This window comes from Bos javanicus, chromosome X, assembly GCF_032452875.1.
Source record: "Bos javanicus breed banteng chromosome X, ARS-OSU_banteng_1.0, whole genome shotgun sequence".
In the NCBI taxonomy this organism is placed as follows: Eukaryota; Metazoa; Chordata; class Mammalia; order Artiodactyla; family Bovidae; genus Bos; species Bos javanicus.
The window spans coordinates 65073237-65196627 of record NC_083897.1 but is presented as its reverse complement, the minus strand read 5'-3'; the positions used below and the strand labels follow the sequence as shown (position 1 = coordinate 65196627).

Below are 123391 nucleotides of genomic sequence, written 5' to 3'. Positions count from 1 at the left end.
ATTTCTTTATAGCTCTATAAATAAAGAGTGCACTCCTTAGTGGGAAAAAAGTACAATCACAATTATACTTTGAGATTTCAACATCTTTTCCTCAGTAATTGATATAACAAGCAAACAGAAAATTACTAATGGTATGAAAGAACTGAACAGCATTAAGAACAAACTACAACAAATTGACTTTTGCAGAACACTCCATGCAACAATGATATATACACATTCTTTGCAAGAGTTCATGGGAAGAAACACAATAAATTAAATCTTAAGAAATTAATATAATTGATACTATACAATGTATAATTCTCTGACCACAACAGAATAAACCTAAAAACCAGTAACAAAAAGATACCTTGAAAAAGACAAAGTATCTGTCAATTAAACAACACAGTTCCCCACAATCCATGTTTCAAAAAGGAAGACAAATTATATCAGAAAATAATTTGAACTAAATGAAAATTAAAATAAAGCATGAAAATTTGTGTGATGGTGTTAAAGCAGTACTCAGAGGGGAATTTCTAACATTAATGATTTATTTTAGAAAGGAAAAAAAAAATCTAAAATCCATGATCTATGCTTCTATATTAAATGGACAAAGAAGGGTAAAAATTAAATCCAAAGTATCAGAAGAAATGAGGTAATAATTATAAAAGCAGAAATTAATGAAATTGAGGAAATTCAATGAGATCAAATGAAATGAAATGTTGGTTGTTTGAAAAGATTTTATAAAATTGATAAAATTCTAGTCAGATTGAGGAATAAATAAAAGTAGAAGACACAAAGTACCAATATCAGTGATGAAAGAAGAAATATCTCTGTAGACTCCACAAACAGTTATAAGGGGATTATAATTATAAACAAATATATAAATGCATATATATGGAATATTGGAAAATGGTATTTATTTGCAGGGAAGGCATGGAGACGCAGATGGAGAGAATGGACTTGTGGACACAGTGGGGGAATAGAGGATGGGACCAATGGAGAAAGCAGCACAGCACTACCATGTATAAAATAGATAGCTGATGAGAAGTTGCTATATAAAAAAAGGAGCCCAGCCTGGCACTCTGTGATGACCTAGAGGGATGGGATGCAGGAAGGGTAAGGAGGCTCAAGAGGGGGGGGATATAGGTATAATTACAGCTGATTTGTGTTGTTGTACAGCAGAAACCATCAAAACATTGTAAAGCAATCTCCCTCCAATTAAAAAAAAATCAAGAATGATTTGCCCATAAATTTTGTAGGGTTTTGGTGTCCTTAGACATGAAATCACAAATTTTCTGAGCAATGCACTGAGGCAAGAATCTCAGTGGAGACTGTGCTCCTGAGAAAAAATGAAAACAACCAAAGAAGGATACAAGTTTTCTAAATCCCCAAACCTCAGTCAGCCTTTTCCTCAGCCTAACATTGGCTCACTTGCACTCTGTGAAGACTGCCAAAACCAGGACAGTTTATTAGAAACTTAACCTAGATTTGAATTCATCTGAATAAAGCCTTTTTAGAACCCCAAAGTCTTTTTAGATGGCCAGTCTTTTAAGTTAGGGAACAGTTCCACCCTAACTTAAAGTCTGGAAAACTTAATGGAATCCTAGGCTGTCACTCAAGTTGATGGTATTGACAGAATTGACTGTCAAAAACATCTCTTATAGATCAGTAATTTCCATACACAGGTGCATGGAGAAAATTGAGAAATTAAGTATAACAATGTAATTTTAATAAAGCTATATTTATTCCATTTAAATATATTTTATTAAATAAATAAATTCAATAAATATATGGACTTTTTAAAAAAAAATTCTGAAATTATCCTCCTTATGGAATCCAGAAGTAGAAGGGTCTAGCCCATATGATTGGCTGAATTTTGCTTTACTATTTTATTCCTGATCCCATGTTTTTGAGGACTCAGCACATTCTTGATGTTTCCTACCACTTTGCTCTTGACAGAATACCCTGGATATCATTGCATTCTGCATCTTACATTAATTATTTCTTTTAAATGCTTTCAGGGAATGCCACGAACTTTCTCCCTTGTAATCACACCCACCCCCTTGCAACTTGATTCTTATCTGATCCTAGACTGTGTTTCCACCTACTTGAACTTGATTTAGAATTACTGGATCTTCTTTTGCTTCTGAAATTCAGACATTTAAAAAAATTTTACCTTGACACCCAGACATGAAATTCTGGGCTGCCTTTTAGGCTATAACCTTTGCTTCTTTCTGCAGTAGAAAATAAATTCTCTCTCCTTCTATCTACTCTGAGTAAATTGACCCTAAGTAAATTTGTCCAACTATTAAAACTCCACTAACTTGGTAGTGCTGAGAGGAGGAGCTGCAATTCTGGAAGTATTACCTGTATGCTGTAGAGTTGCTGGCAACTCTGCAGGCCCTTCTCTATCAGTAAGTCATGTCTGACTCTTTGTGACCCCATGGACTGTATCCTGCCAGGCTCCTCTGTCCATGGGACTTTCCAGGCAAGAATACTGGAGTGAGTTGCCATTTTCTTCTCCAGCGGATTTTTCCTGGCCCAGGGGTCAAACACTTGTCTCCTGTATCTCCTGCACTGCAGGCAGATTCTTTACTCACTGAGCCATCAGGGAAGCCTTCATCTGCAGGCTAATATGTTCAATGATTTCCTATTGACCCCGGGCTTACAGATCCACTCAAACACCACTGTCTCTTACAAGCCAAGGTCATAGAACACAGTACTCTATCCCCTAACGAAGATCTGTCAGAATGCCTCTCTAGCAATGTAGTTCAGCATCTGTACTTCCTTGGCACATAGATTTTATGCTTCTTCAGTGAGGAAAAGTGATGTTTCTGGTATATGTCCTGATGATGTGGGTGGGGAGATGGGACATCCTACATATGCAACCAGCCAACCCCCCCTTAGTATAAAATAGGGATTTCCTGGCAGCACTATGCAGGATGTTCAACCTCCCCGCCCATGTGAAGGTTAGCTACTGCATCATGAAGTTTCAGTTTCTGTCGAAGGGCTTGTAACTTGATGCATCTTTGTGTGAATCATTTCAGGAAGACCTCTTCCAAACTGGTCATCTGTTCCTGGTAAACTGGCTATGACTACTAATAGCCTAAATGATCTAGAAGGCTGGTAACTGATAACCCACCTCATACTCAAACTTAAGCCTAGTATCTCTAACAATATAATTTTCTATCAAATTAAAAGATAAAATTCTCTTGACATGGGTGCCAAGATATATCATGGGTTACAAACACTCTCCAATTCTGCTCCCAATTCTGTCAACCTTCATGAAATAAATAACATAAACCTCTGAATTATATAATCCATTCTAAATAATATAAACGTAGACTTCTTATACTACAGTAGAAGCAATTCTATTCCTCGAAGACCCTAGTTGGGCTACATACACTTATTCCAGTTATCCAAGATTATCCCAGTTGAAATTAACTATCTTGTATGTATCATAAGTTATTTGCAGAAAGCATAGGTCTAGAAGCAACATCCTGAGACTCACTGCTCCACGGCTATGCAATCTGATCACCACACTCAGAAATAAATAAACTTAGCTAAAGACAGATTCTGTCAGCCTCATTCTTTTAGCTGAACAAATTTTGCTTTATGTACTATCCTATCTCAAGCCTCTCAGCTCTGAGAACTTTTATACCTGTAAAAATTCATGAATCTTCAGTTTCACCAGCACCTAACACCTGAAAGGTTCAATATGATGTTTAATATCTTTTAAAAAACATCCTGGACTTGCTCCCCTGAAATAGTCCTTTAACCCATCTACCCTGGAGTTTCCCACATGATTTGCAATAGAGCTAGTTACTTTTGAGTTGACTTCAAGTCTTTTCCTAGGGGAATATGGCAAAGATTTCCATTTCTCTGTTGATATTTTTTCCAGAGAATGGAAGACTCAACAATTTCATGTATCTTGGGTGGGAAAGGGAGAAGGACAAAGAAGAAATGATGAATATTTTCCTGGAGCTCTCTGCCTAACCAAGTATACATTAATGAGAATTTTTGTTATTTGTATTAGGGGCTCTACCCTAGTAGAGTAAGTATTAGGTATTTTTCATTCTCAGTCGTGTCTGATTCTTTGTGACCCCAAGGACTGTAGCCCATCAGGCTCCTCTGTCCATGGGGTTTTCTAGGCTAAGAATACTGGAGTATTCTCCTCCAGGGGATCTTCCTGACCCAGGGATCGAACCCCCATCTCCTGCATCTCCTGCCTACATTGGCAGGAGGATTCTTTACCACTGAGACACCTGGAAGGACCACTCTAGCACAGTAGTGGAAGAAAAAGAAACAATGCGCATAAGGGAATAAGATATTGTTGTGGCCTTAAATTTATGCCTCTAAATTTTTTTTGGTTTTGGTTTCATTTTAATTCATTAAGTTCACCCCTAATATGGTACTTTACATTCCAAAGGGAGGAAAAGCCTATTTGTATCATTTATGTAAGGTGATTGCTAAATCATAGGGGAAAATATATTTTAAAATGTATTAAGTATTCATAATTTATCATCTTGATGATACTAGCAGGATTAAATTTTGATAATTCTTAGATACTTGAGTGATAAGTATCATGACCACTCCATCATTCTGACGTTCACTAAAGACCAAAGTAAACATAAAATGTTCAAGTAAATTTTTAATAACAGACCTTTAGATTTCTATAACATATTCATTAATACTAAAATGCACTTTTTATTAACAATTAGGATTCCAAATAATGAATAACTCATCCCTAACTGGGAGAAGGCACTGGCACCCCACTCCAGTACTCTTGCCTGGAGAATCCCATGGGTGGAGGAGCCTGGTAGGCTGCAGTCCATGGGGTCACTAAGAGTCGGACACGACTGAGAGACTTCACTTTTCACTTTCATGCATTGGAGAAGGAAATGGCAACCCACTCCAGTGTTCTTTCCTGGAGAATCCCAGGGACCGGGGAGCCTGGTGGGCTGCCGTCTCTGGGGTTGCACAGAGTAGTACATGACTGAAGCAACTTAACAGCAGCAGCAGCAGAAATTTTTAGGTCAGTGTTTCTAACTTATTTGGTTGCTACTCTTTAATTTACTATTTGGTGGGATACATTTTCTACAATACATTTAAGCTAAAGATATAGCACAAAATCTATAAAATCAATTTATTTTATCTTACATTTATATGTTAATATTTACTAAATATCTAGTCAAGTCTGAATTAACTGCTACTGATATTAGTATCGGTAACATGCTGCCAGATACTTGGCAGATTTCTTAAAGCCCTGAGTAGGAATCATGGTTTTAAAACACTCAAAGTAGCTAGGTCAAAAAGACACCATCTATAGCCTTATTTAGAGCACCTTAGTAACTGCTGCTTGTGAACTTGTAACCCATACTCATTATCTGCTCTCTCTAGTTAGTAATCATCTTGATTATTTGCAGTGAATACCCAAGGCTTAGAAATACATCTTCAAGTGAACTCCAGGTATTAACCTTGAATGCCCCCATGAACTCCCTTCTTTTATATCACAGATTGAAACCAATATTTAATCAGTACTTTTCATACGCCCAGTTTTCAAACATCCCCACATCCTAAGGTTTACTAAAGCTTTTTGGTTTTTACTTATTCTCTATTCAAACGGTTCACTCTGCATAAAATGTAAGTAGATTAAAAGTTACTGTGAAATTTTAATTAACAGAAAACAGAAACTCCTTCTAAAGCTTCTTAATGGGGTCCAGAAAGCAATATTGACAATACTGAAATACAATTTCATAAAGACAAACTCTGTGTGTGTGTGTGTATGTATATATGACTAAAATGTGGTTTACAATGAAAATATTGCCATTTGAAAATATTTCCCTAAAATTTCACAAGTTTGCTTTTAAAAAACATAAAACCAGTGACAATGTGTTTCAGGAGCCAAGTAATGAAGTAACTACTACATTGTATAACAGATATGTTCTTTTCATAGTAATACACTACTCAGATTATTTGAATTGTTAGTATTGTAGATATATGTTGAAATGAATTTTAGGAGAACTGGTATATTTTATTAATTTCGGGTTTATTCTCTCCCTTGTTCCAAAATAAGTTTAAGGTGTTTTACTGATGTGGCATTGAAATATGTATTTAATAAATATTAAGTTCTTAATACATAATAGGTAGATGGAGATAATGATACAGAAGGCAAACATTATATTTGTTCTCATGATTTTATAGTATAGTGAGAAATATTATAAGATAAAAAACTAAACTGGGCAAAATAGAAGCACACATGGAGTAAAAGGGCATTTTTTTCACATGCAGCAATTGAGAGAAGAAAGCCAAAGGAGAAACAAAACCAAAAAAGCAAACAAAAACTTGGGATTTTTGAATGGCATTTTTAAAATTTAAATTTATTTATTTTAACTGGAGAGAATGGCAAATATTTTCTGTAAGGGACTAAATATGTATTTTAGTCTTCGTAACTACTCAGCTCTCCTTTGGTAGGGTGAAAGCAGCGATCTTTGAAAGAATAGGTATGACTATGTTCAAGAAAACTTTATGTATCATTAGCTGTAGCCAGCACAATTTGGCACATGGATATAGTTAGTCAACCCCTGACCTTGAGAGCTAGGAAGGGGGAACTGATGTGGTTGAGGATTGATGGAGATGATTTAGTGTTATCTTCAATGCTGCTGCTTGGCATTATCAGGGATAGAGCTAATTCTCTCTATATTAGGGTCAGGTTGGGAATTGAAAAAATAATCCAGGTACACAAAAAAGATTTCTGCTTTAACTGCATAAAATGAGCATGTTAGTGGGGATCCTAATTAGATTCTTGAAAGACATTAGCACTCAAGAGAAGGAAATTTAAACAACATTTCACTCAAGTCACTAAGAAAATTTCATGGTGAATCTGAACATTTGAAATTTCATTTCATTAGGTACTGAGATCCTCCGTTTTCAATAGGAATCAAAGACCTGTAATTCAAGTGAACACAAGCTCATACACATGTATCCTTCACTTTACACAAAGTTCTTGATCAGGCTGAGGAAGTTCCCTTCTATTTCTAGGTTGTTCTTTTATCACAAAAGGGGGTTGGATTTTGTTGAATGCTTTTTTGAGTCTATTAAGGTAGTGAGGTTATTTTTTAAATTTTATTCTGTTAATAAGCTGAATTATATTGATTGATTTTCTCAGGTTGAACCAATTTTGCTTTTTTTTTTTCTTTTTGCTGCAAAAGTTTTATTGTTTCCATTTGGTACAAGGATTTGGCAAGGCTCCATGGTGGTTAAAAAGCTGCACAGTGGATGCAGAGAGGGGCTTCAGGTGCAGCCCTGACTCCAGAGGGCTCCTCAAAGACCGTTGGGCTCCTAGTGGTGCTGGAAGGTGAACCTTTCAAAGATATATTTGCCCAGCCCAACCAGGGGACCAGCCAACCTGTGGAGGTTAGTCAGGTGGTTGCCATCTACTTGATGAGTTTCAGCTATTGGCTCAGCTCCCCACCTTCCCCCTGTCCTCCACTACTCCAGCAGCCTGTTGGGGTGGGGGGATGGGGCTGATCAGGTAGTTCTAATCTACTTGATGAGTATCAGCTGCTCCTACAGGAAGTAGCTCTCTAGGAAGTCACAGGGATGGGGGTCTGTGGGGGCCCAACCCAAGGCATGAAGGTCCACAAGGGCCTGGCTCAGGTTCTTCTCCAGGGCTGTGGCAGCTTCCTTATTGCCCAAAGTTTTATCCCATTCATCTTGGGATGGCTTTTGCACATCCTAGAAGAGGGCATGGGACACCGTGCTGGTTTTCCATCTTCAAGAGATGCTAGGGGCCCTGCTCCTTCTTGGCCAACTCGGAAAAAGTGGCCCACGCTGTCCAGAGCCACATCCTGGCAGTGGAAATAGAAGCCCATAGAGAGGTAGGTGTAGGGGGACCCAGATGCCGTTGACCCTGTGGTTGATGGCAGCCTCCATCTCAGTGAAATAATTCTGAGGAATCATGGTTGTTTGGTCTTAAGGAGTTAAGCTCAAAATACAGTGTTGGCTAGTCCAGAGGCTGAGGATGGCTGAGTGGCTGGTTCCAGAGGTTACAACTGGAAAAAAGGTTGGAGGGTTGTTGGCAGCTGGAAAAGGGGGGTGTCCCTGGGTCCCTTCTGTCCAAACACTGTTGAAGCAAGAGACAGATCCACGGTTCCACCTGAGAACACTTCCCCAATTTTGCATTTCTGGGATTATACCCATTTTCTTGGTGTCCAACCTTTTTCATATCTTGCTGGATTCAGTTTGCTAGTATTTTGTTGAGGGTATCTGCATCTATATTCATACAAGTTGTTGATCTATAGTTTCTTTTTTTTTTTTCTTGTGCTATATTTGTCTGGTTTTGGTATCAGGATAATATCAGTCTCATAAAAAGAGTAGGAAAGAATTCCTCTTTTTTTTAATTTTTGAAAAAGTATTAGAAGAGTTGGTGGTAATTCTTCCAGGGACTCACCAGACATGTCGAACAATGACAACTGTCTGGAAATGAGACTCTGAAGGAGTTTGCTAACTCTGTTGCACTCTGGTAGGTATCAGGCTGCTAGTTTGCACTGAGATTGCAGGCTCTTGGTTTTCAAGGCTACCCTGGAGCCTGAGAGGGGTCATGAAATGAGGCAAGATAAAATGCTACAGAGACTGCTGTTCTTAATAAAATTCAGTCATTTTTCTTGAATAAGCACTCCCTGGCTTGCTTTGAGCTTTTAGGTAACTTCCAGAGTCCCAGATTAGTTGGTTCTGACAGTTTTTATAAAATTTCTTGTTGCTTTTAATGAAGAGAGAATTTTGGAAGGAATAAAGACTGAGATTCACCTGTAGTTTCTGTGTTATTAACACATCTTAAAGTTTTATAATCTTATATAGTTTAGAATTTGTAAAAAATTTTTCACACAGATCGTATTATTAATACAGAGAATGGAAATGGTGATTTTGAATAGAAGTATAAACGAGAATATGGAAACATCATATCCATATTAATTACCTAGTATCTAGGGGATGCATTATATACTATTCTTATAAATAAAACTATAGGTATATTTTATAATAGAGTATTTTAACATAATTGTCTCAAATAATTTATATTAATCATTGCTTTATCTTATAATTTTGCTTATGTTTGTTCCTTACTGCAATTCTTTTATCCCAGTCTGTTTTACATTAAAAAAAAATGACCCAGAGGGATGGTATGGGGAGGGAGGAAGGAGGAGGGTTCAGGATGGGGAACACATGTATATCTGTGGCAGATTCATTTTGATATATGGCAAAACCAATACAATATTGTAAAGTTAAATAAAATAAAATTTAAAAAAATTTATTGGAGTATAGTTGATTTACAATGTTTTAATTTCAGGTGTACAGCAAAGTGATTAAGCTATGCATATGTGTATATTCGTTCTTTTTCAGACTATTTCTCATATATTTTACCACAAAATATTAAGTAGGGGTCTCTGTGCTACACAGTAGGTCTTTGTTGGTTATCTATCTTATATATAATGGTGTGTGTATGCTAATCCCAAGTTCCTGATTTATCCCCCCACCATGTTTCCCCTTTGGTAGCCATAAGTTTGTTTTTGATATCTGTAAGTCTGTTTCTGTTTTATAAATAAGTTCATTTTTATTATTTTTTTGAATTTTTAAAATTTATTTATCTTATTTATTTTTGGCTGTGCTGGGTGTCTTTGCTGTGTTCAGGCTTTCCCTAGTTGCAGTGAGCTGGGGTCACTCTTTGTAGTAGTGCATATGCTTTTCATTGTGGTGGCTTCTCTTGTTGTGGAGCACAGGCTCCAGGGAGCACCAACTTCATTAGTTGCCGCTCCTGGGCTCTAGAGTAGGGGCTCAGTAGTTGTGGCACATGGGCTTAGTTGTCCTGCAGCATGTGAAATCCTCCCAGACCAGGGACTGAACCCCTGTCTCTGCATTGGCAGGCGGATTCTTAACCTCTTGACCACCAGGGAAGTCCCTGTATCATTTTAAAATTGGATTCTACATAAGAGTGATGTTTTATATTTCTTTTTCTCTGACTAAAAAACTTCACTTAGCATATAATAATCTCTAGGTCCACCCATGTTACTACAAATGACATTGTTTCATTCTTTTTAATGGCTGAGTAATATTCCATGGGGTGTGTGTGTATGTGTGTGTGTGTGTGTGCATGTGTGTATGTGTGTGTGTACCACATCTTCCTTATTCATTCTTCTGGTAAAGGACACTTATGTTGTTTCCATGTCTTGGCTATTGTAAATTGTGCTGCTATGAACATTGGGGTGCATGTATCTTTTTGATTTATGGTTTTCTCTGAATATCTGCCCAGGTATTGGGATTGCTGGATCATGTGGTAGTTCTATTTTTTGTATTTTAAGGAACCTCCATACTATTGCCCATAGTGTTTGTACCAATTTACATTCCCACCAACAGTGTAGGAGGGTTCTCTTTTCTCCACACCCTCTCAGAATTTATGGTTTGTAGACTTTTTGATGGTGGCCATTCTGACTGGTGTGAGGTGATATCTCATTATAGTTTTCCATTTCTCTGATAATTAGTAATGTTCTACTTTATATTTTAAAAAATGTTGCCATAGTCAGAAATGTTATATTTTTTTGTAGCCAAATATCTCATTCTCATTTGTGTAATCATCTATGGTTTCTTCATCTTAAATGTTAGGTAAAGATCCCATACTTGGGATATTTTCAATTTCTCTTTTTCAATTTCTCCTTTTCAATTTCTTATTGTTTTTACTTGGATAGGTTTTAGTCAAGTTTTTAATCTTTCATAGAATTTATTTTCATGTGTGAAATGAAGTGAGAATTTAAATTTATCTAACATGTTTTCTTTTTCATTGATTTTTGATGTCTCATTTAAAAGCCTACCACTAGGCTTTTAACTTTTTTAATGTTTTTGTATGTTTAATCCTACATCCACACATTATTATTATACTGGCTCTTAGAATATATTAAGAAATAGCTTTCTATTTCCATCTTTGAAAAATGTTTATTAGAAATATGCATTGAATTTATTAAATGATTTTCAGCCTTTACCAGGATGAGTTTATTGTATTTAAGCTACTGCAATGCCATATTTATATATTTCATAATATGTTTAAAAATCCTTAAATTCATTAGATAAAAAGAAACTAGCATTAAAGTATAATTTTTTCCAGAAAACTTTATAGATTATATTACTTATGTATCACAGTAGCCTTGTAGATTAGTTACAGATCAAAGCCAAAACCCCTAAGGTTTGGTGATGTTAATACTCAAAGTGATGTAGTTGATAATTTGTATTTGAATATACATATCAAAGCCATGATTTCACCCTGTTAATACAATCTGTATTGTGATTTATTGAGAATTTTTCTATGTTAATAACTCTTACTCACTGTATAATGGAGAGACAAACATGCAAACAAATTTCAGTACAATGAGATAAGTGCCATGACCGAGGTAATATACATGGAAATATTGAGTATAACAAACTTAACTCTTCCCAGGTTTATAAGATAAGGCTCCTCAGAGAAGGCTGGAAAGGGAAGAAAGTAAAGTTTGGAGGAAGTAAGAGAGCTGGACAAAAAGTCAAGGAGATCAGCAATGATGTCATAGAATATAGTATTTGTGAATGGAAGAGTTAAAAAGCTGGAAGGAGGTACTTTATATTTAGATGTAGGAAGTTGATTGGGGTTTCCCTGATGGCTCAGAATCTGCCTGTAATGCAGGAGACTCGGGTTCGATCCTTGGGTCAGGAAGATCCCCTGGTGAAGAGAATGACTAACCCACTCCAGTATTCTTGCTTGGAGATTCCCATGGACAGAGGAGCCTACAGTCCATGGGGTCGCAAAGAGTCAGACATGACTGAATGACTAACATTAGGAAGTTGATTGGGCTTCCCTGGTGGCTCAGATGGTAAAGAATCTGCCTGCAATTGGTTACAGAAGTATACCCATTCTTAATTTTTGTCAAATTATAGGAATAATGATAAAAAGTATGTGGCTTTGTGAATTTCCAGGAAGGTTGTGCTTTAAAAAATGTTTATTCCCACATTATTTGGTATATATACCAACTATATAGTATCCTATATTTTTTCTACTGTCAATTTTTTAGATGAATACAGATTTTCTATCTTCCAGCTTCCCTCGTTGTAACGGGAAGTTGGAAAGCAAGACTAAGAGTGAGTTAGGATCTCCTTTTACCACTTTTCCATCCTAACCAAGGAGAGAGCACTTAGGGTGAAGTTGTGAAAAAAAGCAGTGTCAGGGAAGACTGAGACATGCCCTGAGGACCTCCAGGTTCGCTGCTTGTGCTGAACTTCTGCTGAACAGCCCAAACAAAACTGCTGAATAGTTGCTAAGTTGCCAAAAGAAAGGAAAAATGTTGAGATCTGTACTTTTTTCTGAACTAGAGAAAACATATCTTTCCATAGTAATAGATGAGATATGCTCAATAACCCAACTGTATTTATGTAACAAATTTATCTTCCAATCCAAAGTCTTGGGAAACAACTTATATAAGCTGGCATGAACTTCTCACTTTACATAAAAAACCCTATCCATTTCCTCTAGTGGGACACTATTCTGTGTCCCTCTGGAAACTGTGATCCCAGAATTCCAATTCTAAGACTCCAGATAAACTGTCTTTTGGCCTCTTTATAGTTTGTGGTCCTTTGGGTTGACAAACTTTAGTATTGTTTTTCATTCTAGTCACATCATTGTAGTTTTTATAAACATTTAAAAGTTCTACCGTACATTGAGTACTCCTTATTAATTTCTGGTAGAGTTTTAGATTTCTTTTTGCTTGATATTATAGGACTTGTGTGAAATGCTAAGATCAGTTTCTAGCATTTTTACATATTCTGTTACTTTAAGGAAAAATATATTCTTTTATTTATTTATTTTTGTTTTATATTGGAGTATAGCTGATTGACAGTGTGGTAATTTAAGGTGTACAGCAAAGGAACTCAGGCATACATTTCAGTTCACTTCAGTTCAGTCGCTCAGTCATGTCCGACTCTGTGATCCCACGAATTGCAGCATGCCAGGCCTCCCTGTCCATCACCAACTCCTGGAGTTCACTCAAACTCTCGTCCATTGAGTCGATGATGCCATCCAGCCATGTCATCCTCTGTAATCCCCTTTTCCTCCTGCACCCAATCCCTCCCAGCATCAGGGTCTTTTCCAATGAGTCAACTTTTCACATGAGGTGGCCAAAGTACTGGAGTTTCTGCTTTAGCATCATTCCTTTATTAGATCAGATCAGATCAGTCGCTCAGTCGTGTCCGACTCTTTGAGACCCCATAAATCGCAGCACGCCAGGCCTCCCTGTCCATCATCAACTCCCGGAGTTCACTCAGACTCACGTTCATCGAGTCAGGGATGCCATCCAGCCATCTCATCCTCTGTTGTCCTCTTCTCCTCCTGCCTCCAATCCCTCCCAGCATCAGAGTCTTTTCCAATGAGTCAACTCTTCACATGAGGTGGCCAAAGTACTGGAGTTTCAGCTTTAGCATCATTCCTTCCAAAGAAATCCCAGGGCTGATCTCCTTCAGAATGGACTGGTTGGATCTCCTTGCAGTCCAAGGGACTCTCAAGAGTCTTCTCCAACACCACAATTCAAAAGCATCAATTCTTCGGCGCTCAACCTTCTTCACAGTCCAACTCTCATATCCATACATGACCACAGGAAAAACCATAGCCTTGACTAGATGGACCTCTGTTGGCAAAGTAATGTCTCTGCTTTTGAATATGCTATCTAGGTTGGTCATAACTTTCCTTCCAAGGAGTAAGCGTCTTTTAATTTCATGGCTCTGCCCGTGCTGCCCCCCCCCCCCCCCACCAAACTTCGCTTCTATCCAGGCTGCCACATGACATTGAGCAGAGTTTCTCTGCTGCACAGTTGGACCTTGTTTGTTATTCATTAAAATGTATTATTTTAGCTTTAGCTTAGAGTTGAGGAAAAGTATCAAAGAGAAAGTGGGCCTGATTGCCTGATGTAGAATATTTTTCAAGTCATCATCCATATATCTCTTTAGCCTTTCTAAACATTACAAGTTGATTTTGAAAGGAGATAGAGTAAAAATTTATGGTAAAATAACCCCAAATAAGGCACTGTTAAGGGCTTGGCTTAGTAAAGAATCCGCCTGCAATGCAGGAGTCCCGGGTTCGATCCCTGGGTCAGGAAGATCCCCTGAAGAAGGAAATGGCAACCTAGTCCAGTATTTTTGACATGGGAAATCCCATGCACAGAGGAGCCTGGTGGCCTACAGTCCTTGGCTTGCAGAATCGGACATGACTTAGTGACTAAACCACCAGCACCAAGGCTGTGCTATCAAGTAGAAGCATATAAAAAAGACTTACAGATAAAGTATTCTACTAGTTAATATAGTCATCCTTGGTATTGGGAGTAGGGGTTCAGATTGGTTCCAGGACTCTGGGCAGAATCTCAAGTCCTTTACATAAAATGGTGTAGTATTTGCATATAATCATCCTGTAAGGGTAAATCATCTCTAGTTTACTTATAATATTTGCTGCTGCTGCTAAGTTGCTTCAGTCGTGTCCGACTCTGTGTGACCCCATGAATCACAACACGCCAGGAGTTCACTGGCGTTGTCCATCACCAACTCCTGGAGTACACTCAAACTCATGTCCACTGACTCGGTGATGCCATCCAACCATCTCATCTTCTGTCATCCTCTTCTCCACATGCCTTCAATCTTTCCCAGAATCAGGGTCTTTTCCAGTGAGTCAGTTCTTTACATCAGGTGGCCAAAGTATTGGAGTTTCAGCTTCAGCATCAGTCCTCCCAAACAACACCCAGGACTGATCTCCTTTAGAATGCACTGATTGGATCTCCTTGCAGTCCAAGGGACTCTCAAGAGTCTTCTCCAACACTACGGTTCAAAAGCATCAATTCTTTGGTGCTCAGCTTTCTTCACAGTCCAACTCACATCCATACATGACTGCTGGGAAAACCATAGCCTTGACTAGATGGACTTTTGTTGGCAAAGTAATGTCTCTGCTTTTGAATATGCTATCTAGGTTGGTCATAACTTTCCTTCCAAGGAGTAAGCGTCTTTTAATTTCATGGCTGCAGTCACCATCTGCAGTGATTTTGGAGCCCCCCAAAATACAGTCTGAATTGTTTCCACTGTTTCCCCATCTATTCCCCATGAAGTGATGGGACTAGATGCCATGATCTTAGTTTTCTGAATGTTAAGCTTTAAGCCAACCTTTTCACTCTCCTCTTTCACTGTCATCAAGATGCTTTTTAGTTCCTCTTCACTTTCTGCCATAAGGGTGGTGTCATCTGCATATCTGAGGTTATTGATATTTCCCCTGGCAATCTTGATTCCAGCTTGTGCTTCTTCCAGCCCAGCGTTTCTCATCATGTACTCTGCATAGAAGTTAAATAAGCAGGGTGACAATATAGAGCCTTGACGTACTCCTTTTCCTATTTGGAACCAGTCTGTTGTTCCATGTCCAGTTCTAACTGTTGCTTCCTGACCTGCATACACATTTCTCAAGAGGCAGGTCAGGTGGTCTGGTATTCCCATCTCTTTCAGAATTGTCCACAGTTTATTGTGATCCACACAGTCAAAGGCTTTGGTATAGTCAATAAAGCAGAAGTAGATGTTTTTCTGGAACTCTCTTGCTTTTTCCATGATCCAGCGGATGTTGGCAATTTCATCTCTGGTTCCTCTGCCTTTTCTAAAACCAGCTTGAACATCTGGAAGTTCATGGTTCACGTATTGCTGAAGCCTGGCTTGGAGAATTTTGAGCATTACTTTACTAGCGTGTGAGATGAGTGTAATTGTGCGGTAGTTTGAGCATTCTTTGGCATTGCCTTTCTTTGGGATTGGAATGAAAACTGACCTTCTCCAGTCCTGTGGCCACTGCTGAGTTTTCCAAATTTGCTGGCATATTGAGTGCAGCACTTTCACAGCATCATCTTTCAGGATTTGAAATAACTCAACTGGAATTCCATCACCTCCACTAGCTTTGTTCGTAGTGATGCTTTCTAAGGCCCACTTGACTTCACATTCCAGGATGTCTGGCTCTAGGTCACTGATCACACCATCGTGATTATCTGGGCCGTGAAGCTCTTTTTTGTACAGTTCTTCTGTGTATTCTTGCCACCTCTTCTTAATATCTTCTGCTTCTGTTAGGTCCATACCATTTCTGTCCTTTGTCAAGCCCATCTTTGCATGAAATATTCCCTTGGTATCTCTAAATTTCTTGAAGAAATCTCTAGTCTTTCCCATTCTGTTGTTTTCCTCTATTTCTTTGCATTGATTACTGAGGAATGCTTTCTTATCTCTCCTTGCTATTCTTTGGAACTCTGCATTAAGATGCTTATATCTTTCCTTTTTTCCTTTGCTTTTCACTTCTCTTCTTTTCACAGCTATTTGTAAGGCCTCCTCAGACAGCCATTTTGCTTTTTTACATTTCTTTTCCATGGGGATGGTCTTAATCCCTTTCTCCTGTACAATGTCATTAACCTCCATCCATCATTCATCAGGCACTCTGTCTATCAGATCTAGTCCCTTAAATCTATTTCTCACTTCCACTGTAAAATCATAAGGGATTTGATTTAGGTCATACCTGAATGGTCTAGTGGTTTACCCCACTTTCTTCAATTTAAGTCTGAATTTGGCAATAAGGAGTTCATGATCTGAGCCACAGTCAGCTCCCAGTCTTGTTTTTGCTGACTGTATAGAGCTTCTCTGTCTTTGGCTGCAAAGAATATAATCAATCTATATAAATAGTTATAAATATAATCCTTGATATGTAACTAGTTGCTGTTGTGTGGCAAATTCAAGTTTTGCTTTTGGAATTTTCTGGAATTTTTAAAAAATATTTTTGATCCATGGTTGGTCGAATCTGTGGAGAAACAGCTCAAAGGACTGACTGTAGTCTCTAGGAAACCTGGCAAGTGTAAATAAAACTTTATTTTAGTTAGGGAAAAACTGTTTACAAAACAAAATAGTGCTTATTATATAATTCTCTTTGTGGAACTTGATGAACACAAGATTGCTTTCAGTCAATGATTTGAACAATAAATGGCTCTATTTTGGATTAGGAGAATTTATGTTTTGTTATTACATTGTTGTAACATTTTACATTATTTAATATCACTGTATATTCTTAGTACTCAAGTCACATTGTAACTTTCTGCTAATTAACCATGTAAAATGATCTGTCCTACAAATTTGTAGCACTAGCTTGGTGCACATTAGGTATAGTTTTAGGTTACACATCTTTCTAGGAGAGTCACCAAGATTATTACATGCATTATAAAAATCTTCAGGATTTCATTAAGTAGCTAGTTTTGCTTAGCTTTCTAAGAAATAAAATGTTATGGTTTAAAAGTGTTCATGGCCAGATATTAATATTCCTCATCCAGTTAAGTATAAAACCTGGGTAAAGAGGTCATAACTATGCCTAGAAAACTTATTTCTCTGAAATCTAATATCTCACTTTGTACTCCAATCTCATGTCTAGCCATCTTCCTGCTTTCAGCTTCTGATACCTTTGTACATTTTGACTCTCTTGCCTAGTGTGACATCTGTAAAATATCTCTTCTTCAGATCCTTTTCCTGCTCCACTAGACAAACTCCTACACATAAAGACCCAGGTGAGACAGTGTTTAATTTGGGAAGCCCTTTCTAAAACTGCAGAGTTTGGTAGTTTATTAAGTTATTAACATACAGAGTTAATTATTCCTTCCTATATCTTCCCATAGTACCTTGAGTAAATCTGTATCTTAGTATCTATATTTTGCTCTAATTGTTCTTTTTATCTCTTCTGGTATACTGTAAACTTCTTGAAATTAGTCTGCCTTAGTACTGTGTAATGTTTCACATAGCTCATTTAATAACAGATGTCAGTCTCTATGTGTTCTATGATGTCACAATTCCTGATTATTGACATAATCAGCCCCACCCAGATTTAGGACCAATGAGAGACAGACCTATTAGTATACTAGGAGCTCCTGACAACAAGCTCTTGCCTTCTGTAGCCAGGCTGTGTAACAGCTGGTCTCACTGTGTGGGTTCCTGGTACCTAAGTTTTCCAACATTCTTGCTACAGGAAAAGATCTTTGGTAGAGACATAACTTGTCACTCTGGAATGATATAACTTGTGGGGAAGGAGCATATCTACTTCTAGACTTCCGCATTTAATCTCAGGTCTAGATTTCACTGTGTTAAGATCTTGTCCTGTGTTGTATCTCCAGACTGACTATCAAGAGTAGTGGAAACACCAGAAGTTACATCACTACCAGCACAGAAAGCTTCCTTGGACTGTCTAGATACTCCATGTTTGAACTGTGGTTTGGTACTTGAGAGTTGTGAATTTGGATTCAATCTGATGAACCAGTCACCAGGATGGGGATAGCATTTTTTGCTCAACTATTTTATCCTACCCTAGAAGAAATTTATGAAGGTATTAATGGGCCTCCTCCACCAACTCATCGTCAAGAGTTTCCAGATCCTTATTTCTTGACTCTGTTTCTGACATTATTTAATCATCAAGGATATAGTTTTAAATGCCTGTATGCATTAATAAAGGAGATTGTGAAAGATATTTTTGATGTCGATGGATTTGGGGTAGGTTTTCATCTATGGGGGAGCATGTCTATTTTATGAATGTGAATAATTTAATTATAGGAAACTATAAAGGCCTTCATAAGCCTGAATATGTTTAAAAATTAATCATAAACTTAACTATCAAAGGATATTTTGTCTGGTAAAGATATTCAAATACTTGTTTTACTATTTCATGTTTTTTAGTTTTATTTAACAAAATATCTACTATTTACTATAATAATTTATAAGTTGATATTACTCAGGGAAATTGGAAATTAGTATCAGCTACTTCAATTCACTAACAGGTTATTTGAGTTTAACAAGATGGCCTTTTCATCATTCTCTTTAAACATTCTGGATCTGTCTTAGCTACTGGTGAATGTCTTCAAAGAATATGGCCTGGTTTCCATAACGCAGATTTGTTAAGTGTATAACCCATATAAGTGATGGGGAACAAAATTGGGGTAACCAAGGAAGGAGTCACAGAGTTTTGGGGTGGCTCCCACTCTAGATAATGCTTTCTATATAAAATCAATTTAGGTGAGTGAATAACCACTCACAAAATAGTAAGGGATATGAGAGAAAGTAGTGGGACTAAAAATATCTCAAAAATTGTGGCCACATAGAAACAGTAGGAAAAAAAAAGTGACACTAGGGAGAAATGCTTGTTCTACCATGAGGAACGTTGAATGTTTGGAGTATGAACTGGTGCTTGTTAATAAATGACTGGTGAAGACACATGCTTGGAGCAAATGATAGCTTGCCAGAAAGAAAAATATTCCCATGAAGAGGCTTCCTGCAATAACACCTCTCCAATCCTCTATTCAGACTGTGTATTTAGAAGTACAGTGACCCAAACATTTAGCTTCTATAGGCAAACTGCAGATTTAATATGCTAATATATTTCTCAGTGAATTAAATTTTTGGAATGAGTGCTTGCAATGGGAATATTATCCTGACTCCTGCTTTTTTTTTCAGTCAGGTAGATATTGCCATGATTAAAGTGACAAGAAATGTCATGTATAGGTAAAGAAGAAATTTTTAAGGGTTTCCGCAATATGAGTATTCCATATGTGTGACATGTATATGTTCTTTGGATATTTTCCTATATTTCTATCATCATTGTACTACTTAAATATCTTTTTTGTTCAAAGACCTTAAAGTATTCTCTGAACATTAGCATATTAATCTTCTAAAAAATACATCGAGTGGGGTCTGGGTAAAATTATGAAAAGATGAAATTGGTCCTTGGGCATTTTCATTACTTTCAAACCTCTTTCTCCCATTAATAGTACCTATAGTTTAATTAAGCAATTTGAATTAAAATTAGATTTCAATGATTAGAATTATAGGAAAGGCAAAGCAATAGGGAGAAAGTGATAATGGAACAATTTTCGGTGGTATGGGAGGACAAAGCAACTTTAGCAGTGTCCCTCAAATCACAGGGGCCCTCCCTGGTGGCTCAGATGGTAAAGAATCTGCCTGCAATGCAGGAGACCCAGGTTTGATCCCTGGGTTGAGAAGATCCCCTGGAGAAGGGAATGGCTACATAATCCAGTATTCTTGCCTGGAGAATTCCCATGGACAGTGGAGCCTGGTGGGCTATAGTCCATGGTGTCGCAGTGTCGGACACAACTGAGTGACTAACAACACATGACCCTCAAATCACACCTCATAAAAGGCTTCCTCTGAAAGTATAAGAAAGAATTCTAAGAACACACTTAGCCATTCTATGACATAAGCAGTTAGTCTAACGGTGCCACATTTTGTCTGTTATTAATATTCAATATAATATACTATAAAATATTTTAATAAATTGGTTGTTAAAAACGGAACCTGTAAATTTTAGCTGAACTATCACCATCAGATAATCACTTTAGGATGAAGTATAAGAATTTTTCTAGCTTTTTTATCTTTAAGTGATGAAAGTCTTCAAAATTGAAACTGAAGACATGAAATGGCAAAGGATAGGGTGTTGACACAGGTTTAAGGGTTGAAAATAGTGGATGGCTTTTGAAAACTGTATCATAAGAGGAAGCTCCAAGCCATGGTTAAGAAGTCAGCAAAGGTTAATCAGGAAATAAAGCTGTTATATCTACAGCTTGAGGAACAGATGACTCATATGCTAAAGTTTGAAAATCAGAGGGAAAAAAAAGCAAGAAGAAATGGTTGGAAAGTAAAATGGAGCAATTGTGATACCCCAGGGGACTCATCAGGATATAGGATAAACAGGGAAATGTTTCCTTTAACCCACCGGTAAATCCCAGTTCTTGTCCTGCCTATTTCCCTCAGGTTAAATGTACTATCTAGCTACATACCTAACTTTCAACCTTTGTATTTTTTCCCTGGGTGCTGATCAGCTTCCTTTTTCTTTGTCATGCCTCTTTCACAAACAGATAAGCTTTCCTCTTGGCATAAAAATATTCATAAGATCTGAAGACAAAGGGCTCAAAGTGTAGAAAAAGCATGTGGCCTGGATTTTTGATTTGGATATCATTGCAGATGGTAGCTGAGAATATGAAAGTAGATGTGTTGCCCAGGGAAAGAATGTAGGGGAAACAGACACTAAGACTTTGATATCTTTTTTGAATAATTTTTTATCTGAAATTATGTTACTGAAACAAGTCCCTAGAAATATCAGTTAAAGGCTGATTTTCTCCTTCTAAAATGTAGATTACCAAAGCTTACTCCATAATCTATATACTAAAGCTGAAGGGTTCTAAATTTTTATTTTATTCCTTTTGACCACTTGAATGTCTGTTAGCTATTGCAAAATTTTGCAAAAGCAGAAAGTAATTATATACAATTTTAACATTACATCATTTTGGCAGGAATTATTTAATGATTTTCATTCTTATCTCAGCAACCTTATATAAAATAGAAGCTTACTATTCTTAGTTCCAGCAATATTTAATTGCTAGTTCAGCCTTGTACATCCTCTAATCTTACACTATCATGGAATGAACATGGACTTTGAAACTAGACAAATGTGAGTTTGAGACACAATATCGCTAGCTTAGGTGTCACCACCTCCATGAAGCCATTAGCTACATTTTGTCTTCACAAGAAACTATATTAGTTGTTCAGTTGTGCCTGACTCTTTGTGACTCCATTGACTGCACCCCACCGGGCTCCTCTGTCTATGGGATTTTCCAGGCAAGGATACTGGAGTGGGTTGCCATTTCCTTCTCCAGGATATCTTCCTGACCCAGGGATAGAACCCGGGTTTCCTGCAGTGCAGGCAGATTCTTTACCGACTGAGCTATGAAGGAAGCCTCTCACAAGAAACTGACATAGATCTAATTTGACAATTATGCCACCATGTATTAAAATTATCAGCTACTGTGTCCATTTCCTGCATTACAACTCCTAACAGGCAAAGCAATATATTTATTCAACACAGAGCCCAGCACACTTTAGGTGTTCCTTTTAATGTTTGAAGAGACAGATGAATAGATAGTATTCAAGTTTGATTTATCTTTTTCTTACAGGAAGAATAAAAAGAGAGGGATGGTAACATTTTTTTTTTTCAGCTTTGTGGATAAAAAGAACCTAAGCATAGTGTGTCAGTAAAATAAGACCAGAAAGTGAAAGCTAAAAGGCATTATTCTGAGCAAAACTCAGTGAAGTAAGTAGGGACCCTCATGTTGATCTCTTCTTGTCATCATGGGCTACATAATAGCTTGAGTCTGATTAGGGAGACAGAAGTTCTGACAATTAATTTGGCTCTTTGGAAATAATGAAGCATATTTCTGAGAAGAAGCTGAATTGTGAAACTCTAGGGCACATTCTGGGAGAAGGCAATGGCACCCCACTCCAGTACTCTTGCCTGGAAAATCCCATGGACAGAGGCGCTTGGTAGGCTGCAGTCCATGGGGTCGCTAGTAGTCGGACACGACTAAGCGACTTCACTTTCACTTTTACTTTCATGCATTGGAGAAGGAAATGGCAACCCACTCCAGTGTTCTTGCCTGGAGAATCCCAGGGATGAGGGAGCCTGGTGGGCTGCCGTCTATGGGGTCGCACAGAGTCAGATACGACTGAAGCGACTTAGCAGCAGCAGCAGGGCACATTCTAAGATGACTGCCCCATTTTGTATTTAATTAGCTCATATTCCTAATGGACGTGTCATGAAACAACACAGAAACTCCATGCAAAAGCACCTGACCTAACTCTGATTTCACATCTCTGTGTCTAATAGCATCATTAGACCAGACTTTGAATCTGGTTTCCATAGAGACTATTTGCTCAAGTAAAAGAAACAGATGAGAAAACTCATTATCTTGTATTTGGAACTTTATGCAGCTAAAATCATACAAGAATACATCACAGCTAGTGCTAAATATTCACTAGATAGCTCCCATCATTGTATTGTAAAATCCCTGGTTGCTGATTCCAAAATTATAATGCATCAATTTAAAACAATTTATTAGACATCTCTCTCAGGAATATGGTACAGAAGTTTCATAAATGGACCTTTTGGAATAGGGAAATTCTTTATCGTCCCTAAACCTCACTTCACTACTACTTTCATCAAAGAAACTTTGTGACTTAGAAAATGCACCCAAATTTAGGGAAACTGCAGTCGTCTTTTAAAATTAAGATCATTCATTTGACTATATATATATATATATATGTAATATTGCACACAACCAGGTTTTCCTGATGATAGAGTTCTTTGCAGTTAGAGCTTGTCAAAGTAGTTATGCTGCTGCTGCTGCTGCTAAGTCGCTTCAGTCATGTCCGACTCTGTGCGACCCCATAGACGGCAGCCCACCAGGCTCCCCTGTCCCTGGGATTCTCGAGGCAAGAACACTGGAGTGGGTTGACATTTCCTTCTCCAATGCATTTAAGTGAAAAGTGAAAGTGAAGTCGTTCAGTTGCGCCCGACCCTCAGCGACCCCATGGACTGTAGCCCACCAGGCTCCTCCATCCATGGGATTTTCCAGGCAAGATTGCTGGAGTGGGACGCCATCGCCTTATAGTTGTTCACAAATGCTCAAATTCTATCAGACAGTGGATATTTAATTTGGTAGGAACTAACTAGAAATATTAGACAAATCTGGGACTTCCCTGGTGATCCAGTGGTTAAGACTTCACCTTCCAATGCAGGGGGAGCTAAGACCCCATATGTCTCAGGGCAAAAAAAAAAAAAAAGCAAAACAGAAGCAATATTGTATTAAATTCAATAAAGACTTGAAAAAATTGTCTACATGAAAAAAGTTTTTTTTTAAATTAGACAAATCTAAAAGTATGCCTTCCTTCTGGCTTACTTCACTCTGTATAATCCAGAAGGAAGGCATACTTTTAGATTTGTCTAATTTTTTTCATGTAGACAATTTTTCCAGTCTTTATTGAATTTAATACAATATTGCTTCTGTTTTGTGTTTTTTGTTTTTTGTTTTTTTGCCCTGAGACAGGTACACCTGTGGCGGATTCATGTTGATGTATGGCAAAACCAATACAATATTGTAAAGTAATTAGCCTCTAAATAAAAAATAAATAAATAAAAATAAACATAATCATGGCTTCCTTTTTTATCTCTAGAAAAAATAAAATAAAATAAAAGTATGCCTTGCTAGCATGGAGGCAAATATATCCCCAACCATGGTAAAGAACAAAGCAGAAAAGGTAATCATGATTGGAGCTCATTTTACCACATCTAGACACAACATTATCCATGGTGACAAATGATTTTGCATTTGTTTCTAGCCTAGATTCTATGTAAATTGCTTTTTCTTGGGTGCAATGATGATGAACTTCAGGGAGAACATGTATGATTCTGAGTAGAATCTCTACTATGATCTAGGTTGATGTTGTCAAAAGCTTATTGTTTAATGTTTTATGGCAACAGAGGAAGGCCAGAGGAAAAAAATTAACACTGGGACCTTGGCATCTGTGTTAATGTGTAGGTCTGTTTGCTCTTTTCTGCCTAATAAGGACAGCTAAATATTCTCAGTTACTGAATAGGGTCCCCCATGTTCTTTCACTCTTATATTACATTCTCCACTGCTTGATAGGCTGCCTTGAGTCCCTGTGTGTCAACATGATCTGACACAAACATAGAAAGGCCTACTGAGCCATCTCATATTGAGGTGAGAGTTGCTTCAGTCATAAGAGGGCTAAGTAAGCTGCCAGAAAAATTTGCTCCTATGGAATGGGTGCTCCAGTATGTATTTTATGATTAATAATACTCTTGATTAACTTCTAAACCAAATTACTCTCTGTCTTTACCACAAAGGCCATGGCTATCCTTTAAAAACTTCTGCCAGTAACATGTTGTTATGTAAATGTTGCAGTAACACATAGAGCACCTTCAATTTAGTACTCACTGTTGATATCTAGGATACATGTTTGCTCTTTGGCATAATATAAAAGAAAAATAAGGAATAGTCAATCGCCAAAAAATGCTGAAGAAGTAAATGATAATGCTTAAAATCGTCAACAATCTGAAGTGTGGCCAGGACCAGTCTGATGCTATGAGTTGCTTTCAGGGCATAAAATGTCCTACAGGTATGATAGTGACTTGGGAAAGCTTGAGAAAATGAATTAGGGATGGGTGTATATAAAAGACAGCCTCCTCCAATCTTCATCTACTTGAATCCAATAATCTTATAAAACTTATTTTTGTATAATAAAAATCAAATGCTTTCAATAGTTTTAATGGGTAAAATATATTACCCAGACAGTAACTCCAAATTCACTTGAAATTCAAAGCATGTTATAATTTGATGTCTTCCCATGCTTTAGAGCTTACTCTAATGTTGACACAGCCACTGTTCTACCACACAAGGTTAATTTCCTGGATCTCATCATGCATTCATATTCACCACTTCTTTTCATGTAATTCCTACTACCTGCAATGTTCAGCCCTACTCCTTCCCTGCCAGTCAAAATCCCAATTATATTTTAAAGACTTTCTTAGCAAGCATCTGGAATAATGCTTCATACACAGTAGATCCCAAGTGAATACTAGTCATTGAATAAATGAATGAATTAGTGAATGAAACTACTGAGCTAATATATTCCTCTCAGAAATTTGGGTATGCTTCTAATTTAAAATCTATTAAACATTATCATAATGGAATGTATATAAACATGGATATACTTATAAATATAAGTCCACTATATATGTATATATAAAATACAGGGTTCTACCTAGTATTAACTTGTTGAATTAATGAATGCATCTACTGCTAAATTCAAGTCTATAATACTTGGTTTGTATTTTCATTAAATAAATTTTGTAGTCTATTTTTAGATATTGAAGACTTAATTTTCTGCCCCTCGTGTTAGGAAAAATATGTACTAAAACTTCCAAATATCCCTCAAAAAAGGAGAGAAACTTTGTAGTTAAAATAATTTTTTTAATTTTTCAGGGAGGAGGGATTTTAGTGACTATTGAACTTATAGCTCATGCCATCCATTTGAAACTCACAAGTAGTGATATAAATCATGCTATAACTACCAAAGAATGCATAATGTTGTGATTTGCCTTATTGTCATTTTATTATTCTGGATGGCATTCCTTCCTAGAGAGCTGTACAGACACTATTTATCGGAAAATACCATCTTTTTTTATTAAAGTATGCATGCGTGCTAAAGTCACTTCAGTTATATCCGATTGTTTGTAACCCTATGGATTGTAGCCCGCCAGGCTCCTCTGTCTGTGGGACTCTCCAGGCAAGAATACTGGAGTGGGTTGCCATTTCCTACTCCAGGGAATCTTCCCGACCCAGGGATTGAACCCGAGTCTCTTACTTTGGCAGGTGGATTCTTAACCACTAGTGCCATGTAGGAAGCCCAGAGTATAGTTGTTTCACAATGTTGTGTTAGTTTCTGGTGTACAGCAAAGTGATTCAGAATATACATATATTTTGCAAAAGATTCTTTTGCATTATAGATTATGACAAGATATTAAGTATAGTTCTCTGTGCTATACAATAGGACTTTGTTGTTTGTTTTATATATAGCATTTTGTATCTGCTAATCTCAAGCGCTTACTTTATCCCTCTCCCCAACTCCTCCCCAATTCCTTTTTGGTAATCATGAGTTTGTTTTTGAAGACTGTGGGTCTGTTTCTATTTCGTAAAAAAGTTTATTTGTGTCTTTTTTTTTTAGATTCCACATATAGTTGATATCACATAACATTTGTCTTTTTCTGACTTCACTTAGTATGATCATCTCTAGGTCCATCCATGTTGCTGTGAATGACATTATTTCATTCTTATTTATAACTGAGTAATATTTCATTGTGCATATATACCACATCCTCTTTATCCAAGAATACCATCTTGTTGGAGAAATTAACACACTGAAACTAAATTTTCTAGCCTTTGAAATTCACTAATAGCAACTTTGAGGTTCTAGAAAATGTCATTTGAGTTTGATATTGTCTCAGTGAGTCCCTCTCTGTTAATCCTTAGTCATCTATTCCTTTTCTCACCTCACATGACACTTATTGTATATGTGTCACTTGGTCTAAACTGCTTTGCATTTTTTAAATCTCTTTCTATAAACATCAAGTGTAGGGATCATGCCTTGTATTTCTGTGTCACTTAAGCTTAGGTACCTAATCATTTGAAGGGGAGAAGAATGAAAGTAATTGAGGGGGATCTCTCTCTCTCTCGTGTTTTTAATAGCAGGAAAGAGTCATAAACTGGTATACATGTTAGACTATATAGATGATACTGAAATTTAGAATGGAGAGACAATTTTAAATATAACTAATTCAGCACTATAGAGTACTGAAGACTTGAGCAATGCTTTCCTTTTGTGGGGGAAAATAAGTATACACTATATATGCCATGCTGTGCTTACTTGCTCAGTCCTGTCTGACTCTTTGTGACTCCATGGATTGTAGCCTGCCAGGTTCCTCTATGCATGGGGATTCTCCAGGCAAGAATACTGGAGTGAGTTGCCATGCCCTCCTCTGGGGGATCTTTCCTACCCAGGGATCGAACACAGGTCTTCCACAGTGCAGGCAGATTCTTTACTGTCTGAACCACCAGGGAAGCCCAAAAATACTGGAGTGGGTAGCCAATCCTTTCTCCGGGGGATCTTCCCAACCCAGGAATCAAACCAGGGTCTCCTACATTTCAGGCAGATTATTTACCAGCTGAGCTACCAGGGAAGCCCATATACTACATATATAGCATATATAGATAGTATATATTACATATTTACATATTTACACACTACTATGGGCTGTTTAATTTTAGGTAAATATCTCTCAAAATACTTTATTCAGTAATTAAATATAGAACTCACAGATGTTTCTTAATATTTTCAGAGTCAAGGATTTATAAATAAAAATAATATTAATAAATAAAAATAAAAGTAAAAATAATTTTAAAATAAAGTGAAATTTAAAAAAAAAAGGATTTAGAAATGAAAGGTAGATATGTACAGTGAGAAAGAGTTTTTCAGTACTATAATAATGCATTGTCTTTACTATGCCCAACAATAACATATTACAGTTAATTAGTGTTTTAATGTGATAACTAACACCACAAGATATTTAACTATGTATAGGAAATATGAGTTTTCACTTAATTGTAATCTGAAGAATAGAAACACTACTTGAAAGTTCTTTGTGTATAGGGAACATATTACTGTCCTGACACATCAGTCAAAAAGTTATACATCCTTCTGTTCACATTCCCATTTAATAAAATCATAATGTGCAATTGAATTCTTTAGTCATTAAAGACCCATGTTGAAATACACAAATCATTTCCTAATACTAAAACTCCAGCCACTGTGACTCTGTCAGATTAATCAGTTCCTGGTGGAATCAAGACCAGGTATGCTTGGGAAGCCCTAAGTGCCTAGGGTTCTCTTGGTTTTAAAGGACTGCCGTCTAGTTCAAGACACTCCACTTCTTGATCTCAAATTACTTACCTTTGTGTCTAGAGTAATCAATTGATGGCAATGAACCTTAGTTTCCAAGCTAGTAAAATGAAGGAAGCTGAGATATTTGCATTTTAAGGTCTCTTTTAGTCCTCAGACCCTGGGTATAAACTAGTAGCTGTCTTCCTAATTATCTGGGGACTATGGAGGTGTCCAAACCATTTTTTTCAGGCTTATTGAAATGATATTAACAGGGCAGTGTTAATACTAACATAATTTACAGCAAGATTAACACTCAGAGCTGTGTGGAATCACATGAAGGAAGCAAATATTCTTATTGTAATTTGACTGTTTCATATATGTGATTTCCAAAGATCCCTGCCTATCTTAGCACATGTGTACCATAACATCTCATATAAGTGACAAGTACAATGTTAATCTTACTACTGGGTCCCAATGGAACATCGCTTGTCCCCTTTCCCTGATGATAATTCACTCCCTGTATCCCAGAAATAAATCCCCTTTAATACATACCATTCTGTGCTGTACCCAGATGCTCTATTTATGAGAATAGACCTCGTCTAGTCTTACTAGGGGTATTTCAGTCACACACTGTCTGCCTTGGCAAAATTTTCTTTAGTTTGATTAGGCTTTATTGCCAACTTCTCAAGTGAGAGCACTTATGGGACAATGTGCTCTTTTATAGCCATTCACACTACTTCATCCTGATAGCACAGCAATTAACTGATTAATTAATTTAAGGGTAAGAAGGAAAATCTGTAGGGACTTTTATGCTCCAGAAGGTTTAATTTATATATACTGTAGCTTAGGTTAAAAACTTTAAATACACTGTTGTCTGTGTTCAATGAAACTGAACTCTTAATAAAAAGAAAACCTTACATTAAATGGTCTTCACCAAAATTTACCTTAGGCCACCTACAGGTGGTTGGAGTTAAGAGGGCCACAATTTGGCAGAAAGAATGTTATAGTGCAGGGGTCTCCAAACTTCAGGATTTAATGTCTGATGATCTGAGGTGGAGCTGATGTAATAATAAGAGGAATAAAGTGCACAACAAATGTATGTGCTTGAATCATCCCCAAACCACCCCCTCCCCAGTCCATGGAAAAATTGTCTTCCATGAAACTGGTCCATGGTGTCATAAAGGTTGGAAACCCCTGGTATAGTGGAAAGAGAACAGGGTCAAGGGTGACACATGGCTTGTGGGTCCAGTAATAACAATTAACTGTCATAAGCATATTACCCTCTGATTGTCAACAGAAAGAAGAAAAACAATTTGGTTGTAGATGTTGCACTTAATTCTCCATCATATCCTAACACATGAGAATAATGATACTGCTTCCACCATGTACCTCTGTGTCACTGTGTTTATTAAATAATGTAATAAGCTCAAGCTTTGGAGTCAGACACAGCTGGGCTCTAGTACAGCCAGACCTAGAATGCAGATCTTCTTTCAATCTTGTACTCTTTTTATTACACCATGCTTGAGGCTGATCAGTGAAAGAGAAAGATAACTATGAAAATCCATAATGTCCCCTTATAGAAAGGTAAACATGGATGGTACAGGTGATACATATAATGAAAAGATTATTCTTTGAAGATTATTAACTCATAGAGTAATTTTTCTTATCAAAAGTTAATTGTCCTAAGCTCAAGGAACAGTAAGAAGCTGGTGAGACATAGCTTCAATATTTGTGAAGCATAAAGATTAGATCAGTTAAACATCACTATCTTCCTAAGAACCTGACTGTTAATTATCAGTTTTTAAAAATATTGTACAAACTCTCTCTTTCTCTCTGCACTGGCTAAGATTATTATATTACTGTATGGGACTTTGGTCAAGAAGATAAAAAAGCAAGAATGACTCTTAGAAAATTATTGTGCTGTTGCTCTCATATGTCTGGAAAATAATGGATGGACCATGGGGCTTAGTACTAGAAACGGTCTTTCTGAAAGAAAGATCTGACAGAGAACACTGAGATCTTGATAGAGAACAATATCTTTGTGGGAAGGTAAGCAGTGCTATATTCTAAATTAGAGAAAGGAAAGGGTAATTTTCTACTCTGTATCTCTAACAAAAATGTCTATTGGTTTGAGTGCTTATTTTTCAACTTAGCTTCTAAATTGAAATTTTATAAGTACAGTGTAATATCATATATCTTATCACAATTAATTTCCATAAAATAGAAAAAATTTTTTTCAATAGAGAACTGATATTGTCTAACCCAAGTGGTTCATTGGCTGAGATTCAAAAATCTTTGTTTTTGTAAAACATTTCAACATAATGGTATTTTTGGACTTTATTTCCCTCAAACAATTCAATACTTATGGAGATTCATGCCACAAAACATATCCATTTGATAGGAAAGGAATTGTATCTCCAATGGATTATTCGGACAATAGAATGGGTAGAAGGAATGAGACCTTGGAAAGACATAGAAGTAAATATCCACATTTATACCTACTGTAGAATTTTTTTTTAATATCACAAGGTCTTTGACTATCCTGAAAAAGAACAGTAGGATCTTTGTTCCTAAATATCTTCAAAAATAGGACAAACTTCTAACTGTATATATTATGTAGATATTTTTAAAAACATGACTAAAAAGCAAAAAAAAAAAAAAAAAGCAGTTATGTCCTTCACAGACCAACCAATCTATTATTGTCTATTTAGAATCAACAAATAAAGCAATTTATTTTTTTCAAAATGTAGCCAAAATATAAGTACTTAGATGTGCAAACATAACTCAGCATTGTTCAAAAGACACTCTAAGGCCCTAGAGATAAATATAAAAACTTGGTAGGAAAGAAAATCCTTGAAATACTATTTTTATCAGTAGTACATAATATGGGCTTCCCTGGTGGCTATGTAGGATACCTGGGTTTGATCCCTGAGTCGGGAAGATCCCCTGGAGAAGGGAATTCTTGCCACTATTCTTGCCTGGAAAATTCTATGGACAGAGGAGTCTGGAGGGCAACAGTCCATGGGGTCACAAAGAGTCAGAGGTGACTGAACAACTAACGCTTTTATTTTCTTGTTTTCATTTTTCAGTGGGTAACATATATTGCTTACTATGTGTCAGGCACTGTTCTAGGAGCTTTGTTTATTACATTGGTTAGTCCTCAAATCATGTGACATATTTACTGTTATCATCCCATTTTACAGATGAAGAATCTAGAGTATATCTGAGCCATTTTCTCATCCTCGAAACTCTTATCTAAATAAAAGAGAAGACTTTCTTCCTTTGTCCCCTTCTTATCAATATTGTCCTTGGTTGTGGGTGTGTTAGCAGTATTTCCCATTTGTGGCCCCCATGAAATGGCAACCCACTCCAGTACTCTTGCCTGGAAAATTCCATGGATGGAGGAGCCTCGTAGGCTACAGTCCATGGGGTTGCAAAGAGTTGGACATGACTGAGCGAGTTTACTTCACTGCTTTTGCTAAGCTCAGAGTTAACTTTTCAAGTTCTTAGAGGTCCTTTGTAACTTTATTTTTACTGTAATATTTAAGATAACTTCTAATGAAGATCATTAATAATTATAATTACTGATAATTATTTTGTTTCTGAGAAAGGCCTGTAACAGGTTAGCTTCCTTTCAGGAATCAACTGAGAAAGAATTAAATGACATATTTAAAGGCTTTCATTTCCAAGAAGAAGCTGCAGATGGAGAGGATTTTACTCAGCACTGTATGGTGTGTATGCCTTCAGTTAATGAGAAACATTGGAATTTTTGATTCCTTGTAAGTGTAAAGTATGATAAAGCATGAATCATAAGTCTCTTGTACAACAACAAAATAATGACTACACTAAAATATTTGGTATTCTGCAGCACAGTTAGAATCTCAAGCAGTTTTCCATTTTAATAACCACAAAAGGGTGATTAAACTGTTTCAGAAATCTTTCCTCAAAACCCTCCTTTGGCCAAAAGTAAAATAAATAAATTTCTTCTTGAGCTTGTATCACTCAGGGGGAGCTTTCTTGAGAACTTCATTTTGAGACCAGAGCAAACGTACTTTGAGGAAACTGATATTAATAAGGTTACTTCCTCCCCAGACATAAGCAGGAAGATGAAAACTTGAATTTGAGACATAACAAAAATTTCCCAAAATGTTCCTGACACTGTCCTAATCTATACCTGATTTCATCTAAATTGGGAAGGTTATATTGATGAAGTACAAAACCTCTTTAGAATCTGAAATTTATCTAGTTCATAAAGATTTACAAATGCTCTGGTGGTAGGGGCAAGGGCATGTGGGGCAGAGACAGGGAGTTCCCTAGTTTTTCTTAGTTTTATGAATACTATTAAATGAATTATGCAGGACTAATCCCTGAACAGAATGTTCTCATCCTCCAAACACTAACCTAAATGCAATATGTATATATATATATATATATATATATATATATATATATATATAAATGAATTTCTTCATTATTGTAAGGAATATATGAGGATTTTATAATTTAGCTTTGATGTGTTTATTTCTGCATGAAAAGAAAAACACTAGCTTTTATTATTATTTTGGCTATATTGCTTAGCATGTGGAGTCTTAGCTTCTTACCAGGGATTTAACCCAAGCCCCCTGCATTAGAAGCATGAAGTCTTAACCACTGGACCACCAGGGAACATCCCAGAAAACCCTAGCTTTGAATCATTAGAAAAAGATACACTTTTTATAACAAAATCACATGACTGCTTTGTAGCTTTCTTTTTCCAGATTATTTGATTCAATCTCTTATACTTAAGACACATTGTCTCAAGCATCAATGATCTTCTAATTCATTTTTTCCCCCATACCCAACAAATAGATATTTCTGGTCTGTGAAATCATAAAGACTTTCTTGTGACCAAATTTTTCATGACTTGCTTGTCATCTTTCTTTATCTTCTGCTATCTTCTTAAAACCTTGAACTAAAATTCTGAGAGAAATTTCTCTGTGTGTATAAAAAAATAAATGTTCTATATTTTCTTATGGCTTCCCTGATAGGTCAGTTGGTAAAGAATCCGTCTGCAATGCAGGATATCCCATTTTGATTGCTGGGTCAGGAAGATCTGCTGGAGAAGGAATAGGCTACCCACTCCAGTAGGGAAGTCTTGGGCGTCCCTTTTGGCTTAGCTGGTAAAGAATCTGCCTGCAATGTGGCAGACCTGGCTTTGATCCCTGGGTTTTCTTATTTGCGTCCATGAAATTTTGGAAGGATCTTTCAAACTTGGTGGGATTTTGTTGTATAGACTCCTTTGGGGGAACCAGATCCAGGGACAGATGATTTACCCTCATTTGGAATGTGTGTGTGTACTCAATGGCATCCAATTCTTTGTGACCCCAGGGACTATAGCCTGCCAGGCTGCTCTGTCCATGGAATTCTCCAGGCAAGAATACTGGAGTAGGTAGCCATTCCTTTCTCCAGGAGATCTTCCTAACCCAGGGATTGATCCCATGTCTCCTGAATTGGCAGGAGGATTCTTAACTACTAGTGCCACCTGGGAAGCCCCATTCAGAGTATAGGGTGGGCCAAAAAAAGATTCTTAAGGGTTTTAAATTTTAAATTTTGTTTCTCAGAAGTGGGTGACTAGTATAAATATATGCCAAAGATTCTTGTCAGAGGTTGACAGTTGTAATTGCTTTCATCATTTCCATTCTCCATAGTTAGTCAGATTGTTCTGTTCCACAGTCATTTAGTAAAATGAAAACCAGAATAAAGAATTGAGCACAGCCCTTTAACAATGTTGGCTTTTAAGTTATGAGCAAAGAAAACTTTTTTCACTGATAAACAACAGCTTAGTGAGTCATTTTGAGTGAGAAAGCTAGGGAGAAGTAGGCTGATACACTGAGCAAGGTGATTTCAGGCCATCTGGATTAGAACTTAAGAGAACTATTAGGCTGAACCATATAAATTTGGTAATAACACCTGATTTACAAAAATTTCAGTTTCATACAGTTCAACCTAATAGTATTCATTTCCTGCAAAACAGATTTAACGCAGGCAGCATAGTATAATAGCTAAAGACTTTCGGGTTAGATTGTGTGGAGGCAAACCCCAACTCTGTCCTTTAAAATTTGCCTGATTTTGGGTAAATATCTGTACCTCTTTGTGCCTAAACTTCCTCATCTGTATAGTATTCGGTTATATCACCAAAGGTAGCAATTTAAGTATCCATTTTACTGTACTTGTACAATTTAGTTTGCACAAATTTGGGGTAATTTAGTTTGTACAATTTAGTTTGTATAAATTTGGGGTAATTTCAAGCAATACTGCTATAAATGATTCTTTTACACATATCTTGGTGCTCAGGAGTAAGCCTTTTTCTAGGTTTCATACGCAGCAATGGGACTTCTGAATCATAGGGTACATATATTGTTTTTCATCATAGTTGTGTCAATTTACATTCCCGTCACAAGTGTATGACTTCCTGTTGTTCCAGATGCTTGCTAACACAAATATAGGCACATTTTAATTTTTACCAGTCTGCTGAGTATTTACTGGTATTTAATTGTAGCTTCTGGGGGGCTTCCCTGGTAGCTCAGCTGGTAAAGAATCTGCCTGCAATGCAGGAGACCCCAGTTCAATCCCTAAATTGGGAAGATTCCCTGAAAAAGGAAACAGCTACCCACTCCATTATTCATGCCTGGAGAATTTCATGGACAGAGGAACCTGACAGGCTACAGTCCATGGGGTTGCAAAGAGTCAGAGACGACTGAGTGACTTTCACAACTGTAGTTTTAATTTCCCTGATTATGAGTAAGTTTGAGCATCTTCACATATGTTTATTGGCCATTTGGGTTTGTTTTATGAAATACCTACTCAATTTTGTATTTTTGTCAAATGCATTGTTTGCTATCTCCTTATTGATGCAGAAGCAGAAGGTATTAAGAAGAGGTGGCAAGAATACACAGAACTAAACAAAGATCTTCAGGACCCAGATAACCACGATGCTGTGATCAGTCACCAGAGCCAGACATCCTGGAATGTGAAGCCAAGTGGGCCTTAGGATGCATCACTATGAACAAAGCTAGTGGGGGTAATGGGATTCCAGTTGAGCTATTTCAAATCCTAAAAGATGATGCTGTGAAAGTGCTGCACTCAATATGCCAGCAAATCTGGAACACTCAGCAGTGGCCACAGGACTGGAAAAGGTCAGTTTTCATTCCAATCCCAAAGAAAGGCAATGCCAAAGAATGTGCAAATTACTGCACAATTGCACTCATCTCACAGACTAGCAAAGTAATGCTCAAAATTCTCCAAGCCAGGCTTCAACAGTACGAGAACCGTGAACTTCCAGATGTTCAAGCTGGATTGAGAAAAGGCAGAGGAACCAGAGATCAAATTGCCAACATCCGCTGGATCATCGAAAAAGCAAGAGAGTTCCAGAAAAACATCTACTTCTGCTTTACTGACTACACCAAAGCCTTTGACTGTGTGGATCACAAGCTGTGGAACATTCTTAATGAGATGGGAATACCAGACAACCTGACTTGCCTCCTGAGAAATCTGTATGCAGGTCAGGAAGCAACAGTTAGAACTGGACATGGAGCAACAGACTGGTTCCAAATTGGAAAAGGAGTACATCAATGCTGTATATTGTCACCCTGCTTATTTAACTTATACGCAGAGTACATCATGAGAAACACTGGGCTGGATGAAGCACAAGCTGGAATCAAGATTGCCGGGAGAAATATCAATAACCTCAGATATGCAGATGACACCACTCTTATGGCAGAAAGTGGAGAAGAACTAAAGAGCCTCTTGATGAAAGTAAAAGAGGAGAGTGAAAAAGTTGGCTTAAAGCTCAACATTCAGAAAACTAAGATCATGGCATCCGGTCCCACCACTTCATGGCAAATAGATGGGGAAACAGTGGAAACAGTGGCAGACTATTTTTGGGGGCTCCAAAATCACTGCAGATGGTAACTGCAGCCATGAAATTAAAAGACTCTTGCTCCTTGAAAGAAAAGCTATGATCAACCTCGATACCTTAGTAAAATGCAAAGACTTTACTTTGCCAACAAAGGTCCATCTAGTCAAAGTTATGGTTTTTTCAGTAGTCATGTATGGACATGAGAGTTGGACCATAAAGAAATCTGAACAATAAAGAATTAATGCTTTTGAAATGTGGTGTTGGAGAAGACTCTTGAGAGTCCCTTGGACTGCAAGGACATCCAACCAGTTGATCCTAAAGGAAATCAGTTCTGAATATTCATTGGACGAACTAATGCTGAACCTGAAATTCCAATACGCTGGCCACCTGATGCGAAGAACTGACTCATTGGAAACGACCCTGATGCTGAGAAAGATTGAAGGCAGGAGGAAAGGGGATGACAGAGGATGAGGGGGCTGGATGACATCACTGATGCAATGGACATGAGTTTGAGTCAGCTCCAGGAATTGGTGATGGATAGGGAAGCCTGGAGTGCTGCAATCCATGGGGTCACAAAGAGTCGGACATGACTGACCAACTGAACCAAACAATTGTTGCACAGGGGCACTGGTTCATGTCAATATTATCATATGTCTTTGTTGCCTTTTCCATGTTTAAAAAACAGTTTGTATTTGTCATCATGAAAATAGAGCTACTAGATGAAACTTCCTCCATAAGAGACAGTGGCAGAGCCTCTGGGACATCGATGGAGGGTTGGATAATATTCCATGATTATCAGCTCAGTTTATAGCTTGAATTTTTGGACCACTGAAAATCTCTGTGAGTTCTGGCTTGTGATTATTTGTGATTAGGGACAGGTTCCTTCCTCCCCTCAATTCCAAGTCACCTTTCTTGGAAGATGCTAGGAATTAGGGTATGATTCTGGTCTATCTCTTATTTACTCTAACACCACAGTATAGTCCTTTAGGGTGCCAGCTTAAAATGGGCATGATCTTCTGTTTGAATTCTTGTCTGAATACTCCAAACTCCCTTTTTAAGCAAATTTCTGCAAAAGTCCTGAGTCTATGTGTGGGTTCCACTCCTGACTAAAATTTTGCCTTGATAATTCCTTACTTATACTTGCTTGGTAAGATTGTTCAAAAAAGCTTCAGTTCAGTTCGGTTCAGTCACTCAGTCATGTCCGACTCTTTGCAACCCCATGAATCACAACACGCCAGGCCTCCCTGTCCATCACCATCTCCCAGAGTTGACTCAAACTCATGTCTATCGAGTCGGTGGTGCCATCCAGCCATGTCATCCTCTGTCGTCCTCTTTTCTTCCTGCCCCCAATCCCTCCCAGCATCAGAGTCTTTTCCAATGAGTCAACTCTTCGCATGAGGTGGCCAAAGTACTGGAGTTTCAGCTTTAGCGTCATTCCTTCCAAAGAAATCCCAGGGCTGATCTCCTTTAGAATGGACTGGTTGGATCTCCTTGCAGTCCAAGGGACTCTCAAGAGTCTTCTCCAACACCACAGTTCAAAAGCATCAATTCTTCGGCGCTCAGCCTTCTTCACAGTCCAACTCGCACATCCATACATGACCACAGGAAAAACCATAGCCTTGACCAGACGGATTGTTGGCAAAGCAATGTCTCTGCTTTTGAATATGCTATCTAGGTTAGTCATAACTTTCCTTCCAAGGAGTAAGCGTCTTTTAATTTCATGGCTGCAGTCACCATCTGCAGTGATTTTGGAGCCCCCAAAAATAAAGTCTAACACTGTTTCCACTGTTTCCCCATCTATTTCCCATGAAGTGATGGGACTGGATGCCATGATCTTCGTTTTCTGAATGTTGAGCTTTAAGCCAACTTTTTCACTCTCCACTTTCACTTTCATCAAGAGGCCTTTTAGTTCCTCTTCACTTTCTGCCATAAGGGTGGTGTCATCTGCATATCTGAGGTTATTGATATTTCTCCCCACAATCTTGATTCCAGCTTGTGCTTCTTCCAGTCCAACGTTTCTCATGATGTACTCTGCATAGAAGTTAAATAAGCAGGGTGACAATATACAGCCTTGACATACTTCTTTTCCTATTTGGAACCAATCTGTTGTTCCATGTCCAGTTCTAACTGTTGCTTCCTGACCTGCATACAGATTTCTCAAGAGGCAGGTCAGGTGGTCTGATATTCCCATCTCTTTCAGAATTTTCCATAGTTTATTGTGATCCACACAGTTAAAGGCTTTGGCATAGTCAATAAAGCAGAAATAGATGTTTTTTTCTGGAACTCTCTTGCTTTTTCCATGTTCTGTAAATGAATGCTGCAACAAGTGTTGATTTTATGTTTTGTTAAATATCTTTGCAAATGGAATCCTGGAGAGGTTGGTCAGTCAATGATTAAGGATACAAGATTTAGACACAAAACTTCTAATATTCTCTTTGATTATTTAGCCCTATATATTTTTTTATTCTCCATATTTTGGTTTGTTCATGTGGAGTCTGAAGAGATAGTAAAGAGATTCAAGATGGGAAGTGTTTGACTAGCCTGAAAGTTAGTCCTCCAAGCCTGACCTGGGAGAGCAAAGATTGCATGCTATAGAGCCAACCCTCCACCTATGTCCCAGAGGGTCTGCCACTGTCTTTTATGAAGGAAGTTTAATCTATGTAGCTCTATTTTCATAATGACAGATACAAACTTATTTTTTTAAATATGGAAAAGGCAGCAAAGATATATATATATATATATATATATATATATATATATATAAAATTAAAGCATGAACTATGTATGATCATTTCCCACTCCACCAAGTCATATATGCTGTACACAAATATGCTAATCCAGTACAATTCACAAAGCTGTAAGACACTTCCACTTGTAATCTGACTTATGAGATAGTGTAGTCTTTTTTTCTATTTTTAAAAATCTCATTCTACTAACCTATCATTCATCTGGGACAGATTCTCAGAAGTTTGTGACATGTGAACTTCAATATAATTTGCCTGATCACTTTTATTCAAGTCTTTAAAAATAAGATTCTACTAAAATCCATTCCTTCCTAAGAGTTATTTTATTAACATTAAGTAAAATATCACACACATTCTCAGTACCAGATATTCTTTGTGTACAGCCTCTCTCAGTGCCATACCACCTAGATATTTATTTCCCAATTTAATAGGTGAATAAATTGTTTTTTAGAAATAAAAGATGACTTACCTAAGGTGAGAAGATGGTAATATATGGATTTAAACCCATGTTCATCTGGTACAAAGCTCACTTTATTTTTTAAAATAGATTTATTTATTTATTAAAAATTAATTTATTTGGCTTTGCTGGGTCTTAGTTGTGGCATGCAAACTCTTAGTATGACATGTGGGATCTAGTTCCCTGCCCAGGAATCGAACCCAGGTCCCCTGCATTGGGAGCCTGGGATTAGAGCCACTGGACCACCTGGAAAGTCCTCAAAGCCTACTTTCTGTTGCACTACAACACCTAAAAAAATGCCACTGTTTGTTGACAGTTGTCAATGTAAATAGACTGACAAGTCATCTCTAATACTTGCATTATTAAAAAAATCCTTTGGAAAAGGAATGATACCCATTCCTACATTAACAGTAACACCCAAAAGCAATGCAGCACTTTATTTCCTTCCAAAAATGTTTTGTCACATAGTCACAGGCATTATATATCTCTGTAAAAATTAATCTTATTTCCTAAGGAATGTTATGAAGCCATTATTTGCCTCAAGAAATTTAATTAGAACCAGATATTTCAGCTCTCCTTTAGCTTCCCTTAGTCAGAGTCACTGAATTTAGACAGTGTGATTCTGAAAATTCTCCAGAAATTATTCAAGGCTTATGTTGAAAATTAATGTTTTATCTAGTGACACTAATTAAAAAATAAAATACTAGATTGTGTGACTTGTTTAAATTATTTGAATATTTTTCTGAATGTCAATATATTCCCTGAGGGCTAGAGCCCTATTTATTTACTTCTGTATTCCTAATGCTAAAAACAGGGCCTAATACAGAAAGAGAATTCAATAAATATTTGGTGACCTGAAATGTTGACACATGACCCCAGAAAGCATCTTCAAAGGCCATTCTCCCTTTAGGCCCTATCAACTGTTCAGAATGAACATCTATAAACATAAAACTGATTGGACTAAAAGCAGAGAAGGGCAATCAAAATTTTCAGAAAAAGCATAGAGATAAGTTAACTTTATAGTACTTAATCTCAACACTTTTAAATTATAATTAATAAGGACTAGTTCAGTTCAGTTCAGTTGCTCAGTTGTGTCCGACTCTTTGCAACCCCATGAATTGCAGCACGCCAGGCCTCCCTGTCCATCACCAGCTCCCAGAGTTCACTCAAACTCACGTCCATCGAGTCCGTGATGCCATCCAGCCATCTCATCTTCTGTCGTCCCCTTCTCCTCCTGCCCCCAATCCCTCCCAGCATCAGAGTTTTTTCCAATGAGTCAACTCTTCGCATGAGGTGGCCAAAGTACTCGAGTTTCAGCTTTAGCATCATTCCTTCCAAAGAACACCCCGGGTTGATCTCCTTTAGAATGGACTGGTTTGATCTCCTTGCAGTCCAAGGGACTTTCAAGAGTCTTCTCCAACACCACAGTTCAAAGCATCAATTCTTTGGCTCTCAGCTTTCTTCACAGTTCAACTCTCGCATCCATACAGGACTACTGGAAAAACCATAGCCCTGACTAGACGGACCTTTGTTGGCAAAGTAATGTCTCTGTTTAGAGGAGGCCCTTATAAGGGCAGTTGTACATTTATTGGCCACTTTATTCATGATCATTTTATTTATATTTTGGTGCCATTTTTTAATGTAGCAGATGACAATTGAGGGAAAACTTTTCAAAATATTAGTAAATCTTTATCATAATGTTTTTGCCATCATGGTTCAGTTCCATAGCATTTGTCACAACATTTTAAACTACATCTATTTTTTCCTTTACAATAATTAGATAGTAGTGTGTTAAGAATATATATCTAAAAGTTACAGAGATATAACCACTTTTAATTTAAATGAACTATTAATAAAAAGATGCTCTCCTGAAAGCATGTTTAATTAAGTTGTGTTTCTCTCTTTCTCCTCAAAATTGAGTGGACTTTATGAATAACATATTTAAAGTATGAAAGGGACCACTTATATGGTAATTCAGAAGCTGGGAGAATATGCAGTCGATTTTATTGTCATTGAAATGTTGTCTTTGTGAACCTTATTATCATCAGACCTCAGAGTTGACCACAGAGACATGTCCTTCCTCTGAATTTCTGCACTACTTGTTATATGTTCAGTACATTGCATCATTGTGCTTCCCTTTTGGCTTAGCTGGTAAAAAATCTGTCTGCCATTCGGGAGACCTGGGGTTGATCCCTGGGTTGGGGAGATCCCCTGGAGAAGGAAAAGGTTACCCACTCCAGTATTCTGGCCTGGAAAATTCCATGGACCATATGTTCCATGGGGACATGGAACATGTCCGAGTTGCAAAGAGTCAGACACGCCTGAGTGACTGTCCCTTCACTTGCATCATTAGCACATAACCTCACATTGTTCATTATCTCTTTATGTAAATTTCTGCCTCCCACCAACACATACAAACACACGCATGCATACACATAATTATATGAAAAATTCCCTTGTAGGCACAGATTGGAACTAACATTTTTCTATATCCCACTTTGTTCTATTCAATGCTGGACAAAAACGGATATTCAGTAGTTTTTTTTTTTTTTTTTCCAATTGGTTGTGGTTTGGCCCATGAGTTAGAATATTTTAACTATGACCTTTGTTTTCTTTTCTTTTCTTTTTTTATCATCGTTATGACATTTCCATCTTGGTGACTTACTAGTTGTTTCTGGATCCATAAGAACATGTTTAAGGTGTTAAATACAGTGAAGCTGGTCACAGAATAAAATAGTATGGGGAGACCTCTGAGTAAAATAAAGGTTTTAATTTTAGTTTAGATGCATATTTTAGACAGGACACAGAAACCAAATCTGATAGCTATTTGATTAGATGCACAAAGTGAAAGGCATTTTAGCATTTATCTGATTTATGTAGTCAGTTTATAAAAGAAAATGTTTAATTTCAGTCAGAGGGTGGACTCTGTGGTTTCAGCTATCTTATTTGGTTGGCTAAAAAGTATGATATAAATGAATATGAAATTAAAATTTTTGGAATGGAGCCATCATATTGTTCAAGAAAAGTGATCTCTGAAATATCTGATTCATATCCCAAAAGTACATTGATAAACATAACTTTTATTCTTGCAAAAGTGTATGACTCCATGATATCTGCAAAGTTATCTCAATTTAAAGATGATTTAAGAGCTTATGTTTCAATTTGACAAAGCTTACTCCACAATTTAACTTTTGGAAACTGTATATGGTTATTTTCAATCACAATATACTATTTTGCTTCCACTCCCTCAGAGCTATTTTTTTTTTTCAGGTAGTTTCACTTATGATACTAGCTCTTATTACAAAAACCAGATACAACCTGTCATAGTAATAATGTTTTATCTTGAATTTGAATGGGAAGAAAGGGTAATATTTCTTTCCTACTAATTAGTTTATATCAGTCTTTAAATTTAGGGTCTTTCCATAAAACAGATTATGATGAGAGATGGGGAAAGAAAGTTCTTGTGGACTTGATTTTCAGGTAAGGAAAGCAAAAAAGATACACTCAGTCATTGATGATAATCTCAGTTTATTGTGTGCATGTGTGTATACACACACCTAAGGAATGCCTTAGAATAATCATATTTTAGAGAGAAAAGCAATTTTAGAGACATCTAATCCAGTCCTCTCATTTTACAAATTATGAAAAGGAGCCCAAAGAAGTCAAGTGACTTCAGAAAATCACAGTTACTGGCAAAGCTGAAAATAGAGACTAGGCCTTCAGTGCTTTTTATACTATTCCTTGGTGTTAACTAGTGGAAAGATATGTTAAAATTCAGAATAGAAAAGCAGTTCACAAATAAGAGTTATTCACCAAAAGTCTGGCATCCCAAAGTAAGGCCAAGTTACATTATTGATGGTTTGCCCAAGAACTTTCATCCTTTCTCCTCCAGCTTTTTTACTGACCTAGTACCATTCTAAATTCATTCTTCCCAGTCTGAGCTTTTGCTTTTCCTCCTGAATCCCAGGCTAAACTGGAATTAATAGCCACTGTTGGATTAGACCTTTGAACATGGGGAGGGTTGTTTTATAAGCCATAAACCATACTGATTTCGTTTGAACCTAAAAATATGTGCAAGTCTCTCATCTGCAATTAAAGTACTTCCTTGACTTTGTATTTTCTTCTGATAAATGTTCCCTCTCCTAAGGGTTAGAACCAAGCCTTTCCAAGAATGGTTTCATAAGAAATGAATGAAATGTGTGGCTGTTTTGGGGTCTTAATTTAAATGAAGCAACTTGTTTAGATCTTAATTTTAGTCAGTTGAGAAAACTGAATATAGATTAGGTGGCTGATAATATTAAGTAACCATTTAATTTTATTAAATAGGACAATGTTATGTTTAAAATGTTTTTATAATTAAAGACTTATAAAGAAGTATTCACAAGGACAGGAATTCCAGAGTGGCAAAATGAGGGACTTGGGAAATGTTTTCTCATGAAGGCAATAAAAATACTTGAAAGTCCAGGACTGATGGCTTCACTGGTGAATTCTACCAAACTCAAGGAATAATTAAGATCAATCCTTCTCAAACTCTTCTAAAAAACAAGAGAGGAGAGAATGCATCCAAACTCATTTTACAAGGCCAGAATTATACTAATACCAAAACCAGAGAAATACACTACAAGAAAAGAAGATTGCAGGCTAAAATCCCTGATGAATGTACATGTGAAAACCCCCCACAAAATATTAGTGAGCCAAATTCAACAATAAATTAAAAGAATCAACACTGTGATAAGGTAGAATTTGTTCTATGGATGCAAGGATGGTTCAACAGCCACAAAGCCATCTGTGTAATAAACCATATCAACAAAAAGATAAAAGTATATGACCATCTCAATAGATAGAGAATAAACATTTGACAAAATTCAACATCCATTTATGGTAAAAATTCTCAAAAAAGTGGGAATAGAGGAATGTACTTCAACATAATAAAGGCCATATATGACAAGTCCACACTAACATCATACACAGCAGTGAAAAGCTGAAAACTTTCCCTTTAAGATCAGGAACAAGACAAGGATGCCCATTCTCACCACTTTTATTCAACATGTCATTGAAAGCCCTAGTGACAACAATTAAGCAAGAAAATAAATGAAAGGCATATAAATTGGAAAGGAAGAAGTAAAACTGTCACCATGTGCAGATTACATGATAGTATATGCCTACCTTAAAGACTCCATCAAAAATTTGTTAGAAATAATGAGTGAATTTGGTAAAGTTGCAATATAAAAAAACAATATACAAAAATCTATTGCATTTCTATAAACTAACAATAAACTACCAGAAAGAGAAATGAAAACAATTTCATTTACAATTGCACCAAAAGAATAAAATACTGAGGAATAAATTTAACAGAGACATTGAAAGATCTGTATACCAAAAACTATAAGACGTTGATGAAACAAATTGAGGAAGACAAAAATAAATGGACAGATATTCTATGCTTACATGTTGGAAGAACTCGTATTGTGAAAATGTCCATACCACTCAAAGCAATCAATATATTCAATGCAAGCCCTATCAAAATTCCAGTGGCATTTTTCACAGAATCCTAAAATTCATATGAAACACTTAAAGACTCCAAATAGCAAAAGCTATCTTGAGAAACAAAAATAAAACTGGAGGTATTGATTTCAAACTATATTACAAAGCTACAGTAATCAAAATAGTATGGTACTGGCATAAAAACAGGATGTAGATCAATGGAATAAATATACAGAGAGAGAGAGAGAGTCAATTAATTTATAGTGAATGAGGTAAGGATATGAGAAATGTCTCCTCAATAAAGGGTTTTGGGAAAACTGGACAGCCACATACAGGAGAATGAAACTAGACTACTACTTTACATAACATACAAACATTAACTCAAAATAAATTAAAGATTTGAATGTAAGACTTGAAACCATGAAATTCCTGGAAGGAAACATGAGTGGTAACTCCTTAAAATTGGTCTTAACCATTTCTTAAAAATCTGACTCAAAAAAAAAAAAAAAAGAACTGCCGGGAGCCAGCACGGGAGTTCCCACCCATGACAAGGTCATGCGGGAGAGCCCTTACGGGCAAGGCAAGTCAGGACTCAAGGGGCACCCCCTGGATCTGCCTGAGTGTCTACCCCAAAACCAGAATCTGTCTGTTTTACTATTTTAAGACTTTCACCAACTCATCTGACATTAACGAGGGGCTATCCCCGACCACCTTTCTCTGATGGAAATCAACTTAGAGCTCTAGCCTCCTGGGCATAATAGGAGTGTTTCAATCCAAACCTCTCAGGTGGCTTTCTAACTTGCCTGACAGGTTTACCTGGACTCCTACAGCTACGCATACAGCCTCCCAAGCGCGAGAGGCATGGGAAGCTTAAGATATTCAAATAGTATAGTGCCTCTCGGAGAGTTAGAAATTGTTAGAATAGAACTAGTAGAAGATTTCATTGTTGAGCCAATGCTTGCTGCCAAGTTTCCACATCCCCTGTATTGTATCCTTGGAAGTGTATTAATTAATAGAGTTGGTATACAGAAAAAATAAGTAGTGGCCTTGGTGTTAACAACTTTAGACCCTTAAGGTAATAAATTCTTTCCTTTGTTATAAGCCCACTGCACCTTTGCCCTATAGGAATGCAACTTTATCTAACACCTTCAGAGGATGGTGCCAAACTTTAAAATAATTACTCTAAGAGAAAGTAAATCTTATGGTTGACAAACCTTTATCAGAGTCATAAAACGTTAACAGGCCTTCTGGCCAGAAGATGATGTAAATCACCTAAACCATTTGTATACGATAAGTTTGCAGAAAAGAAAGCCTGGTCTCAATAAGGATCAAAGACTGCTGACGTTGTATGGTTTCACACCCCCTATTATCCTCTATGCACAACTTAAGGTATATACGCTCCCTTTGAAAATAAAGCTACGGGCCTTGCTCAAAGCTTGGTCTCCCCATGTCGTTCTTTCTTGTTTCTTTTTCTCTTCTTTTCTTTTCTGTTCTTCCTTCAGGACATTTAATTGGAGCGTGGGAGTCCTCTGGGACCACTACTTGCCTGGGCTTCTAAGACCCACTTGAGAAGGTGCCTAAGGTGGGGCACCTTCAGTGATTCGAGAGGGTGCCTGTGGCCTCCACGGTCAGAGCAAACCTGATGTCATGGGTTTTATTGACTTTCTGTGTAAACCAGTTATAATGAGCCTCTAATCTCTCTGCTTTGCTATTCTTTTTGCCAATGCCATCCTCCCGAGGGAATCCCTGGATCCTACTGGGGCTGGACCCCGGTAAGCAACTCCCCCTTCCACCAATAAGCAAGTGGGAATACATCAAACTAAATAAACTTCTGAAGAGCAAAAGTAGTCATCAACAAGATGAAAGGGTGAATATCTGAATGGGGGGAAATATTTGCAATCACATATCTTAAGGAATTATATCTAAGATATATAAAGAACTCATAAAACTCAATAGCAAAAAAAAAAAAAAGATAGTCTGATTAATAAATGAGCTGAGAACTGAATAAATATTTTTCCAAAGAAGACATGGCCAACAAGTATATGAAAAGATGTTCAACATTATTGATCTTCAGGGAAATGCAAATCAAAACAATAACCATCTGACACCTGTTAGAATGACTATTAATGAAAATACAAACAAATAACAAGTGTTGGCAAGGATGTGGAAAAAAGGAAATTCTTGCACACTTTTGGTGGGAAAGTAAGTTGGTGCAACCACTATGAAAAACAGTGTAGAGGGGCCTCAAAAAATTAATAGAACTACCATGTAATATAGTAATATAGCACTTTCACTTCTGGGTATTTATCCAAAAAATATACACACTAATATGCGTAGATATATGCAACACCATGTTCATTGAAGCATTATTTATAATAGCTAAGATATGGAAATAGCCTAAGTGTCTATCCATGTAAGAATGGATAAAGAAGATGTAATATCTATCTATGTATCTATCTATCTAGCACCTCCACATTGCAAGGAATATAGAATCTGTAAGATTAATCTAGGAAGGTCACTAAAGCAAGCAGCAATGAGAAGAAAACAGTAACAAAAAAAGACAAGGTTACTAATTCCAAAGTTGCTACAATATACTATTTAAAATGTCCAGTTTTCAACAAGAAAACACATGACAACAAGGAAAATGGAAGCTATGGTCTACAAGTAGGAGTAAAAGCAGTCACATTCTTGTATACAGGAGGGAGTTCAGTTGTTACAGTTATTGGACAAAGTGTTTAAATCAACTATAAAAATATATTTAAAGAAGTAGACTATATTTAAAATAACTGAAGGAAACTATGATGAAAATATCTCACCAAATATAGAAAATCCATAGAGGGGTATAAATTAATCTAATATTTAAAACAAAACCAAAACCAAATAGAAATTATTGAGTTGAAAAGTGTAATAACTGAAATTGTAAATTCATTGGGTGGATTTAACAATAGATTTTAGCTGTAAGAAGAAAGAATCAATAGACTTGAAGATTGGTCAAGAGATTATCCTGTCTGAAGAACAGAAAAAAAAAAAAGAAAAATTAATAGAGCCTCTGGAATACCATCAAATGTATGTACAATGGGAGTCTTAGAAAGAGAGGAAAAAAAGAGACAGAAAAAATTTTTTAAGAAATAACAGCTGAAAAACTCTCAGATTTGATGTAAAATATTGGGCTCCAAAATCACTGCAGATGGTGATTGCAGCCATGAAATTAAAAGATGCTTGCTCCTTGGAAGAACCTGTGATCAACCTAGATAGCATATTAAAAAACAGAGACATTGCTTTACCAACAAATATCCGTCTAATTAAAGCTATGGTTTTTCTAGTAGTCATGTATGGATGTGAGAGTTGGACCATAAAGAAAGCTGAGAGCCGAAGAATTGATGCTTTTGAACTGTGGTGTTGGAGAGGACTGTTGAGAGTCCCTTTGACTGCAGTGAGATCCAACGAGTCCATCCTAAAGGAAATGAATCCTGAATATTCATTGGAAGAACTGATGCTGAAACTGAAACACTGATACTTCAGCCACCTGATGTAAAGAACTGACTCATTGGAAAAGACCCTGATGCTGGGAAATATTGAAGGCAGGAGAAGGGAACAACAGAGGATAAGATGGTTGGATGGCATCACTGATTGGATGGACATGAGTTTCAGCAAGCTCTGGGAGATGGTGATGCACAGGGAAGCCTGGCGTGCTGCATTCCATGAGGTCACAAAGTCAGACATGACTGAGCAACTGAACTGAATTGATTAATTTACACATCTAAGAAGCTCATGGAATTAGGATAAAGACATATAGACACTTCATGTGGGTGTATCCATGCTTGCACAGTCACTTCAGTTGTGTGTGATTCTTTGGGACCCTATGGAACATAGCCCACCAGGCTCCTCAGTCCATGTGATTCTCCAGGCAAGAATACTGGAGTGCATTGCCATGTCCTTTTCCAGGTGATCTTCCCGATCCAGGGATCAAACCCACATCTCTTGTGGCTCCTGCAATGTAGGTGGGTTCTTTACAGCTGAGCCACCAGGAAAGCCTGATAACTACCATTTCCAAAGGAAATGAAAACACTATCTTGAAAAGATACACGCACCCCATGTTCACTGCAGAATTATTTACAATAGCTAAGACACGTGTGTGTTAGTTGCTCAGTCGTGTCCACCTCTTTGTGACCCCATGGGCTGTAGTCCGCCAGGCTTCTCTGTCCATGGGATTCTCCAGGCAAGAATATTGAAATGGGTTGCCATTTCCTTATCCAAGCTAAGACATGGAAACAGTTTAAATGTCAATTATGGATGAATGGATAAGGAAAATGTGGTATACATATACACACACACATACATATATAAACACAAACATATACATAGAATGGAATACTATTCAGTCATAAAAGAGGAAATCTTTCCATTCATAACCACATGATGGACCTTGAGGGCATTATATTAAATGAAATAAGTCAGAGAAAGACAAATATTATATGACCTCACTTATAATGTAGAATCCACAGCAAAAACAAAAAGTCCAAAATTTTAGATATGGAGAACAGATTGGTAGTTACTAGCAGTGGGAGAATCCCAGGGACAGAGGAGCCTAGTGGGCTGCCATCTATGGGGTCACACAGAGTTGTACACGACTGAAGCAACTTAGCAGCAGCAGCAGTGGGAAGGGGGAGAATGCCAGAATGGGTGAAGAAGATCAAAAGATACAAAATTCCAGTTATGAAATAAATAAATCTTGGGGATATAATGTACAGCATGGGAATTATAGTTAATAACATTATATTATATATTTGAAAGTTGCTAAGAAAACAGATCTTAAAAGTTCTCATCAAAAGAAAAAAAAACTGTGGTAATGGAGTCCAATTGGACTTCTTATGATGATTATTTCACAATATATATAAATATTGAATCAATATGATGTATCTGGAAACTAATGTTTATAACAATTATATTTCAATAAAATCAAGGTATCAATAATATATCAATTAATAAAATTGTTTTTTTTTTAAAAAAAACACATGACTATGTCACTTGATTCAGAAAAGTAACTTCACAACAATGAACACCATTACATGATAAAAACTCCTAGGAAACTAGGAATAAAAGAAAAATTCCTCAGTATGATCATTATGAACAAAGCTAGTGGAGGTGATGAAATTCCAGTTGAGTTATTTCAAATCCTGAAAGATGATGTTGTGAAAGTGCTGCACTCAATATGCCAGCAAATTTGGAAAACTCAGCAGTGGCCACAGGACTGGAAAAGGTCAGTTTTCATTCTAGTACCAAAGAAAAGCAATGCCAAAGAATGCTCAAGCTACCACATAATTGCACTCATCTCACATGCTAATAAAGTAATGCTCAAAATTCTCCAAGCCAGGCTTCAGCAATACGTGAACTGTGAACTTCCAGATGTTCAAGCTGGTTTTACAAAAGGCAGAGGAACAAGAGGTCAAATTGGCAACATCTGCTGGATCATGGAAAAAGCAAGAGAGTTCCAGAAAAAAACATCTATTTCTGCTTTATTGACTATGCCAAAGCCTTTAACTGTGTGGATCACAATAAACTATGGAAAATTCTGAAAGAGATGGGAATACCAGACACCCTGACCTGACTCTTGAGAAATCTGTATGCAGGTCAGGAAGCAACAGTTAGAACTGGACATGGAACAACAGACTGGTTCCAAATAGGAAAAGGAGTTCATCAAGGCTGTATATTGTCACCCTGTTTATTTAACTTATATGCAGAGTACATCATGAGAAACACTGGGCTGAATGAGGCACAAGCTTGAATCAAGTTTTCCAGGAGAAATATCAATAACCTCAGATATGCAGATATGCACCACCCTTATGGCAGAAAGTGAAGAAGAACTAAAGAGCCTCTTGATGAAAGTGAAAGAGGAGAGTGAAAAAGTTGGCATAAAACTCAACATTCAGAAAACTAAGATCATGGCATGTGGTCCCACCACTTAATGGCAAGTAGATGGGGAAACAGTGGCTGACTTTATTTTTCTGGGCTCCAAAATCACTGCAGATGGTGATTGCAGCCATGAAATTAAAAGATGCTTACTCCTTGGAAGGAAAGTTATGACCAACCTAGACAGCATATTAAAAAGCAGAGATATTACTTTGTCAGCAAAGGTCCATCTAGTCAAGGCTATGGTTTTTCCAGTAGTCATGTATGGATGTGAGAGTTGAACTATAAAGAAAGCTGAGCACAGATGAATTGATGCTTTGAACTGTGGTGTTGGAGAAGACTCTTGAGAGTCCCTTGGACTGCAAGGAGATCCAACCAGTCCATCCTAAAGGAGATCAGTCCTGGGTGTTCATTGGAAGAACTGATGTTGAAGCTGAAACTCCATTACTTTGGCCACCTGATATGAAAAGCTGACTATTTGAAAAGACCCTAATGCTGGGAAAGATTGAGGGCAGGAGGAAAAGGGGATGACAGAGAATGAGATGGTTGGATGGGCATCATCGATTCAATCGACATGGGTTTGGGTAAACCCCGGGAGTTTGTGATGGACAGGGAGGCTGGGCGTGTTGCGGTTCATGGGGTCACAAAAAATCGGACATGACTGAGCCACTGAACTAAGCTGATTCTTAAAAACCTCATGGTTAACATAATCAATGATAAAAGACTGAAAGATTCCCCAAAAGTCACAGAATAAGACAAAGATGGCTGCTTTCACCTCTGCTATTCAACAATTTAGGTAAGTTCTAGCCAGAGACACTTCATAATCAAATTCAAAAGGCAAAGTTCAAATTCTAAATATAGTTAGAAATAAATCACTAAACATTTACAAGCTGACCCAGAAAAGATTAGCAGCTGGCTTCTCATTGGAAATCAACAAGTCCGGAATGCATTGGGATGACATATTCAAAGTTCTGACAGAAAAAATCTGTCAACCAAGAATTCTATACCCAGTAAAACTACCCTTCAAATACGAAGGATAAATACATTTCTAGATAAACAAAATTTAAATTTATCATCAACATACTTGACTTACACATTCTACTTAAGTGAATCCTCCAGCTGAATTTAAAGGCTAAATCATAATTTGAATTCATATGAATTGAAACACTTTAGAATTGGTGCTTTTGAACTGTGGTATTGGAGAAGACTCTTGAGAGTCCCTTGGACTGCAAGGAGATCCAACCAGTCCATTCTAAAGGAGATCAGCCCTGGGTGTTCTTTGGAAGGAATGATGCTAAAGCTGAAACTCCAGTGCTTTGGCCACCTCATGCGAAGAGTTGACTCATTGGAAAAGACTCCGATGCTGGGAGGGATTAGGGGCAGGAGGAAAAGGGGACAACAGAGGATGAGATGGCTGGATGGCATCACTGACTCGATGGACGTGAGTTTCAGTGAACTCCGGAAGATGGTGATGGTAGGGAGGCCTGACGTGCTGCAATTCATGGGGTCGCAAAGTGTCAGACATGACTGACTGAACTGAACTGAATCCTAAATGAAAGACATGAAAGATTATGCAAAATACAACTACATAAAGCGATAATTACAAAGCAATTTTGATGTATTTTAATGTATATGATGCAATATGCATGATAATATCACAAAGAAGTGGGGAAGAATGGAGATATATTTGAGCAAAATTTCTCTGTACTATTGAAATTCAGTTCCGTTCAGTCGCTCAGTTGTGTCCAACTCTTTGCAACCCCATGAACCACAGTACGCCAGGCCTCCCTGCCCATCACCAACTCCCAGAGTCCGCCCAAACCCTTGTCGATTGAGTTGGTGATACCATCCAACCATCTCATTCTCTGTCATCCTCTTCTCCTCCTGCCCTCAATCTTTCCCAGCATCAGGGTCTTTTCAAATGAGTCAGCTCTTTGTATCAGGTGGCCAAAGTATTGGAGATTCAGCTTCAGCATCTGTACTTCCATTGAATATTCAGGATTGATTTCTTTTAGGATGGACTGGATTGGACTTGGATCTTGCTCTCCAAGGGACTCTCAAGAATCTTCTCCAGCACCACAGTTTGAAGGCATCAGTTCTTCAGCACTCAGCCTTTTTTATTGTCCAGAACTCACATATGTATATAACGAATGGAAAACCATAGCTTTGACTATATGGACATTTTTGGCAAAGTAATATCTCTACTTTTTAATACACTGTCTAGGTTTGTCATTGCTTTTCTTCCAAGTAGCAAATGTCTTCTAATTTCATGGCTACAGTCACCATCCTCAGTGATATTGGAGTCCACGAAAATAAAGTCTGTCACTGTTTCCACTGTTTCCCCATCTATTTGCCATGAAGCGATGGGACTAGATGCCATGATTTTTATTTGGGAATGTTGAGTTTTAAGCCAGCTTTTTCACTGTCCTCTTTCACCTTCATCAAGAGGTTCTTTAATTCCTCTTTGATTTCTGCCATAAGGGTGGTGTCATTTGCATATCTGAGGTTACTGATATTTTTCCTCACAATCTTGATTCCAGCTTGTGCTTCATTCAGCCCAGCATTTTGCATGATGTATCCTGCATGTAAGTTAAATAAGTAGGGTAACAATATACAGCCTTGACATACTCCTTTCCCAATTTGGGGCCAGTCCATTGTTCCATGTCCAGTTCTAACTGTTGCTTCTTGACCTGCATACAGATTTCTCAAGAGGCAGGTCAGGTGGTCTGGTATTCCCATCTCTTTAAGAATTTTCCAGTTTGTTGTGATCTACAGAGTCAAAGGCTTTAGTGTAATCAATGATGTAGAAGTAGATGTTTTTTGGAATTCTCTTGCTTTTTCAATGATCCATCAGATGTTGGCAGTTTGATCCCTGGTTCCTCTGCCAATCCAGCTTGTACGTCTAGAAGTTCTCAGTTCACATACTGTTGAAGCCTAGCTTGAAGGTTTTGAGCATTACTTTGCTAGCATTTGAAATGAGTGCCATTGTGAGGTAGTTTGAACATTCTTTGGCATTGAACATTCTTTGGCATTGCCCTTCTTTGGGATTGGAATGAAAACTAACCTTCTCTAGTCCTGTGGCCACTGCTGAATTTTCCAAATTTGTTGGCATATTGAGTGCAGCACTTTAACAACATCATCTTTTAGAATTTCAAATAGCTCAACTGGATTTCCATCACCTCCACTAGCTTTGTAATGATGCTTTCTGAGGCCCACTTGAGTTCACACTCCAGGATGTCTGTCTCTAGGTGAGTGATCACACCATTGTGATTAGCTGGGTCACTGAGATCTTTTTTGTATAATTCTTCTATGCATTCTTACCACCTGTTCTTAATTTCTACTGCTTCTGTTCGGTCCACACTGTTTCTGTCCTTTATTGTGTCTATATTTGCCTGAAATGTTCCCTTGGTGTCTCTATTTGTCTTAAAGAGATCTCTAGTCTTTCCTATTCCATTGTTTTCCTCTATTGCTTTAAGCTAAAATGCATATTATAGGAGTGACTGCTAATTTGTTTAGGACATCTTTTTGAGGTGATGAAAATATTCTGGAATAAATAATGATGAAAGCCCAATTTTGTAAATATACTAAAAAGTACTGAATTGTATACCTTAAAAGAATGAATTTTATGTCCTATGAATGACATCTCAAAATTTTTTAGAGGAATGAAAATAAAAATATGCAAATCACAAGACTTATAACAACAGCTAAGAAAATTCAAAAAACATAGTAGAAAAATTCAACAAAGTAATTTAAATGGTACAGTAGAAAATATCTATCATTTCCATTTAGTTGACAAAGGTAAAAAATAATTAAGAATCTTTTGTGAGTAGCAGTAGTTGGTCTTTCAAAATCCAGAAGAATATTGTTATATTGCTAAGAAATTGAGCAGAAAAATAATCACTTGAAGTTTTTTTTTCCCAAGCACATCATTCCTTATGTGGTGTATATGAAGGTGTTCGTTTCCTCTTTAAGGCAAAAAAATGATTAAACCTCTTATATAATTTTTACTTGCTTGAATATTTTTTGACATCACCACATATGCATTATTTTTTTCCCTCTCAGCTTTAAGTATAGATAATAATACCTGTAACAAAGGAATGTTTTGATGTTTTAATAAATAATATAAGTAGGACATGGCAACCCACTCTAGGATTCTTGTCTGGGAAATTCCATGGACAGAGGAGCCTTGTGGGCTACATTCCATGGGGTTGCAAAGAGTTGGACATGACTTTTTGTGACTAAGTAGCAACAACAAAAATAGGATATTATTTTTCTTCTTTCTTCCTCTGAACTACTGATTGACTGTGGTATTGGGGTACAATTTGATGATCAATAGGACATTACCTGATCAATCACATTGTTTTTTATTCCCTACCTTTATATGGACTTCCCAGATGGCTCAGTGGTAAAGAATCTGCCTGCCAATGTAGGAGATGCAGGAGACATTGGTTGGATCCCTTGGTCGGGAAGATCCTCTGGAGAAGGAAATGGCAACCCACTCCATTATTCTTGCCTGGGAAGTCCCATGGACAGAGGAGCCTGATGGGCTACAGTCCTGAGGGTTGCAAAGATTTGGACATGACTGAAGCGACTGAGTGTGCAGCACGCACATAAATAGAAATATGAAATCTGAAAAACTGCTGTTGTGTTGAAGAAGGAATTCATAGGGCCTGGACTCCATCTTAGGCCTGTTCATGCTGATCATGCTTGGCCACCTTTCCAATGGACTCTGAACTCTGTGTTTAGTGCCTATGAAAACAACAACCGAAGGATAAGACCCCCTCCAGACAGGGGAACCTTGAAGATGGTATCTAGGTTATTCATCACCTAAGAGAAAACATATACTAATCACCCTTCCTCCAAACAGGCCGTAAATTTTTCCATATCAATCGGAGGGTAGCCTCGGGTTTATTGATTATTGGCTAATTGTTTGACTGTTTGAGTACATGAGCACATAGCATGTGAATGATGGGGTTATTGGGATTGTATTTTCCTTGGTTTATGTAAGTCTCAAGGAATTTGGAGTGGTGGGTTCAGACACGTACACATGGGGTATAAAAGATTTTCACAAATGCTGGTCGGGGTCCTTGGCTAAGAGGAGACTCTGCCTTGGGCCCGCCGGTGTAATAAACTGCACTCCACTATCTGCATTGTCCTTCTGAGTGAGTTTGTTTCCTGGAATGCGTGGCTACAACAGTGTGACACAGCAAAGCAGACTTAAAGGAGTATAGACTTTGATGTTGAATCAGTATTTCCTGTTCAACCTGAATCTAGATTTTCTCATCTGTAAATGGTGAATAATAACAGCTACCTTATGTAATTTTGTTAGGTTAAATCATAATATTTGAGGTAAGTGCTTGGCATATACCTGAGCCCCAGTGTAGATAGAGCTATCACTGTTATTAGTGAGAGAGTAACAGGCAGCACAGAGAAGGCAATGGCACCCTACTCCAGTACTCTTGCCTGGAAAATCCCATGGATGGAGGAGCCTGGTAGGTTGCAGTCCATGGGGTCACTAAGAGTCGGACACGACTGAGTGACTTCACCTTCACTTTTCACTTTCATGCATTGGAGAAGGAAATGGCAACCCCCTCCAGTTCTTGCCTGGAGAATCCAGGGACAGAGGAGCCTGGTGGGCTGCCGTCTATGGGGTTGCACAGAGTCAGACATGACTGAAGCGACTTAGCAGCAGCAGCAGCAGCAACAGGCAGCAAGGCCAGGGATCTCCAGAGGAAATAGGCTGCAAGTGTCAGAAATTTTTTCTCTCTCTCTCAAGCGGCAGGAGGAAACAAACTCTAAGTGTTAGATTTTTTTCCCCCTTCTCTATACAAATTTAAAAAGAGGTTTCTTTAAAAATTCTGTGTTGCCATGATGACACCTGGCTCCACCAGAACTTAACTTTTCTCAAACCTTGAGCTAACCAATGTTTTTCTTATGGAAATGCTTTTCTTAAGATATGTTAATGAACTATGTATTTACCCTAGACTCTGTCTTTCTTCAAGTCAGTTCAGCTTAAGACTCAGAACTGATAATGGCTCAAACCTGTATATTTTACTCATTCATTGTTCTCCTAATCTATGTTAATGAAACTATATATTTACTTGGAAACCTGCCTTTCTTCTAGATTCATGTCAATCATTTTATGGCCCAGGATGACTCACCTGGTGCCAATGTCATCTTAAAATGCATGTTATGTGTGAGAGGCCTGGTGCCACAGTTTTGAGACATCTCCTTTCTCTAATTAACAGCTTGCTGATAGGTATATAACATACTGCTAAAGGCTAGCAGGGGGGCACTCTTTCTGCTCCCTTCTGATGTCTGTGTCAGAAGCTTTCTCTATCTCTTTTATACTTTAATGAAACTTTATTACACAAAAGTTCTGAGCAATCAAGCATCATCAACTGGCCCCAGATTGAATTTCTCTCCTCTGGAGGCCAAGAATCCTAGTATCTTTCATGCCTCAGCAACAACCTTTTATTAGTCTTATTTGTGTTATTGTTTTGTTAGCATATAACAATTTCCTTAGGCCATAACTTTGCCTTATTAGGCATAAATTTAAAAAAGCAATAGGTAAGAAAGCAATGTGAGTCTACCTACCACTTTTACTTTCTATATTCTTTTATTTTTCCTACTTTCACCTCTGTGTACTGTTTAAATTGTCTTTTTTTCCCCAAATAATCCTAAAATGTGTCTGAAAAACAAATTCTAAGAGAATATCATGTAGGGCTATAGGTATCATATTTTTACTCATTTTTTGTTTCACAGTAAAAAAAAAAAAAAAGTAGGTTAGTCCTTAATAACATTGTCACAGTATTTCATGTGAGAATTAAATACAGTCAGATTCTGTCACTATATTGCCCCTCTTCTATTCATTATATAACTTTTGCTTATTATATAACTAATTTAATTAGAGTTCACTAATTATGTGTAAAATAATATTGTGACTAACCTAAAATAAAACTTTTAGGTGAATAAACCACCATAAAAGTTAATTGAATAATTTACTATTGTTTTGCATGCTAAAAATTATTTATGAAATATTGGTCTTTAAAAATTCTCTTGGATTTTTTAATGAAATAAATTTTGGTTAAGGTCAGTCTAGTCAAGGCTATGGTTTTTCCAGTGGTCATGTACGGGTGTGAGAGTTGGACTATAAAAAAAGCTGAGTGCCAAAGAATTGATGCTTTTGAACTGTGGTATTGGAGAAGACTGTTGAAAGTCCCTTGGACTGCACAGAGATCCAACCAGTCCATCCTAAAGGAGATCAGTCCTGAATATTCATTGGAAGGACTGATGCTGAAGCTGAAACTCCAATACTTTGGCCACCCGATGCAAAGAGCTGACTCATCTGAAAAGACCCTGATGCTGGGAAAGATTGAGGGCAGGAGGAAAAGGGGATGACAGAGGATGAGATCATTGGATGGCATCACTGACTCAATGAACATGGGTTTGGGTGGACTCTGGGAGTTGGTGATGGACAGGGAGGCTTGATGTGCTGTGATTCATGGGGTCAGACAGAGTCAGACACGACTGAGCAACTGAACTGAACTGAACTGAAGTGGTCCTTTAATATTCCTACTATAATTAAATGATAAGAAGCTTACCTTTACTTCATTATAATTAAACAGAAGATTTACATTATATTTTATATTATATATAAACCAAGAAAATATTTCCAGAACTTTTGTTTTGGTAGATGTGAAAATGCTGCTGCTGCTGCTGCTAAGTCACTTCAGTCGTGTCCGACTCTGTGCGACCCCATAGACGGCAGCCAGATGTGAAAATACATAGTTATATTTTCATATATACCATATATTTAAATTTATATAGAAGCTTGATTTAATGTAATACTAAAAATAATATATTAAAATCATATAGAGGCTTGCAGTTTATTAAATAATTTCACTTTCAGTCTTTAATAGTCCATTAATATTCACAAACACCTTTAAAGTATATGCCAAGTGAGGTAATGAAGGTTAAAATATTAACATGGTAGATATACAATAAAAACTAATTATTCATGCAGGAAAATCTAATTCTTAGAGATACCTATTGATTTTCCCAGAGTCACTTCCCTGGTGGCTGAGATGGTAAATAATCTGCCTGCAATGCAGGAGACCCAGGTTCAATCCCTGAGTTGGGAAGATCCCCTTGAAAAGGGAATGGCAACCTACTCCAGTATTCTGGCCTGGAGAATTCATGGACAGAAGAGCCTGGTGGGCTACAGTCCACAGGGCCACAAAGAATCCAGTATGACTGAGTGACTAACATTTGCACAAGATTTATATGGCATTATTTGAGTCATTTGATCAAAATGATATAGCTAAAGCACAGTATTTCTTAGCTAGAATTGGAGCTTAGGACATAAAACTATCAAAATTCAAATATATATATATATGACTAACATATTCATGCTCAGCTTTTATATGATTTTTTTAATAAACAATTTCCATAACTTAAGCAAATTATAATTCAAATTTTTGAAATCATTTAATTTTTACTCCAGTTTCCCTCTCAGAGAACATACAGATTGATTACAGTGGTTTATATGCCACCCACTGGTGAAATTCATGTATGTACAGAGATTATAATCCTAGGTTTTTGAGAAATTGAAAATTAGAAACTTCACTCTCTCCCATCACAAGAAAAACTTCAAAGAACATAAGGAATTCACTTTTCATTATATATCTGTTCTCTATTTTGCATATATTTTCCATTTGAAATTGAATACATGAAAGTTAGCTTCATCTATTAGCCTAATAGCACATATTTAGTTTCCTCCTCTATGCCTGTTCCTAAAATAGGAAATCCAGAAAAGTCCTTCTGTCTACAAATACAAAAATTTTAAGCTGAGACTGTATGAGATGGGGTTAAAGTAAAATTGAGAAATGAATAAGTGCCTAATGAACATTAAATGCCTTTCCTTTAGTTCTCTTTCAAGGTTTTTGCCAAATAATTTTGAGGAGAAACTCTGTTTGTGTGTGTGTGTGTGTGTGTGTGTATGTATTAGCAGATAATGGGCTCCAAAATGAACTTGATCTAGAATGCGGAATACTTTTTCTGTACAGAAGATGTCCTGACCTAGTTATCTCGTGTGTACCTAATTCAGAATGCTTCCTTTCCTGCTTCATTCTGAGTAGCGTTAAAATCCACAGTAGCTTTGATCTCATAATTACATAGATCTTCAATGGTTTGGGTTCATTTGAAATTGTATACACTTCCATAAAGACACTCAAATATCTCTTGCCATGTAATTAAAGAATAAAAATAGAGATATATAGGCTGGTAATTAAAATTCTGCTTCAACTTCCTATTTTATTAAATATTTCTCAGTGAGAAGATTCACACTGAAAAAAAAAAAACTTATTTAACCTTGATTGTCTTGGTGATACTCTTACTTAAAAAAATGATGATGTCAAGTCATGGAAAAACAATTTATGAAGTGTATATTTGGAATATAGTGTTATGTGATCAGCTTCCCTTTGCTATATTTTGAGTGCAGAAGAGTTACAGTGCAAAGATTTTAGATTTCTGTTATCTTGGAACATGAAACAAATTTCAGCACTTGCAGAGTATATAAATTTGAGTAAGGAGGAAAAGAAATAAGTCAATTTTAACTAGTCCAAAAACCTAGATACTACACAGTTTAAGCACTGTGTTAGGAATACAGAGATGTAAATGAGAATAATTCAGATTCATTGTTGTAAGATATTCTGTTTAGCATATGAAAGACAGCATTCAAGATTGAATTACTGCCCTTTGAGATAAAGTCTAAGTAGGCTATTATTCATCTCATAATGTTTAAAAGTGAGGGTTTGGAGTATTCAGTCCATTCATTCTAAGCAAATTTTTTTTTCCTTTTCACTTAGATGGCAACAAGAGAGAAAATGTCTTCTGAGTTGTTAAAATAATATATAATTAATGAGTAGGTTTTTCACCCAAGGTCTCTTGAAAGCACATGTGAAATGTAACCCTGTTGTATGAAATAGTGATTCTTTTCATCTACCTATCATTCACAACAGGGCTTCCCTGCTGGCTCAGCAGTAAAGAATCTGCCTGCAATGAGGGAGACCTGGGTTCAGTCCCTGGGTTGGGAAGATCCCCTGGAGGAAGGCATGGGAACCACTCCAGTACTCTTACCTGGAGAATCCCATGGACAAAGGAGCCTGGCAGGCTACAGTCCATAGGGTCACACAGAGTTGGACATGATGAAGCAACTAAACAACAAACAACAATAATCATTCACAAAAGCACTGTCTTTCTACTTCTGTAATGAAAATTTAAGACTCCATATAAATTATTCAAAGTGACATCTGTAGAAATTTAAGTATACAGTCTGAAAACATAGAAGAAAACACAGAAAATACCTAGTGCAACCTCCTACTCAAACAGATATTCCTTATGTAACCTCCAGTAATGTGGTGGTTCTTCTCTTTGAAAGATAAAGCTTTTCATTAAAGAACATTTTAATGAACCCTAATCTGCTTCTTTCTGTATCTTTTATCATTTATTTGATTTCTCCTTTTGGAGCCATGAAAATCCTTCAACTATTTGAAGATATATTATGCCCCTCCCCCACACCCCCTTAATTCTATGTTCTAGTCTCATGGCAACAAAGGCATTGAAACCTGGATCTTTAAACTCTGTGTCTGAAGGAGATGTTAATAGAGTCTAAAATGTACTGAAAATAAATTATTTTGAGCAAAACTATGGATCTAAAAGAGTATTTATCACCCAAGATATTGTATAGTACTGGTATATGTAAAAAGAACTGTGAACTATTATCATCATTGTAGGGCTGGGAGAAATTACTGCTGGATATAAAAAAGATTGTTTTCTTAGTTGTGGAGCTCTGTATCTCTAAAGCTTTATCAAGATAGGAAACAAGAATCAGCATTTGTTTTTTTCAGGAAGATATACTAAGTTTCACATTTCCAGGGATGAGTGGCAAAAATATCAGTCTGAGTAGCACGGGGAGGTGCCTGTGTGCCTGTGTGCTTAGTTGTGTTTGACTCTTTGTGATAGACTGTAGCCCACTAGGCTCCTCTGTCCATGGGATTTTCCAGGCAAGAACACTGGAGTAGGTTGCCATTTCCAGCTCCAGGGATGGAACCCATATCTCATGGGTATCCTTCATTGGCAGGCAGATTCTTTACCACTGAGCCACATGGTGAGTCCCAGAATGGGGCCATTAATATCATTGATCTAAGTAAGAATGAATATGATGAGCCTTTCATGGTCCTGCTGCTGCTGCTACTGCTGCTAAGTCGCTTCAGCCGTGTCTGACGCTGTGCAACCCCATAGATGGCAGCCCACTAGGCTTCCCCACCCCTGGGATTCTCCAGGCAGAAACACTGGAGTGGGTTGCCATTTCCTTCTCCAATGAATGAAAGTGGAAAGTGAAGGTGAAGTCACTCAGTCGTGTCCGACTCTTAGTGACCACATGGACTGCAGCCTACCAGGCTCCTCTGTCCATGGGATTTTCCAGGCAAGAGTACTGGAGTGGGGTGCCATTGCCTTCTCCATTCATGGTCCTAAAGTCAGGTAAATTTTGTGTTTTCATTTTCCTTATCTGTAAAATGGGGAAAATGTAAAATTCTACCTACATGTTGGTGTGGGAATTAAACAAGGTAATAGACACAGAATTAGTGCTGAAGGGGATCAGAGCACATCACCCCCAAATATACATTTTTGGCATAGGATTATTTTGAACTGAGGCAAATGAAAACTAGCCAATACAGGTAAAGCTCTTCACCCTCCCCTTTCTGCTTAAAGGCAGGGTATAAATTTCCCTTTGTGAAGGTGTTTGCCTCCTAATCTATACCAGTAAGAGGAGGATGACTCAGTCTCTGGAGACACACAGGTATTCCCCAGATTACACAAGACTGAGGCTTCATAACAAACCTTTTTAACGTAACCCTTATCTTCCATTAGTTTCCCACATATAGTTACCGTCCCACATTTACCACACTTAGAAGCCTAAACTGCTTTTCCTTTGTCTTGTCACTTCTCCATAATTTATTGCTCTTTGTTAAAATATTTACAGCCCCAGGTTTAACTGCTTCTTTGGGTTTTCACTTATTTTCTATTAAGAACTCAGTATGCATAAGTAATAAACCTTTTTCTCCTGTTAAACTGTCTTTCTCCTCTTAACTGTCTCCTGTTAAACTATCCTTTGCCAATTTAATTTGCAGGGCCCCAGACAAGATTTCCTTCCTATACAGTGCTCAATTAAAGTTAGCTATATAATTATTGTTGTCATTATTTCTAACATCATTATTGAACCAAGTTAAAAGGCTCTTGGATTATATACACTGGCTTAGGGTAAAGACTCTTGGAAATAAGGCTGAAAATTTAACTTTCTAGGAATTGACACATTATAAGGTCGACCAGGATAATCACGATAGTGTGATCACTCACCTAGAGCCAGATATCCTGGAATGTGAAGTCAAGTGGGCCTTAGAAAGCATCACTACGAACAAAGCTAGTGGAGGTGATGGAATTCCAGTTGAGCTATTTCAAATCCTGAAAGATGATGCTGTGAAAGTGCTGCACTCAATATGCCAGCAAATTTGGAAAACTCAGCAGTGGCCACAAGACTGGAAAAGGTCAGTTGTCATTCCAATCCCAAAGAATGCTCAAACTACCACACAATTGCACTCGTCTCACATGCTAGTAAAGTAATGCTCAAAATTCTCCAAGCCAGGCTTCAGCAATATGTGAACTGTGAACTTCCAGATGTTCAAGCTGGTTTTACAAAAGGCAGAGGAACCAGAGACCAAATTGCCAACATCCGCTGGATCATGGAAAAAGCAAAAGAGTTCCAGAAAAACATCTATTTCTGCTTTATTGACTATGCCAAAGCCTTTAACTGTGTGGATCACAATAAACTGTGGAAAATTCTGAAAGAGATGGGAATACCAGACCCCCTGATCTGCCTCTTGAGAAATTAGCATGCAGGTCACGAAGCAACAGAACTGGACATGGAACAACAGACTGGTTCCAAATAGGAAAAGGAGTATGTCAAGGCTGTTTATTGTCACCCTGCTTATTTAACTTCTATGCAGAGTACATTATGAGAAACGCTGGACTGGAAAAAGCACAAGCTGGAATCAAGATTGCTGGGAGAAATACCAATAACCTCAGATATGCAGATAACACCATCCTTATGGCAGAAAGTGAAGAGGAACTAAAAAGCCTCTTGATAAAGGTAAAAGAGGAGAGTGAAAAAGTTGGCTTAAAGCTCAACGATTCAGAAAATGAAGATCATGGCATCTGGTCCCATCACTTCATGGGAAATAGATGGGGAAACAGTGGAAACAGTGTCAAACTTTATTTTTGGGGGCTCCAAAATCACTGCAGATGGTGACTGCAGCCATGAAATTAAAAGACGCTTACTCCTTGGAAGGAAAGTTATGACCAGCCTAGATAGCATATTGAAAAGCAGAGACATTACTTTGCCAACAAAGGTCCGTCTAGTCAAGGCTATGGTTTTTCCAGTGGTCATGTACGGATGTGAGATTTGGACTGTGAAGAAAGCTGAGCGCCGAAGAATTGATGCTTTTGAACTGTGGTGTTGGGGAAGACTCTTGAGAGTCCCTTGGACTGCAAGGAGATCCAACCAGTCCATTCTGAAGGAGATCAGCCCTGGGATTTCATTGAAAGGAATGATGCTAAAGGTGAAACTCCAGTACTTTGGCCACCTCATGTGAAGAGTTGACTCATTGGAAAAGACTGATGCTGGGAGGGATTGGGGGCAGAAGGAGAAGGGGACAACAGAGGATGAGATGGCTTGATGGCATCACTGACTCGATGGACGTGAGTCTGAGTGAACTCCGGGAGTTGGTGATGGACAGGGAGGCCTGGCATGCTGTGATTCATGGGGTCGCAAAGAGGTGGACATGACTGAGCGACTGAACTGAATTGAAGATGATAAAAAAAAAAAAAAACAAACTATGAAAGTTTCCATGAAAAAATGAGATTTTCCAAAGTCAAAAAATACCTATACCAGGAATTATGTTTGAGATTAGCCAAATAGAAGTAAAAGATAAAGTGAAGTGAAAATTCAAAACGTCAGTAATGGACTTTCCACCAGGAAACCCAAACCCAACTTGAGAAGATAGACAAGAGTTTCCTCTTAATGTTGAAAATGTAGGGGGCTTTTTCTCGAGTTGACAATAGAACATTGGGAGTACTTAAACTCTTGGTGCTTTGATTTTCCTACCTGTTAAATGTAGATAGTAAATATATAGCACTTAGAATAGGGCTCAACACTGAATAAGCACTCAGTGCTGCCTATCTGCCTGTAGTGAAATGACCTTTGGAAGTAGAACTGGAATGTTAAGCAAGATTACATCATGAATTTGTTGGAGAATTAAAGATGTAATTAATCTGCAAAAGTTGCTCTAAGGATGAAAAAAGAGAGAGGAAGTACAAAGAATTCTAGCAAGGTATAAAGAATAACAACCAGGACCTCTGGATCATGTTCCTTAATATGTGTCACTGTAATTTTCTATAAATATACTGAGTGCCACTCTTCCCTTTTACACTTGTAATTGAAATGTACTTGGTAAAGAAAATTCTCCCCATCCCCAGGATGAAGAGCTGTAATGAAATGACTAAGTACATTGGGAAAGGGAATTTTGGGAGTAGACTTTTGTAAGTAAAGATTCACAGGTGTAAATGTGTGGGGCTGGGAAATCCAAAGTATCTAACCTCATGAACTGATTTGCAGGAGAGAAAGAAGCCTTCATTTATTCATTTAAAAATACCAGATATAGGGATAAGTGCTAGGCTATAAGACTGATAATGTCACTGCTTAGCCTTTCAGGAGGTATTTTATGTAGATGCCTGAGGACAGAAATTAAGGTCTCAGCAAATATACTTTAGACCAGCCCTATAGAATGTGTAAATCCTGAGGAGACTACATTAAGTAGAAAAGAAAAAAAAAGTAGAGTTGTTTTACAGAGGGGTTTTGTGAAGAGGGCAAGGACAAGCATTGCTTTTTCAATGTTTAGATAACAAAGCATGCTCCATATTCCTCATTTTCCCAAGGAATACTAAATAAAATAGAGACAGAAGCAAAGGCAGCACTGTCTTGAGGTATCTTGAGGGTTTGTAGGTTTGGCTGTACCAAGTGATAGCACTCAAGACAGATAAAGCAGCATTCTCATGGAAGGCACTGGTGATGAAATGGCAGAGCATCAGCAGAGACCACAATGCCTGGTGGGAGATTGTGGATTCCCAACAGACATGGCGGTACTCAGCAGATGCCCAGCATATGATGATGGATACTCAGGGGCAGGTGATGATGTCCAGTGAGGGATGGATGATGAGCAGATACAGTGAGTAGTGGCAGGTGAGAGTAAATATAAACATGCTCGATGAAAGCCCAGAACAATTGCAGCAGTAAATGATGCACATTGACTTTATTCATGATCACATGTGTGATAACTCCTAGGGACTTCTAGAGGTATTTGGAGGGAAGATGTGTATCTTTCTAGGAGATTCAAGTAACTTCGTTAGCACATGGGGAAAACAAGCCAGTGAATTTAGGGTATTGATACCAAGGTTCTTTTTTTTGTGCCCACAAGCTCTGAGGCCTGTCACAAACTTAAATGCTTTTAGGGACCAGGCAAGTTTATAATCAGTGAGTCAGCAGTTAGGTGTAAGAAAATCAGAAGAGGGAGAAACACAGCAAAGTTGGAAGCCATACACAATTGAATAAATAATATTTAATTTACAAAGTTTAAAAATCATTGGTTAGGTAAAAAACCAGGTATACAAATTTTGGAGATGTGTTATATATTTCAGAAGATGAACTTCTACTACTTGTTAACCAGTTCAAAGAAATCAGGAAGATTCTATTTATCACATGTTTACTTCCATTAACTATAGCTTTTCTAGAATGTTTAGGATAAAGACTTTTTCACTCAATATCTTTAGAGCTAAAGCGCATAACTTAAAAATTATATTTTAATGTTATAAATACAATGCTGTAAATATTATAGTTGTATCAATACTGATAATATTTTAGCTTTAACTATTAACAAATATTAATTAGTGATAATGTTGACACTAATAATATATTATATATTAATATATTTTGTTGAGGGATTCCCTAATATTGGGCCAACATAGTGTTACTGGAAATAATTACAGTTGTTCATAGTATAATGTTTTTAATGTGGCATTGAATTCTGTTTGCCGGTTGTTTATAAAGAATTTCTGTCTTAACTGTTAGTCTGTAATATTCTGTCTTTGTACTGTCTTTATTTGGTTTATATGTTAAACCTATGCATGCTTCATATAAGAATTAGAAGTTTTTTTTTAATTTTTTTATTTTCAATGGTCTTAAAAAATTTATGGAACATTACAACAACTACCCAGTCTTTGAAGGTTTTATAGAAATCCCTTGTGAAACTATTTGGATTTGATGATTTTTGTGTGTGATGCATGCATGCTTAAGTTGTTTCGGTCATGTCCGACTCTTTGTGATCTCACGGACTGTAGCCTGCCAGGCTCCTCTCTCCATGGGATTCTCCAGGCAAGAATACTGGAGTGGGTTGCCATTCCCTCCTCCAGGGGATCTTCCCAACCCAGGGACTGAACCCACATCTCTGGCGTCTCCTGCATTGGCAAGCGGGTTCTTTATCTCTAGTGCCACCTGGGAAGTCCATTTTAGGTCCTTGATAACTTTGATTCTTCTACAGAAATTGTTTTGTTGCTTTTTATACCTAATGAGGTCAATTTTGCTAACCTGATTTTCTCCAGGAAATTACCTGTGTTTTTTTTTTTTAACGAGCTCACATGATTTGCAAATAAACCTACAAAGTAATCTAATGATTTAAAAATGTATTTTGCTTCAATGGTTATTTTCCTTGTTATTTCTTATTTTGAATATTTATATTTCCTCCTTTTTCCTTGCTTAAGTTACCTAGTATTTTTATTTTAAAAGTTTCTTTTTTAAAAAACAGGATTTTGAATTACAAATTAGGTATATTGTTTTTTATTCTCTAATTAATTTCTACTTTTATCTTTAGTTATTTTCTTTGTGCTTTCTTTTGGGTTACTTTGCAGTTTTTCTTTCAAGGTTGCTTTCTAGAAATTCAATCATTTGTATACTTTCATTTTTACTTATAAATGTGATTAGATATGAATTTTCATTTGATCACTGCTTTAAATATATTCTATAGATTTTAATATGCAGTGTTTATGCTGTCAAATTTCTAAAGAAATTTGTAATTTCAATTTGCATTTGTCTTTTTAACCAACAGTTGTTTAGAATTTGTTATATCTCAATCTCAGATGGTCTTTAAACCATTGTTGTTAATAGTTCTAGTGTTAACTGTGTTTTTATCAGAAAGTATTTTTTTTGTAATAGTTCTACTTTTCTAATATTTTCTTTGTGGCCTAATAGATAATTAATTTTTGTGAGCATTCCATGTGCATTTGTGAAGAAGGTGTACTTTCTATGATAAGGATATAAAGTTTAACATACATCTGTAAGATCTACGTGTCCAATATTTTTTTGTTCTGAGTATGATATATTAAAGTCCCCCATTAGTAGAATGTATCCATAAATGTGGACTTCCCTGGTGGCATAATGGTAAAGAATTGCCTGCAATGCAAGGGATGGGGGTTGGATTCCTGGAGAAGCAAATGCCAACCTATTCCAGTATTCTTGCCTGGGAAATTCCATGGACAGAGGAGCCTGGTGGGCTACAGTCCATGGGGTTGCAAAAGAGTTGGACATGACTGGCAACTAAACAAAAACAATCCACAAATGTATTCTTCCATTTTCTTTAGTTTTTCCTTTAAAAAATAGCATTGCTGTATTATTGGGGTCATAGATATTCCTAACCACTAAATATTAGTTGTTAATTGCAGCTTTTTATCATAAATAAGCATCTTTTTTGGGGGAAAAAATGGATCATGAATTTAAACTATTACTGTTTTTTTTTCCACTTGAAATTCACTTTGTCAGATATCAACATCACAATTTCTGTTTTCTTAGTATTTCTATTCGCTTAGCATACCTAGGGAGAAGGCAATGGCACCCCACTCCAGTACTGTTGCCTGGAAAATCCCATGGATGGAGGAGCCTGGTAGGCTGCAGTCCATGGGGTCGCTAAGAGTCGGACACGACTGAGTAACTTCACTTTCACTTTCCACTTCCATGCATTGGAGAAGGAAATGGCAACCCACTCCAGTGTTCTTGCCTAGAGAATCCCATGGACGGAGAAACCTGGTAGGCTGCAGTCCATGGGGTCGCACAGAGTCGGACAGCGACTTGGCAGCAGCAGCATACCTATGCTCACTCATCCCTTTATTTAAACTATTATGATTCACTGGGTTTTGAGTTCTCTTATAAAGTGAGTATAATTAGGTTTTTCTTTGTATGCCAACATGAAATCTTTTTTTTTTAATGGTAAGTTAGGTTCTTACACATGTATTGCTCTTACTGTTAGGTTTGTTTTCAACTCTGTCTTATTATACAATGGTATAATTTAAAAAACATTGCTTTATTTTCCTTTGTTTTTTCCTCTGCTTTATTTTTTTTTCTTTGCTTTTCTGTTAATTGCATTTCTTTTAGTTTTAGATAGGTTTGTCTCTTTGTTCTAGTTGTTAACTTTATGTCATGTTTTATTTAAATCCTGCTTAATACTCTTAGCCCTCTGTTTTCTTATAAAATCTGGTACTTTCTGGTCTGCCATTTTTTGCGGGGGTGTAATTTAACATCCATCTTTTCTTTAGAAAAAAATGAATGAAATTATTCTTTCTTCTTCCCCTTTCTCTTTTCTTCTCAATTTTTAGTTGCATTGCTTCTAATTTGTTAGTGTATATAACAAATAATATATATCATATGACAGTATTCTTATGCCCTTATACCACCTTTATTTTTGTCCTTGCTCTAAAATTAAATATATTAAATGATTATGATCCATCATTTTGAGGAAAATTTCTCAATCATCTCTTTGTTAGATGAATCTAATTCAATATTCAGTTTCTTAAGAGGGACTTAAAGTTTCAGAATTCCCTGAGTTAAAAAAAAAATAATAAGCTTTTTATAGCATTGATGGCCAATTTGTCTGGATACAAAATCTTTGTTTCAAACTTTATTTAGGTATTTTTCTATATTTAAATTTAAGGTATAATTATATCCAGTAAAATTTACCTTTTAAAACTGCATACTAGAATATAGTGTTTCAAATTTATATATATATATATATATAAATATATATATATATATATATAAATATATATATATATATAAAACCACCACAACCAAGATGTAGAACAGTTCCATAAAACCAAAGTAAATGCTGTTTTGGAACCAGCATCCCACCTTCAGACCCTGTGAACTGATGATCTGTTTTCTGTCTTTATAAATTTGCTTTTGAAAGAATATCACATAAGTGGTTGACTTTAAATAAAATATTGTTTCACTGTTGCTTTGCTTTGTGTCTGACTCTTAGCAACCCCATGGACTCTCCTCTTTAACCCTTTCCAACCTGCAAAGAGTTCCTTCCTTGACACTGGTTTATTGAGTTCTGTGTACACTTCCAAGTTACTTCCCTGAAGGATGAGCTTCCAGAGAAGTTTTTTCAGAATGTTCATACTTGTGGTAAACTTTCTTTCTTGTGATGAGTTGAGATCAATCTTAGGCCTCCTACTAGCTTTTCTACTCTCTTTCTTTCTCATTTAGTATTTATTGGACTGGCCTTCCTCTTCACAATAGCACATGGTGGGAACCTAAGAGAGAGCTATTGTGAGCTCCTATTTATTTTCTGCTTACAGATAATTTGCAATTTGGATGTTCTCCAAATTTGGGGTTGATATTGTGTAGTTTGTTTTTGTTGTTTTTTATTGCTTGGGGGAGGGCTGGCGATGGATGTGTTAGATTTGGATTTCAGCTGATGCTATATTTTGATCACCCATATATTTTTAAGGGAGAAACTGACAAAATAAAACAGATACCAGAAAACAAAGCATGTCTTCTAAAGTACATTCATTCCAGTGACCTTTTCTTACATAATTTGGAGCTACAGTGTGGTAAAATGCTCACAGAGAAGGTAAAATGTGTATACTTCGAAATTAATGCATCATGAAAACTCAGTAACTATAAGAAAGTATATTTCCTGAGAATACTGTTTATAAAATGCCTATTGAGATAATCTATTACTACTGTGTATTTAGAACAGGATAATTAATTTTTAAGTTCCATGGAAGATTACTTTCTAAATGCAATAATCTTCTTTTAGAATTTGAGAACTAGATCCATTTCCAGTATTAGTCCTTCCAGTCTAATTCCATTATACTCTCCAGGGAACACGGAGTCTATTTCATTTCCTTGTGAGATGAGTATATCTGCAATGAGATTCAAACTGGGTTCTCCAACTTCCTAGCAAAGATACTTAGCAGTTTAGTATAAATGGTTTTGATTGTTCTTTATAAATATTACATACAAACAAAAATTAGTGTTAAAATGAATACGGCAAAGATATGGCAGAAAATCAAAAGAAAAATAAAACCTCTCTAAAATCCTATATCAAAACTTCCAAATGCTTGAATTTTTATTGTGATAATGTGACCTTGCACTTATATAATTAGTTGTTAATTTTTTATTCCTGTTTCCTTGTAAAAAATATGAATTATAGTCTCTAGGAAGAAGAAGAATAGCTGTTATTGAGGGCTTATTATGTGGCAAGCACTTAGTTTGCCAACTTTTAAGATTACTTAAATTTTTTTTTATGATGATAAGTTTCTTTCATCTTCCTTTTATACAAGATGATACTAGGTATGTGTTATGCCCAGAACATAGGGGTTGGTGTGTGTTTTTTTCACTATCACATTCTGTACATTGTAAAGCAACTGTCATTGTTTAGAAATGACACTAAGCAATAGAGTATCTATATATGATTTTAATATAAAACACTTGTTTTGCTTTTTGAATACTGATTTGCTACTGATTTATTTAAATATGATATGTCCAATTTTTCTGTCACACAATTTCCTTAATTTTCCAAATGATATGAATAGGATAGTTAACTTTGTGTTTACTACAATACCTGACAGAAATTTATGACATGGCCTGAGATGGAAAAACTAATAAAATGGTACTTACCATAAAGGATTGCAAGCAGAGACAGTGGCATGACAAGTAGTCCCACTAGCATATCAGCAATGGCTAGGGACATTAAGAAGTAATTGGTGGCATTGTGCAGTTTCTTTTCCAAGCTTACTGCCATGATAACGAGGATGTTGCCACCTATTGTCAAGATTATTATTATGACAATTGAAAGTGCTGGCCAGTTTTGTACCCCGTCTGGGAATTTGAAGCGTCCACCATCGGAGGTATTGAAAATGTCAGTTACTATGGCTGCTACTGGGCTCACAGATATATCACATTGCCAAACCAATAGGCCAATCAGGTGCACACTGAAAATTAAGAAAAAAAAAATCAGGTACATATTATATTGCTTGTACCTAATAAATTATTTATATAAAACAACTGTTTTTCCTTTAACAATCATTATTATCACATCACTGTTTTTATTCTCTTAATTAAATTTCAGTATTTCTTATTTCTATCCTTTTATGGAATGTTTAATATGAGTCAGGCTCTTAACTTACTGAAATATATATATATATATATATATATATATATTTAAGTAATCTCATTTGATCTTATACGACATCCTCATGAGGTCAGTACTGACTTATGTATATGGAGAGACTGAGGTTCAGAGAAGTTAAGTAACTGTCTTAAGGAAATACAGCCAGTAAGTAGCAGGGGCAGGGTCTGTACTCAGGTCTCACTGATTACAAAGCCTGAGTTTTAGTTTTACTCTATATAATCAATCTGAAACCACAGTATTATTTGACTTGCTGAGTGACTTTATGCTGGCTCGTGGTATCTTTAATAGCTGTCCTATACATTTTCCTTCTATCTGATACTCTCCCCATTTCTGTCCTGTGTTTTCTGGGTCCAGTTCTAGGCTAGAAGATGATTTCTGGTGATAATTAATTCCTATGGGTTTGATGCTTTCCTATGCTGGAAACGAAATTTCTTAAAGTCATTTAAAATGTACATTTCTCATGATGGTACTTATGTAGACTTTTACTAATAAGGATTTCAGGCCAAGTGGCAGACTAATGCAAGAGACACAGATGTGGTTTTGTTTTGTACATTCCAAATTAATTTGCCCTGATGGTGACATAAGATTTATTCAGTTTACATACATCAATGTAAGTCCCAAAAGTGTCTAATAAAACTAACATTAATTTTCCTTAACAAAATAGACAAAGACAAGCATATTCAATATTTCCTGCTTTAAAGCAAGAATTATTATCTGCTAATGACTCTTATGTGTATTCTGTGTTCAGTAATATTTATTTAATATTAAGCAACAAGTACACTATATGTACTAGCTGTTAAACCCTGCTATTTATAGAGAAGAAAATTTCCTCTATTGGTACAACATGTGCTAAAAAATTTTCTATGCAAGAAAATTGCATGGGGTGATGGAACATAAAATGTTACAAAATCCAGAGTCTATGAGTTCTCCATGTAAATGTTTTTATTTCATTGTCTCATTCACTTGTTCTTTGAACTAAAAATATTATTTCTATACAGGGAAAATATATATATGGTTTGACTATTGCTTATTATCAATGCCCAGAGAAATTTGAAGTAGTTAACTCTAGATGATTATGATCATAATTGTATCTATAATATATACACACACACTACACTTTCTGAACCACCAAAACTGAACACTGAACCTGAAAACTTTTTGGCATTGTTTAACCTTAAATAAAATATTATAATAATTTTATACCATATTTAAAAATTATTTCCCTTAATATCTTGTGAATATACTTTCCATAGTTTAAGATAATGAAGAAATAATGAACATATTTTGACTTTCTCATTCTACAGGGGATGAAAACTAGTACTTCAGAAATTTAGCTTAAAACTACTTCCTCATTATTCAAAGCTACCTGATATCCTAAGCATCATGTTTGTGGAAGAGATATACATAGTAATTTTTTCAAATAATGAGAGATACTCATTCAATTTTTTCAAATGCTGGATGTATTTTTTCCTGGAACATAAAAATAAGCTAAAATAATATGTGATTCAAAAAAATCTATAGCATAATTAATCTGTGATTAAGGTGTGTAGAAATTATTGAAATAAAGACCCAAATAAATAGAAGCAAGGTATTTGCTCAGCTTTGATTATTCTGTCACATTATTTGCTGCATTTGGCATTTGACATTGCATGTGACCAATGTCCTGGCTATATTTTAATGATTTTTTTGACCAGTCACTTAATCTTTCAGAACATCTATTTCCTCATCTCTAAAACAAGGATGATCTTATGACATTATTTTTGTGAAAATTAAATGATAATGTAAAGTCTCAAAATAATACCTTTGCCTTAATAGGCCCTCAGTAAATGTTGGAGCAAACATTCTTTCTGCCTTCAAAGTTAAAAAAAAGTATTTTGTGGTAGCTATACCCTAACTCAGTGTACTTCAAAATTTGTCAAAAATTTAAGTCCTAGTTTTATTTTAAGAAGATATTTATGCAGAACTGGGTTCAGATAGTCATTTTAAATCCGAAGTCTTTTCTGGCCTAACTGATGAAAAATATGTTCTTCTGAAATTAAAAAAAACAAATCTAGTTTCTATTAGTTGATGACCATTTCAGGTAGTCCCATAAGACTTTCTGCTCAAAATAATATCCTACATCCTCAATTGGCAGTTGCAGAACCACAAATATATTTATTCCTATGCCTATAGAATATGGTCCTAACAGGATATGCAGTGCAACTTCAAATTTTCAAAGTAAATTGTGAAAACATCTAAGTAATTCCATATTTCTGTAGCAATGGTAAAATAATGCAGAATAAAATTGTATGTAACAAAAGTACGTGAAAACTACATTCAATTATGAATTTTAAAATTTGAGTATCTTAGAACTTTAGGATAGAAAAATATTCAAAACATTTGGCCTACCTCTATTGGTCAAATATATTTTTATTTTTTATTCAAGAGTCCAAGAGACAAATATTAAATTCTTGAGGAAGTTTATAGAATCTAAATATATCTTCTGTGAATTATTAAATAAATTAATATTATTGGGAATAATCCTGACAAGTTTTTACCTAGTTTAAATTCAATTTAATAAATTCACTTTGAGCACTACTTATGAGCAAATTTTTATGATTTTTACTGCAGTAAATCCTATTTTCTATAGTATTGTAATCAAGAATCAGCTGCATTCTAATTAAACTTAATTTCTAACATTTACATGCTTAATGAAAAATGTATAGTCCTTTTACAAAAGAGGAGTGATTTGAGTCTTATTTCTAAAGCTTACATTAATTGCTATTAAGCCCACAAAATTCTCATAAAGTATGTACACAAAAATCACAGTGTCTGTCCAAACAATTCAAATAATTGATTCATTGCTACTAAATATTTAATGAAAATATAATCTCACATTCTTAGTAGATAAACAATGATAATTTGATTTAAAGGTCTGAGTACATTTTAAATCTACTGAGTTTTTGCATGGCATATGACGATGGGCATTAATAGCAGAGATGAATGGGCCCTTATTTCTCTAGCATGGTGCTCGGTAGTGTCTGACTCTTTTTGACCTCCTGGTTCATAGCCTGCCATGCTTCTCTGTCCTTGAGATTTCCCAGGCAAAAATAGTGGAGTGGGTTGCCATTTCCTTCTCCAAGGAACTTCCCCACCCAGGGATTGAACCTGCATCTCTGGTGTCTCCTGCATTGGCAGGAAGATTCTTTACCATTGAACCACAAATTCTTTCATTTCATACCAGAATAATTTGGTGCCCTTTAAGGTATCCCTAGGGCTTCCCTGATAGCTCAGCTGGTAAAGAATCTGCCTGCAAAGCAGCAGACCCTGGTTGGATACCTGGGTTGGGAAGATCCCCTGGAAGAGGACATGGCAACCCACTCCAGTATTCTTGCCTGGAAAATCCCCATGGACAGAGGAGCTTGGCGGGCTACAGTCCATGGAATCACAGAGTCGGACACTACTGAGTGACTAAGCACACAATATATCCCTATATTTTGGTATGTGGAACAATGGCTATATACTAAGTTGACACAGCCACATGGAGTGGGAACATTGGTCCTTTCATTTCCCCACACCTGGCTCTTCTTTCCCCTTCTTTATCACTGTCCTTCACTCTTTCCTGCTCTAGTTTACTTGGAATCACAAATCCTTGAGACTGTCGTCACTGCAATGTACAGCGGCATCCAAGATGGACTATAATGCACATATTGTAGAGAATCCAACATTGATGTACTTTGTGTTTACCTTGCTCTATAAATTTTTTCCTTAGTGAGCACTTTTGTAGAAATCATAGAGGAGATCGTGTAGGAGTAGAGCGATTCAAGGCCTCTCAGTTGTACTGATCAGAGTTTACAGAGCCCTGGATCTTTTTTGCCATGCCCCCAATTCCTCAAAGTGTAAGTTTAGAAGAAAACAATCCAACTTTTTACTAAGTTAAAAAGAAGATATACCTGGATTAGATCACATTTAGAATTGCTCAGTACTTGAATTCAATTTCTTCCTTATCTCTTTTATGTTATTCTATTGATTTTAACTATTAGTTCATTGTCTTAAGGTTTCTGAGAATGGTATTACTTTTCTCTGTCCAGCTACATTCTCCAAATGCTACTCCCTGACTTCTGATCCATTCTTTTGAAATCTCAACTTTCTTCATAAAACCAGAGACTTATAAAAATGCTTTATTCTCTTGGCTGTTTAGTTCGTCTAGGAAGGAAAGAACCTTTTCTCATTTCTACATTTTGGCCATAGAAAAAGCAACCACAGCAACCACAACATCAGGATTAATTTTACTTGTTTGAACATTTGAGTGGTTGTGTTTAATTGGAGTTCAAATTATTGTTTTTCCCCATTTACTGATTTTGAATAGAAAACACCAATGTTAGTCTATTGGTATGCAAGTCATTTATGCATGTTGAGGGAAATATAGTGGAATAATCATATAAAAACCTGTTTAACATTTTTGAGCAAACCACTCTGAAAAGTTAGTTTTCAAAAATAATAGGTAATAACATCCTTACAGGAATGAGTGCACTGCTTTCCTCAGGTTCACCATGATTGCTTCAGTCTTAAGCAACCAAGTTTAAAATTGAGATGAGGAAATTTAACAGACTGGATTCACTATGCCATCCTTTCTGGGGAGAGAAAAAAAAAGAGAATTACTAAAATTTGAAATAACTTGCATAACATTTAATTAAATAAAAGCAAATATACTTATTAAGTGATAAGAAACAATCAATACTAAATTTAGCAACAAATATTGTCATATAAGTGGTAAAAATAGCAAAGAGAATAGATATTTCATTTATTTACCAATATACAACCATCATAATTGTTCTAAAATTTCTTATATACACTTTCTTTATATGGAACTTCTACTGAATCTCACCCTGTTGGAGTACAAATTAGTGTTTTGAAAAATAAATTAAGAATATTGTCTTTTTAATTTGCAAACCATTGAGAGAAAGTCTGTGATCTAATAATTAAGTAGCATGTATAAAGTAAAAAGGTTTCATCTTATAGAAACATGAAAAACTAAAATTTTAAGCCTCTTTATAAAGTGAACCTATTTTATACAATGTTTCTAACGTTTTTCCTTCAGTGAAGCAATCTGTGTTTTCATAGAAAGCTTTATTAATACATTTGTGTTAACCAGTAATATTATCCAAGAGTGGCAATGGGTTTATACCAAAAAAAAAAAAAAAAAAGAATTGATTAAATTAACTATAGTAAATATAGCAACCGCTCTATGTACCAACTAGTTGGTATCCAACAGATAGTATGCTGCAGTCGGGGCACATGGAATAATGTTGAAAATTGCAAACAAAAGTGCAGTTGCACTAGGTGATTGAAATAAAAAGTTTTAGTTTCATTTATTAAGAACTGACAATTCATCTTCAAAGGAATTAGGAAGAAAACATGACAACTCTGTAAAAATCAAAGAATTTCAGAGTGAGTACCTTTGATTTCTGTAGGCTATTTTTGAAGGAGATACTTGTTGCATTGCAAAGCTCTATCAAATATTTATGTAACAGATTATTCACCGCTTAGCACTCATTATATTCAGTGTGCTAAAATGTTGGCCAAGAGTAGACTGAATGCAAATTTGCTGAGGATCTCTGCTGTGCTCCTTGTGGAAATATCATCTTTACACAGAGTGAAACATGTCACTTTGAATTTTTACATTGATAAAGAAAAAATACTCAGTTTGAATTCTAATGATTAACATAGAGACCCGCTGGTTTTTCTGTGTGGCAATTCTTAATTGGGAATAGAGCGGGGAAAGCTCTCTATTTTTCATCTTGCTTTCTCTATATCTTCTCTTTCTGGATTTTGATTAAACTCTCTTTCCATACATGCCAAACATGTAACTGTATTCTTTTGGGGGATTGTGAGCTATTTTAAGAGTCAAGATTGTGATATTAAGTTTGTATGTATTGGGCTGTCAATGAGAAAAATTTAGTTTGTGTGTGTGGGAGGGGTGGGGGAGAAAGAGAGAGAGTTGAATAGCTCGAGAACATGAAATAATATTGAAAAGTCATCTCTTTTGTCTAATTTGTAAATATTTTCAAGGGATATGATAAAAATTTGTCAGTAATCTTTTTTAATATTTTCTAGTTCCTTTTAGAAATATGGAAATAAAATTTTTACCAGAACAAACTGCCTCCCTATGTTGCCCATCTTACTCAATAACACTGTTATTCTAGTCAGTCAAGCTACAAATTTAATTTATTCTCTCTTCTTATCCCTCAACTCTCACTGTGAGATCTTTCAGGGATATCTACATAAAAATCTGCCCCCAAATCATCGCCTTACAGTATGTGAAATGTTCTGTGCATAATTCTACAAGGGGAAGGGATACAAAATCTCTTAGAGCCTTGGATAAGGTAAATTAATAAGAGAAACAAGAAATACCTGTGAGTTCAATTATTCAAATTTGACAGAATGTCAAATGTTTATGTTTTATAAAATAAAGAAAAGGAATCTTTTATGGAATAACTGACAGAATGATTGATTTTTATTGAGAATTTATATTATTCTCATAGAAACTGTTTGATCATGTAACAACATAATAGTGTTATAAGAATACATATACACATACATGTGTGTAGGTATGTATGTGTATTTGTGTGTGCATGTGTATATACATAATTTTGTGTAGAGGAAAAACTTTGATTAACATGAAATTGTCTCAAGCATGATGAGAAAATTACAGATTAAGCCACAGAAATAAATTTAGGATCAGTAAATACCCATTTAGAATGATCTCTTATTTCTTTCTGAAACATAAATTTCAAACGTTTTCATGCTCTCCCTAAATCTCTGTAAGATCTTCAGTTAACAATGTTATTACATTTGCTAAGGCAAAATTGGGGACAAATATTAGTTTTCATATAGTTCTTGATAGTACACAAGATATTGCAGAATAACCTCAATTAATGTCACATTATAATTAATCAAAACTCATACCCTGAGCATTATATTTAATTGATGCCTATGAAATCTATGCCCATATGTTAACATATGTCATATAAAATATGGCATCATCAAAAATAGTGTGAACAGTTGAAAACAAGTGGCCCCAAATAGGCTCTCTAGTTCACTGTATATTCAGAACTGCTAAATTTCAAACTATCAGAATCAGTATCACTCAAAGAAAGCCATTATTAATAGTCATCTTGGAAGTGAAAATCTTTTTTAAAAAAGTAAAAACACTATGGGGAAGAAAGGCTGGCATGAATTAAAAAGAGAAAAAGCTTTCTTTGACTCTTCCAACATGGCTATAAGTTAGACTTCAGTCAGTTGAGTCACTCAGTCATGTTCGACTCTTTGCAACACCATGGACTGTAGCACACCAGGCTTTCCTGTCCATCACCAACTCTCGGAGCTTACTCAAACTCATGTCCATTGTGTCGGTGATGCCATCCAACCATTTCATCCTCTATCATCCCCTTCTCCACCTGCCTTCAATCTTTCCTGGCGTCAAGAATTTTTCTAGTGAGTCAGTTCTTCGCATCAGGTGGCCAAAGTATTGGAGTTTCAGCTTCAGCATCAGTCCGTTCAATGAATATTCAGGACTGATCTCCTTTAGGATAGACTGGTTGGATCTCCTTGCTGTCCAAGGGACTCTCAAGAGTCTTCTCCTACAGCACAGTGCAAAAGCATCAATTCTTCAGTGCTCAGCTTTCTTTATAGTACAACTCTCACATCCATACATGACTACTGGAAAAACCATAGCTTTGACAAAATGGACCTTTGTTTGCAAAGTAATGTCTCTGTTTTTTAATATGCTGTCTAGGTTGATCATAGCTTTTCTTCCAAGGGGTAAGCGTCTTTTAATTTCATGACTGCAGTCACCATCTGCAGTGATTTTGCTGCTGCTGCTGCTAAGTCACTTCAGTCGTGTCCGACTCTGTGTGACCCCATAGATGGCAGCCCACCAGGCTCCCCAGTCCCTGGGATTCTCCAAGCAACAACACTGGAGTGGGTTGCCATTTCCTTCTCCAGTGCATGAAAGTGAAAAGTGAAAGTGAAGTCGCTCAGTCATGTTCGACTCTTAGCGACCCCATGGACTGCAGTCCACCAGGCTCCTCCATCCATGGGATTTTCCAGGCAAGAGTATTGGAGTGGGGTGCCATTGCCTTCTCTGGCAGTGATTTTGGAGCCCCCCAAAATAGTCTCTCACTGTTTCCATTGTTTCCCCATCTATTTGCCATGAAGTGATGGGACCAGATGCCATGATCTTCATTTTCTGAATGTTGAGTTTTAAGCCAGCTTTTTCACTCACCTCTTTCACTTTCATCAAGAGGCTCTTTAGTTCTTCACTTTCTGCCAGAAGAGTGGTGTCATCTGTGTATTTGAGGTTATTGATATTTCGCCCAGTAATCTTGATTCCAGCTTGTGCTTCATCTAGCCCGGCATTTCACATGATGTACTCTGCATATAATTTAAATAAGCAGAGTGACAATATACAGCCTTGACCTACTCCTTTCCTGATTTGGAACCAGTCAGTTGTTCCATGTCAAGTTCTAACTGTTGATTCTTGATCTGCATACAGATTTCTCAGGAGGCAGGTCAGGTGATCTGGTATTCCCATCTCTTTAAGTATTTTCCACAGTTTGTTGTAATCCACACAGTCAAAGGCTTTGGTGTATTCAATAAAGCAAGGGTAGATGTTTTTCTGCAACTCAATTGCATTTTCGATAATCCAGTGGATGTTGGCAATTTGATCTCTGGTTCCTCTGCTTTTTTCTAAATCCAGCTTGAATATTTGGAAGTTCATGGAAGCACCAGGACTCAGGAGAAAGGAGCTGACCCAGACAAGAAACTGACCCAAATATGCCCATGAGTGTCCAGGAGTCTCTGGTGGAGGCATGGGTCAGCAGTGGCCTGGTGCAGTGTTGGAGGCACTGAGTGCAGCAGTGCATACATGGGACCTTTTGAAGGAGGTCACCATTATCTTCATTATCTCCACCATAGTTTGGCCTCAGGTCAAGCAACAGGGAGGGAACACAGTCCCGCCCATCAACAGAAAGTTGTATTAAAGATTTACTGAATATGGCCCTGCCCATCAGAACAATACCCAGTTTTCCCCTTAGTCAGTCTCTCCAATCAGAAAGCTTCCATAAGCCTCTTATCCTTATCCATCAGAGGGCAGAGAGAATGAAAACCACAGTCACAGAAAACTGACCAAACTGATCACATGGACCACAGCCTTGTCTAGCTCAATGAAACTATGAGCCATGCCATGGAGGGCCACCCAAGATGGCAGAGAGTTCTGACAAAGTGTGGTCCACTGGAGAAAGGAATGACAAACCACCTCAGTGTCTTGCCTTGAGAACCCCATGAACAGTATGAAAAGTTAGATTTGGGAATTTGTTAATTTCATACCTAATTGATGTGATTCTTATTTAGCTCTAATATTAAGAATGACTATGAAGGGACCTGGTTTAGATTTCTTTAGCATACAGCTCCAATTCTGACTTCTTTTTAGTGACCTTATAAGGGTTTTGCATGGTCATGAGTTTAGTCATGCTACACCTCTTGCCTTTATTGGAAAATAAGCTGATGATTCACTTGGGAGACCAGTACCATGCTCTCTCTAAGAAATATCTAATTTTCTATGCCAATTTGCCATCCAAGTGGTGGGAGATATATGACCATCCTTGTGGTCCATTGAACACTATTAAATTAATTTGTGAAAACTACAAAGATGAGGCAGGGAAATCAATTTTCCACATTATCTCAGTTTTACACATATTAAATTTAGCTTTTAAGAGAGTATCTACATTGCTGTCTATTCAAAGATAAAAGTAATAACAAGACCATCAACAAGGGGGAAGAAAAAAACATGATTTAGGACTCCAGTGAAGTCATAATTGTAGCTTCCCTGTTGGTTCAGCAGTAAAGAATCCGCCTGAAATGTGGTAGACCTGGGTTTGATTCCTGGGTTTGGAAGATCCCCTGGGGAAGGGCACAGCAACCCACTCCAGTATTCATGCCTGGAGAATCCCATGGGCAGAGGAACCTGGGGGGCTACAGTCCCTAGGATAGCAAAGAGTTGGACACGACTAAAGCGACTCAGCACACATACATGCAAAGTCATAATTGAGGATCAGGTTGAAGAGTCAACTGTTGAACCAATAGAGAGTAGATATTAGAGAAAAAATAAAGGAAAAGTGCAGTAAATAAAATGGAAATAATAGGCAAAAGGGAAAATGTCAAGCAAATGTATTTTGAGAAGGAACAAGAGTGCATACTGTATGATTTGTCTAAAAGGAGATTGACTGCTGGTGACCTTAGCACCATTTCAATAAAGTAGTGTGGAAAGGGTCTGGAATATAGTTGGATGAGAGGGAGAGAGAGAGCTAGCCAAATTAGAGGAGGTGGTTGGTGAGGAAATGGAAAAGGTTCAAAAAGTTTTGTCCGATGCAGTAGAGGCAGATGTATACTAAAGGTATACTAGAGACAACTTTTTGAGCAGAAGAATCATCTATGTGTACTTTCTAGGTTACTTCCACATTCCTTGGCCAAGTGCTGGGTATAAACCAGTTGACTGAAGGAAAGGGAAAGGGAGAAAATTGAAGTGATTTAAGATGTGACAGACATCAAAAAAACCTAAGAATAAAGGAAGAGCTGTTGTTTTGTCCAAATTGTCTTTGGAGAGGATAAGAGTCCTTGGACATTTCCTTGCATCTTCTAAAGATAACCATTTATTATTCATTTTTACCATTACCTTTTCCACCTTTGACCTGGAAGAAACATTGCTCATGTTTCAATAATATTTTCTGTCCTCAGACTGTTTCTTACTCTCTTTCCCAGACCTATTCAAACATGATATTGATGAGACTAAAAATAAAATGCTAGCGTTTCATCTTGATGTTTTAACAAAATTTGGGGAGTATACAGTAACTCATAAGAAGACATACTTTACATGAGATTTCTGGAAATTGTATGAGTTCATCCTGGTGATGCAGCAGATGGTTTTCTCTGATACACAAGAGCCTGTGTCTGACCCTTAATGTTGTAAAAAATATATATATATATATTGAATAGACAGTCAACTGATATCCTTCTTGTCTGACTTTTTAACAAGTTTTCAGATCAGTTCAGTTCAGTCGCTCAGTCGTGTCTGACTCTTTGTGACCCCATGGACTTCAACACACTGGGCTTCCCTGTCCATCACCAACTCCCGGACCTTACTCAAACTCATGTCCATTGCATCGGTGATGCCATCCAATCATCTCATCCTCTGTCACCCCCTTCTCTTCCTGCCTTCAATCCTTCCTGGCATCAAGGACTTTTCTATTGAGTCAGTTCTTTGCATCAGGTGGCCAAAGGATTGGAGTTTCAGCTTCAGCATCAGTCCTTCCAATGAATATTCAGGACTGATTTCCTTTAGGATAGACTGGTTGGATTTCCTTGCTGTCCAAGGGACTCTCAAGAGTCTTCTCCTACACCACAGTACAAAAGCATCAATTCTTCGGTGCTCAGCTTTCTTTACAGTCCAACTCTCATATCCATACATGACTACTGGAAAAACCATAGCTTTGACTAGATGGATCTTTGTTGGTAATGTAATGTCTCTGCTTTTTAATATGCTGACTAGGTTGATCATAGCTTTCCTTCCAAGGAGTAAGCATCTTTTAATTTCATGGCTGCAGTCACCATCTACAGTGATTTTTGGAGCCCAAAATTTACCTCACTAAATAACCACCCAAAGCCTAAGTTTCTTTGTCCTCTCAATTCCTTACAAATTTATGTTTTTTTTTTTTTTTTGTCTAAAAATTAGAAAAACTTCTTGGTTTAGCTACTTCTTAGGTCCTATTTCTATGAGTCCTCCATATGCATGAATTAAAATTTGTTTCTTTTTCTCCCGTTAGTTTGTCTTGCCTCAATTTTATTAGTCCAGCAACAAGAACTCAAGAAGTGTAGGGGGTTAAATTTCCCTCTCCCTGACAGTAGTAACAGATATTCAGAGAATCTGCCTTAGTGGGAAGAGTGCCCAGCAATTTGAAGCTGCTTTCTCCCTGAAAGCTATCCCAGAATTATCTCAACCTAAGAATCCACATGGGTTTGCCAGGTGGTGCGAGTGGTAAAGCACCTGGCTGCAAATGCAGGAGACTCAAGAGAGCTGGGTTCAATCTCTGGGTTGGAAAGATCCCCTGGAGCAGGAAATGGCAACCTACTCCAATATTCTTGCCTGGAGAATCCCATGGACAGAGGAGCCTGGTGGGCTATAGTCCATAGGGTTGCAAAGACTGAAACAACTTAGCACATATGCAAGAATCCACTTAATAAAGTGAAGGCTTTTAAACAGGGAAACTCATGGAGCAAATCATATGCTAAATCTCTGTGTTGGAGACCAATTTTGACTGATTTGCAGGACTGTATAATAGTCTGTATGATAGTACTTTCATGAATTCAGTTATTTATTGATTGCTTATTATGTGCTTGGTATTCTGCTAGGCACTGTAGCAAAGAAAGTAGACCAGGACCCTGCTCTTGGGGAGCTTATATTCTAGTAAGAGATACAGACAATAAACATTTAAATAAGTAGGATAATTTCAGATAGTAAAAACTGCTATGAATAAAATGGAATGGCATAGTCAGATAAAGAGTGACTGCGAGAAGTACTTTAGATGGACCTATGTATGTAGCCATAGCTTGAGGTTAGATATTTTTAAAATATTATAATATACTAATAATATGAGTCAGCATTTGTTGGGTCTTGTCAATCACAATAAAAAAAATCCAGTCCTTTTATACTGGTGAGTTAAGCACACATGTGTCAGTGGTGGTAACAGTTCAAAATTTTCTTAGTCTGATTTTAATTTCACAAACTAGAAGGGGAAACTGTCTTTTTAAAGATACTTAACATTCAATTCAGCTGCAAATTAAAATGTGTTCCCACTTATATCATACATTTGTGTCTTTTCTCCCATAAGCAACTCCCATTTCCCATCTCATTAGGTTGAGATCACAAACTTTTGGCTATTATAGCAGGCCCTCTTGGCTGTAGAGGGATCCAGTCGAGTCCGAAAAGCGAAGAGTTCAATCAGTTGCCCAGATGTATTTATTGCCAAATATCAGGGTACTTGGATACATCTGGACAGCCGAATGAACTCTTAACTTCTCATCTTTCCAACAGCTCTTCATTTCACAGCTTCAGAATCACCTATATAATGGGAAGAGAAACAAACAAAAAGCCACTTTGGATTGGAAGGCTCAGTCTAGGGCTGGTTTTGCTGTCCCATCTAAAATAAGCAACTGTTACTATTGCTTTATAACTTATTATTGTACAATGCACATAAATTCCTAAAATTGAGCAATACCTTTAAAAAACAAATTAATAATGTGAAAATAAAGTTTATCACAAGTACAAAAAATTGACACAAATTGAAAATTAATTGTATAACCAATAACATATAATGTATACATCACTGTAGTACCATTCAGTCCCCTAGGTGTTAAATATGTGAGGTATAGGAAGAAGGAAATGAGGCTGAGAGGCAGAAAACCCAGGTTCTAGTCTTGATTTTTATCACTTAGTTGATGTGTGGTTTAGGATAAGTCACTGAATCAATTTGGGCCTCAGTGTTTTCAACCATGGCATGAAAGGGTTATGATAAAGTATCTCTATCCTTTCTGACTCTGAAGTGCTGTGATTCTGGCTTTCTTCATAAATATTGGACATTATTCTATGCTATCTTACATATAAGATGCTTCTAAATAGCTAAGTTTGGTTGCAACTACATTCTACCTCTTGTTATTGTCAATTAAATGTAAGGCACGACATTCATCTGAGAAAGTCTCTTGATTTGAAAGGAATGTGAAAGTGGTTTTTACCTTGAGTATTCTCATGATACAGCCTGCACAGCCTACAAATTAATATGCATGTTTTTTGCCCCATCTCTTCTTTCTGCTTCCTTAAATGATTCTTAAATGCATGCCGCATTCTCAGAGGATTAGGAGACTACACAGACACACAAATTTTAAAACAAAATTGTTGGGGGCCAGAGTGAGGTACTCCGCCCATGGCAAAGGTCATGAGGAAGGAGGCTCGACATACGCAAAGGCGGGATGGAGCCTCAGGAGTCCCCCTGGAAATCCTCGAGCGTCTACCCCCATAACCAGAGCCTGCCTACTTTACTACTTTGTGCTCTTACCTACACCTCTGACTTTACGGGGGGCTGTCCCCCACGACCTCTTTCGGAGAAGGAGTTAACCTAGAGCTCCAGTTAATAATAATTCCTGGGCGTGATAAGAGTGTTTTAACCTACAAACTCCTCTGAAGGTTCTCTAGCCTGCCTGACAGGCTTGTCTGGCCACATGTGATTGCTCACAGCCTCCCAACCGTGAGAGGCATGAGATGCTTTAAACCTTCTAAAAACAGGTTCCTTAGAAAAGTTAGAAAACTATTAGTATAAGTATAATGGGCTGATTAGAAATTGTATTGGTGAAGGGTTTTTCATTTGTTGAGCCAATGTTTGTTGCTAAGTCTCCACATCCCCTGCCCTTACACACATTAATGAATATATAGAAGAAATAAGTATTAACCTTTGATATTAATCACGTTAGACCTTAGGCTAAGTAAATTCTTTCCTTAACTAAAACCCACTACACCGTCACCCTGTAGGAATGTAACTTTATTTGGGTGGTGTCTGTTTTGAGAATAATCAGCCCTGGAGAAATAAGTGTCCTGATTGACTGACCGCTGTCACAAGGAGAGGGTCGTAAATTGTCAGCAGGCCCCCCTGGCCAGAAGATGATGTAACACCCCTAAGACCTCTGTATACATTTGTGTGAAGCACCTGACTTTAATAAAAGTCAGGACTGCTGTCCCCACGTGACTTTTGTATAACATCTCAGTGTATAAAAACAGACTCTGGAAAATAAAGAATTGGGATCAGTTTCTCGAAATACTGGTCTCCCCATGTCGCTCTCTCTCTCACTCTGGCTGAGTCTCCATCTGGAGCGCGGAACCCACCATGCTTACTAATTATGCCTGGGCTTCTAAGATCCGACCGGGGAGGCCTCAGTGTCTCCTCTCCTTCGGGAGAACGGAAGGACGCCTGCGGCCTACATAAGTGGTGCAAACTTCTTGTCTTGAAGTTTTATTGGTCTCCCGCGTAAACCAAGCTACTCAGCCTCTTTTCTCCACTTAATTTTCCTACTGAGCTATCCTTATTCTATTACTCTTTATATCTTTAATTAATATCTAATTGAAGCTATTGTATCCTGATCCTCGCCTATGCCGTCTCTCCTTCGAATACCCTGGATCAGCCGGGGCTGGTCCCCGGCACAAAATTATTTGTGATTTTCTGATTTTATAAAGTCTTATGCCTGGGATACTTTACAGAAAAGTGAATTATAAGAAGTACTAGCCAGTTTCACATCTATCTAAAGTTTTACTTCTGTTTTACTGGTCTAATGCTCAACTAAACCTGATTGCTCCTTTGTGTACTCTTCTTCCATTTTATTTATTTATGGAGAAAAATAGTACATCAGTTCAACACCTTTGAAAATACTGTTCCTTGCACCAACTCTGTGAACTTTATATCATATGATGTCAATATTTAGAGATGTAACAGAGATGCCTATTTTATAACTCATCTCTGTGAGATTAAAGTTAAATATCAGGCCACAAATGACGTGTGATATGGTTTCACTTTTTTCCTAACTAAATGCATGAAAGATTCTGCTAATTACTCTCCCAGAGTACCTCCTGTACAACTCAATTTACAAAAATACCCTATGTATGTCAAGAAGTTCAAAACCAACATAAACCCTCAAATTCTTTTGCTCATGATTTCAAAGTGTGCTTGTGTGTGGCATTTTGGGGCTGGGGAATGAAAAGAAAGGTGCCATGGATATACAAATTTTATGATCCTCCGTAACACCATAATTTCACAAGTGGAAATCATTTCATAATGATTCAAAGTTCTTTTGCGTGGTTGAATATTTCATTCATGTTTTCAAGGAAGATAATTAATTTACCTAATGTTAAAAATCTATGAAATATTGATCACTGTAAATTTGACAAAAATAAGCAGTTTATGAGATAACAGCTGCTTAGTAACAGTAACACCGGTTCTTACATCTCACTGAAAAATTATTTTATATATAGGCAGTCACAGCTGTTCCACCCACTCATGTGCTACTTAGTTTTAACTCTAGGCAACTTTGCTAAAATATCACCGTGTTATTGTACAGTGTCACCCAAAATTAAAGTAAATCTAAGAGGAAAAATATTAAAAGGTATTTCTGAGACAATGTTGAAAATGTGAATATAGACTGGAATAGTAGGTGGTACCAATGAATTATTCTTAAAATTATTACATACGGTAATTACATCATGGGTATGTAAGAATATACCCACAATTTTAGAAACACATACTGAAGTAAAGCACAATGATTTAAAATAATTCAACAAAGAGAGTAGAAGAGAAAGTGATAGATGAATCAAACTTTGAAAAATCTTATTCATTATTAAATCAGGGTGATGGGTACATAGAGACTCATTATACAATTGTCTCTACTACTGTGTAGATTTGAAATTTTTTCAAAAGAAATTATGACTACAAATGATATATGCTTTCAGGTTATATAGCATGAAACATACTTAGCTTTCTCAAAGATGGAAGACCTCATTGTTTTATGCTCTACCCAGTTTTTGTTTTTAGCACTGTAATGTGCTACCAGTCTAGTTGTTAAAAACAAAACATACAAACATTAACCATCTCTAAAATAATGAAGATAGCGCATTTTCTCTAGAAAAAAAGTTGATCTTTCTAGATAGTGTAAAATTATATAGGCATATGTCTTCAGTGATAGCTTTCTTCCCAGTGGGTGTTACAATAGCGTATCTTGAGAAAAGTAGTCCTTGAGTGAACCATATTTCCAATACTAATTCATTAAGGTCTTTTCATCAGTATACCCTCTGAACTTTAACAATGGCTTACAACAACTGAAAGCTCTCATCTAAGCTCTCAAGGGAGACACTAAATACAGGGCATGGCTCTAATTTGGTAAAAGGCTTAAAAATCTTGCAGGATAACAATGGTGATAATTTAGAGGAAGATGAATGTAAATAAGGGTTTCTGACAGTTTCCCCTGTAGTATGCATATTATATTTAAATTTGCTATGGATTTCTCTAGCAGCTGTAGATTCAAAATTGGTTCCATCATTCATAACTGGACATAATTTTTAATATCAGTGACTAGATATATTGAAAATTTGCATTGATTAAAGGTATTCATTTCTCATTGGAAACCTCTGTTCACTCAGCAAATTTATAAAGGAAAGTACATTTGGTGCAAATCCTCACTGAGGTACTGGGTGACCCCTTTGCCTCATATGTGGTTTTTATAGACCTTTGAAATTATGCTGGGAAATAAGTTAATGAGAGTATTTTATTCTTTTTTCTCTTTTCATGGACTCAGTATTTCATGATATCACAGGAAATGGCACTTAAACAATGCTTTACGTTTCCAAACTGCATATGATACTGACTAAATTATGCATTTGTTTAACAAAAATACATGTATCAACATGAACATTTGTTCTTCTTTAAGTAGTAAATCATAGGCAGTGTTACTTCTGTTGTTACATTTCAAAAACTGGCACAGGGAGTTCTATTTTCTTATTTTGCAAATAACAATTTCTAGGTTAAAGTTATAGGCGCCTATTTTTTTCAAAGTGTAGGTACAGTGCTAATAAAATTCACAAACATTTAATGACCACCTACTGTGTCCCAGGCATGATGTTCATTAGTTTCATCTAATTTTAAGGTCCACAAGTCATTTTACAGAAAAAGAAATCACTAGATTCAAAGAGGTTAAGCAGTTTTTCCTAGTAAATAGCAAGTCAAGATTCTAAAAGAACATTTTGGGCATTTAAAAAAAAACAAAAAACAAAAAAACAGCACATTTAGAAAGACAGTATAAGCAGAGAGTTTATGTACTCATCAGGGTATTGTTCATATAACACAATTATTTGATGCCTAGTATGTACTTGACAATATTCTAGACACTTGGAATGCAACAGTAAATCAAAGACTCCTGCCTATGTAGTGATTGCATTCTTGTTCTCTGTTCTTGTTCTTCCTTGTTCTTCATTAATGAAGCATATATGATAAAATAAATTGGTATAATTTCTAAATGTTTTTAAGATTTTACTCATCTCTTCTATAAATAAAGGAATAAACGTTCTGAAGCTACTTTTGGAAATTACCTCAGTTCTTAAGGTTATTGAATAGCATATTTGTGATTTTATACCCACTGCTGTTCTCTAATGAAATTTAATTTTTCCTACCATCTGCTGGGTATTGGAGTTCTGAAACAAAATCAGTTATCATTGAATTACTTGTTATTATAAGAAAGTTTCCTTGAGTTTTAAGATCTTATTTTAAATTACTAAAATATTTTGGTCTAAATTAAAACCATCTGTATAGAAAAACAACTTAAAAAAATAAAAGCCAAAGATAGAGGAGTTGGCAATATAGTGCCTTCATAACTAATCATATCACATTGCATATATATAGCTTGAAAAATTCTACAGATTCCACAGAATGCCTGCTTCTCAGAGAATGCCAGAAATTATCTAAATGGTCATTGCAATTAACTTGCCAAAAACTGAGAATGTACATTCATAAAAGAAGTACCCAGTTCTTGCCAATATTTGTGAAAACTTATTCACCAGCTTCCCACATACCTTTTGGCTCAATACTTTGCATCTGGCAGTAGAAAAGCTCTTAGTATAAAACTTTTTAAATTTCATGCCACTGTATCTGTCATTGTGGTATACCCTGGTAAGTGTTACTATGTAAATCACCAAATGTCACTCTAAGATATGTAGAGAGAAGAATAAAGGATCTTTCTGATGAAGTAATTCCTGTAGAAATTTCTCAACATGAAAAGATGATGAAAAATGAAAGTATAATAATTGTTTCCATTTACTAATTTATTATTATATGTCAAACACTGTGAGAAATACTTTATATACTTTTTTCAATTGTTGCCATGGCAACAGTGCAATACCAAATTAAAAAATAAATTGAGATATTAAAATAACACATATAGATTGTAAATGGTAGAGATGGATTCAATTTAAAAATTGTTCATTCCAATGTCTATATGCGTTCACTCTGTACCATTAATGCTTACAATTGTTCGTTGAGTCCTGTAAGAAACTATTGGGTTGGCCAAAAAGTTTGTTCGGGTTTTTCCGTATGATCTTAGGAAATACCCCGAACTAACTTTTGGCCAACCCAGTATAAAATCCTCCAAGTTCAACATTGTACCTGTCAATTTCTATGTCTTAAAATGTACACTCTCAGGGAAGGTACTGAAAGGGACGTTCAAAGACCATCTGCCTTCCTGTTTTGACAGTTGAAGCAACTGATCCAGAAGGGATAAATGACCTGTCCAATGTCCTGCTGTTAATTCTTATTGGTGTCAAGATTAGAAGCAAGTCTCCTATTCTCTTTTCAGTCCTGTTATGTTCAGCCTTGCCAAGAGCAAATGGCCTCTAAGAGTCACAAATGTTTAAAGTCTTACTATTATCAGTGACTTATATCTTCCCTTTAAATAAAAGAAGTGAAGACATTGTCACAGACTGCACAATTAAATGCAGTAGAAAGCTACTTTGGAATGCATTCCTGAATATTTCACTCTTGAAATATTCAATAAAAGGAAGTCAGGCAGAAAGGCACGAAAAAGAAGAGAAGGAGAGAAGAAGGGGAAGGAAGGAGGGGGAGAGAGAGGAAGGGAACAGAAGGAAGAAGAGGAAAGAAAATTGTTCTCAAATTTGTATTAATTCCTAGATGTCTGGAAGCCCCACATGGTTCTGTTATACATACTGTTCCAGGGACTAACTCTGTCAAGAATAACTGGCAGAGCTATTCTCAAACATAAGTTGTTTATGCAAAACTTCGTTAAATCTCACAGTTGCTTTCTCAATCATTTAATTTACTCACAACAATAGCAAAGGGACAAAGTGATTTCTTCTGTTAGTTATTAACAGTTCCATGACTAGAGTAAAAATGTAAAGAAGGCAATTTTGTTCTGTTGGAAAACACACTAGTTTGTGTATCTGAACAAGCAGTATGGAGATAATCCCACCAACCAATAGTTCTAGATTATTACTTTAATACAATTTGTGAATTTAGCATAACTGACACAGTTATAGGCCAAGGTTTAAAACAAAGGAAAGATAGCTTTTAGCTTTGGTGAACTAGGATTAACCCAAGTGATTACACTGTTTAATTGCATCAGTAGTTTTGAAAGCAGAGACTCTTCAGGCAATGAAGTGTTCTATTACAGTTGCCAAATAATGTCTTCTTCCTCTGGGTCATGTAGTTAACTACATATAAAAAGTCTTTTGTCCATTTCATGTGAAGTTGAATAATACTAAAATTTTTGAGTCAGGTAATCAACTTTTGGAGGACATTTTGTCTCTAAACCTATAAGATAAAATAGTGGGGAAAGCTGACTTCATTATTAAAGGAAGATGGAAGTATACTGCATTTCAATGAAAATTGAGTTTTGTGGTTCAAGGATAGAAAGCTGAGTACAACTTTTACTTCTGAACATTATAGCTTTGGGCAACTCATTTAATCCTTCTGTGCCTTTTAAAATCTAGTGTGTGGCCAAAAAGCTGATATTGCTTTATAGAAAGCTGAATGATTGGCAGATATCAGAGAGGTATGTTGATTTTATGTGAAATTGCTCTGCTGCTGCTGCTAAGTCGCTTCAGTAGTGTCCGACTCTGTGCGACCCCATAGACGGCAGCCCACCAGGCTCCCCTGTCCCTGGGATTCTCCAGGCAAGAATACTGGAGTGGGTTGCCATTTCCTTCTCCAGTGCATGAAAGTGAAAAGTGAAAGTGAAGTCGCTCAGTCACGTCTGACTCTTCGCGACTCCATGGACTGCAGCCCACCAGGCTCCTCCATCCATGGGATTTTCCAGGCAAGAGTACTGGAGTGGGGTACCATTGCCTTCTCCGTGAAATTGCTCTACAGAATGCTAAATGATTAGCAGATATTGAAGAGGTATGTTGATTTAATGAACAAGTGCGTTTTCTGAAATTAGTCAATAGAATCATCTAATTATTTTAAAATCATGATCAGAGTAATATGATTAGGTACCAAACTATTTTAGTTAATGTTGATTGCTTTCCTAATATGCAACTTTAACAAAATATATTTGTAATGAAATGTCTCCCCCAAAAAATTATTGCATCTGGATTTTTTTCTTTGTCTTCAAAGACTGGGAGGGAAACCAGTTAGTTAGAAATGGTTATAATACCTTTATATAAGTAGTCTTACCTTGAAAAAAAAAAAAAAGGACAGTGTTGAAATCAGAAAGACTGAATTGATGTATTTATGCTCAACTAGAATTGAACTCTCTAGGGTTTTTATGATACTCAAATGAGGAGATACAGAAACACTATGAGAATTTACACTTGTAAGGAAAGAAACAAAGTACCTCACATAAGCTGTGAACTAAAATATAGGACTAAATGAACTACTGAAAAGAGATATCCTTATGGTGAAAAAAATAGCTTTTTAATAGCAAGTGGAAAGTGAAAGTTGCTCAGTTGTGTCCACCTCTTAGTGACCCCATGAACTGTATAGTTCTGAATTCTCCAGACCAGAATACTGGAGTGGGTAGCCTTTCACTTCTCCAGGGGATCTTCCCAACCCAGGGATTGAACCCAGGTCTCCCACATTGCAGGTGGATTCTTTACCAGCTGAACAACAAGGGAAGCCCAAGAACACTGGAGTGGGTAGGCTATCTCTTCTCCAGGGGATCTCCCTGACCCAGGAATCAAACCAGGGTCTCCTGTATTGCAGGAAGAATCTTACCAACTGAGCTATGAGGGAAGACCCTTTAGTAGCAGGTTCAGCCTAAATACACTCTCTAGTCAGCTTCATCCTCTTTGTAATCCTCTGGATTATAGTACCATCCTGAGCTGAAATTGATAGTCTTTGGCAATACATTCGTGGAGAAGGAAATGGCAACCCACTCCAGTGTTCTAGAGAAGAGTGATAATGAACAGTCACAGTGGTTTACTATAAAGGTCCATGCTTTCAAATTGATAGGCGTTTTCTGTAGGGTTTTTAAAAATTTATTTATTTTGCTGCTAAGTCACTTCAGTCGTGTCTGACTCTGTGCGACCCCATAGACGTCAGCCCACCAGGCTCTCCCGCCCCTGGGATTCTCCAGGCAAGAACACTGGAGTGGGTTGCCATTTCCTTCTCCAATGCATGAAAGTGAAAAGGGAAAGTGAAGTCGCTCAGTCGTGTCCAACTCTTAGCGACCCCATGGACTGCAGCCTACCAGGCTCCTCCATCCATGGGATTTTCCAGGCAACAGTACTGGAGTGGGGTGCAATTGACTTCTCCAGTATTTATTTTAATTGGAGGCTAATTACTTTATAATATTGAGGTGGTTTTTGCCATACATTGACATGAATCAGCCACGAGTGTACATGTGTTCGCCATCCTGAACCCCCCTCGCACCTCCCTCCCCATCTATCCCACAGGGTCATCCCAGTGCCCGAGCCCTGAGCACCCTGTCTCATGCATCGAACCAGGACTGGTGATCTGTTTCACATATGATAATATATATGTTTCAATGCTATTCTCTCAAATCATCCCACCCTCTCCTTCTCCCACAGAATCCAAAAGTCCTGTTCTTTACATCTGTGTCTCTTTTGCTGTCTCACATATAGGGTCATCATTGCCATCTTTCTAAATTCCATATATATGGGTTAATATACTGTATTGGTGTTTTTCTTTCTGACTTACTTCACTCTGTATAATAGGCTCCAGTTTCATCCACCTCATTAGAACTGATTCAAATGCATTCTTTTTAATAGCTGAATAATATTTCATTGTGTATATGTATCACAGCTTTCTTATCCATTCATCTGCCAATGGACATCTAGGTTGCTTCCATGTCCTGGCTGCTATAAACAGTGCTGCAATAAACATTGTGATGTTTAGATCTTTAGGTTTATAGTCCCTTTGAAACAATACACTGTTAATACATCTTTATAAAATATGATAGATGTATTTAAATCTATGGACACCTTATCTTTGACAAAGGAGGCAAGAATATACAATGGATTAAAGACAAGCTCTTTAACAAGTGGTGCTGGGAAAACTGGTCAACCACTTGTAAAAGAATGAAACTAGAACACTTTCTAACACCATATACAAACATAAATTCAAAATGGATTAAAGATCTAAACGTAAGACCAGAAAGTATAAAACTCCTAGAGGAGGACATAGGCAAAACACTCTCTGACATATATCACAGCAGGATCCTCTATGACCCACCTCCCAGAATATTGGAAATAAAAGCAAAAATAAACAAATGGGACCTAATTAAACTTAAAAGCTTCTGCACAACAAAGGAAACTATAAGCAAGGTGAAAAGGCAGCCTTCAGAATGGGAGAAAATAATAGCAAATAAAGCAACTGATAAACAACTAATCTCAAAAATATACAAGCAACTCTTACAGCTTAATTCCAGAAAAATAAACGACCCAATCAAAAAATGGGCCAAAGAACTAAACAGGCATTTCTCCAAAGAAGACATACAGATGGCTAACAAACACATGAAAAGATGCTCAACATCACTCATTATCAGAGAAATACAAATCAAAACCACAATGAGGTACCATTTCATGCCAGTCAAAATGGCTGTGATCCAAAAGTCTACAAGCAATAAATGCTGGAGAGGGTGTGGAGAAAAGGGAACCCTCTTACACTGTTGGTGGGAATGCAAACTAGTACAGCCACTATGGAGAACAGTGTGGAGATTCCTTAAGAAACTGGAAATAGAACTGCCTCATGACCCAGCAATCCCACTGCTGGGCATACACACTGAGGAAACCAGAATTGAAAGAGACATGTGTACCCCAATGTTCATCGCAGCACTGTTTATAATAGCCAGGACATGGAAGCAACCTAGATGTCCATCAGCAGATGAATGGATAAGAAAGCAGTGGTACATATACACAATGCAGTATTACTCAGCCATTAAAAAGAATACATTTGAATCAGTTCTAATGAGGTGGATGAAACTGGAGCCTATTATACAGAGTGAAGTAAGCCAGAAAGAAAAATACCAATACAGTATACTAACACATATATATGGAATTTAGAAAGATGGTCACAATAACCCTGTATGCGAGACAGCAAAAGAGACACAGATGTATAGAACAGTTTTTTGGACTCTGTGGGAGAGGGAGAGGGTGGGATGATTTGGGAGAATGGCATTGAAACATGTATAATATCATATACGAAATGAGTCACCAGTCCAGGTTCAATGCATGATACTGGATGCTTGGGGCTGGTGCACTGAGATGACCCTGAGGGATGGTACGGGGAGGGGGGAGGGAGGAGGGAGAGGGGTTCAAGATGGGGAACACGTGTATACCTGTGGTGGATTCATGTTGATGTATGGCAAAACCAATACAATATTATAAAGTGATTAACCTCCAACTAAAATAAATAAATTTATATTTAAAAAAAATAAAAAATTAAAAATTAAAAAAAAATAAATGTCTGTAATGCTCTTTTGAGTAAGAATTCCTTTAAGAAATTTCTATCACTTAATTTTTTTTTTTTTTTAGCAGACACATAGTGAGCACTCAAAAATAGTTCTTGAGCTTTTTGAGTTGAAGTTTTAAGGATAACAAGTTCTTAGAAATTTTCTTCCTGAGTTTAGATAGAGTGGCTGGCTGGTAGTCCTTGACAGTCTGTATTTTCTCTGTATATACAGAAGTAATTGAAATTTTTGTTTTGTTTTATTTAGTTGTTTTTAAAACTAAAGATCATGGCATCTGGCCCCATCACTTCATGGCAAATATATGGGGAAACAGTGGAAACAGTGTCAGACTTCATTTTTCTGGGCTCCAAAATCACTGCAGATGGTGACTGCAGCCATGAAATTAAAAGACGCATACTCCTTGGAAGGAAAGTTATGACCAACCTAGAAAGCATATTCAAAAGCAGAGACATTACTTTGCCAACAAAGGTCCATCTAGTCAAGGCTATGATTTTTCCAGTGGTCATGTACGGATGTGAGAGTTGGATTGTCAAGAAAGCTGAGTGCAGAAGAATTGATGCTTTTGAACTGTGGTGTTGGAGAAGACTCTTGAGAGTCCCTTGGACTGCAAGGAGATCCAACCAGTCCATTCTAAAGGAGATCAGCCCTGGGTGTTCTTTGGAAGAAATGATGCTAAAGCTGAAACTCCAGTACTTTGGCCACCTCATGCAAAGAGTTGACTCATTGGAAAAGACTCTCATGCTGGGAGGGATTGGGGGCAGGAGGAAAAGGGGATGACAGAGGATGAGATGGCTGGATGGCATCACTGAGTAGATGGACATGAGTCTGAGTGAACTCCGGGAGATGGTGATGGACAGGGAGGCCTGGCATGCTGCGATTCATGGGGTCACAGAGAGTTGGACCTGACTGAGTGACTGAACTGAACTGAAATAAACTCTAGAACAAAACAGCCTGGACAAATATTAAAATCTTATTATATTTAAAATGACTGATTGATTACATGTCAATTTATTACCATCAAATACTTTTATACATTATACGTGTTAATTTGGTCACTACTTTTCTCTTGACTGGATTATGCAAAAATATAGACTTCAGCATAAGATGGTACTATAATCCAGCCTATTTTAGAGGATGAAACCAACTGGAGAGTGTATATATGTGAACCAATTTTAACAGATAACAATTCTTCTTTGTTCTTAAACCTTGAAATGAGCATAAAAGTGTCAAATACCTGGGTTATTTTTACATTCCAGTTCAAAAAATCTGGACAAGCAAGTATAGAAAAAATGAGCACATCCTATCTATTTAAATCTTTATATGGATCCAAAGCACATCAGCAAAACATTTTTGAAGCTTCTATTTCAGCAGAGATTTTGTTATTTGAATAAAACAACAATAATAAATGAAGAGTCAGTAAATTAGGGAAGGTATATAATGTTCATCAAACTTTGGAACATGACAGAATGCAGTTTTTATTGACAAAGACAGGTACAATCACATGCCTTCACATCTATTGATAATGATTTAGAGTAGAATGTCAATCCTATTTACACTTAGCTATAATTCGTATTATACTTCAAGGAATAATTCAATGCTTCATTATATTACTTATGTTATTATAAGAGAAAAAGAGTGTGAATGAGTACAAAATCACCTGCCAGTATAAACTGCTAAAGTGAAATGAAAATATATATTTCTTATGCTCATATTACATATGCTTTCAAATCTAGATTCATGCTTTCCTTCCCACGAAATTCATAACTGAATCATAAGAAATGGGAAAGACTAATATGTGTGGCAGTAACCTTTGATGTTAATGAGGGAACTAGCAGACATATAGAATCAGATGTATCACAGAAAATACAGTTTCAAGAAAGTACACATTGGCTAGCAGCTTGATATTTCTTCTCTTCCTCCATGAAATTATATGCACAAGAGGATTTTTTTAAATCAACATTTTCATTAAAATGTTGTACCGGCAGACTTTGAAACTATACCTTAGAGTAGTTGCGTTCTTTTTGCAATAGTAGCAAAGGTGATTCACTTTAGCCTTGGTCCTCCCTAAGGAAAAGCTCACATGTACCTAAGTGTTAGCAAGGTCCTTAACAAAAAATCACTTGATGAGGAAAAAAGAAAACAATCTGTAATCATATCCATCACTAATTTATTGCATAAGCCTTACTTGAGGACCTTCTGTGCATCAGACACGGTGCTAGGTGCTGGTGACATGGTGACAGGCAAAACAGACATGATCCCTTTTTGTGTGGAGAAGAAAGTCTATTGCAGATAATAGACTTCGTACAAATAACCACACCAATTCCATATCACTGGAGGTAGTGATTGGTGCTAAGAAAGGAAAGGGTAGGGTGCTAGGAGAGAGTTTAGATTCATTGGTCAAATATGGCTTTTTCAAGAAGTAACAGTTAACTGGGATTGAAAGGATTCATGTTTCATTCAGTTTTCCGTTAGGGTATAAGTTTACAGTATTGGAAGAAAATTGTATGGTCTCAAGTTTAGTGGATCCAAAGCCACTTACAGTGCTGGAGTTGTATGATGAGTATATTAAAAAGTCTTGGCTTAAAATAAAAGAAAAATCTATTATAAATATTTCTCAAGGAAAACTAGAAGATATTAAATTATATGATGTTAGGGCCTGTTTACTGTTTAACAATCTCAAGATTCCGTAGAAAATCTGAGGTAGAATTCTAATACTTAATAATAGACTTCCTTATGTGGGCACCTTTCACTTTGGCAACACACATCTGCCATCTAGTGACTACCACTATAACTACTTAAAAAAAAGATTATTTATATTGGTAGGTCATATGGTGGTTTTTACACAGAATAAAATGCTCCTACCTAAGTGTAACTGAACTGAACTGAACTGAACTGTAACAATCTATGAATTGAATTCCCAATTCTCTTTCATTATTTGAAAAGTAATTACATGTGCACATTGGAGTGATATTAACATAAAAGGAGAATAAGATAGTTCAGTTCAGTTCAGTCACTCAGTCGGGTCCGACTCTTTGCGACCCCGTGAATCACAGCACGCCAGGCCTCCCTATCCATCACCATCTCCCGGAGTTCACTCAGACTCACGTCCATCGAGTCAGTGATGCCATCCAGCCATCTCATTCTCTGTCGTCCTCTTCTCCTCCTGCCCCCAACCCCTCCCAGCGTCACGGTCTTTTCCAATGAGTCAACTCTTTGCATGAGGTGGCCAAAGTACTGGAGTTTCAGCTTTAGCATCATTCCTTCCAAAGAAATCCCAGGGCTGATCTCCTTCAGAATGGACTGGTTGGATCTCCTTGCAGTCCAAGGGACTCTCAAGAGTCTTCTCCAACACCACAGTTCAAAAGCATCAATTCTTTGGTGCTCAGCTTTCTTCACAGTCCAAATCTCACATCCATACATGACCACAGGAAAAACCAGAGCCTTGACTAGACGAACCTTTGTTGGCAAAGTAATGTCTCTGCTTTTGAATATGCTATCTCGGTTGGCCATAACTTTCCTTCCAAGGAGTAAGCATCTTTTAATTTCATGGCTGCAGTCACCGTAATTTTGGAGCCCAAAAAGATTAAGTCTGACACTGTTTCCACTGTTTCCCCATCTATTTCCCATGAAGTGATGGGACCAGATGCCGTGATCTTTGTTTTCTGAATGTTGAGCTTTAAGCCAACTTTTTCACTCTCCCTTTCACTTTCATCAAGAGGCTTTTAGTTCCTCTTCACTTTCTGCAGTATTAAAATAAAAGACAACTCATTTTAAATGTTATCTCATTCCAATTTTCATAGATCAATTTTGCAGATCACCGAAATTACAAATGGATTTTCAAAAAGGGGGAAAAGGTGACTGCTTTTCCCCAATTTGGCTAAAAACAGTTTTGCACTAAATTTAGTAGGTTAAACCAATCTTTTCTTTTTATGAAATAGAAGAGAAAATAACATCATTTATTGTACACAATAAGAATACTCTTTTGTGAAACTACAGTGTGTGTGTGTTCTGAGTTGTGCACACAATATATTTCAATACTGTGGTACCAGTCAAAAATTTTTGAAAGGCACTGGAAGACTTTCCATGATAATGGGTTAGCATGGTAGACAAATCTTCTAGAATAACTTCAGTGACACTCACCCTTGCATAATCCCTGCCATTTTCAGTGTGACTGAAATATGTAAATACATGCTATCACTTCCATGAATTTATTGCTTTATATGGCAAGAGAGATTATCCAGGTAGACCTAATCTCATCCCACTAGTGCTTTATAAGTTGATCATTTTCTCCAGTTTGTAATTAAAGAGAATTAAAGCATGAAAAAGGATTGTTTATGGAGTTGCTAGCTTTGAAGATAGAGAGAGCTATGTGAAAAGGACTGTGGGTTGCCTCGAGGAGCAGAGAGTGGCCTCTAGCTGGCAGCCAGCAAGAAAGTAGGGACTACAGTCCTATAGCCCTAAGGAACCGGATTCTGCCAACAATCTGAATGAACCTGGAAGCAGATCCTTCTCCAGAGCTTCCACTGCCCAGCAGACACATTGACTTCAGCCTTTCAAGACCTTAAACAGAGAATCCAGGTGAAGCCCCTGGATTTCTGACCTACAAAACTGTGAACTAATACATCGGTATGATTTTAAGCCATTAGATTTTTGGTAATTTGTTATGCAGCAATAGAAAACATATTAATATATGTTAATTAATATATTAACATATATTAATACAGTTAATATAAGATGTATGGGGGAAATGCTCAATTATTACAGTGGTAGAGACATGAACAAATAGAATCAAAGTGTGTGGAGTAAGAGTGATTGTGATATATCAGGAAAAGTAGAAGAGTAAGGGTGACAGGATGAGCAAAAAGTAGAGTCTCGGAAAAATGACTAGAAGAGAACAGAGGTGAGGAACAGAAGAACTGCAAGATATTGCAGGTGAGGTCTTGTTCTCTTTAAGTAGAACTATTTCTTCTCTATCAGAGAAAATTAGTTCATGCCCATTTAAAATGTTTATATTTAACTCATTTTTCCCCCTGGCATTCTCCCTGATAGAAATGGGAAAAAATCAGGCTCAAAATGGGAAAAATTAGAAATTGTATATTGCTATAATCCATCTTAATAGAGAAGCTCCATTGGATTTGAACAAGCATGAATAAGAATTGAATTAAATTTATGCCAAAAAACAGAAGACACTTTATTTGGATTGATGTGGGCTAATAAGTCAAGTGATCAAGTCAGTACATTGTTAGATTAGTGGCACAAAAGGAAGTGGAAACATTGAAAAGCTTTGCTTGCTTAATGTACAGATACAATCAGGTAAAATACTGATGGCTCCAAAGCCAGTAAATGGGAAATTGGTCCCATATTGCACAGACTGATATTCTTCTGAGACTTTAGATAACAAATATAACTTACTTCAGGAAAGGTTCCCAGAAACTAAAACTCAGAACTGTTAGATCACGAAAAGAAAAATTCTGAATAGCCTGTAATTGTCACTGAAACACTGAGGCAATTAAAATCTTAAATGTGAGCAAAGGCAAAGAGACGATGACTTCCTAGGATACTGCCATAAAATTTTAAATATCTCCTGTTCTCTAAACTGCTCAGAGAACTAGGAGGATTATTAAGTTTTTAATTCCTTTCCCTGCAGTGAAAACTCATAGAAAACCATTCATAAGCAACTACTATGAACAAGACATTATTTTCTTCTCCTTGGGGTTTATATAATAAGAGGGCAAATGCTAAGCTCACAGAGGGTTCATGCTCCAAGGAAACAGAAGAAAGATGAACAAGAAGTGTTATCAGTACTGTATAGTTTTATCACTAATCATCAAATCCTTTTCCTCCTGTTTCACAAATCTTTAACAGAATCCAAAACAATGAAAATAAAACCACTCTCAACTTGAACTTAAGATAAATGAAAAAATATATTATGAATGTACTTTCATTCAGTTTTGCTTCTACTATTCCAGTCTGTCTTTATGGATTTTGGCATTGCTTCCAGAGTTTCTAAACTTATTTTCCACACCCAAGTGGTATAGGTAAATGCTACACTTAATTTCATGATTTTCAGCAGCATATGTAAGACTTCTATTTTTTCTTCTGCAAATACTGGTTTCTCATTAAGTTTGAAGCATCATCATAGTAGGTGCTATTGATTAAATACAGATTTTATTTCCGAGTAGGGATGAAAAGCCTGGTGTGCTGTAGTCCATGGGGTCACAAAGAGTCAGACACGACTGAGCGACTGAACTGAACTGAGGGATGAAAAGGGGAAGGATAAGCAGATACAGATATACCAGAGAAGTCACTCACTATATGGCAAGGGATAACAGATGACCTGACTGTTGTAGTTAACAAGAAGTACTTGTGAATCACATTTTATCTCAGCCTTTAGAAAATGGATGTATTTCCATTTTTTCTAGTGATCTTATGGTATGGTCTTACTTGAAGTCAAAGAGAAGGACTAATGCCTATATAATCCTGTTCAACATGGTACAAAGTATGCTCAATTATATATATGCCTTTGAAGAATTGACTCATATACTGAAAGCATGCTACTTGAACAAAACTGTTTCATTAATGATATTTGTATGTTTCCTAATGTGAATGTACCATTCCTGCTGTTAATGAAAAGAGGGAAGTTTGCTAAATCAACTTTTTTTTTAAGCAATAAAAGATTCATTTTTATTAGGTATCTTTTTAAAAAATTTATTTATTTTAATTGGAGGCTAATTACTTTACAACATTGTAGTGGTTTTGCCATACATTGACATGGATCCACCTCGTGATATAATTAAATGGGAAGTATGGCATTAAACTTCACTGTGACTCATCATTATTATCGTGGTGCATTTATCTGACACTTCATATTTGCAAGGTACAAGACAAATACCCTCATATTAACTCTCTTACTGAGTTTGGGGCATTAGGGTGAACACATAACTCTATTGTTCAGTTAACCAAGTTGAAAAGCTTACAAAACCTTGGAGGAATTATTGATTCACTGTAGTGACTATTTACATAGCCCTGGTAGTTCCCAGCTAGTGCTTACTGTTGACTTGGAAAAGACTTAATGTTTGTAACTCTGCCATTAAAAATTCATAGCTCGTAAAAATGTCTCAGTGAATAAAGATCATGACACTAGGAATTATATAATACAATATTTTTAAATGACTTCTTTGTTTTTGTTACAACAAACTTGTGAAAGTAAAGCAAGACAAACATGATGAGGTTGAAGATAATTGATTTTGAGATAGAGCAGGATGGACAGCTGATTATTTAAGAAATATGGATATTCAATATTAGGAAAATTAAAGAGCTTTCTTTCTCTCTGTTGTCTCTTGTCCCCACTCATACACAAATAAACATATTTTAAAACTCCCAATCCTAATCTCACCTAAGGAGTCTGAATCTATAATATCAAAAACAAAACAAAACTCAGAACTAGACCTATGTTCTCATCCTACAATAATTGGCATATTTTCCTTCTTGTGGTTCATTTTACAAGTTTCTAATGCAACTAAAAGATAGTTTCTATTTAAAATTTTCCCATCAAATAATTGTTTTCATTGTTAGACACACATGAAATTTCTAAAAGCATTAATAAATAAGATAATTGCTTTGCATGACAAACTTCCCTTAGGGACTGATATTCCAGATAGGAAACTTATTTTTAAAAGGCCAAAAGGTATAATTTTCTAAATAACAAGCCTAAAGAGAGGCAAGGTAACAATAATCCTTGCCTTTTAATTTTAAAGCTTTAACAGGAAACTGCAAAATTAACTGAAAATATTAAAATAAAAAATACTTCAAGCTTTTCTATCCCTTGGCAACCCCTCATTCCCAGGATCCAGAAGTAATTTCTAGATTATTGGTTAGAAATACAGAGTATATTGCACTACTAGTGAGGTTTGAAAGGGATCCTGTAAGGCAAAGGAGAACAGAAACATTTCTGTGAATACACTATAACCCTAGCAGTCCTAGAAACCATAAACATAACAGATATTACAGAATATGTTTGAGAAAAACCAAATTAATAGATAGTTCTAACTAGAATAAGCATTCTTTGTTTTAGTGTGCCAAGTAAGTAAGTGTTAGTCGCTCAGCCATGCCCTACTCTTTGCGACCCCATGGACTGCAGCCTTTCAGGCTCCTCTGTCCATGAGATTTTCCAGGCAAGGATGCTGGAGTGGTTTGCCATTTCCTTCTCCAGGGGATCTTCCCAACCCAGGGATCGAACCCGGGTCTCCTGCACTGCAGGCAGATTCTTTACCAACTGAGCTACAAGGGAAGCCCTTTTAGGGATAATTAAAAGAAACCATCCCAGCAGCCTTAAGTTATCAGGTAAAGGGATATCTTGTCTCTGCACTGAGTTTATGCAATATTTAATCCATCATTAAAAATATTCTTAAATTATGTTGCCTTGTCAGTTTAAAATATTTATTTTGCCTTTCTGGTTTTATTTTGCCTTCTAAGTGTTATCTGGGAAGGCAGCTTAATCTTTTCAGTGATTGAGTCTTTAAAAATTTTAACTTTGGCTTGATCTGAATGTAACTGGAGTTGTGGAGGACACTGGGGTCTACTGTTGGTCCCAGAAATTTGGAGATGCCTGCAAGTCTTTTAACAATTATTTTTCTCACTGAAATTTTGTGGCTGCACCCATAGGGTCACTTTCCATGTTAGGTTGTATGGTTATTGCATCAAAAAATACAGGGAGAGTAAAAAAGAAGCAGGTTGTAGCCTGAAAATTGCTGATGACTTGGGACAGCATTTTATTTTTTTTTAATTTTATTTTATTTTTAAACTTTAAATAATTGTATTAGTTTTGCCAAATATCAAAATGAATCCGCCACAGGTATACATGTGTTCCCCATCCTGAACCCTCCTCCCTCCTCCCTCCCCATACCATCCCTCTGGGTCATCCCAGTTTTTAAAAAATCAACTCTCATTGAATTCCCTTACATTTCCTTGGGAAATTCTGCCTCCATTTTTGATGAATTTTCTCTTTGTTTTGTTTTATATTTTAACCTTCCATTTCAGCCAACTTTTATTACAAAGATGGCAGAGTATAATCCAAGAAGATAGGTGATGCTGGTTTTAAACAGGTCATTCAAATTAAAATGGAATAATATGACTATTACTACTACTACTATTAAAATGTTCTTAAATACTAGGAATATATTTCCAGACAGATTTCTAACCACCTCATCTTTTTTCCCCATATTGAATACGAATTTTTAATGAAAAATTATAATTATGAGTTGGTAGAGAAAATCTGTCTGATCTCCAAAGTTCTCATGAAATAAATGAGCAGTGTTCTGTGAAGTCACTGTATCGATTACTTATTTTTAATCTATCATATCGATTTAAGAATGAGGAGTCCAAATATGCCTAAAAATGAGTTTGGGAAGCTGCATTTTTCTTATCTGGAATTAATGATGATCTTACTAGGTTAATTAAATGGTGGCATTAATTGAGGCACATGTACAAGTATTTTGACTGCATCCTTATTCAAATATATAATTTAACAAATATTTTTGGTGAAGAATGCTGACATTTCACTGTAATGCCAACTTTAAGCAGACTAGAGAAAATAGCTAAGCTTGTTCTAACATTACTTTATTAGATATATAAAATAATACTCGCAAAATGCATGGATAACAATGACTGATCCTTTCTGCTCATCTTTTCCAGGAGCACTTTTCAAAGACTTGTTTTCAAAGATCATAATGTTATTAGAGGAAATTTAAAAGGTTACTTAGAGAATACCATGATAGTATTCAATACAATGACGCAGTGACTGACAACAAATGATCTTGTCATTCTACATTGTATGCTCTGTCAAATACCTTGACTTGCCCAATATATAAAACATGGATAATACCTATTTTGTCCAAAGATTAAAAGCTGGAAAAACAATTTCAAGAAGCCATTTCCAAATTTGCAAACACCAATTCTTAAAATTGCAGAAAAAATATTAGCATAATTTTTAAACAAAGTATCCACAAAAATGTTCACACCAACGAGCTCACTCCATTCATTGCTCATTATGTGCCAGGTACATAATGTCAGACTTCTGGGAACCAACATATAAATAAACCACAGTCCTTATCAACAAAGGGTTGATCATCTTGTGTGAAAAACTTATAGTGAAGATCACTATTCTTGCTGATATTTGTTGAGCTGAATTACTTTCTACACAGATCAAGAGCTTTTTGAGTGTCTTCAGAAAACACAGAGCTTAGATAAGTGAATGCTGAACATAATTGGGGCAAATAACCTGAGAGGAAGAAGTCCCTGGATTGTTGCCTAGAAGGTGTGCTGAGTTCAGGATACGTCCTTCATCATGGCCAAGCAAGTTATAATGGGGCTGAGAAAGTAAAGAAATGAAATAACAGACAAAACACCTGGCAGAGCCCATAGCAGAGATATGATTCTCAAAATATTCAGTATACGGAGACAGAGAAGACTACATAATAGTAGTAAACAAAACAGGGGTTCAAGAATAACCTAAGATTATTCCTCAACTCTTAACTTTGTGACTCATTGCTTGCTTGCTTTGCTTCAGTCGTGTCTGACTCTTTGCGACCCCATGGACTGCAGCCTACTAGGCTCCTCTGTCCAGGGGATTCTCCAGGCAAGAATACTGGAATGGGTTGCCATTTCCTTCTCCAGGGGATCTTCCCAACCCAGTTATTGAACCTGCATCTCTTATGTCTCCTGCATCAGCAAGTGGGTTCTTTACCACTAGCGCCACCTAGGAAGCCCAGGTGACTCATTAAGGCTTGGCAAATAATCTAAGGACTCAACATTCAGAGATATAAAACTATTTCTTACAAACCAAAATGATAACTGTGTTATTTTTTTCATTTGTTCCTACAAAAGTTAGTCCTCCATAAAGAAAAAAAAAAATTTAATAGCTTAAAATTAAGCCTACAGTCAACTGAATATACCAGTTTTCAGAAAATACATGATGATACACATAAATCACAGATGCTATCATTTTGAATGTATTACTTCTCAGGAAGCTGCTCGGGGAAAAGTAATGAATGTGATTGTTACTGAATATTAGTCTCATAAAACACATACAATTACAAAAAAATAATTTTTTGTTTGAAGAAAGAAATGTTCTGTTCTGATAATGTTCATTTATTTGTATGCTTACAAGAAAAAAATCTCCCATTAGTCAGTGCTTACATCAAAGCTAGTATGATACATGTGTTTGAATTATTCTGCAAAGCACACACACATTAAAATTACATTTAAGATTTCATAAATATTGAGATAATGCAAAATATATGAACCTATACATTAGATACTTTATATAAATATATATTTGGATAATGAAAATAAATTTTGTTTGTTCAATGAGCCAAATAAATACTCTACCTACAGAAAACAACTCATAATAAGAAGAAAATCTCCCAAAGTAGCCTATATAATCCAAGTAATTGTGAATTTATTTCATGATGGAAAAATTTAGACCCTCAGTAAACATAGCAAGAGAGATACATTGAATTGGATCAAAAGTGACAGAGAAAGAAAACTACATTTGTTGAGAAAATGAATTCTTTCAAGAAGTAGCAAATTATTACATCTAAAAATTAATCACCTTTCTGACTACACAATTCCCAATCTGTGTTTCTTATAAATCATCTTGTGTTGGCTATGATTTCTAAAGTGACTAGTCTGGGAGATGGCCTAAAAAGAATGAAAAAGTGATGGGAAGTAAATTAAAAATGACTGAGCTAGACTTGATTTATGAAAAAACAGAATAGATCAGGTAGTTAAGCATGCAAAATTGTGTCCAGTAGGCAACAATATATCCCTCTGATCTGTCTATATTTTTTGTTGGGCATTTCTACCCTAAAAGTGTCTGATAAATATGTAGTCATGGAATAAAATGAACAGAGCTTGGAACACATTTAATCCATGGTTTTATTAAGCCCAAGCAGATGGAATTTTATTTGGGTATCCACAGTAATAAAGCAGTTCTATGTAAAATACATGGATTTCACCATGTAGAAATCACTAATAAATGGAAGCCAATAAAAAATTATAGAATAAAACAAATTCTCCCTCAAATTTTCAAGAGTAAAGGAAAATAAAACATTTTCATTAATTATCTCACCATTTTTTCTTTAGATGAGTAACATGAAGTTGTTAAGGAAAAGGTAGATGAAATAATTCCAAAATTGGAGACAGAGCCAAAGATATTCTTTGTTAAAACTTTCAGGAAAAAAAGTAGTAAAATTTTAATTGCTAATTACAACCATGTTTTGACACAAAGTAAAATTTTCTTTTTTTCTATCATTTTGCTTGGTTGTATTATTTGCCTACTTTTTTCATAGGTAGGAAAAAATGACTAAGTTTCAGACATAAGGTGTTTCAAGCTGTACCAAAGAATAATATGCTCTCATTATGATTATTTTCTCTGTTTTAATTTTTAATAAAGGACAATACACCTCTTGAGAAACCTGTATGCAAGTCAGGAAGCAACAGTTAGAACTGGACATGGAACAACAGACTGGTTCCAAATAGGAAAAGGAGTATGTCAAGGCTGTGTATTGTCACCCTGCTCATTTAACTTCTATGCAGAGTACATCATGAGACACACTGGACTGGAAGAAGCACAAGCTGGAATCAAGATTGCCGGGAGAAATATCAATAACCTCAGATATGCAGATGACACCACCCTTATGGCAGAAAGTGAAGAGGAACTAAAAAGCCTCTTGATGAAAGTGAAAGTGGAGAGTGAAAAAGTTGGCTTAAAGCTCAACATTCAGAAAACGAAGATCATGGCATCTGGTCCCATCACTTCATGGGAAATAGATGGGGAAAGAGTGCAAACAGTGTCAGACTTTATCTTTTTGGGCTCCAAAATCACTGCAGATGGTGACTACAGCCATGAAATTAAAAGACACTTACTCCTTGGAAGGAAAGTTATGGCCAACCTAGATAGCATATTCAAAAGCGGAGACATTACTTTGCCAACAAAGGTTCGTCTAGTCAAGGCTCTGGTTTTTCCTGTGGTCATGTATGGATGTGAGAGTTGGACTGTGAAGAAAGCTGAGTGCCCAAGAATTGATGCTTTTGAACTGTGGTGTTGGAGAAGACTCTTGAGAGTCCCTTGGACTGCAAGGAGATCCAACCAGTCCATTCTAAAGGAGATCAGCCCTGGGTATTCTTTGGAAGGAATGATGCTAAAGCTGAAACTCCAGTACTTTGGCCACCTTATGTGAAGAGTTGACTCATTGGAAAAGACTCTGATGCTGGGAGGGATTGGGGGCAGGAGGAAAAGGGGACAACAGAGGATGAGATGACTGGATGGCATCACCGACTCGATGGACGTGAGTCTGAGTGAACTCTGGGAGATGGTGATGGACAGGGAGGCCTGGCCTGCTGCGATTCAAGGGGTCGCAAAGAGTTGGACATGACTGAGCGACTGAACTGAACTGAACACGTTCTATTCCTGCTACCAACCTCAAACATTCATCTTGGTATCTCATGGTGGGGGAAAGATGGCTAATTGATAACAGTGAATAACTAAAGCATGACTTTTTTGTGTGTGTGTGTGTCAAATTATAAGTATTTGGATACATGCATGCTCAGCCGTGTCCAATTCTTTGTGACCCCATGGACTGTAGCCCACCAGGCTCCTCTGTCCTTGGGATTTCCCAGGCAAGAATACTGGAGTTGGTTGCCATTTCTTTCTCCAGGGATCTTCCCCACCTAGGGATCAATCCCACATCCTCTGTGCCTCTTGCATTGGCAGGAGGATTCTCTACCACTACGCCATCTGGGAAGCCCGGATTAAGACTGGGAATGATGGAAAACCACCTGCAATGCATAGAACAGCTTACATAGTAAAGAATTATTTGACCCAAAATGTCAATAATGCCAAGACTGAGAAACTCTGGTCCAGCTGTACCTTGCCAGGGACTTAGTCCTTTTTCATTTATAGTAATTCTTTAGCAAGAGGTTTTACGTTTCTGAATTCAATAATATGTATTTCATATGTGTCAGCTCTTTATAATCTATTTTCCATTACTTTTTGTGAGGCATGAAGTCCTGGAACATTCTACATAGAGGTGTTATACTAGTCATCTGAAGCTAATTTATAATTCTCAATATGGATGTGCTTCTCTCTCATGACTCATTATATATGTCTCTAATGATGTCATTTTATTCCCAACATTTTTCATGAGCATAAGATTAAATACAACACTCTGTTAGTCCTACTTCTTTTCAAAATATGGTGGCCAATGCACTAATCTCTTGACTATTTTCTTCATTTTTTTTCTTGTCATCAAGTGAATTCACTGATCTTATGTGACCACTAAGTAGGTTAAATCAAATTAGGTTTTTCACAAACATTAGCACTGGAAATCATCAATTTCAATAGTCTGTGTAGAATTATGGAAATGAGAACTTTGAAACTTGAGTGTTCCTTGTATACAGAGACACTCAAGAAATAGTTGTTGAATAAGTTTTCCATAAACCACTGGCTTTCAAAAAAAGCAAGTTATGAATTTTAAGATTGAAATGGACTAACAATGTTTGGTGTGCTAATTAAGTTTTCAAATTTCTAGGCAACATCTCTGCTGATGATGTTCTGTTGAAATCCTTATTCTTATGATGCCTAAGTTATTTGGCACTTAGAAAGTTATTTTAAATTTGAAAGAAAAGTTTAACTGAAGGTTTATAACATGCCATATAGTAATTAGGTGACAAAAGCAGAGGCAGGAAGTTTAAAGAATATACCCACTCAGTTTGTGATGCCCAAACCACACACCTCTCTAGTTAATAAATATATACAGAGAAAAGACCTTACACTAAATTCTTAACTCTTTTAACTTTATGTGATAAGGTAAAGCTACCTAATTTTTGAAAAGAAAAAGTTAAGCATAGTTATCCCCTCTGGAAAAGTTCACAAGAACAGGCATTTTCTGTCTAGCTGACTATGTGTGCTGTGTGCTCAGTCGTGTCTAACTCTGTTGTGACCCCGTGGACTGTAGCCCACCAAGCTCCTCTGTCCATGGGGTTTCCAAGGCAAGAATACCAGAGGGGGTTGACATTTTCTTCTTCAGGGAATCTTCCCTAGCCAGGGATTGAACCAACGTTTCTTGTATAGGCAGGCAGATTCTTTACCACTATGCCTCCTGGGAAGCTCCTAGCTGACTATAGAACTCACTAATTGGTTTATAATGGACAGTGACTTATCTGAAGTCTTAATAATAAATAAGAATATAGAAATATATATTTCTAAAATGCTCTATTTTCTTTATGGCTGAAAAGTGATAGTGTTCAGGAATGGTGCCTGATGAATATTAAAATTATATCCTTGAAATAAAATATATAACCTGTAATTTACCAAAATTTTAGGTAAGAGTGAAGTATTTTTCTGGGATTACCTAATACTGGAAGTAAAAACTACATTGTTGAAAAAAATTATTTCCAATCAATTCTTCCTCTAAGAACAAATGTTTCAGTATAGTAATATGAAAATATATGTCAATATTTTCTTTTGCTTTGTGTTATAATGAAGGAGATGCTAAAGTGAGGCAAAACATCTAGTATAACTATGCATTTAAAAAAACCACAGCCCTCTCTTTCTCTCTCTCTTGTCTTTTCAGATGGCCCACAATCTATCCATGGAGTGTGTTTCTCTCTAAATAAATCCACCTCTTACTACCGCCCCCCCCAAAAAAAAGTCACAGTCCAGGTACCTGAACTCATTCTTCTGTTTTAAAATTCAAATCATTTAATTATTTAACACTTTTCTGATTAACCGAAATATCCTGAACTCAAAGAACCTCTTCACCAAAAGAGACCTAAACATTTTTAATTCATTGTTCCAATCACTCCCATGAGATAATTAAACAGGCAAGCTTGGGAATTCATTGAAGAGATTTGAAAAATGACAGTATGAAGATCCTCCATACCCTAGTGGATCATCCCTGGACTCAATCCCCAATCTCCTACCGCCCCTAGAGTCACATTAGTGTATGCCTGCAGTCCTTCAGTTTCTTCTCTCCAGCTAATCCCTTACTATTAATACTTTGTCTTTGTACCTGCAGCACTAGGGATCCTTACTCAGCAGGAAAAGGGATCAGATAACAAATTATAAGGCTCAGAATACTGTTTTCTTTCTTAAACTAAGATTCTGGAATTCTGGACCCTTACTTCTGCTGAATACTAGGGTCAGCTTGCTCCCATCCAGTTTCATTAATACTTCTATTATCAACTGGCCCCAAACCTGATTTCCTTCTGAAAATGAATGCCTCCGATTCTTTAATTCCACCTGAATTCTCCTGTTTTAAGACTTTGCATAGATTGGGACCGTAGATGCATTAACTCCCTAGGCAGGATTTAGATTTCTTGGTTCTCATAATAAGCTGTTGACCTTTGGCACTATATGGGAAAGAAAGTTCTTACTTACCACTTGTGTCCAACTCTTTCACTTCCAGCTTCCTACTTGTCTAACTGGAACATATTACTACCTATAGAACCAGTAATAGGAATCCCAATTGCTTAATTCCTGTTTCATTTCTTCTTACATGAGAGGAAAAAAATACAAAAACATTGATAGTCACTTCTCCTGAAGGAGTTCTTTCTGTGAAACATAGTAATTTTGGAGAAATGTAATATTTCTTTCTTAGTGAGGTGTCTTTCATTAGCAGATAAAGCCTCAACATTTTTCTTTTGTTACATTCTTTTCTCCTAAGGTTTCAAGAATTCCAAGCTAACAGTGATGATATCAACAAGATATACAGACATTATTTTTTGCTAACAAGTAGTAGCCATCTGGGACAAACACATTTTATGAAACAACCTATTTATTTGTACCCATACATTTGGAAGTAATTTGTCTTAAACATGCAAAAATACCAAAGTGAATCCAAGCCATGTCTCAGATCATCGATGTAGTATTTGACAATAAATTCCTTAAGACAGAACCAGGCCTAGAGAAAGAATTCGGTAAATATTTCTTCAATGAAGAAACTCTTGAAATTTTTCTAACAAGTTGAGATTTTCTCAAGAATTTATGCAGAATTAAGGAGGCATGCACAATATAGAAAATGCCTAAGAAGAAAGAAATTTCAAATAATTGCTCAAAAGCATGCCTTGTCAAAAATATAGAGCTAACAACAAAGCAAAGCTTTATATAATAAACATGTAAGCTCTGGTTTTATACAGAAATGCTTTCTAACGCACATTTCTCATCAGTCTGTGATAAAGGAAAACAAACTTAGTTTCAATGTTAAGAAGGGTATGTTACCACTATTGTGACTTCTAAGGTTCAGCATCTGGTATTTGTTGGTGTGATTTCTATGTCACCACAGTCTTGTGTATAAGACTGAAGAGCATGTGTTTATTTCTAGTTCACACACAATGGTTTGCCATTGATTTCCACGTAATTATGATTGGTCTCTATATAATAATTTCCAAGGAAGCCAAAGAAGAAAGTGTTTTAATATTTCTTTTAGAGAAAACTCATTCCTTTCTCACTGTGTGGCCTTGTTCCACAAGATACTAAATCAATTTTAGTCTCAATTTCTTCTTCTATAATACAGAGGTAATAATAATGTCTATCTCATTGGGTTTTATGAGGATTGAGAATGATAGAAATTAAGATTATTGTTGTTGTTAATATGATTGTGATGATAAAAGCAAAAACAGTGACACCCATTCAAGGGATACCTGTTTAATGAGACAACTTGTGTCTATAAATAGGATGCAATGTAGTATCAAAAGGGGTCTCAGTCTAGGGTGCAGGCTATATGTTTTTGTTTGTTTGTTTGTTTTAATTTAAATTTATTTATTTTAATTGGAGGCTAATTACTTTACAATATTGCATTGGTTCTGCCACACATCAACATGAATCCGACACGGGCATACACATGTTCCCCATCCTGAACCCCCTCCCACCTCCCTCCCTGTACCATCCCTCCAGGTCATCCCAGTGCACCATCCCCAAGGATCCTGTATCGAACCTGGACTGGTGATTCGTTTCTTATATGTTTTTTATAACACAATAAACTTGATAAATATGTTAAAACATTTTTTCAGTTTTAAAGAATTAATGTTTTCATCACAGAGAATGAATAAGTAAAACATTGCTTGCTTATAATTTTCAATCTCTATTAACTGAGTTTTGTTTTTACAATACTCACCTCAAAAAGAGCACTTGCTCTATTATCCTAGAATCAATAGATTGTCTTTTTAGTTGCTAATTTACTTAGTATGGTGTAAAGGAATCCTTTATGGTTAAGCTATTTTTGTGAGGTATTTCCTATAATACATTCTTTTAGTTAAAGTTCTTTCATTGTATTCCACTTATTTATAGATTTTTTTGTTAGATTAGAAGGAAATGATACAGAAAAAAGAAAAACATCTTAATGGTATTGAAGCACATGGAAAACAGTCAAGCAATCAAAATCATATAGTGCTGGTTTTCATTTAATTTTGGTATATTCTGGAGGGGAAAAGGAAAACCCTATGGTCTATATAGTCCATGGAATTCTCCAGGCCAGAATATTGGAGTGGGTAGCCTTTCCCTTCTCCAGGGAATCTTCCCAACCTAGGGATCGAACCCAGGTCTCCCACATTGCATGCGGGTTCTTTACCAGCTGAGCCACAAGGAAAGCCCAAAGGAAAACTATCATGTACTAAATACCAGGGACTATATTAGGAACGTCCACATGTCAAGATATTTAATTCTTGCCACCAATTTCTAGAGGAAGAAATGGTTGGGCTGCAAGTTGGAAATTCTTAAGCAGACATACATCTGCATCTCATAGAGTCAAAAAGTGTCTTGATCATCTTTAGTGCTCTGAGGAAAAAAAGACTGTCTTCCCAGGGTGCTGCTAAGATATGTTGACCAAAATAATTCCTCAACCAGGAAACAGACTTTGCAAAACAGTGATAGACATGACAGATGCTTTAGTTGGAAATTATGCAAAGTTACTGCATTGCTATTCCTATTATTTGAATAAAAAAATACAAAGTGCATCTCCAGTGCTGTCAAATTGGTATCTTTTATAAATAACTGATTTTTTTTTAATGAGAGAGGAGTCATCTTACAAGTGACAGGAAATGTTCCCAGTAATAACTGTAAACTTAATTTCACTTTAAAAGTTACTGCATCACAAACCATACTTAATCTGCCATATTGTGGTTCACTGGAACTATTAAGTTACTGATTAATATCGGGACTAGTATTATGTTGAAATTCCAATAAAAATTAGCTTCTAGTCTAATGCATTGTTTTGGTTATAATGAATTATTTGATGTATTACAAATCCTAAGCTTGCTTCCATTTAGAGAAAATGAGTCTGTCTCTGCAGTCACACAGATATGACAGTTGGGAACAGCACATTACTCAAGTGTTCCCAGTTTTCCATTTATTAATAAGACTCTGGCAAGCCAAATTATACTAACAAATTCAACTGAGTCCAGATTGTCCAACAAAAAGCTTATTTACTAAATTAAAGTAAGACAATGTACTCACGTCTCCATACTTCAAAGAACTGAATCATTCTGGAAGCCAAGTTGATGTGATATTAACTAGAATAGAACCAGAATGACACTGATGACACTGTGTTAGCCTCAAAATGAACTTTCTATCCAGATTAAGTAGACCATGTTTGGCTCATACTCATACCCTAGAGGATAAATTTGTATGGCAAGTACTATTGGGGAATATGAGGCCCTTGTGACCAAAAATTTTGCTTTTGAAAAATTAAACTCTTTCTCTCTGTTGGGCAGATGTTTTTAAAAGTGCATTTGACTGAATTTTTCAAGCTTTTTAGAAAGGAAGCATTTGTAGAGATTTTCTCCTTTAAATTATTAAAAAATAATTGTCAGAAATACCATTTTCCTCTGATATAGAGAAACTGAACCATTCTAGTGAAAGGTAGTCCTGCTTCAGACAAAATGCTACTAGGTGTGCTCTGATTCTACAAGGCTGTGGTCCTTTTCAGTATCTAACTTTCTTGTTGTGAGTTACTAACATGACAGAATAAAGGTATCAATTTTTATCCATTTTCAATCACTTGAATAAAAAATCCATTGCTTCAGAAGAAGAGCTGATTAAAGCTCTAGTTGAATATTCCTCAAAAACTCTGCATTACCTTATGAAGAAGCACCATCCCCTTAATCAAAATTAGGCAAGTGCAGCTATTGTGGTTTGTGATGATAGTATGGTGCCCCACAACACACTAATAAAGGTTATTATTTAAGCCCTTTATGTATATTTTATAGATTTGTACAATAAAACTTGGTTGTTAGATATTAATAATTATTTACCAATTTTTATAAGTCCTTACTTTAAATTCTGGAAATATAAGATTAAATTATTCTGTTTGAAAGAAATGTCTAGTAGGAGAAACAGAAAATGAAGTGGGCAATTGCAGGTCAGTGACTTACATACTATGATGGAGGTACCTAAAAGGTGTTGTAAGAGCCAGGAAAAAACACATCTCACTGAGACATGGGACGTTTTTTTTTTTTTTTTTTTTTTAATTAATTTATTTATTTATTTTAAAATTTATTTATTTTAATTAGAGGCTAATTACTTTACAATAAGTTTTAAAACTTCCTTACAGTAAGTGAGTTTTGAAAGATGGTCAAGAGTTGGCTAGAAAAAAGGACTTAGGGTATGAGTGAGGAGTGTGATCTGAAAATATGGTTATTTTCTCTTCTGCCCTTTCAGCATTGTATGTTTCCACATAATAAGTAGATCTGAGGATGAAATTCTCATCCCTACTTCTCTGGCCAGGAATACCAATATGCTGAAATTAGAATTCTCCTCTTCTATTATTGTTTGCTTATTTCAGTGAAGACTTCATCAAAGAATGAATGATAAAATAGCTTTCTATTCCCAGGTAACAACAGCTAAATTTAAGTGTACTACTCATTAAACTTGACTGTTAAATTATAAGATGGTCTTTTTATTATGTCATAGTATGTTGTGTATATTTATCATTAATTGGTAACCATAATTCATTTTCTAACCAGCTGTGTGCACTGTAGGCCAAGTTTTAGTGATGATATAGCACTTTCCCCAGATGTTAATGTGAATTTCATTTCAAGATTTTTAAAACAGATCTGTGCTTTAGAAAACAATTGGAATTGAGTTTAATATTTATGATTAGTTTAGCATTTAACATAATCTAACCTAACTTTAATGAAGATCAGAAGCATAGTACAAAAGGAAAGGCCTGAGACATTAAAAACTAAGAATGTAATTATTTTTAAAGGAAAGCTAATAAAATAAATTTTGCATTCAAAGACCATAAGGTTAAGATTCTCCAATGTACTTTACATTTATATATGAATCATCTATCTCAGTATTTAGCTGACTAAAATATAATACTTTTCAAAACTTAAATAACTCTGAAATTATACTGCTAAACTGTAGAGGTCATACCAGGTAGGTCTGGAGGTTAAATAAACCTAATCTTAATTGTTAGCTATACAAAATTCATAATAAAGTAAAAACAGATCTTAAGTATTTATCTACTCTATAATAAAGGAATTATAAAGGCTTTTACAGAAAAGATACAATAAAAGTAACATTTTGTAAGCAATGCACTACGAATTGCTAGGGTTTAAGATGGACGTGAGTCTGAGTGAACTCTGGGAGTTGGGGATGGACAGGGAGGCCTGGCGTGCTGCGATTCATGGGGTCACAAAGAGTCGGACATGACTGAGTGACTGAACTGAACTGAAGATACCTTGAGGTGATGTTCTGTTACGTGTGTTGGTTGCTCAGTAATGTCTGACTCTTTGTGACCCCATGGACTATGGCCTGCCAGGTTTCTCTGTCCATGGAATCCTCCAGGCAAGAATACTGGAGTGGATTGCCATTCCCTTCTCCAGAGGAACTTCCCAACCCAGGGATGGAACCCTAGTCTCCTGCATCACAGGCAGATTCTTTACCATTTGAGCTACAGGGAAGTCCCAAATCAGTGCAAGTACACAAAACATATAAAACATGGGTACATTATTGAGGGGAGGAGCCAAGATGGCGGAGGAGTAGGACGGGGAGAACACTTTCTCCCCCACAAATTCATCAAAAGAGCATTTAAACGTCGAGTAAATTCCACAAAACAACTTCTGAATGCCGGCAGAGGACATCAGGCACCCAGAAAAGCAACCCAACTCTTCGAAAGGAGGTAGGAAAAAATATTAAAGACAAAAAAAGAGACAAAGAGGGAGGGACGGAGTTCCGTCCCGGGAAGGGAATCTTAAAAAGAGAGAAGTTTCCAAACACCAGGAAACCTTCTCACTGCCGAATCTGTGCCGAGCTTTGGAAGCACAGAGGGCAACATAACAGGGAGAAAAAATAAATAAACAATTAAAACTCGCAGATTGCGAGCCCTACGGTAACTCCCCCAGCGGAGAAGCAGCACAGACGCCTGCATCCGCCATTAGCAAGCGGGGGCTGGGCAGGGAGGCGCGGCGTGGGCTGCATCGCTGAGAGTAAGAATCTGGCCTGAATACCCTGAACGCTATCTGAGCGAAATAATTCGGGCTAGCAAACCAGACTGTGGGATACCTACCACGCGAAAAGCCAGCCCTAACCTAAGACCGCCAGGCCCGCGCACAGAACAAAGGACTGAACAGAGATAGCCGGCTGCAGACCTTCCCCCTCTGGTGACAGGCAGCCAGAGCCAGAAGGGGGCAATCGCAGCCCCAGAGAGACATTATCTATAAAACTGTAAGCAGGCTTCTTTGCTAACTAAAACTTCTTGGGGGTCTGGACGGTCAACATCTGCCTGAGAAGGTGCGCCGGTTTTACACCCAGATAACCGAGTGGCGGGAAGGCGATAAGTCGCAGCATTGGCGCTCGCCAAACACTTCATCACCTGAGCTGCTCGGACCTGGGAAGAGCACAAAATGCAGGCCCAACTGAGTCTGCGCCTCTGAGGACTACCCGAGTGCCTGAACCTGAGCGGCTTGGACCTGGGAGGTGCATGCAGCCCAGGGCCGGCCTCGAATTGTTCCTGGCAGAAAAACCTAGAGCCCGAGCAGTGTGGGCAGGGAGGCTACAAGCGCCGTGAGCGGGGGCAGACCCAGGGTGGCTGAGGCACTGCGAGTCCACGCCAGTGTTATTTGTTTGCAGCATCCCTCCCTCCCTCCCTCCCCACAGTGCGACTGAACAAGTAAGCCTAAAAAAAAAAAAAAAAAAAAAGTGTCCTCCACCGTGCCCTTTGTGTCAGGGCGGAAACCAGATACTGAAGAGACTAGCAAACAGAAGAAGATATAAGAGGGAAACGCCTTGGAAGCTACAGGCAATAGATCAAAACCCTGTGGTTACTACGGACTACATAGGAAGGGGCCTATAGATCTTGAGAAATACAAGTCTGACCAAGGAACTAGCCAAAAATGAACTGAACCCACAACACCCACAAAAATACCAAGAAAGTCCTAGATATAGTTTTATTATTTTTATGATCATTCTTTCTTTTTTTTTTTAATTAAAAAAAAATTTAAGTCCTCTATTGTTCCTTTAATTTTCACTTTTATAACCTATTACTTTGCAAAAAAAAAAAAAGACCCTATTTTTTTCTTCTTCAGCAAACTTCATATATATATATATATTTTATAATTTTTTGACCTTGTTTTTTTTTTTTGTTTTTTTTTGGTTTTGTTTTTTTCTTCTTTTCTTTAACATTGTATTTTTGAAATTCCAAACTCTACTCTAGATTTTTAATTTTCACTTTTTGGTATATGTTATCAATTTTGTACCTATAGTTTTTTTTTATATAATTTATATGACTTTTTTTTTCTTCTTCTCTGTTTCTTTCTCTTCTTCTTTTATATAACATTGTATATCTGAAATTCCAAACTCTAGATTTTTAATTTATGCTTTTTGGTATTTGATATCAATTTTGTACCTGTATTTTCTTTATAATTTTTCTGACATTGTTTGTATTTGTTTGTTTGTTTTCTCTCTTTATTTTTCTTCTTCTTCTTTTTTTTTTTAAACATTGTATTTTTGAAATTCCAAACTCTACTCTAGATTTTTAATTTTTGCTTTCTGGTATTAGTTATCAATTTTGTACCTGTACTTTCTTTATAATTTTCGCAACCTTGTTTGTTTTTGTTTGTTCGTTTTTTCTCTCTTTCTTTTCCTTCTTCTTTTCTTTAACATCGTATATTTGAAATTCCAAACTCTACTCTAGATTTTTAATTTTTGCTTTCTGGTATTAGTTATCAATTTTGTACCTGTACTTTCTTTATAATTTTCGCAACCTTGTTTGTTTTTGTTTGTTCGTTTTTTCTCTCTTTCTTTTCCTTCTTCTTTTCTTTAACATCGTATTTTTGAAATTCCAAACTCTACTCTAGATTTTTAATTTTTGCTTTTATGTATTTGTTACCAATTTTGTACCTTTAAGGACCCAATCTTCAGGACCCATTTTTCACTAGGGAGCGAGATTACTGGCTTGACCGCTCTCTCTCCCTTTGGACTCTCCTTTTTCTCCACCAGGTCGCCTGTGTCTCCTCCCTAACCCCTCTCTACTCTACCCAACTCTGTGAATTTCTGTGTGTTCCAGACGGTGGAGAACACTTAGGGAACTGATTACTGGCTGGATCTGTCTCCCTCCTTTTCATTCCCCCCTTTTATCCTTCTGGCCACCTCTGTCACCTTCCTCCTTCTTCTCTTCTCTGTATAACTCCGTGAACATCTCTGAGTGGTCCAGTTGTGGAGTGCACATAAGGAAGTGACTACTGGCTAGCCCACTCTCTCCACTATTGATTCACCAATCTCATTTGGGTCACCTCTAACTCCCTCCTCCCTCTTCTCTTCTCCATGTAACCCTGTGAACCTCTCTGAGTGACCCTCACCATAGAGAAACTTTTCATCTTTAATGTAGATGTTTTATCAATGGTGCTGTATAGAAGGAGAAGTTTTGAAACTACTGTAAAAATAAGACCGATAACTGGAAGCAGGAGACTTAAGTCCAAACCTTGACTCCAGGGAACTCCTGACTCCAAGGAACATTAATTGACAGGAGCTCATCAAATGCCTCCATACTGACACTGAAACCAAGCACCACACAAGGGCCAATAAGTTCCAGGGCAAGACATACCAAGCAAATTCTCCAGCAACAAAGGAACACAGCCCTGAGCTTCAAGATACAGGCTGCCCAAAGTCACCCCAAAACTATAGACATCTCATAACTCATTACTGGACATTTCATTGCACTCCAGAGAGAAGAAATACAGCTCCACCCACCAGAACACCGACACAAGCTTCCCTAACCAGGAAACCTTGACAAGCCACCTGTACAAACCCACACACAGTGAGGAAACGCCACAATAAAGAGAACTCCACAAACTGCCAGAATACAGAAAGGACACCCCAAAATCAGCAATTTAAACAAGATGAAGAGACAGAGGAATACTCAGCAGATAAAGGAACAGGATAAATGCCCACCAAACCAAACAAAAGAGGAAGAGATAGGGAATCTACCTGATAAAGAATTCCGAATAATGTTAGTGAAATTGATCTAAAATCTTGAAACTAAAATGGAATCACAGATAAATAGCCTGGAGACAAGGATTGAGAAGATGCAAGAAAGGTTTAACAAGGACCTAGAAGAAATAAAAAACAGTCAATATATAATGAATAATGCAATAAATGAAATTAAAAACACTCTGGAGGCAACAAATAGTAGAATAACAGAGGCAGAAGATAGGATTAGTGAATTAGAAGATAGAATGGTAGAAATAAATGAATCAGAGAGGATAAAAGAAAAACAAATTAAAAGAAATGAGGACAATCTCAGAGACCTCCAGGACAATATTAAATGCTACAACATTCGAATCATAGGGGTTCCAGAAGAAGAAGACAAAAAGACCATGAGAAAATACTTGAGGAGATAATAGTGGAAAACTTCCCTAAAATGGGGAAGGAAATAATCACCCAAGTCCAAGAAACCCAGAGAGTCCCAAACAGGATAAACCCAAGGAGAAACACCCCAAGACACATATTAATCAAATTAACAAAGATCAAACACAAAGAACAAATATTAAAAGCAGCAAGGGAAAAACAACAAATAACACACAAGGGAATTCCCATAAGGATAACAGCTGATCTTTCAATAGAAACTCTTCAAGCCAGGAGGGAATGGCAAGACATACTTAAAATGATGAAAGAAAATGACCTACAGCCCAGATTATTGTACCCAGCAAGGATCTCATTCAAGTATGAAGGAGAAATCAAAAGCTTTTCAGACAAGCAAAAGCTGAGAGAATTCTGCACCACCAAACCAGCTCTCCAACAAATACTAAAGGATAT

The 123391-nt window shown here is 36.7% G+C and overlaps 1 pseudogene; it reads right to left on the bottom strand.

Moving 5' to 3' along the window:
- Positions 1-7320: 7320 nt before the first annotated feature.
- On the bottom strand, positions 7321-72123 carry LOC133242592 (ferritin light chain-like; annotated as a pseudogene).
- Between the last annotated feature and the right edge of the window lie 51268 nt (positions 72124-123391).